Consider the following 121,896-nt stretch of genomic DNA (forward strand, 5'->3'; position numbering starts at 1 on the left):
TTTTTAAGGGAAATTCCCTTATGCTGAATAGGCTTCCTCACGAGAAAAGGGAAAACTTGACAGCTATGAAGCCTTCCATATTAATTTACTGGCCCTTTGAGGTGATTGCAAGAGGCTGTTTTCTACATCCCATTATCAGCTGGAGTGAGACTGGTGGCTACATAGGAAAGGGACTTTTTGGTAGTGGCACCCAAACTTTGGAACTCCCTTGCTCAGGAAGTACATATTTATTCCTCCTCTCATCTTTTTCTAACAGCTTCTGAAAATTACTTTGTTCTGCCCAGCTTTTTGCAGTTCCCCTAAACATAGCTGCCAAGTTATCCCTTTTTTACAGGGATTTTCCCTTATGCTGAATAGGCTTCCTCGCGAGAAAAGGGAAAACTTGGCAGCTATGCCCCTAAATCCCTGTGGATCCTTTCTGTCTGTATTTGATTCCACCCTTTATTTGAATTTCAGCTCTGTTTGCATTTCTTGATAGTTGGTTTTTAGCTTTTGACCCTAACCCTAACCCCCAAGTTGGACTTTGTTCTTCTGCATTAACTGCAGAATGTCAGTTTGACTGCCTTAAGGCAGAAAGGCACTGTAAAACAAACCTAAACAAATATATACATAAATAAATAATCCAAATGTATCATTTCATTTGGAGGGATCCAAACTACAGACCTGCGAATTTTTCAAAACAAGCAAGCAATGGATGATTTAGCCATTGTTAGTGGTTCAGGTTCAAGGCAGGAATGGGCTTATTGTGACTTTGGTATAGCCATGAGTTTCTAACTAACCATCTTGTTTTTTAATTGTAAAATAGTAAGTTTGAAAATACTGTACGAATGCCATTATAGGCCCTTGTTATCTCACAACCAATTGCACTTTTCAGAACGGATATGAGAACGGATCAATACTGGCTCTGCTCCAATATTGCTTTTATTCATGTGGAGCCTAGGTAGAAAAAGATCAATTATGCTAACAAACTGCTCAATGGAGAATGAGAATGTGGTTCTTTTTAAACCATAAGCGATACAACTGGTGTAGCAGAGTAGGAATGGTTGGGGCTGAAGCACCACCACCAATTATTTCATAGCAGGCATAGTGGAGTCTTAAAAAAACCCCGAAGATACATTGTTCTTATTAGGTTACATGATTTCCTTTCCCGACCGCTAACAAACACTCCAAATGGTGGTAATTTCCACTCCCTTTTTTGTTTCTGACAGAATTCTCCAACATCCCTATGAAGCCACATTGTCTGCATGCAATGGTCAAAGGTTCAATTTTGTTGCACAGTCATACAAATGATTTTAAAATGGTGGCATCGGGGTGGCTGCACTTCAGAATTTACTACTACTCCACTAAAAAGGGCTTTGACAGATCTGCTACAGCTGCAAATTTGTATGACTTCCTGGATTCTAGAAAAAAACGAATATAGGAGAAGTGTGAGAAAACGAAAGCTAAAGCATCAGCAATATTTTTGCTGTAAGTTTGTTTGGAGATTACACAAACTCATACATAAACTTGTGGAAAAGACAGAGAACCACATCTGAAAGGGGGGCAAACTCAGTAGACTGCAAAGTTTTAGAGCTGTGTTTATCTCTTCTTTGAAAACGGCTAAGAGCTCTTTGCACTGTTAATCAACAAAGAGCATTAATGGAATCATTTTTATGATGTCTTTCCTTAAGACTAACCATTTGAATTCTAGACGTTTGCTCAGGGGCAAGCTCCACTGAGTTCAGTATGGCTTATTCTCAGGTCAGAGTGCATATGTTTGTACTTAGTACTTTACTTCTATGCATTATTTACCTTTGAGAACGTTGAATTGATTTCAGTGGAGCTTTCTTCAAAGTAACTAAGCATAGAACGTGGGCTGCATGGTTGTAATCCTTATGCTCACTTCCTAGGGAATGAGCCTCATTGAACTCAGTGTACTTACTCCTGAGGAAAACGTACATCATATTGTAATCCTACCAACTATTGCTGCAACCAATTTGGGATGAATGAATCTGTCAGTTTTGGTTTCTGTAAATTCCTCATTGTTTCTGGGTTTCCCCTCCCCCAATTTCATCACATTTTCACATGTTCATTTGCAATTTTTAAAACAAAAAGTCCTTATGAACATTCACCATCACTTTCGTATGAATCTCTCCAAAGACACATGTTCATATGCACATTTTTGCAAAGCAATTTCCCGTGATATAATGCATTGTTGTATGTTATTTTCACAAATATAGGCAGTTCAAGGCACACTTTTTCTTGCATATGCATTTGTTTACATATTACTTGGCTGGATAACTGCGCCACAAAATTCAAAGAAATGCAGATTTTGATGAATGGCTGTGTTTCAGGTCCCATAGTTTCGCAAAGTACAGATTAGAAAGGCTAGCCTTTTATGTGAATGGAATCACATTTATTCTCCATCCATTCCACTAAGAGGACATTTCTAATCTAAGAGAAAAATATATGAGCCAATTCATCTTATACATTCCTAGAGCAAATAGTGGAAATCCCTCCGCCAACGCTCCATTTACTTTTTAAAGAGTTATATGAAAGTGAAGGTTAGAACCAGGAAAAGCGTGATCTCTCTAGAATAAGCTGAGTGAAGCAACAGCTTCATGTTTAAAGTGACCTTGACCATGTGACCCTGTGGGTCAAGTAGTCTAGATAAAGTGTCATGCCATGCTCCAATCATTCAGATTGTACTTAACATAGTGTACTTAACTGTAGAACCATAACGTGCCTTAATGCTATTATTTAGATAGCTATTCTCAACTAAGTTCCTGGGCTAGAGATGCATCATACGAATTCTTTAGGTGCTCTGATACAGTTGTACAAACATTAATTCTGAACCTAGATATCTTAGAGGTAATCTGATAGATAAAGTGTGATAGTCAGCAGATATGTTTGTTTAATGGCAGTGTGCTTAAATATCGTAGACATGGACAGTTTAACAGCACCTAATCTTTGCTGCTCTACTTTAGGTAACTCTGCTTCCAGACTTCTGGAATCCAATTAATATTTCAGTCCCTCTTTCCTTACCCCCAAATTTGCACACACATTAAATACGGTACTCCCTTCCCCCAGTTCCTTCCAGTCACAGTTTTCACCCCCGGCTGCAATTTGGAGGAGGAAATAAAGAGCTCAACAACTTTGGCACTTTTCTCTAAAAAGCTCAGCAACTTTGGGAATTTTCACTTCTTGAAATATAGCAACCCTATGTAATGTTATACAATGTTATATGGACAGGCAGGGGTTAATGTGATAGAGTTGTTTCCTTGGGAGGGTAGACAGGCAACAGTGAAGGAAATGGCTGAAGTACAATCTATACAGGCCATTAGTAGCCATTCTTGGGCTCCATGATCACTGCAGATGGTGACAGCAGTCACAAAATTAAAAGACGCCTGCTTCTTGGGAGAAAATCAATGACAAACCTAGACAGCACCTAGACTTGCCGACATAGGTCCATATAGTTAAAGCTATGGTTTTCCCAGTAGTGATGTTTGGAAGTGAGAGCTGGACCATAAAGAAGGCTGATCGCCGAAGAATTGATGCTTTTGAATTATGGTGCTGGAGGAGACTCTTGAGAGTCCCATGGACTGCAAGAAGATCAAACCTATCCATTCTGAAGGAAATCAGCCTTGAGTGCTCACTGGAAGGACAGATTCTTAAGCTGAGGCTCCAAGACTTGGGCCACCTCATGAGAAGAGAAGACTCCCTGGAGAAGACCTTGATGTTGGGAAAGATTGAGGGCACAAGGAGAAGGGGACAGTATAGGACAAGATGGCTGGACAGTGTTCTCGAACTACCAACATGAGTTTGACCAAACTGCGGGAGGCAGTGGAAGACAGGAGTGCCTGGCGTGCTCTGGTCCATGGGGTCATGAAGAGTTGGACGCAACTAAACTAAACAACAACAAGTAGCCTCTATAGCAGGCATCCCCAAACTGTGGCCCTCCAGATGTTTTTGCCTACAACTCCCATGATCCCTAGCTAAGAGGACCCAATGGTCAGGGATGATGGGAATTGTAGTCCAAAACATCTGGAGGGGCGAAGTTTGGGGATGCCTGCTCTATAGGCTGGAACAGCTGCATGGTGGGCCATCTTATACCAGTGTTCTTCAAAGTTGGATCCCTGGAAGTTGTTGGACTACAACTTCCATCATGCCTAGTCAGTTTAGCCAATCACCAGGGCTGGTAGCCCAACTCAATCTGAGGGCCCTGTGTTGAAGAACACTGGTCTATACTGTCCTATGGAAATTGTACAGCTGTTTCATGGTGCTAAAAAAAAGGACAGCAGAAAGTCCTGGGGTAGCTCAGTTGAAAGTCCTGGGGTAGCTCATTTGGTAGAGCACAAGATTCTTTAGTCTCAGGGTCATGGGTTTGAGCCCCACATTGGGCAAATGATCCCGACATTGCAGGGGTTGGACTAGATGACCCTTGCAGCCCCTTCCAACTACCATTCTATGATTGCAAGTCAGATCCTCTGAAAAAAGGGGGTTGGGGAAGCTAAGCAAGGAGGAGGGTGTTTTGATCCGTGTGTCATGCAGGTGCCCCATCAAAGGTGAGTGATAAAAATGTTACAGGTAGGTAGCCGTGTTGGTCTGACGTAGTCGAAACAAAATTAAAAAATTCCTTCCAGCAGCACCTTAGAGACCAACTAAGTTTGTCATTGGTATGAGCTTTCATGTGCATGCACACTTCTTGAGATACAGACATAAAAATAAAAATGTGTCTGTCTACAGTCTGTGGAAGCAGCCCTGGACAATTCTTACAACTAAAGGGAAAGAGCAGGTATTGATCCACATCACTTTAATTGGGAAGGGACCACATGTCAGTGGGGAGCTCATGCTTTGTGTATTATTGAACCAGACTCAAATATGCAGTCTCAGGTTTTGCAGCCTCAATCTATAGGGATCTCAGAAAGTGGCACTAGTGAAATCCTGAGGCTTTGGGGCTGTTTCCAGAGTAGATAATAATGAATGGAATGGATGCAGGAGGAGTCTGACTCAGTTTAGGCATCTTCATACATTCATCCCATACAGCTCATGCTTACGCTAACTAAAGTGGTCAAACCTTTGCTTCACCTTTTCTAGAGGTCCACCTTACACTTAGAACATTCTATTAGTTATGCTAATCTCAGGCTATTTCTGTCATTTTAATTGCTGGATATGTTGCTTTAAGAACGGCCTTTGGTATTTCCTGTTATTTTGATGGAATCATTGTTTTGGTGCTTTTATTTTATTTTATTTTGTGCTCTAAGGGAAATCTCTCAGCCCTTTCCCATGAACGACTAAGGGGAACTTTGCATCAAAGTTCCGCAAAGGTAAAGGTAAAGGGACCCCTGACCATTAGTTCCAGTCGTGACCGATTCTGGAGTTGCGGCGCTCATCTCGCTTTATTGGCCGAGGGAGCCAGCGTACAGCTTCCAGGTCATGTGGCCAGCATGACTAAGCCGCTTCTGGTGAACCAGAGCAGCGCATGGAAACGCCATTTACCTTCCCGTCGGAGTGGTACCTATTTATCTACTTGCACTTTGACGTGCTTTCGAACTGCTAGGTTGGCAGGAGTTGGGACCGCAAAGGTAATTGTATATAATTCCTATCTATCCATCTCTGACTTTCATGAAATTGCTTCTAAGTGAATGAAAGTACTGCAAGCGAGCCTCCCTGGCTAGCATTTTTGGCATGAAAGCAGAATTCAGACCAGGCTGACCAAGGCAGAAATCTCTTTCTGTGTCAATGGCTAATCTGTCAGAAAGGAAATGGTTGTTTCAGAATCTTCATAATTTGAGCTCATATGATTTTCTGGCTGCACTTCCTGGTTGGGCTCGGCTGGCTGGCAGCTGTGTTTGTTTTAAGAAAAACAGGCTGGATTGTGCAAGCAGTCAGCTGATAATCTGAACCATTCAAAAAGGAGAAATCTGTGTCTTCCGAGGGCAAGGAGCATCAAACTTCTGAGGGCTCAGATACACTTTTTCCTGGTTTAAAATGAGAAGCATTCTTTGCTTAAACCTGAAAACAGGCTCCTCTGTGGGGGCAGAGGAGCCCGTTTGCTGTGTTTTGCATGAGCTACTGATCTGTGTGTGCACCTCTCAATCTAAAGGAGGCAGTGACTCATGGACAAAGTCCAAAATTTGATCCTCAGCATCTCCAGGTAAAAGGATCAGGTGATGCAAAAGATCTCTGTCTGTGACCTTGGAAAATTTGACCAGTCATCGTAAATGCTCATAGGCTGGATGGACAAATATTTGATCTGTTATAAGGCAGTTTTCCTGTGTTCTATGCCATGCATATCCTCCACTGAGGGCTGGTAGTTCTCCTCCTCCTCTGCTCAGGTCAATAAATGACCCAGTAACACCCATGCAGTTACTTAGCAGAAGCCCATTCCTCTAAAAGCATGACTGGAAGGTGCCAAGGCCAGCGGAGTGAATCATTCAGAGACATAACAGGTACCCTCCTTGGGTACCTGAGAGCATCCTGCAGTAACCATCTGGCCAGGAGGTTTGTTCTGCACAAAATGGAGGTGCCATCTCTATCGTCCTTTCGGCAATACTACAGGTTGGGATATCTCAGTTGGTTAGAGCTTGGTGCTGATAATGCCAAGGTTTGATGCCCGCATATTCCTGCATTGCAGGAACTCTACATTTCTATGATTGTTTGAAGACCCTCCTCTTCCAGCACGCTTTCTGGGAAAAGATTTTCCCTGGCTTTCATCTGTATTGGAACTCTTTTTAAATAAATGGTTTTAGATGTTTTAATTGTTTTATCACTTGTGTGTTGGCTGCCCTGGGCTTCTTTGGGAGGGTGGGTGGGATATAAGATTTTAAAACACACGGTTACTTTGGGCTTGCACCATTGATAATGTGTATCTCTTATAGCACATTATCAGTTTTCTTCAGCACACACAGTTTAGAAACGAATGGTAGTACAGATTGTCAGGGGTTTTTTTTTAGCCAGAACGCACCGGAGCTCAGCTCTGGCACCTTTCAGATGGGCACCATTGTTATTCTAAGAGAACAAGGAGAAAGTTCATGGTGAGCTCTGGCACCTCTTTTTCTAGAAAAATAGCATGGCAGATTGTCATTCTAGAGCTGGTGTTTTGTATGAAACCCCAAGAGCACCACTGCTGCCATTCTTGCTGCCGAGAGATTGCAATGAGCATATTTTGATCCAAGATCAAAACAAGTCACAGACAGGAGGCAGGATGCTGTCTGAGAAATTAAGGTTGGCTGGAGGAACAGGATCTGCAAAGAACTTGTGATGATGAACTGATGCTCAGTATTACCAAAACAATTTGCCAGCTGACTAATGATGCTTAGAATGAAGCAAGTATTCTCTCTGTTCCCATTTTACACAGGATGGACCGGGCACACCTAGAGACTAAGGCTCGGTGCTCACAAACAGCAGATGAGCTGGTCAATTTGCTCCTGGGCTTCAGTACTTCAGCAAGTGGAGGACCTGTATGACGTCATTAAAAACAATTATTTAAATGGTTTTCGCCTTGCCTTCTCTCAGCATGATTAATGTTCTCCATGCATGGAAATGCTTCCCACCCCAACCTTTTTTTGTTTTTGGTATGGAGGAATATTCAGCCAAAGGATGAAATGTCACCTTCCCCATGCCTCCTTTTTGCAATAAATTGTGTGTAACGTGCCACTTGCTTCTGAAAGCGTTGGAGCTGCAGCAATCGTAGATGATTTTTTGCTTATGTTGCCAAAAGCATCTTTACGCATCTCTTGCGCTGTTTGTGCTTTGAATGTTAACAGAGGGCGGGAAGTGGGAAAGGGAAGAGAAGAGAAGGAAAGACACTAAAAATCAAATCTATCATTTAATTGCAGGAAGTTTTCCATTAGCAATATATACTGCGGGGAATGCAGAAATGGATGTAAATGTTATGTGTCACTAAACCTCAGTAGGGATATTGTATAGCTGGAAAAGGTGGAGAAAAGGGAAACGGAAATTTATTATAGATTTCCCTAGGACAAATGGTTACAGCATAATGGGCTGCTGAGCATAGAAAGCAATTGGGGTGGGCCATACAATAGAAATGTCTGCATGGTGTGGAAGAAGTGGATAGAGATTTCATTCGCCCCCCAACCACCACTGTTTCTCCATTTTATCTAATACCAACCCCAATTTGGTAATTCAGTGAAGCAGAAGGATGGGAGATTCAGGACAGACAAGAGGAAATACTTATTTTCATTGCTAAACTTTGGAATTCACTGCCTTAGGGTGTAGCGATAGCCACTCAAATGGCTTTAAAAGGGGACTAGACAAATTCATGGAAGTAAGGGATAATTTGTGGCTAATCATGATTTACCTCCAGGAGAGCTGAGTGCAGGGTAGGAACCTGAAATATACTCGGAGTCGAGAGTGAATTTCATGCTCTTTATTCAGCTCATATTCATCAAGGAGAAGAAGAGAAGACGAAATGGCTCTTTTCCCAAAACCATCTGCTTATATACATTATTTACACAATGGGCCTTGCGTGATTGGCTACTTCAGGGCTACACCTGTGGGCCAATTATATTGTGGATTGACTTCTGCCTGCAGCCTGATTGGCTGCTCCTACAGGCCAATCAGGTAGCAGATTCACTTCTGCCAGCCGCCTGATTGGCTGCTCCCGCAGGCCAATCAGGTTGCGGATTCACTTCCACCTGGAGTTGGATTGGGTAGCTCCCGCTGATTCTGAATCCTATTGTTCTAGGATTCAGCTCAGTACATAACACCCCTCCCCTCTAAGTTCCAGTCCTGCCCGGGAAGTTGCATTCGTAGTCCCCAAGGTCTGCTGGCCGCCTCCGTGTGCGTTGTGGCCTGGGGTGTTCCTTGGTCAGGGGTTCTGGTTCTGGCTCGTGTTCCGAGGCTGCTGGCTGTGCCGGGGCTGTCTGGTCTGGCGCCACTGAACCACTAGGTTGTGACTCTGGTTCCGGTGTCCTTCCAGCCTCGGGGCGCCCCTCTGTGCCTACTGCTTCTGCTTCCCCTGCCCACCCCTCTCGCTCTACAGGCCTCACTGCCCTGCTGTCCCCTTGGGACCCCTCTGTCCCGCTCTCCTCCCGGGTTCCTCCTGGGAATCGTCGCCGTAGCTGGTCGCAGTGGCGGCGCCAACATTGCCCCCTTCCGTTAGTACCTCGTACGACACGGGACCGGTCACCTTGGTGACTGTGGCGGGTACCCATGCTGGGCCTGCCCCAAAATTCTTTGCATACACTGGGTCCTGGGCCACAAATGTCCGGGGGTTCCTGCCTTTCCCCACCACTACCTCATCCTGAGCTCTGTCGGGGTGAAGTCGGTCCAGTCTAGTTGCAAGGCGCCGGCCCATGAGTAGTTCAGCTGGGCTCCGGCCCGTCGTTGTGCTTGGGGTGCTGTGCTAGAAGAAATGCGGCAAGGCGGTATTCCCAGTCCCCTTGTGTTATGCGGCGGAGGCTGTCCTTGGTGGTCCGCACCATGCGCTCCGCTTGGCCATTGGTGGCAGGGTGGAATGGTGCTGAGCGGATGTGGCGGATGGCGTTCTGCGCTGTGAAGGTCTGGAACTCCTCTGACGTGAATGCGGTTCCATTGTCCGAGACGAGGGTGTCAGGGAGCCCGTGGGTTGCAAACAGCTTACGTAGTACCCGGATGGCTGCCGCCGTAGAAGTGGACGGTACCAGTGCGACCTCCAGCCATTTGGTGTAGGAATCCACCACTATGAAGAATGTTTTTCCCTGGAAGGGGCCAGCGAAGTCCACGTGCAAGCGTGACCATGGATGTCGGGCGGACTCCCAGGGCTGGACTGGGGCCCTTGGGGGATCCGGGCGGGATTCTTGGCAGGTCTGGCAGTGTTGGACCCAGGCCTCTATCTCTCTGTCAATCCCCGGCCACCACACATAACTCCTGGCAAGGGCCTTCATCCTCACTACCCCTGGGTGTGTCTCGTGTAGGGCTGTGAGGACCCTTTTGCGGAGGGGCTGGGGAACAACAACCCTGCTTCCCCATAACAGGCACCCCTTGTGGGCCGACAGTTCATGTTTGCGGTTTGTGTAGCCAGCGAATTCTGGCCCGGGGCTGCTGCTGGGCCATCCTCGCCACACCCAGTCCAGGACCCGGGAGATGACCCTATCTTTTGTGGAATGGTGCGCAACTTCTTGGGGCGCTGGGTCGGGGCCTGTTTCTGGTAGTGGTAGCCTGCTGAGTGCGTCTGCGTGGCCCATCGCCTTCCCAGGGCGGTGGATTAGTGCATACTGGTAGCCGGCAAGGAAAATTGACCACCTGAGGACACGTGGAGACAACACTTGGGGGGTCTGCTTCTCGGGGGCAAACAGGCCAAGCAACGGCTTGTGGTCAGTCACTATGGTAAAGGGCCGCCCGTACAAGAAATCATGGAATTTTTTTACGCCCTTCACGATTGCCAGACCCTCCTTGTCAATCTGTGAGTAGTTTCGTTCGGCTGCAGCAAGCGTCTGGGAGAAGTATGCCACCGGCACCTCTCTTCCATCCGGGAGTTGGTGTCCCAGGACAGCGCCGATGCCATAGGGAGAGGCGTCGCATGCCAGCACCACTGGCAGCCTCTCGTCGAAGTGTGCCAAGACCGAGTTCGAGACGAGCAAGTCCTTGACTGCCTGGAATGCGGCCCTTTGTCGCTGGCCCCACACCCAAGGGGCCCTTTTATCTAGGAGTCTGTGTAGGGGCTCCGCTACCGCTGCCTTATGGGGAAGGAAGGCATGGTAAAAGTTCAATAGTCCCAAGAATGACTGAAGTTCGGGCTTGCTCTTGGGCGCTGGGGCCTCACAAATGGCCCGTACCTTGTCACCGGTTGGATGGACCCCTTCTGCGTCCACCTTAAATCCCAGAAAGTCCACCTGCGGCACTCCCAGTAAACACTTTTCCCGCTTCACCTTGAGGCCCGCCGTCTGGAAACGGTGCAGGACGGAGCGGAGGCGGTCCTCAAATTCCTCTGGTGTGGGCCCGGCGATCAGTACATCATCGAAGAAGGGGGTGACGCCAGGAATCCCTTTAAGGAGAGAGTCCATTAGATTCTGGAATATGCCTGGTGCCACGCTAACGCCAAATTGCAGCCGCTTTACTCTGAATGCCCCTCTGTGCGTCACAATCGTCTGAGCCTCTGCTGTGGCTTCGTCCACAGGCAACTGTTGATACGCTTGGGCCAAGTCCAGTTTGCCAAAGATTTTTGACCCAGCCAGAGTGGCGAGGACATGGCTGACCACTGGCACTGGGTATGCATGGGCCGTGAGAGCCTTGTTTATGGTGCATTTGTAGTCTGCACAGATGCGGACCGAACCGTTAGGCTTGACGGGTGTGACAATTGGAGTTTCCCAGGGGGCGTTGGGCACCGGCTCCAGCACTCCTTGCTCCACGAGCCGGTCCAATTCCTCGTCTATGCGGGGTTTCAGGGCGAACGGGACCCAGCGGGCCTTGTGCCTGATGGGTCGTACAGCGGGGTCTAGCTGTAGGGCAATGGGGGGTCCTGTATATCGTCCCAATGCCCCATCGAAAACCCCTGGAAACTCTTTGCATATGGTGTCCACGTCCACTTGTAAGCTAGTGCGGTTCACCCCGGTAACGGCTAGCCCCAGAGGTCCAAACCATGCCAGTCCCAGTAAGCTAACGTAGGGGCCCTTAACTACCAGCAAGTCCAATTGTTGCTTTCGCCCTCGATATTGCACCCTGAAGGTCCCCACCCCCATTGTAGGGACCTTACGTTTCTGGAAGTCCCGGAGGGTGAATGGGGCCGGCCTTAGTTTGGGACCCCCATTAGGGCACAGTTCCCTTAATGTTCGGGCCGAGATTATGGATAGAGTTGAACCCGTGTCCAGCTCCATGCGGCATGGGGCTCCCTCTATCTGTACCTCTATATAAATTTTCTCTGTGCTGGGATGGGGCAACTGGAATACCTGGTAGTCCGTGATCTCCGTCGAGTTGCCTTGGTGCATGGTGCCGTGTGACCTGGGGCTCCTGGGTCGGTCATCTGATGCTTGTCGATGGGTGAGTCGAGCCCGACACACCCGGGCGATGTGTCCCAATTTTCTGCACTGCCTGCACTCTGCGTTGCGGAAACGACAGGTCCTCCTCTCGTGGTTCTCCCCGCAGCTTGCACAGTTCCCTCCTTCTCGTCGAGGCTGCTGTGGTGTGTGTGCTGCTTGAGTGCGCCGCTGTACTCGGTGTACTTCCTCCCTGTCAGATTCGGATTCGTCGGTGAGGTCTTCGTGGTAGACCCTCGGTTGGGATGGCGGGGCCGGTCGTGCCTCTTGCGTTGACCTCTCGGCGGCTTCGGTTGCCAGGGCTTCCTCCAGAGCAATCTGGAACGTGAGGTCTTTTTTGGCGTAGAGGCGTCGTTGCAACATCTCGTCCCTCAGGCCACCGACGAGGCGGTCACGAAGCATGTTCTCCAACTCTGAGAAGTTGCATAACCGGGCGGCTTGGCGGAGGGAGGTCACAAACCCAGTTATGGTTTCCCCCGGGGCTTGCCGCTTTGCGTAGAAGGCATTTCGGCAAGCTACCACCGAGGGCTGTGGTGAAAAGTGCTCCTTCAGCCGTTCCATTATTGTTTTGTAAGAGACGGTAGCGACATCTCTAGGTGCAAGGAGAGCCCGGGCGATTTCAAACGTCTCCTCTCCACAGACGCTGAAGAATGTCGCCCTCTTCATGGCATCGTTGGTGACTTCTTTCGCTTGCAGGAGGAAGTTGAAACGGGCGGCGTACCCTTCCCAGTCTCCTGATGCTGGTTTGAATGGCAAGAAGCTGCTGTCGGTTGCCATTCTGGGTTCCTTGGGTCCTGGAGCTGAAGCCTGGATGCACGGTGCGATGCAGCGGTGCAGCAGGTGGCGGTGCTGCGGTGCAGTGCGTGGTGGCGGTCAGCTCAGCAGGATCCCACCTTCGTCGCCAGTGAAATATACTCGGAGTCGAGAGTGAATTTCATGCTCTTTATTCAGCTCATATTCATCAAGGAGAAGAAGAGAAGACGAAATGGCTCTTTTCCCAAAACCATCTGCTTATATACATTATTTACACAATGGGCCTTGCGTGATTGGCTACTTCAGGGCTACACCTGTGGGCCAATTATATTGTGGATTGACTTCTGCCTGCAGCCTGATTGGCTGCTCCTACAGGCCAATCAGGTAGCAGATTCACTTCTGCCAGCCGCCTGATTGGCTGCTCCCGCAGGCCAATCAGGTTGCGGATTCACTTCCACCTGGAGTTGGATTGGGTAGCTCCCGCTGATTCTGAAACCTATTGTTCTAGGATTCAGCTCAGTACATAACAGAACCAAAGTTGGACAAACTACCCTAGAAGGACTACTGCCCCTCCTCTAACACCCCATACACCCTAGAAGGCTCCTAGAAGGTGTCAGCATGTGACAGCAGCTGCACCCTGGGAACGGCTTCGACTGGCCAGCTAAACCAGGTGAGGGTAGCCAATGGGTCTCAAACCATTGGTGAGTTAGGGACTTCCCCTGCATGCAAAGACAGGCTCTAGCAGATGGAGCTTATGAGACCAATAGTGGGTCCAACAGTCAAGAAGGTGGTTTCTGCACATGCTGTAGAGGGAAGGGAGAGGCAGATGGGGATCGTCAGCCCAAGAAGGTAGTCCATCTAGGAGAAGGAAAACTCTGATCCTAAACCTTGTGCTGCCTTGTGGGACACCTTTGGGAGAACAAAAGGCTAAGGTGTAAACCCTACACAAATCCAGAGTGGAGTCCCTAAGACAGTTGGATGGTGCCTTCCTTCCAGCAACTCCTGCAGCCAAGCTGGTGCCAAACGTATAGCTCTGCTTTCCTTTAGACCACATCAGTCTTGTCATCTGGGCAGCCCAGGCTTGTGCCCCAGGGGAGGTCCATTTGATGCTGCTAACGCTGTGGTTTGACTTCACCTCCAGAGGCTCACTCCATTGTCTCTTGAGGCAGACAACAGCCACAGCAACTTCCAGGAGCTGGGTACCATTTTCAGTGGGAGACCGACAGCAGGATAGGGTTATTGTCTTCATATATAGCTTATGGGTTTCCCTTCTGGTTGGTCACTGTGAGAGAACAGGATGCTGGACTAGATGGGCCCCTGGCCTGATCCAGCAGGCTCTTATCATGTTCTTACTCAAAGGGAGTACCAGGAGCTCAAGATGAAACACATTTTCATCAGGTTTTCCTCTTTACTTCACCTGCTAATTCTTGTTAGGAAAAAACAATACTTTACTCCCACACCCAACAGCACATACACAGTGATTGCTACTTCCGCCTGGAATGTGGTTTTGCATATGTCATGGGTGGCTGTTGGCACTCACTGCAAGCCATACAACTCCCGCCTCCAAGTATCTGAACTTTTTAAAAAGTTGTTTTCTGGTGTTTTTACTTATTTACTGTTCTAGGGCCTTACAGTTCCTTCAGAAGCGGTTATTTAAAATTGCTTTCCCTATACAGTGGTGCCTCGCAATACGAATTTAATTCGTTCCGCGAGTCAATTCGTTTTGCGAAAAATTCGGCTTGCGAATCGCGGTTTCCCATAGGAATGCATTGAAATTTCTTTCTTTGCCCATAGGAATGCATTAATTAAATTTCAATGCACTCCTATGGGAAACCGCGATTCACAAGATGATTTTTTTCGCAAAACAAATTTGTCTTGCGAGTCACCATCACATCGCAAGACACATTCGTCTTGCGAAAAATTCGTCTTGCAGGGCATTCGTCTTGCGAGGTACCACTGTACTGCCAGTCAGGGTAGATGATGCCATGATCTGACTTGGTATGGGACTACAATGCTATTAAGCACACTTTCCTTTTGTTTTATTGTTTCAGGTGAATGATTTTTTTTAAAATTGAAATTTCAATTTATTCCCGCCTTACAACCAACACAGTCTCCTGACAGATTACACAATAATTGCACCATGGGGGGGCACCCCAGAAAGGTTGGCATTCAACATACTAAAAGGAGAAATGTTCAAAAAGCCAGAAAAGACTGAGTAACTTTGGGAGACTGGGATTGTCTTTCTTGTGCATATAAGCATATAAAACTGCATCAATCTGTTGTGCAATAATCTTTGTAGGAGCATTGGAAGCTGCCTTATATGCAATCAGACCATTTGTTCAATGAGCTCAGTATTATGTGCACTGATTGGCCATGGCATTCCAGGGTCCCAGGCAGTAGTCTCTCCCAGGCCTCTCAGGGATTGAACCTGAGACGTTCTGCATGTTTTTACCACTGAGCTACGGCCCTTGTCCTTCCACTGATGTTGTTGTTGTTTAGTCGTTTAGTCGTGTCCGACTCTTCGTGACCCCATGCCTTCTTTATGGTCCAGCTCTCACTTCCATACATCACCATACATCCTTCCACTGGGCACAGTTTATTGGTAAGTTTCTCTGCAGGAGCCAGTTGCCATGTTTTATTGAGCCGAGTTATTACATTAACTATACAGACCTTGCCGACAAAGGTCCGTATAGTTAAAGCTATGGTTTTCCCAGTAGTGATGTATGGAAGTGAGAGCTGGACCATAAAGAAGGCTGATCGCCAAAGAATTGATGCTTTTGAATTATGGTGCTGGAGGAGACTCTTGAGAGTCCCATGGACTGCAAGAAGATCAAATCTATCCATTCTGAAGGAATCAGCCCTGAGTACTCACTGGAAGGACAGATCGTGAAGCCGAGGCTCCAATACTTTGGCCACCTCATGAGAAGAGAAGACTCCCTGGAAAAGACCCTGATGTTGGGAAAGATGGAGGGCACAAGGAGAAGGGGACGACAGAAGAAGAGATGGTTGGACAGTGTTCTCGAAGCTACAAGCATGAGTCTGACCAAACTGCGGGAGGCAGTAAAAGACAGGAGTGCCTGGCGTGCTCTGGTCCATGGGGTCACAAAGAGTCGGACACGACTAAACGACTAAACAACAACAAATTACATTAATGGCGGCCTCAATACAGTATTGGAAGCACAGGAGGCTGAGTTTCGTAAATACCCTTGGTTTTGTTTTTTTTCATTTCTTGGTGGAATTAAAAGGAAGTATCCTCTCTCTAGGCTGAACTGGGACACACCCAGTATTGGTATGATGAGAGCTGTGTTTAAAATACTAGCGAAGAGGGAGAGAAAAGAAGTGGCACTATGGAAAATCTCTGCCCTCTGCACATAACAGCTGAGCAGCAAGAATGTCAAGTGATGTGCTGTGGCCAGAGAGAGATTAAAATTCAACCCTCACTTTAAATGAGAATAGTTCTTCTCTCAACTATGAAATCCACAAATGGGGGTAGGAATCTAAAATGGAATGAATTTTCGGAGTGTTATATTCTACCGTACTGGCTGAAGAGTAGTTTATCATCATCTTGAATCAATAGCTTTCGCTTTCTCAGCAGTATTGCTCTGGGACACGAAGGCAGGGTAAATGAGTACAGATCAATAGTTTATCCCATTGAGCTAAGCCTCGCATTTTCCCAGGTAAAAAGCTCAGGGAGGAGGTGATGAGAAAAACCTTGGAGAGCTGCTGCCAGTCAGAGTACAGAATATTTGGCTAGATGGATAAATAGGTCTATTCCAGATAGGGATGAGTGAACCTGCCCATTTTGGTTTCTCATTTTTCTAGTTGTAAGTTCAGTTCTTCACATTTCAAAAAATAAATAAATCACATTTTTTAAAAAATAAAAGGCCCCATAAAAATTCACCAGCATTTTAGAGCAAGCTTGTCCTAATATACACATTTTAATATGTAATTTTGCCTATCACACACATTTCCCCAAATCAATTTCCCCTAATATAGCGGATTGTTGTATGTTATTTTCATGAACATGAGCATTCTTATGCACACTGTACCCTGTGGCTGGTAAGCTCCACATTTGTGTAAGAAAACTGGATCAAACATAGGGTTGCCGCCCATCCCTAGAAAAACGCAATCACCCCATTTTTGGACAAAAGTGTCCTCATCCTGTTTGGACTTCAAACAGGACTCCTTATTTCCCTGTATTCGAATGTGGCTGGCCCAAAATGGTGGTTGCGTCGCTGTTGGTGCAGCTGATGCTGAGCCTGGCCTGGCGCAAGCAACGATAGCATGGGTGAGAGAGGCTGGAGCTGTGGCTCAAGTCACCTGTGGGAGCCAGCTGTCTACCTCTGGCCCTTACCCATAAGTCAAGGGCAAGAACAGGGCCAGGGTGGTGAGGGAGGCAGAAGGCCGAATGCAGGGAATTCCCCTCTACAAAGGGGGGGGGGATTTGGTGTCCTAAGACTGTGTGTGCCCCCCCAATCCCCACCCTGACCCATCCTTTTGCCTGACCTGCCTTGTCTTTTGCCAAGCCTAAGCAAGCAACAACTATACCATTATAACAGGTAAGCGCAAAAAGGCTCTTATTGGAAGCAGTTCACCACGATTTCAGGTAGAAATCGACCTGGAGATGTCAGAGATTGAACCTGTGCCTTTTGCACAGAAAGCATGTCCTCTACCACTGAGCCACGGTCTTCTCCAAAGTTCAGGAGACATTGACATGGGAACCAGCTTTTTCAGATTAGCACCTATCACCCAGTCCAGGAATTGTTTTGGTCATGTAGCAGTGCTTCATCAGAGCCAAGCCATACATGAGCAGTTCCAATGACAACAGTAATTTACCCCCACACTACCATTCTAAGACATATTAACACACGTCCGGTCCATAGCTGCCAAGTTATCCCTTTTTTAAAGGGAAATTCCCTTATGTTGAATAGGCTTCCTCGCAAGAAAAGGGAAAACTTGGCAGCTATGGTCCGGTCCATTCAGTCACACAAACATTAATTCATACATATTTATTTATTAAATTGACATCTTGCCCTTCCTCCCAGAGGCCCTGGGTGGGAAACACACACACACACACACACTCATTCAATCACTCATTTCTTCATTCTCTAATGCAGAACAGGAATGCAGTTGCTCTGGGAATTTGAGCATGGTAGTCTTGCTGCCTACTGTAGGAATCTATCTGCTTCCACTATGCTCTGCTGGTATAATTCTAAATAAAACGCATATTACAAAGTCACATGTGGTGTGTTGTAAAGGAAACAAAATACTCCAATGCTACATCTGGATTGCTCACCACTTGGGAAACTGCAGAGTGTTTAACAATATTATTCATTTCATTTCTATACCACTTTATATTTTAAAGAGAGAGAAAAAGATTTTTAATAAAAAAATTCTTATGATAAATATTTTTATTGATTTTCCAATATTGTTTCAGTAACAGCCTCATTATAACAATGCCAATTTTATCCAATTAATACGATTATTAAAACCAATTATTTATATACCAAATTATACAATTTAGTTAAAGTGACTTCCTCATGTGTTAGTTTTTCAATTACATTCCCTGCAAGATAATCCCTTATGCAACAGCTACAATCCTATGGTTTCAATTTGTGTTGATATATTATTTACAGTGGTACCTTGACTTATGAAGACGATCCATTCCATGGCGCTCTTCGCAAGTCGAGGTTTTCGGGTGTCGAAGCGCCTGTTCTGCGCATGCGTGAAGCGCGTTTTCTGCACAGCTGTAGAACGCGCGCGCGACGAAAAGGCTTCCAGGCTTGTCGACTTCGTAAGTCATAACCTTCGGAAGTCGAAGCATTCGTATGTCAAGGTACCACTGTATAATGTTTCAAGTGAGATACTCAGTCTGTAATCATTGTTTTTCCCTGTGTGTGGGAAATCCCCCCCCCGATATCGTCTCAACCATATACAGTGTTGTGTCCTTCATTCTTGCAACTGTTGATATTTTGCATCATGACTCGGGGGAAGCAGTTGTCTCACAGTTTCCTCTGTGTTGCTTCATCCCGTGATTCAAGAGCTTGTTCGAGACCCCTCTGTTTCAACAAATAAACTGCCCTCGCCATTTTTTCCAACCTAGAAAGATTCCAAACTTCCAATAATTATTAAGAAAACCTCTGAACTTGCAGCTGGCGGACCCCTCTCATCCTTTCAGCCGAAAAAATTATAGTCAGTTATCTTTCCAGTTAGATTACATTCCAAATTGGCTCAGTCTCCTTCGCATTTCTTTGAAAATAACGGAGAGCAGGGGGTGGTTTTGTTCTATATTCCAGCATAGTTATTTCAAAGCGTGAATCTCCCCCCTTTCTTTCTCTCTCCATTCCATTCATCTCACACATGCAGTTCCAGTTTGATGTTAAATTTCATATTATTCATCCAGTTTTTTCCACCTTACACTTTTTATACTATATTTTAATCTTGCATTCCGGGGAGGGTTTGCTGAATCAGAAATATAGAAGAAAAACTTTGAAAAACAACCGTAAGACTCCTCTCCCCACACCGTCTCTGGCACCGAATGGAATTTTATCACAATTCCAACCTTTAAATCCTTGTAGCTGAGATGTTCCGTAGTTTGTCATCACGTTGCCTCTAGCACGCGCCTATAGGTAAAGGTAAAGGGACCCCTGACCATTAGGTCCAGTCGTGACCGACTCTGGGGTTGCGGCGCTCATCTCGCTTTACTGGCCGAGGGAGCCGGCATACAGCTTCCAGGTCATGTGGCCAGCATGACAAAGCCACTTCTGGCGAACCAGAGCAGCGCACGGAAACGCCATTTACCTTCCCGTCGGAGTGGTACCTATTTATCTACTTGCACTTTGATGTGCTTTCGAACTGCTAGGTTGACAGGAGCTGGGACTGAGCAACGGGAGTTCATCCCGTCACGGGGATTCGAACCGCCCTAGGCGTCCCTTTATGCCAATTTTATACTTTATGCCAATTAAAGCCCAATTAGCAGGATACCTTCTGCTTCCAGGAACAATTTTTTTTGGGGGGGGGGTGTCACGGCATTCGGAGTGCTCCATGCATCCAGTCTCTTTGCCTGCCCTCACATTCCATAGGGAAGCGAGTTCCAGACCGCAGGGCAATCCACAGGTGAGAGCCCGTTCCTCTCCCACCCAGAGAGAAATTCAAGAAATGAGTTTTCCCCATCATTCTTTGTTTATCTCCGTCCATCTCTCCCTGCAATTTTGAGGGAGACCTCCATTTCTGGTGCAGGCGGAAACAGGAAGTCTTTAATAATAAATTCCACCTGTGTCTAGGCCAGGCAAGTCCAAACTTTGCCCTTTGAGATGTTTTAGACTACAATTCCCATCTTCCCTGACCACTGGTCCTGTTAGCTAGGGATCATGGGAGTTGTAGGCCAAAACATCTGGAGGGCCACAGTTTGGGGATGCCTGGTCTAGGCACCTAGACATTCTGTTGTGGCGATTGTAACCTAGGTTTAAGATGCCATTGAGTGATTAGCTTATATAACTGAGATGCTGGAAATGTAACTTAAGCCCTTCTGCACACAAAGCAGATACCCTACCAAGCTAGGGCCCTTCCTCATATTGGGACTACAATTCCCATCATCCCTGGCCACTGGTCCTGTTAGCTAAGGATGATGGGAGTTGTAGTCGAAAAACAGCTGGAGGGCCAAGTTTGGCCACCACTGTTCTTTGGGATAGGTGGGTTTATCTTAAGAAATGCTAGCATAGTTGCAGTTCAGGATTTCTGTAGAGCTTGGTTTTCTCAACTTTTCCATATGATGGTCCTTGCGTCGGGGGGGGGGGCATATTCTTATTTAAGGAAATGCGTCTGAAACAGGGTGTCAATCACCAGATGACCTCAGCACATCTGGGAGAAGGCTGATTTATTATCATGTCTCTGGTTTTGTAAAAGAGGAAATCCCTTGGAATGTGTAGGCAGAAATACAGAGCCGATGATGTATTCTGAAGGAAAAGAAGATGGCAAACAAATGACCTTCTAAATGCTTTTTAAAAAAATATTGTGCATTCGTAAGCTTTATTGAGAAATAAGCAACAAAGGGTGTGTGGTCATTTAAAGGCATGTTTTTGTGCTGCTGACTTAATAAACTGAAATCGCTGATATGTGACTATGCAGAATTCAATAACCAGTTTGTGTGGGCTCAGGAAATTATATATTTGCAAATTAGATTGTGTTAAGAAAGCACTGTATGGGCACAGACTGTTGTCCTGTAAAGAACACTAGGCCACTGAGTTTTGACCCTAGCACCAGAGAGGAAAGGTAGGTTCATTTGGAGACCATGTCTCCCTCCTCAACAAGAGCGCATAATGCTCTCCTGAAAGCAGAGCCCACCCCCTGCAAGGCAGCATGCTTACCTCACAAAGGTCTAGAACCTTGTAAGTTTAAAAGCAGCTGAGGAAGAAGTTTCAGCAGAAACAGGACTGGCAGGGGTAGGGTTCAGCAACCCACTTCCAATGAAAATTACTCCACACCAGAAAGCCCCTTTAAAGGGAAGTTTAGTCCCTTAGGTGTTCCTTAAATGCCAGAATGTAACACAGTGGCACAACATATTCTTTGTAAGCAAATAGGTCAAGGTTAAATCTCTAGGTAGGGCTGGGAAGGGCTCCTGGGTGGAGACCTACTGCCGGTCAGTGTTGACAATACTGAGCTAGAGGGAGCAGGGATCTGACTCATTCTAAGCAAGCTTCCTATGCTACGCTCTTAAGGCAGCTTCCTGTCCATGTTTCACTTACACAGTGCCCAAGAAAAGGAAATGTGTCAACAAAAAAAGAGGACACGGGTTTGCATATCATTTGCACAGTCTGACTTATATGTGTAGATGCAAATTTAGAATTAGCTACTGTAATTTAAATAGAATAGTCTCAGGTAGAAGGTTGTAACCAGGTAAGCTTGGTCAATCTGCTGTCCAGGTGTGGTGAACTGTTGACGGGAAGCTTCAAGGCGCTTGCTGGGAAGGTGGATACTGGCTTTCCATGACAACTTCAGGCTCTTCCCACCTGACCTCACCACCCTTGGGGTTTCCCCTTCTTTCCTAAATTAATATACCCTATTGGCCCTCATGACATCTCCCTGACTTCAGGCCCAGAGTAGTGTGGCAAGGAGTCCCCCCCACCAAGGCAATTTGAATTAAGTTTGTTTGTTTATTACCGTAGAACTCTTGTTTGAAACAACAAAGTTTATAAATTGGAGGCATCCCCTTCGTATTAAGAAGTTGGTGATTTGAGGACTTGCCCTAAGGTCACATGGTAGTTCTAAAGATTTAGAGCAGGTATAGGCAACCTTTGGCCTCTCCAGATGTTGATGAACTACAACTCCCATCATCCCTGACCACTGGCTGTGCTTGCTGTGGGGCTGACAGGAGACATAGTTCAGCAACATCTGAAGGGCTTCCCCACACCTGACCCAGGGGTTGTCGCAAAGCTTGTCTGGAGAATAAAGTTGTTTCAAGTCATTCCTCATTCCTCTAGTCCAGCCTTTGCCAACCTGGCACCTTCCAGATACTGTGGACTACAACTCCCATCAGCCCCAGCCAGCTGGGGTTGGCAAAAGCAGCTCTAGTCTGCCTTGGACCCAGAATCATGATTATTTTCTCACAATTATTTTCTCTTATGGTTCCCTCCTCGTTGGAAGTGCCTCTTATCCAGGGGTCAGCAACCTTTTTCAGCCAGTCCACCGTCCCTCAGACCATGTGGTGGGCCAGACTATATATTTTTTTGGGGGGGGGGATGAACGAATTCCTCTGCCCCACAAATAACCCACAGATGCATTTTAAAGAAAAGGACACATTCTACTCATGTAAAAAAATGCTGATCCCCGGGCCGTCTGTGGGCCGGATTGAGAAGGCGATTGGCCCACGGGCCTGAGGTTGCCTACCCCTGCTCTTATCCAACAGGCACTCACTGCAAGATTTAGATGGGAGTAGATGCTAATGATAGCCTCTTGCTTAGAGGCCTATGAACACAAGGAGCCAGTCCTGCTACACACTTGAACTGCTGCTTGCTTGTTGCCAGCGCTATGTCTTTCATCCCTTTCCAAGCCAGCCTTAAGAGGCGTGTGGCGTGCCAGAGTTCTTGTGTCAACTTCCTTTGCGTTACTTTAAATGAGCAAGCGCTCATTCTGCCACACCCAACTGGACGTCGCGAACGCCATCGTACCTAGGCTATGGATGTCAGTCTTATTCAGGCTGACATCATACCATGAGAAGCCTTAAGTCATCTTTGCAAATAAAGAGGTGTCGGTTGAGCCATTGCACAGGTACCTGCACAAGAAGTGTGAACTAGATTAAGTTGACACCTTTCCATGCAGGGAATTTCGGTTGCATTGTGCCATCCCAGAGGAATTTCTAGACTGCTGCCACCCTACGATGAAGAAAATTGACATAAACTGAATCGACTTTTTCCTTCTACTCTGTACTAATTTCCCTATTGTTTCATTCTGTTCCTCTCAAACAATCTTATCCAGAGACTTGCGGGGGGGGGGAGGGAGGAGTCTTTTTGGACCTGAAAAAAGAGAAAGAAGTCAGAAAGAATTAATTATACTAGAAAAGCATATTGAGATTAAACACAATCATGATAAGCATTTTAATTTCAACACCAATTTAACAATAAAATTAGTTGTCTACGGAGGCTGTGAAGTCTATTTCACTGGCTTTTTTGGGGGGGGGGAGGGTGAGCATCTGCTTGGGAACTTATAATTTCCCATACAGTGGTACCTCTGGTTAAGAACTTAATTCGTTCCGGAGGTCCATTCTTAACCTGAAACTGTTCTTAACCTGAGGTACCACTTTAGCTAATGGGGCCTCCTGCTGCCGCTGCACTGCCACCGCGCGATTTCTGTTCTCATCCTGAAGCAAAGTTCTTAACCTGAGGTACTATTTCTGGGTTAGCGGAGTTTGTAACCTGAAGCATTTGTAACCCAAGGTACCACTGTATGGAGAAAGAACATCGACTGGCCAACTGGCTGGGTCCACTGACTTCTACTCAGAGCCATGATCCTGCAATATAGATTTTAAAATGCTTTTCTGATGATATAATTTTGAATTGAAAGGCTTGAACATTATATTGAATTCAAGATGCTGATTTCAAATAGAGATAAGCCAAGGTTTCTTGCCTAGTGTCATGTTCTTTTTTTGTGAATGTCAAAAGGCACCTCTGGGCAAATATATTCATGCTGGTTGGCTGTGGCATTTTCTCAGCACATTTCTCCTTCTTTTTGTTAACTCCCATTTGACTTTACTGCCGATTAATCCAATTGGCTGCTGTAAATCGCACAATTTTTGTTGATGATTTCACCATGTTACCTCTGGTAATAACGTATTACATTTTTACCCAACCCTGTCCGCCTTGTACTGTATACAGTCTGTCCCCATTTTATCCTCACAACTGTCCTGTGAGGTAGATCAGTCTTAAGACAGAGTGACTGGGACAAAGTCACCCAATGAGCACATGCTTGAGTGAGGATTTGAACCCAGATCTTTTCTGGTGAACATTCTAACCATATTGAGGTCTGACTTTATGTGGACTAAGATAAAAATCCTCTATTAGCTGACTCTCTCCCCTAGAACCACAAAATCTAAGACAATTTATGTGTAACCTTTATGTTAGTTCTAAACTGTTTTTAATTAATATTATTCATTTCCTTTCTACACAGCTTTATATTTTCAAGGGAAAAAAATATCAAAGCGGTTTGCAGCTTACATTAAGGCATCAAATAAAACAATCCTGAATAAAACATTACTGAAGAAAGTCAAATACAACTAGTTTGCGAACTATTTTAGAAAGCTGAATGGATGTCCGGTGGGGCTTCCTGCAGCCGATCAGAAGCCGAGCTTTGGTTTCTGAACGTTTTGGAAGTCGAATGGATTTCAGGAACAGATTCCGTTTGACTTCCAAGGTATGACTGTATATACTGAAGAAAGTCAAATATATAAGTATACAGTCAAAGCAGCATCATGAACAGGACACTAAAATATAAAGATTTCAAAATAAAACATTACATAGATCAACTACGGAATGCACATTTAAAGCAGCATAATTTACAAGAAAATAAAATATTATCATAAGCGTAGAACACATCTGTTGCTGTTGCTGCCAGTCCTGCCAATGGTGGTTCATGGCAGGTGGCAGCTGTAGAAGCTCAGGCTCAATGACCTGGGCCTGCACTAAGAGACAGCCAAGATGGTCTCTGGCCTTCTCTGGCCAGTAGCCTCAGGTTTTGTAGCTGGAGTCAGTCAGGTCTCCTGGATAAAGGTCTCCTGGGAAAAGGTCTGCAAGGCAGGGAGCAGGTCTTCTAGGACCCACAGCCAAGATGGCCCGTATACACCTGGTATTTAGGACCGAATAGCCAGGGCCGTCTTAAGCATGCCCAGTGCCCTGGCGCCGTGGTGTGACGGATCCCTCCGGCACCCCCCTGCCCCGTTTCCTAGCGCTGCGGGCAGGCGGGTGCTGCGCCCAGCGCGGCTGCCGCAGGCGCAGCTGCACTGCACCACCCAGCCTGCCGTAGGGGCGGCCCTGGGCCAGCGGGCGCTGCCCGCCCCCTGTTGTGACGCCCCTACGTGCAGCGGAGGCCCCTGCGCGCCTCTGGAGAGCGGCCTGAAGCCGCTGAACAGCGGAGGCGCGCCTGGGCAGCCTCAGCCGCGCCTCTCAGCGGGTGCAGCGGCGCCCTTGGTGGCCTGGCGCCCTACGCCACCAGGGGCAGGCCTAGAGCCGGCCCTGCGAATAGCAATGGCATAATTGCCTTACATTCCTTCTCTATATTTAATAATTGTTGACTCTTGCTGCTTAAATCAGAGAGTAAAATTCCTCCTGCTGGCAGACTCTTTAGTTTATCTTAGTCGAGCTCAATGAGGTGATAATTTGGACACTAACAGCATCATCCTATGCTTGTTTACTCAGATGTAAGTCCCACTAAATTCAACAGCTCTTATTAAGATTGCAGCCCAAAGGGCTTTGTTGAGAGCTAATGTTTGGCAGCTGAATGTGCAAATGTGCAATAGAATGGTTTCAGGAGAATCAAAACGTTTAAATCATGCCCAAGGGCATTATGTATACATTGATGGCAAGGATGGAAAGATAGACAAATTAGACAGAGAACAGTGAGCATAACAAGACCGGGCATGATCTTAGAGAAGGACGCTCTTACATTATCCTCTATAATAAAAACTCAAAAGGAAGGAATACATTAATTTCTAGTCCCTTGAATACGTATCTGCCAAATCAACACTGAAATTAGTACACTGGTGGAATAATACATTGTTGTAAGTTGCTAAGAACTTTTTTTTAACCTGTGTATTCCAGCAAGAATGCAGACTATTAGTGAATCTTAAAAAATGGTAATTTATAGTAATAGGGAGGAGGTGGGAATCTTACCGTCTCCTTGCCTGCTAATTTAGTATGTCTCAGGATGCTGAAAAACAATGAGCATAGCTCAATGCACTTCAGCCTGCAGAGGTCTCTGGCGGGTTGCCACTCACCAGTTAAACATCTCTGCGGGCTGAAACCTATTTAATCTCTGAAAACCCCCTGAAAAAGTCCTTTAAATAAAACTTGGCTGAAACACGTTGCATTGCTATAAAAATATAATCCACTTTTTCAGCACCTGGAGATATGTTCTATTTTGTTTGTGGTTTCACTTTGGGTACGTTTAGGTTTTTGCATTTCCTGTTCGTCTTAATTTAATATGGCAATATTCCTTCTCTCTCTGCAAAAGCCAAAAACCAGAGGAAGGAGCAACACATTATTTTCAAGTCTCGTGAAGACAAAGCTGCCAGCTCAGTGCTGGAAACACAGTATTGGTACATTGCAGCCATCCTCTCTTTGAAACGTCTGTTCAGGAGACAACAAAAACAACAACAACAACAACAACAACAATTTATCCATACCCCGCCCATCTGGCTGGGTTTCCCCAGCCACTCTGGGTGGCTTCCAACACAAGAATAAAATGATCGATTAAAGATTAAAAGCCTCCCTAAACAGGGCTGCCTTCAGATGTCATCTAAAAATCTGGTAGCTGTTTTTCTCTTTGACATCTGATGGGTGGGCGTTCCACAGGGCGGGCGCCACCACCGAGAAAGCCCTCTGCCTGGTTCCCTGCAACTTGGCTTCTCACAACGAGGGAATCGCCAGAAGGCCCTCAGCACTGGACCTCAGTGTCCGGGCAGAACGATGGGGGTGGAGACGCTCCTTCAGGTATACTGGACCGAGGCCACATGGCACAGTGCTCTCCTTCATTTGCCTCAATGCTCCTCAAGGAACAGGATCTTTCCTGGCATGATGCATGACCCACCAGCTGGACTCTTGGCTGTACTTTTGACCTCCTAGATGGGGAACCAGTGATCCTTCAGATGTTGCTGGTCTACAACTCTCATCACCCTTGACTATTGGCTAGGCTGGTCAGGGATAATAGAGCATGACAACACCTGATGGGACACAGGTACTAGCCATGAGGAACCCATGTCTCCTTCAGAGCCATACTGTCTCTAAACATGGAGGTGATACATTACATATTGCCAGAAATCACCAGTGGGCAGAATGCTGTTGCTTTTAGCTTCAGCACGGGCTTCCCACAGGCTTCCCATAGGCATCTGGTTGGCCTCTGTGAGAATAGGATGCTGGACTAGATTGGCTTTGGGCATGATCCAGAAAGGGTCTTCTTATGCTCTCCAACTTTGTTCTCAGTTCTGACCTGCATATCACAAGATTCTGCCCATTCTCTGCCTCTGAGAGCCAGTGTGGTGTAGTTGTTAGGAGCGATAGACTCATAGTCTGGGGAACCGGGTCCGCGTCTCCGCTCCTCCACATTCAGCTGCTGGGTGACCTTGGGCTAGTCACACTTCTCTGAAGTCTCTCAGCCCCACTCACCTCACAGAGTGTTTGTTGTGGTGGAGGAAGGGAAAGGAGAATGTTAGCCGCTTTGAGACTCCTTCGGGTAGTGATAAAGAGGGATATCAAATCCAAACTCCTCCTCCTCCTCCTCCTCCTCCTCCTCCTCCTCCTCCTCTTCTCCTGGCCACACCGAGAGGTATAACATTTATTAATTTCAAAAGCTCTTTGATCAGGGAAATCACCCTGAACATAGAAGAGTCATTAGCTTTCCCCATCTACTTGTTTGATGGTATCTTTTTCAGCAGTTAAAAAAAGACTGAGAGTGCCATAACTAGCTGTAACTGCGCTTTGGGAAAACTCCCCTCTCTAGACAGTGGTGCAAGTAGGTGATTTTGGACTTAGAGGTCCTGTTTGGGGAGAAGGGTGCTGTAGATAGTAATGGTCATGTTGTGCAGGTGCCTGATTATCGTCTTCCAAAGCAACTACTCTATTCCGAACTTAAAAATGGAAAGCGTAATGCTGGTGGTCAACAAGAGAGGTTTAAAGACTGTCTCAAGGCAAATCTAAAAAGCTGTAGTATAAACACCAACAACTGGGAAACACTGGCCTGTGAGTGCTCCAGTTGGAGAACAGCCTTTACCAAAGGTGTCATGGACTTTGAAGACACTCGAACTCAGAACGCAAGGGAGAAACGTGCTAAGAGGAAGGCACGCTTGGCAAATCCACACTGTGATCAACTCCTGCCCAGAAACCAATGTCCCCACTGTGGAAGGACATGCGGGTCCAGAATTGGCCTCCACAGTCACTTACGGACTCATTGTTAAAACCGTGTTTATGGAAGACAATCTTACTCGGCTACAAGTGATCGCCAAAGAAGAATGTGTATTTAGATAGCAATGTGTATCCACCCTGAACACAATTTATTGAATTTATGGTTTGAGGAATGCTTTCTGTAGAGAAGTGCATCTGTCTCCATCATTATTAACTTCCAGGAGGAATTTGAAATTTTTTCTTTTTATCCAGACATATAGTGGCTGAAGAGACTGGCTGTTCCTGCCAATCCCTGAGATCACTGGATGAAACAATGTTTTTAATTGCAACTGTTTTAGAATGTTTTAGCTGAAACTGTTTTTAGATGTAAACTTTTCTAGAATGGTTTTTACTGTGTTTTCCATCATGGGCTCTTTTGGGAGAAAGGGTGCAATATCAATTCAATAATAATCAATTCAATAATATGTGTGTGAGATCTCTCTCTCTCTCTCTCTCATCTACAAGGAAGAGCAGTACAAAAATTCAGAAAATAAATAGATCTTTTTATATAATGTTGGGGGCCCTCCCAGGTATCATATTAAATGGGACATTCCATCATCATCATTTTATTATTTACTAGTGTCATTCAGCCCATTAAGTAAACGGGCGCTAGAATGTATGTGAGAGGAGTGGCGGGGCCGCGGCCTACCTCGCCCCCCCCCAACGTGTGGTTGCATTGCCGGGCATCTTCCCCTACCTCACCCCCCAACGTGTGCATTGCCGGGCATCTTCCTGCCGTGGTGGGCCTGCATCTGAGAGGAGAAGGGGAGGCAGCCTTCTTCCTCCCGAGTAGACCTGCCTCTCAGGGGCCTAGCTGGGCAAAGGCGCAGGTGGCAGATGGCAAGGAGATCTTCCCGGCCGGGCCTACCTGAGCGAGCCCGGCCCCCTGAGGGTGAGGAGCTCAGGACAGGCAGAGGCTAGGGATGGTGAGGCACGCTCGGGCCAGGCTGCTCCCGCTGCTGCTGTTACCACCACCACCGCCTCCTTCCTTCGCCAGAAGGCTGGAAGCTGGTGACGAAGGTGGCTCCGGGGGCGCACATGGCTGTCGCGGGGCCGGGGATCCTCTAGGCGCCCATGGAGGCCGGCACTGGAAGCGGCCCGCTAGCAGAGCCTCCGGTGCTGCATGAGAGTGTCCTGGGCTCTCAGCCTCTCTCAGCAGCCGCAGCTGCCCCCTCCGCACTGACTCCTCCGCATGGGGCTTGTCCGGGCTGGCGCCTCCTCAGCCGCCGCCTCCTGCTCCTCCTCCCTCGCCGCTTGCTCGCGGGTCTCTAAGGCAGGCGGGGGTGGCACTGCTGCTAGAGGCTGCCGCCACATGGACCCATCTTCCACCTTCACCTCAGGTCGCCGCTACTGCCCTGGTAGGGAAACGGTAGACAGAGGGGGGGGAGCGTGTGTGTGTGTGTCCAGTCTCTGCGTCCAATCCCTGTGTCCGTGGGGCACATGCACAGTAGCGCAAACCCGGGGACACAGGGACTGGACGCAGAGACACAGGGACTTTATTATATAGGATACCCCATCCATCTAACTGGGTTCTGGGTTGCCCCAGCCACTCTGGGTGGCTTCCAACATATATAAAAACATAGCAAAATATTAAACATTTAAAAACTTCCCTATATCTGATCTGACTTCAGATGTCTTCTAAAGGATGTATGGTTACTTATCTCCTCAGCTCGGGGTTTGCATAACTCCATACCCTCCAACATTTCTCTGTTGAAAATAGGAACATCCTAAGGAAAAACAGGACATTCTGCAATCAAATCAGAAAACTGGAGCGGCTTCTGTAAATCCAGGTCTGTCCCCGGAAAATAGGGACACTTGGAGGGTCTGTGGGGGTCTTCCCCACCACCCTTACTAGAGTTGGTGAGGTCTGAATCTGGGACCCGTTGCACACAAATGCTTGTGCCAGCACTGAGCTATGCTCACGAGGAACTAAAATGAGGAGGTGTTTCTAAAAAGTTTGTGAGCCTTGGTGCACACTATAGCAGAAATTGTCATTCTCTCTGCCTAACAGGATTGTTGTGGTGATAACATTGGGAAAATCTGAACCATGCACACTGCCTTCAGCATTGTGGATGAAAGGTGGGGTATAAATACTATAAGATATTATTTTTTAATCACATACATGAGGTTGTCAGAGGATAGAGATTAACAGCCCTGACCTGTGCTGTGCCATAGTCTATTCTGGAAATTCACATGATGACCCTCAAAAGAGAGGCCAGTGTCTATTTTCCCTTGAACCCTTAAGCGGTGCCAAGTACCTTCTTGACTGAATTCCAATATTTAGTCAGCATTTATCCGCTGAATTTCTGGAAGGGTGCCCAGGATGTGTGTGCTTAGAGAGAATAGCCCTGGAGGCACAGATCAATGGCATGTTTCCCAAAAGGGAATGAAAAATGAAAAAGGCTTGAGCCTTTCCAAATAAATAGGCAGAAGCCTTTTATTCTCAGTAATACTTGGATTCTGAGATACAATTGGGTGTGTTTGTCTCCCTGTTGTCCTAGTTACTGCCCGACCGGCAATCTCCATTTATGTAACCACCGTTTGATCAGTAGGCCAAAAGCCTGAATCTGTGGTGGTTCTTGGCAGGCTGGGACTATCAAGGCTTCCTTTGCAATCTCCATCATTTGTCTTGGATTTCGATGGGTTTCGTTAATTCCAAATGTTGCAATACTTCAAACAAGTGTGCATCAAGTTCAGGCGACTTGCCCATATTAGAGAGGCACCAAGAAATGAGGGTCAAAATTTGACCCATCCCAGCCCTAGTGTTGTGCCAGGCTTTGGGAAGAAGGTGGGAGGACTATAGGACACTGTCAGAGCCCTCATGCCTCCTTCCCATAGCTGGGCGGGTGCCCCCTCTCTGCTCGGTGCCCAGTGTGGCAGAACCCGTCTCACTGCCCTAAAACCGCCTCTGTTTAATACCCTTCTGTCCTTAATTCCAACAAGTTAAACTATGGAACTCACCTCCCTAGGAAGCAGTGATGCCCACCAACTTCAATGGCTTTAAAAGAGGAATAGTCAAATTCATGGAGGATAAGGTTATCAATGGATACATGCTATGTTTCCCTCCACAGTGGGAGGCACCAAGGCTTATGAATTCTAGCTGCTAAAAACCACAGGAGGGGAGAGGGCTCTTGTGCTCATGTTCCACTTGCAGATTTCCCACAAGCAACGGGCTTGCCACTGTGAGAACAGGATGTGCTAGACCAGGGGTTCCCCAAAATTTTTTCTTGAGGACCCCTCATTGAGCCGCTATTGTGACAAGGACCCCCATTAATTTCTAATCCTAAAATTAAAAAGTGAGAGCCAAATTAAGAGTCTTTTTATATTTTATATTTATACGTTTTTTACAGTTACAACAGAGTACTCCATCAGTATACAGTTAGTTTTAATTTTCAGTTCTTAATGAGATGAGTTAAATCTGTCCTTTGAGTCCATTATTTCTGAAATATTAGGTTCCAAACATGAAACTTTCACTCTGAAATCCGACCGCATGTCGAGCCGATTCCTATATTTGTTTTTCATGAAACACATGGAAGAAAATGCTTGCTCACACCGATATGTGGTTGCAAATGGAAGGATCTTTTTCATTGCCTTATCTCCAAGTTTCTTGTAGTCCTTGCGGCATACAGCAGAACTACTGCCTCTATCTAATTCTAGTTTTGCGCTAGACTCTGCTCATGCAGGAAGCGGCCAAAACAAAAAAATCTGTTATCATACGAAATATAGTTAATATTTTTTTTATTCTAATAGGATCTTGAGGACCCCTCTGGCATAGCTCGCGGACCCCTGGGGGTCCCCGGACCACCTGTTGGGAACCACTGTGCTAGACCAAATGGGCCATTTATTTATTACATTTCTATCCTGCTCTTCATCCAAGGACCACCGCAGGCTCTTCGTATGTTCTGATCTGCCAAATGGAACCTCTGTGTATGATGGAAGTACACCTTCCGCTCTCAGGTCTTGCAAATGCTTATGGCTTTTAAAAAACATTTCCTGCCTTTCCTCTCCAGCCTTTTCGCTCTTTTTTAATGCAAATAAATGCAGACATGTGTACTTGGAAGTAAGGCCAGTTTTCAAAATGGTGCATAGGATTTCAGCTTTCATCTGAGAGCTGGTCTTCTTTAATGTTTCTAACATCACCATTAGAAATGCATCATTTGCATGCAGAATCAATCCCTGGTGTCTCTAGGTAGGGCTGGGAAATTCCCCTGCCTGAAATGCTGGAGAGCTTCTGCATTCATAGAAGTACTAGATTTGGTTCTGGCCATTACTACCATACAGAGAAATAATGATATACCCTTTCAAGATGTTCAGTGAAACGTCCTTTGCTTGCTTCCCTTTAAGGTGAGAGGGGCCACCTGCTTTAGCTTGCAGAATCAAGCCTTGCCATGTTTGATTAAGAAACACAAGAGAGCAATGAATGAGTGGATGGAGATGTCAGGTAGATGCCCCGTTAAAAGTGAGTGAACAAGGAGTGGCAATCCCAGAATAAACACCTAGAAAAGGATCCAGATGAGAAGCCTTGTTAGCCAAGTTAGAATGACTTTTTCAATTTAATTTTGACAGTCTGTGAGCAATTTGTTTTCTGCCTTCCCTCCCCCCTGCCTTTCCCCAAATAAACTTTCTTTATCTACTTTGACGTTTGGTTTTGTTGGTTTAAAAAGGCATTTCTCACTAAAAGTTTCCCCATGTGCTGGGACTGCGGATTGTGTATCTTCTGTGCTTTGGGGAAATGAAACTGATGTTGCTTTATTTTTATGTTGTTTCCCGACAGCAGGGGTGTAGGGGAGGGCTTAGGTCCATAAAGCTTAGAAGCAGCTGGACAGCCTAGGATTTGGGGAGCGCTTCAGCCTGATTGGTGGCAGACAATCAAAATTCTTCTAGTGAGAACCCTTACCAAAAATAAAAAAATAAAAAAATGGGAGTCTGCCAGGGGAAAAAGACTCCCTTTCCCCAGATCCATCACCCTGAATTAGAAGTAGGGTTACATTGCCAAGGTATGTTAGCATTGCTTGCAATGGAAACTGAGCATCACTGAATAGCCTAGGAATATACAAAAGGCTTCAATCCTACGTACCCTTCCCTGAGGCTGAATCCCCAGCATATTCAAATTGAGTGACTCCTGATAAAACAGGCATATGACTGGACTGCACAGAATCCTATATTACATGGACCTGCTGCCACTTGTTGCATTCAGATGGGCATCTACCCAAGCGAAGTACAGTGAGGTCCACTAAAATCAATTGGGCTTGGCAGAACTCAAGTCTCTATTGGTTTGTGGCTTCCTGGAAAGCACATCTTCCAAACACCACTTTGAGGTTGGCTAGTACTGCAGCAGAATAGGAAATTGGCACCTGCCTGGCCCAACCCTCCCATGCCTTGCTCTTGCAGCTTTAGCAGCGGGAAGAAGCAGATGAAGTTTTTCCCAGCCTAAAGCTCTGCAGGCGCAAGGGATGGTGTTTCTTTTTCCACTATAATAGAGCAGTTATGGGCAGCAGATCGGCCAGGGGTTCTGACTCCTGGTTATTTAACAACAGCAACAAGAACACTACTTTCCCCACCTGAATTAGGCTGCTGGGATTTTTAAAAAGAAGATGAGGCTGTCCTGGGTTGGATTTTTGAGTGCAAAGGCTGTGAGCTCTGAATGTGCTCAGAGGCAAGCTTCTTTTTTAATTCTAATAATCTCTTTTGCTCCTGGTTATGGTTGGTAGATCTTGGGCTATTAAAAAACACCCCAAGCAGATTAAAGAAGATTGAAGTCCGACCACCCCTGAAATAGATGAAGCACAATCACTTCCCAATGCCTGCAGATCAAGCTATTGCAAACTGCAGAGTTACAAGGACCAGTTAACACACTGGCAACCCTATTATGTACGCTACAACAGCTGTGCGGATGCTACTTGCCCAAAGATGGAAGGAGGACAACCTACCTACAAAAGAAGAATGGCAGATAAAGATGACGGACTATGCCGAATTGGCGAAAATGACCAGGAAAACCAGAGATCAAGAGGACAATAAATTTAATAAAGAATGGGGAAATTTCTTAAGTTACTTGAAAAAACACTGTAAACAATTGAAAACATTGGCAGGATTTTGAAAACGCTTGCAATGAAGCGAGAACTATAATAGAAATCGAGTTTTAAGAAAATATGGAGAATATGATAAGATGCGGTTTGAAAAGAATATCTGGGGAAACCATGGAGGGGTGGAGAAGTTCCAGGATTCTGAGAATCCTATTTGTAAAATGGTTATGATTCGTGTATGATGATAAAAGTGAAAATGAATTTAAAAAGTTAGGGGTTTTTTTTACACACACACACACACACACACACACACACACACACACACACACCCCTAGAGTTGAGAGACTAGTTTGGACTAGTCCAAAGCTGCTCAGTGAATTGAAGGGTGAGTGGATATCCTCTCTCAAAGTCTCTCTAACACTGGATAAAACGGGGTGCCCAGAGGGGTCCATGACAGATGTGAGTGGAGGTGTTCACAAGTTACCTTCTGTGATAGTACAATCTGTCTACACAAATAGTTGAGTTGCACACTCATGCGATTACTCGCATGTAACGTCCAACAAGTCCGTGCAGATCATGTACCCTTGTTCACAATAGCTGAGCTGTACGGATCAAGAAGCGCACACTCTTTCACACAAACACTTGTACACATGTAGAGGCAGCTTGCACTTCTGCCTGGGGTCATGTGTGAGCAAGCCTGATGTTGAGTAGAAATGACAGCATTTCCACATGGTATCAAGCAGGGAGAAAGGCAATAGACATGCTAGTTTTCTGGACAGGATTGCACAAGTTGCTGCCAGCCCATGAGCCTTTTTTTTTTTTTGACAACGCTGCTACTGATTCCAAAACTGGGGTCTTCAAAGCAGTATTTGTATGTACCATCTGGAGAGCACAGGAAAGAATTCACTCTGCTGTTCTTGATTTCCAGAATTGCACAAACAATCGTCCTTGCAACATGGCACGCAGCACCTGCTGGTGCCAGAGGTTTTTGTTTCTTATCCACGGCGGTGTAATTATCTAACTTCATTTGTCGCAGATTGCTTCAGCGTGTGTGAATAATGGAGCAGCGATGATAAAAAACGATTAGCATTCTGATTAGAAAGGATGTGCAGTGGTGAGCAGTTTTCCTTATCTGCAGAAAGGACAAAGCAAAACCTTTTGGCACAGCAAAGGAACCGACAACCCGTCCTCAAAATCAGATGAGGAATGTGCTGCCAACAATTTCTCCCTTGTTGAGTTCCATGTTAAGGAAAGCTCATGCAATGCATTTTTTAGTGGTAGGCTCATCGTTTGAGCGGTTCAGCCCTCCCCCTTTCTGCGTTGTGATGATGAGACAGAGCACTTTTTATGCTGATACTTAAGCACGAAGAGGAAAAACCCTGGGGTTTTCCCATCTGGAAAGGCCGCCCGTCCCTTGGCATCAGTTTCAGGGCTGTGCACCTGTTACTTTCCGCTCTTCATCACTAGATGTCACTCCTGCTTATGCTAAAACCACACACACAAATCACCGCAGATAACTTCCCCATAGTGAGGATAATGATAATGGCAGAGGCAGTATTATGCTGGTACTGGTGACAATTGCATAGCATTTATACAAACCACCCCCAACCTGGTGCTCTCCTGATGTGAGACTCCCTTGCTCTGTTCAGGTCAGTCATGCCCAACTTGGAGCGGTCCTGATACTGTGGACTCCAACTCCCATCACCCTCAGTCAGCCCTAAACCAGGTTGGTTTAGGTCAGGCATAGGCAACCTTGGCTCTCCAGATGTTTTGGAACTACAACTCCCATGATCCCTAGCTAACAGGGCCAGCGGTCAGGGATCATGGGAGTTGTAGTTCCAAAACATCTGGAGAGTCAAGGTTGCCTGTGCCTGGTTTAGGTGAATCTGTGACTGTTGTTGCTGTGGAAGAGGATACATAGAAGGGGGCTTGTGTCATGCAAATGGGAAATCTGGTCAGTGTGGATTTTGCATGAATGCCACAATTTTGCATTCATAATACAGTTACTCTTCTGCTGATCATTGCAAGAGCCTCTTTAAGCCTCTTGAGTAAAACATCCTGTGGACACTAGGACCTGGGAGACCAGGTTTCAACCTCCCACTCATCTATGAAACTCACTGGGTGAGTTTGGGCCACTTACTGTAGGGTTACCATATTTCAAAAAGTGAAAATCCGCACAAACAAACAAGCTGTTGAGCCCTTTTTGGTTTTGGACAAATTTGTTCAGCTTTTATGCAAAATCTCTCCCCAAAATGGAGTTTTTGAGCTATTTTTAAAGGAAATTCACCAAAAGTTTTTGACATTTTCGCCCGGGTTTCCCCAGACATTTTAACCAATTTTTGGACACTGTTTCAGATGGATGAATCCCGGATATGTCCAGGAAATTCGAGACATACGGCAGTCCTAATTACTGCTTCTGAACCTAACCCACCTCACAGGGTTGTTGTGAGGATGAAAAGCAGAGGGGGAGAACCTTGAGTTCCTTGGCGGACAGGTAGGGCATAAATGTAGCAAGTCAATAAAATAAAATCATGAGAAGGCTCGTCAAAACTCCTAGCTCCTTGGAAATGCCAGCAATGGCACCGATATACTGCTCTTCAGACCTTCAGCATGCACCTGATAACTGTACAATCATTTTGTCGGTTTGACAAGAGGGGGGCTTTCAAGCCGGCTGCTTCCTCTCTAAGCACAAGAGGCTCTGATCTTTTTGTTGTTCTTTCCATGGGTGCAATCCCAGGCTACCTGTCACAATTCTGTTTTGCAAAGGATATGTCTTCTACCAACATCGAACTAGGGAACGAACATGCCATCTACATTTCCTTACAAGAGGAGATCAATTATGAATAATAGAAAGAGATGGTTAAATGTTGCAGCGTGCCCAGGGGAGCCATGACTGGCAGCATAAAAGGGCTGAGTTTTTAAAGAGGTTTCTTTTAATGGCAAAAAGTTCATCTGGCAAGGAGACAAGCAGTAGATAAATTAAAAATGGGTGGAGAATGGCAGGCCTGGGTGGGTCTCCCCTCAATTCCTTCCTCCAGATAATGTATAAAGACGTTGATTAACAACAGGACAGAACTCTGTGACACCACACATGTCACTTTTTTCCAGGGTGATGAGGAACCATTAGTGAGCACTTGTTGGGTTCGGTCAGTCAACCAGCTTGGACCAGAAACCTTTTTGCAGTAAGGAAAGTGACAGGACAATGCACCACACATATTGTTTGCTCGATGCAATATCATCCAACCTCCCTGCAAGTAAATAAGTCCTCAAACCTGCCCACAGACTTTATGCAAACAAATGAGGCTGCATGCTCAATAAACACGTCCTCTGGAAGTGACAAGCACCCCCACAATTGAACTCCTTGACCCATTGGCATAATAACACGCCCTATGAAAAAATAATTCCTGCCTCTGCTTAACAGACTAGGTAAAGGTAAAGGGGCCCCTGACCATCAGGTCCAGTCGTGTCCGACTCTGGGGTTGCGGCGCTCATCTCCCTCTATCGGCTGAGGGAGCCAGCGTTTGTCCGCAGACAGCTTCCGGGTCATGTGGCCAGCATGACAAAGCTGCTTCTGGCGAATCAGAGCAGCGCACGGAAACGCCGTTTACCTTCCCGCCGGAGCGGTCCCTATTTATCTACTTGCACTTTGATGTGCTTTCGAACTGCTAGGTGGGCAGGAGCTGGGACCGAGCAACGGGAGCTCACCCCGTTGCAGGGATTCGAACCGCCGACCTTCTGATCAGCAAGCCCTAGACTCTGTGGTTTAACCCACAGCGCCACCTGGGTCCTGAAGCTCAAGTAGTGGCCACCAGGGGGCGAGCTTTTTCTGTGAGTACAAATTCCATGTACAGGTAGAATCACCTTCTTGAACTTAACCATGGGCCATCTCTGATGGTATTCCTCCGTATCCTTAGAACATATTTATTTAACCGGGCATTTGAAGATATATAATTCCAGTCTTAGGGTGCTACCAGAAGATGCATTTATCCTGGCTTGTTTTTGGGGAAATTAGATGACCACCTAGGGCTGATCAGCCCTGAGTGCTCACTGGAAGGACAGATCGTGAAGCTGAGGCTCCAATACTTTGGTCACCTCATGAGAAGAGAAGACTCCCTGGAAAAGACCCTGATGTTGGGAAAGATGGAGGGCACAAGGAGAAGGGGACGACAGAGGACAAGATGGTTGGACAGTGTTCTCGAAGCTACGAACATGAGTTTGACCAAACTGTGGGAGGCAGTGGAAGACAGGAGTGCCTGGCGTGCTATGGTCCATGGGGTCACGAAGTGTTGGACACGACTAAACAACAACAAAGATGACCACTTGAAGGATTATATCAGGCATCCCCAAACTTCGGCCCTCCAGATGTTTTGGACTACAATTCCCATCATCCCTGACCACTAGTCCTGTTAGCTAGGGATCATGAGAATTGTAGGCCAAAACATCTGGAGGGCCACAGTTTGGGGATGCCTGGATTATATTGTGCTACTGTATTTGCTAGTATGTGAATGGATCCTACTTGAAGATAGCATCAGCCTTTGCTATTTCTATCCGGTGCAGCTGCATATTATCCTGTCGTGCTTTTATCCTGTCATGCTTTTAATATGTAAAAGGTAAAGGGACCCCTGACCATTAGGTCCAGTCATGACCGACTCTGGGGTTGTGCGCTTATCTCGCATTATTAGCCGAGGGAGCCAGCGTACAGCTTCCAGGTCATGTTGCCAGCATGACAAAGCTGCTTCTGGCAAACCAGAGCAGCACACGGAAACACCGTTTACCTTCCCGCTTGGAGCAGTACCTATTTATCTACTTGCACTTTGACGTGCTTTCGAATTGCTAGGTTGGCAGGAGCTGGGACCGAGCAACGGAAGCTCACCCCATCGCGGGGATTCAAACCGCCGACCTTCTGATCAGCAAGCCCTAGGCTCTGTGGTTTGACCCAGTGTTTCTCAACCAGTGTGCCTCCAGATGTTTTGGGACTACAACTCCCATCATTCCTGACCACTGATCTTGCTAGCTAGGGATGATGGGAGTTGTAGTCCCAACACATCTGGAGGCACACTGGTTGAGAAACACTGGTTTAACCCACAGTGCCACCTGCGTCCCTTTTAATATGTACGTTGCCTCAATACTTTGAAACGCAGGGATAGGGGAGAAATCTGAATCAGTTAAGTTGAACCCTCCCAATTCATGCTTTCCAAAGCAATATAAGAACCCCCAAATATCTGCTCATATATTAGGGGAAAGCATGACTAAAAATGAAAATACTATACAGAAATGCATCACATTAAAGTAAATCACTTGCAAAAATGTCTGCATTAGTTAAAACGACATACAAGAATATGTTTATTTGGGGGGGGGAGCCATTCCAGAGTGAACAGTACTCAACCAAATTTTACTTAGAGTAGACCTATTGAAATTAATGGACCTTGCTTAGTCATGTTTATTAATTCCATTGTGTCTACTCTAAGTAAACCTGTTGCCACCTAAATTCAGTTCCCCATCCCTATAGTAAAAGGCCTTAATCCTAATACTATGCAAGAAACTCTTCTTTGCCAATACTGTAGATAATTGACTCACACCTGAAATACCGTAGTGACAGCCTGGAAGCGCCCTCTGCTGACAGCTGGATCTTAACAGGGAAGTGAAAATTCCCCATGTTTAATGTGGGGAAGACCAGCACATGCAGAAATGTATCAAAGCGTCGCAAGACCTGCTTTCATATGTTTGAGCAACTACATTTTAAGAGTGATCCTTCTGCTTCACAATAAAGGCAAGAAAACACTTACAGGGCTAAAAATCCCCATTTTTGGAAACCGCATTTGCTTCTTGCCCTTTCCTCCAAGGACCTGAGGACAACATGTCCGGGGTTTACCCTACTTTGTTCTCATAACAACCCTGCGAGGTAGGGCAAGGCGGAAGAGAGTGAGTTCCCTCATTGCTTGTGGGTTTGGACCTCGTTTTCGCACTCTAGAATGCACCATTTCAATAGACGTGCACACATACAGGGAGCAGGTGGCATTGTGGTCTAAACCACTTAGCCTCTTGGGGTTGTCGGTCGCGTTTCAAATCTGAGTGACAGCGTGAGCTCCTGTTGCTCTGTCCCAGCTCCTGCCAACCTAGCAGTTCAAAAGCACACCAGTGCAAGCAGATAAATAGGTACCGCTGTGGCGGGAAGGTAAATGGCATTTCTATGCTCTCTGGCACTCTTCATGGTGTCCCATTGCGCCAGAAGCGGTTTAGTCATGACCCAGAAAACTGTCTGTGGACAAATGCTGGCTCCCTCGGCCTAAAGCAAGATGAGTGCCACACCTTTGACTAACTGTCCAGGGGTCCTTTACCTTTTGCACACATACTGTACAGAGGCAGGCTGTCCGTAGCCTCCGAGTGTGCATACACAGCAAATGCAGCAATTCCACTTTCCCAGTTCATCGTAATCTGCCTGCCTACACGAACGTGCTCATGTTCTCGTGCTCACTCTGGCTCTGCCTGCCTCCTCCATCTCTCCCGCCTCCTCACGAACTGACATTATGTTAGAGATAATCCGCCCCCTTGTTTTAATGCAGGGTGGAGGAGATTTTGTTTCCTGCCTGTTTGTCACAATGGTTGGAACTCAACGAAGCCAAGAGAAGCCTGCTCCTAAATCCCCGACCCTCTTCTTTTTGTCACGTTGATTGTCCCACCTGCAACTAGGACTTAATTCTGCAACTAATTGTCGGCTGGGGATTATTTTTGCACATGAGCATGTTTGGTAGGAATGTTTGAGGCTGAGGTTTCTCTGTGGGAAATTCCTAGGGATATGTTTGGCTTTTGTTTTTTTACTGGGGTAGGGGGAGGGTGGCTGCAGCTTTTGTCTCAGTTATTTCATTTAGTAACTAATGATATACGGTTCACATAAATGATGATAGTTCCTATGAATGAGGATGGTCCATATAAATGATGGTCATATAAATGATGTGAGAGACTGAGAGGAGATACGATAGCTGTCTTCAAATATCTAAAGAGCTGCCACAGGGAAGATAGTCGAAGATTCTTCTCTCCTGCTCTGGAGGGTAGGACTCAAGCAGTGCTTTCCCCCCCTAAAAACAGAAATGTTTAGGGGTACTCTCATTTTCCTACTCATATTGAAATACTGCCCCTTAATGAGGCCAAACTTAGATTCACAAAACGTTTAGGGGTATGCATACCCCTGTGCCCCCCCCCCCGAAAAAATGCAATGGATTCAATTTACAAGAAAGGAGATTCCGACTAAACATCCGGAAGAACTTTCTGACAGTGAGAGCTGTTCGACAGTGAAACAGACTCCCTGGGAATATGGTGGACTTGCCTTCATTGGAGGTTTTTAAGCAGAGGTTGGGTGGCCACCTGCCTTGGATGCTTTAGCTGAGAATCAAAGACTCATAGAATCATAGAGCTGGAAAGGACTTCGAGGGTCATCTAGTCCAGCCCCTTGCAATGCAGGAATCTCAACGCCTGTTTCCCCATCCAGTATGAAAGCATACCAGACCCTGCTTAGCTTTCCAATTGTGCTAGCAGTTTTATTGCTGCACCAGTAGGATTAGACTCCTGCATTGCAGGACGATGGGACTAGATGACCCACAGAGTCCCTTCCAACTCTACGATTCATCTCACTCTGCTACAATTTAAAGTGCCACCCCAACAATAGATTCCTATTCCCCTCACAGAGCTACAGTTCCTGGAGGGTTTAACAATCATTCCCTCTTTGCAGGGAACTCTGGGAACTGTAGCTCTGTGAGGGGAACAGGGACCTCCTAACAACTCTCTGCACCCTTAACAAACTACAGTTCCCAGAATTATTTGTGTGTGGGGGAACCATGACTGTTAACATAGTATAAACGAGGCATCCCCAAATTGCGGCCCTCCAGATGTTTTGGCCTACAACTCCCATGATCCCTAACTAACAGGACCAGTGGTTGGGGAACATGGGAATTGCAGTTCAAAACATCTGCAGGGCCAAAGTTTGGGGATGCCTGGATAAACGCATGGTATGAATGCAGCCTCAGGTTGCTTCCTTTATTTAAAAAATTGCAGTAAGCCACTTACCAATTCCGATAAGTGGATAACAAACCAAACGACTGTATATTTAAATATACTCAGGGCAGGGATGTTCTGCATGTTCTCTCCTAGGAGAAGGGGAGCCGATGAAAGAGAACACCGAGCAGAACGACAGAAGATCAAAAGATACCCCGGGAAAAACAGTGCGCTTGGATTTCAGCTACTGCACACTGAGCTACATAGCACCATCACCTAGGGATTATCGCTATAATGATATTCTCTGAAAGGTCATAGCTTGCCACCAAACCTCTCCAGCTCAGAAAGGCATTTGTAAACAGCACCCTTTCATCTCTTTCTTGCTGATGCTGTTGGCTGCATCTCTGAGCTTTCCAACACTTTGTAGTTTGTGTACCTTTGGGTGTTGATTTTCCCTTCCCTTCCCTTTCTTTCTCTTTCCTCTCCCCCCCCTTTCCTGTTACAATTCCATGACTATACAGCAAAGAGCGGACTGAGCAAAGATGGTTCCTCAGATATACGGTATATATATTATGTCAAGCAGCCTGTTGCATTCAGGCAGTACAGATGGAACCCACAAGCCATGTGGGAATTGTGCTAATCCTCACACTAATTCCCCACCGGTTCTTATATCAAGCCATGCACGTAATCCAGGTAAAGCAAAGCACCACGTAAGCTTAATAATATAAAATGAACCCTGCAGGGTCAAGCCACAGTGGTCAACCAGATGCCCACCTGCAGGACATGAGCACAACAGTCCTTGGAAAAACCAATCAAAAGTTAACAGGGAATAGTGTGGTAGCAGTAGAAAAGCAATTGATAAATATGTTGGTGCCAAAGGCTGTAAACAGGCCGGACCCAACATACTGGAACAAAAAATCGAGTAGGTGTGCTGTGTTTGTATACGCATGGACACTAATGAAGCAAACAATCCAGCAATTACTAGAGGAGGTGGATAACAAGCCAAAGGATGGCACAGTTAGAAGGGGCAGGGCAGGGATGTTTTGCATGCTCTCTCCTAGAAGGAGGGGAGTTGATGAAAGGGAACACCTAACAGGATTGCAGAAGGCCAAAGGGTTCCCCAGGCAGAACAGTGTACATGCATGGTCACTATGAACATCTCTGCCTAGGAATGCTACGGATAGCTGCATTAAAGAGCGTGCAGGATTGCTCCCCTTTGAGTCCACTGCAATCTGTTTGAGGTGCCCCCTCACCAAGCTCAGTCTGTCTTCAGCCAGCCCCTGCCAGCCAGCCTTCTTCATGTCATGGACTGGCTGGAAGCAGAGGAATGGGGTGAGGCCCCTGCTGGCGGACCCCAAAGCGAACCCCCAGATCAAAGGGAGAAGAGGGAGCAGACTGGGAGGTGGTGGTGTCAGGAGCTGGAGAGGTGACAGGGTTTAGTGAGCAGCGAGAGGCTGTGGTAGAAGGCAGTCCAGACTCAGAGGCAGGAGAGGAGGCAGACCAGGAGACAGAGGGAGAAATCCAAGGAGTCTCCCCCTCCCACTGCAACCAGCTCCCGTCCCACCCTGGTCTCCCAGAGACAAGGTGACAGAGCGTTAGGCTGCTGGGGAAGGAATCGGGGAGAGGAGCCTTAGAAACCGGTGGAAAGACAGGGACGTTCAGTTCCCACAACTGCCTCATAGGGGCAACTTCTACGGTACCAGGATGAGTTGCTGTGCTCTCTAGGCCTGAGCTATTTTGTTTCTTTGAATGCAGAGTTAACTTTGCTGCCATCTTGTGAGTTATTACTGACCTGGACCTGGCACCTGCCTCTGGCACTTGCTTACATCCAGTCCAGAGAGTGGTTCTGGTTGTCAGCATCCCCTTCCTTAGGCTCAGAGTTGTCATTAGAGAGCCTGGAAGGGAAGAGAAGGAGGGCAAAACTAGAATTGGCTGGCTTTGCCTGTCCTTGGCTCTGGCTCCACCTACTGTTGGCCTTTCTGCCTTCCACCCTACCAGTCTCAATGGGCACCAGCCACCAATGATCCACCACATTGATTCTATGGATCTCTCAGCGTGATGTAGTGGTTATGGCACTGGACTGGGACCCAAGTTCAAATTTGGGTCTCACATTTCAGTTGGATGACCAATCACTGTTACCTCATGGAATAGGTATGGGGATAAAAATGGGGAGCCATTGACGCCACCTCGAGCTGCTTGGAGGAAAGATGGAATGAAAATGCAATTTACAACAACAACAACAACAACAACAACAACAACAACAACAACAACTGATAATGATTATGAAATAGTAAGTGGTGGCAATTGTGGTCTGCAGTCTGGATAAAGCACACAGGACAAAGAGGAAATATTGATTGTTATCATCTCAGTAAATGTTTTCAGAGTCAAAAACGTGTTGTCTTGGCACCAGCAAATCCTCTCTGGTACATCCAGGGAGGCATCCCAGGGAATTCAGGGCAGGCCTGAGATGGGGATGATGACGATAGCTGAAGCCAGGGGACAAATATGCCACTCCTTTCAGAGCCAGCTGGAAGTGGCATTGACGTGAAGCTGTAAGCCCCGCTAAGAGGGAATTACAGTATTCAAGACATGTGGTCGAGAGGGCATGAGCTACGCAGAGGTCTTCCGGAGATAAATAAGGCTGCCGTGCCTTATTTGCACAGAAACAAGGGTTGGAAATAAATCCAGCTTCGAATGACGATGGCATAGACGTGGTGCTTTGCAGGGAAAGTTGAGCAGGCAGCAGCCTGCAAATCCGCCTCGCCATTTCTGAGCCGCCTTCCCTTAAGCATCAAGGGAGGGCAGGTCAATTATTATCATGGCTTCTTATGTGTCCCAGGCATTCATCTGTTCATATTAAGGCCTCCTCTGCATAGCTGTAGTCCATGTAGCTCCATGTAGCAACATGGAGGGGCTGGCACAGGTTTGAGGACCCCAGATTTAAAAGCATTTATTAAAAGTTAAATATTGGGACCTCTCTGGAATTTCATACAGCCATTTTAGTTTCCAATGCCATCTCAAAATCTTCAACTTTTAGCAGTAAAAATGTGGACAGAGTACAACTTTTAAGCCACAGTAAGGCACACGCACACACACAATTTCTGTGCTCCACCTTTGCTAAATGTGCCCTATTATCCAGATGTAAGAAACAAGCTAAATTTGTTAACTAGCTATTATTCCGCTAACTCAGAATAATGCTGCTAAAAATGAAACATGAAATTAGCCTGCCATTTTTCTGTCGCTCATGAAAGGTATTAAAAACATCATTTTCTCAAGTTCTTAATTTCCATTAAAATGCCTTTTCTGACAAATTAATAAAATTTCAGGGATTGTTAACAGCTCCTAAACAACAGCAGGTGTGTGATGTCTTCTGCACGTGCACAAAACTGACTCCTTATATATCAGGGTGTGTCCCGTTTCCCCAACTTTGGCGATAGGAAGTGGCCAGCAGGATGGTGCCAGCGGAAAAATCTTGAAGAGCCCTGTCGGACATATTTTTGAATTTTTGTATTGTTTACTTATCTCTGCGGTTCCATGACAATTTGAAAATGGATAAAAATGAATTTAAAAATAAATAAAAGAGCCAGGCTACACAGCAGTGTTTACCTTATAACCGCACACATGGGATTTTGTGGGAATTTCTTTGGGTACAGTATGTGGCCAGAAGGGGGAGGATTAAGCATGCCATTCACATGTCAAAGTGACACCTCTCCTGGAGAGAAGATCAACAGTGCTGGTGTAGAGGATGGGTGGCTCCCTAGGGTGGCAAAATTCCCCGAATAAAGCTTTTTTAAAATAAAACTAAAAATATATAAATTTTAATTTTGACACTTTGGGCATAAATCTCAGGCTGCCATTAAAATCAGAGGTAAAAGGTAAAGGTAAAGGGACCCCTGACCATTAGGTCTAGTCGTGACCGACTCTGGGGTTGCACACTCATCTCGCATTATTGGCCGAGGGAGCCGGTGTACAGCTTCCAGGTCATGTGGCCAGCATGACAAAGCCGCTTCTGGCGAACCAGAGCAGCACACGGAAACACCGTTTACCTTCCTGCTGTAGCAGTTCCTATTTATCTACTTGCACTTTGACATGCTTTTGAACTGCTAGGTTGGCAGGAGCTGGGACCGAGCAACGGGAGCTCACCCCGTCGCAGGGATTCAAACCGCCGACCTTCTGGTCAGTAAGCCCTAGGCTCTATGGTTTAACCCACAGCGCCACCTGCGTCCCTATAAATCAGAGGTAGAAAGCTGCATTTCACTGAGTTGGTCCACCTTGTCATTGAATTCCACTCAATATTGATCCAGAGTAGATTCCGATGTATAGTTAGCAGCAGTGCTTTTTATCCTGGGGGGATGCAAACCCCTAAACATTTTGTGAATCTAAGTTTGGCCTTGTTGAGGGGCAGTATTTCAATATGAGTAGGAAAATGAGAGTACCCCTAAACATTTTTTTTTAAAAGCACTGGTTAGCAGAGTAAAAACGTAAACACGTTGCAGAGTCCCCAAAAATAGACCAGAGGCAATTGTACTTCATCCAGCAGAGCTTTACTGCTACTGAAGGGAAATGAGCATCATGGTCACAAATCCAATACATTCAGGATTGGCACTGTCCATAAGAAATCCAGTTGCAGCAGACTTAACTTAAGCTTACAAACTTTTAACAAGACTAAACCTTAACACGAAGCATACTATGTACAGAACACCACACCAGAAGGAAAAGAGATACCGGTAGAAAGAGAAAGTGAAACCCAGGCTCCTTCTGGCCCTACTTTTATAGTCAACATGACCTTGACAGAAGAGATAATAGAACTAGTTCAAGCCAGTTGTACTCAGCTTCTCTGAAGGAATAACCCAGGGGTCCCAAACTAAGGCCCGGGGGCCGGATGCGGCCCAATTGCCTTCTAAATCCGGCCTGCGGATGGCCCGGGAATCAGCATGTTTTTACATGAGTAGAATGTGTCCTTTTATTTAAAATGCATCTCTGGGTTATTTGTGGGGCATAGGAATTTATTCATATATTTTTTTCAAAATGTAGTCCGCCCCCCCACATGGTCTGAGGGACAGAGGACTGGCCTCATGCTGAAAAAGTTTGCTGACCCCTGGAATAACCCAAGCACCATGAACCTTCTGCTTGTCTCTTTCACACACAGAAGCTTCCAGAACCCTCTTGAATTAATTAGGATAGGAAAGATCTCTACACATCAGATCAATACTTTCTGCACTAAGAACTGCAAACTGACACATCTACCTCACTACTGTCTATAATGACTGACAGCAGCTCTCTGGAGTTTCAGATAGGGGTCTCTCCTATCCCTGCCTAAAGATACCAGGGATGGAACCTGGGGGGTCTTCTGTGAGCATAGCAGATGCTCTAGTCTATACAGTCATACCTCATGTTGTGTCCACCTCAGGTTATGTCTTTTCAAGTTGCATCCTGCGGCAACCCAGAAGTACCGGAATGGTTACTTCTGTATTTCGCTGCTCGCTCTTTAGAGAGTAAAATGGAAGCCAGCATTTTCTTTCCACAGATTAATTCCTGCTCACCTAAAGGGTAAAGGTTAAAGGTGGGAGGAAGGCAAGGGGAAAGAGTATAAAGTCAGTTGTGCAGAACTGAAGCTATTCCCACTGATAACGATTTGTGGTTGCTTCACATGGACATCAAGTTTAAGGTCAAAGCAATACATGAAAAGTTTTCCTTAAAGGAGTCTGAAACATCTGGGAATAAAGGAGCAGAAGCAGTAAAATAACTAAACAAAATGGTTAGAAGAACCCTCCTGGATCGGGCCAAATACCCACATAGCCTAGCAAATTGGTGAATGCACCATGTCACTCATGATGTAAGAAGGCAGTGTGTTCCACTGTGCCCTGTATTCATCACATGCAGCGCTGTTTCCATTCTGCTGCAGTTCTTCCTCCTCCGAAAACTACGTTTCTCGACTTGCTGTCCACTGTGCTGAAATTACACAACTCAGTGTAATTAATGACGCAATTCACCTTGTCATCATGGATATTCCATCTCATTCATTTCAAGTCAAAGGAAACAAAATGCGGATGCGGATGGGGGATGTAATCAGGTATTGTGTGCAGATTGAAAATAGCAACAATGAATACTGGTTGTATTCACTTGATTGTTCTGGACATGGGACAAATAAATGAACACGTTCCACTTGGTGCCAGGTTTGAGGGGAGCCCCAGGCACCACCACATTCAAAGCGCCACTCTAGCCAGTCTTCTTCAAAGTGCCATTCTGGTGGATGCTCTCACCAAGCATCACCCAGATAAATTTTATGTCAGGAAGGTTTATTGTTGATAAGACTGTGGTATTCTTGGTGGTTATTCAGAGTGTGGAACCAAGATTCAATTGAAATTCAGAAGTGAGCAGAATTTGTGTGTGTTCAGTTACCTACAATTCTTTGCAGACAGTCATCTTCTGTCAGGAGTTGCAGTGCTGGTTGAGACTATGGCAGTTGTAGTTCAAAGCATATGAAGGACACCTGGTTGGGAAGACTAGTATAGCTTCAGCTCTAAGTCCCACAGGGCCTCTGTTACAATTCGATTAGCTTTGACTACAAAACTTGTCCCTATTTCCCCCCTGTATCTCTGAATCCGGACCCCAGAGATTAGAAGAGTTTCCACAAACCTGCTAAACACAGGAACATCCAGCTGTACCCTGACTGACAGCAGCTCTTAAGGGTTTCAGGCAGGAGTTATTCTGTGTTATTTGCTTTACCAAATAATAGCCAAATACATTCACTAATAGAAAGTTTGCTCTCTCCCCTCCTCCAATTAGCACTTCTCTTTTGTAAGCTTTCCCCTTGCTGCTCACTTAAAGTCACCAAGTGTGTTTAATCCTTGGTCAAATACCCTTTAAAACAGCTCAACCGTTGTCCAGTGCCGAGGCTATAAACAGCCATCCACGTCTCCTGTGGCTAATCACTGATCTCACTGTGATTTAAGGCTTAAGCGCCACTCCAATTTAACTGGCTGCCTATAGTCCCATCTGTATTAATGGTGTGTGGGAATTACTGCTGCTGGCTTGCTTAACCATTTGCTGCGACTGACAACAGAGATAAAGGAAACACACTGCAAGTGGAAAATCAGCAATTCCCTACAAAAACAACGAATTTTAGGGTGGGAATATCAGTGTTTAGTGATACATTCTCACCTAGTCAATGATATTAAGGACATGGGATGTGTTAAATACTCCAAAGCTCCATATAAATGCATCATGATGAATTTTTTAGTAATTAAGTAGAGAGGAAAACAGTGGCGCCTTAGTGCTAAATTATAATTATAATGCAATACAAGTTTTCACCAGACCTAAATTGTCACTGAGGGTTGCTTTATTCTCCTATTTCATTTGCATTCACAGACCCTTCAACTGCCCTGCTTTAAGCCATCCTGACTTCTGAGTCAATCTCAGGATGTCCCTGTTTAGCTCCTGCAAGATCATGCCCCCCCAAGACACCTGTTTTGGGGCCCTGTGCTCTCATTTAAGTCACCTGGCTTCCGTGGCATTTCAACTCTGAAAGACGAGAGTCATTTGGCTCCTGTGAGATTGCGGCCCTGAATGGTGCACATTTTTTGGTGTGTGTGTGTGTGCTCACATGAGTCATGTGACTCACATGGGAGTATGGCCCCCCAAAACGTGCACCCCCGTTTTCCTCTGGGTCAGGTTGGAGGGCATGCATGTGTGTATAAGCAGCTTTAACATCCATGGGGGGAAATCAGCCCGTGGAACCTTGGTTTGATAACGCATTCATGGATAAAAAGATTCAAGGTAACTTGAATCAGGAATGACTGCAGCAAAACCAGGTGCATGCTTTAAGACAACACCCAGTTTCACTGATCCAGCTTTCCAGGGACGGAAGTCCATAAGTGATGGGTTCCTTTGTATATGCATGTTCTTTAGTATTTGTTCTTCTGCGTCTACCCATATTCCATTTTTTTGCTTTACATAGAACTGCAGGTGTGTCTAGATTGCACAGTCTGCTTTTATTTATTTTAAAACATTTATAAACTATACAGTATTTCAAATAACTGTCTAAATGGTGTTAAACATAAAACAAAAACTCATTGTCATTGTTCAGCCTTGGGTCCCCAGGTGATGTTCGCCAGGCCTACCAAACCCATCATCTCCAACCAGCTTAGCCAATGGTCAGTGATGATGGGAGTCCACCAACATGTTGTTTGGGGACCCAAGATGGAAGGACACTGTGAAGCAGTGCCTTGAGATCACACCATGGTGCGAAAGTTGACCACGTTCCAAATGCAGTAGACAACTAGAAATGTTAAGTGTGATAAAATCCTTTGCAGGAAATATCTCTGGGGCCTTCTCTTATAGAAATGTGTTTCTTAGCAACTGTGTAATTCTATAGTTAGCCCTCATTAATTTGAGGGAGGGGGGAATTATTCTCTCTTCCTCTCTCCTCTTCTAAAAACTGACTGAAGTCTGCATCAGGTTGCTTAAAGACACTGACTGACACACAGAGAAGGAAAAAGTAATTAATGAGTTAATGAATGCAATTCATTATCTCAAAATGTGGTGGAGACCTCTAGCTTAAAGGTCTTTTTTAAAACAAGTAGGTAGCTTTACAGAGGACAGATATATTAACCATGACAGCTAAAAATAGAGCTTAGATATATCCTTGCTACTTGATGTGGAAGTCTGGAGAGCAATGACAGAAGGCCTTCTCAATCTGTGACCTTCCCTAGGGCCACCTGCTTGGCCCACCTTGGAGAGAGTGGTAGACTACTGTAGGGTTGCCAGACTCAATAGAGAACAGGACTTCTGTGCCTTTAATTGCCTTGCTCTCTTTTGAGTCTGGAAACCTTAAAGAGAAACCAGCATATCCTTTGCTTTGAAATTAAACAAAGGGTCTGCTGGCTTCTCTTTAAGGTTTCCAGACTCAAAAGAGAGCAGGGCAATTAAAGGCACAGAAGTCCTGTCCTCTATTGAGTCTGGCAACCCTATAGACTAGTTTGGCATGAACTCAAAGGCTACCTGTCCCTTCCATGCCACCCTGTCCCCCTCCCCCTCCAGGTGCACCCCCCCCCCAATTGCTGATTATTTCACAAAATAAGGATGCAAATTTCTGTTGTCTGTTCTGCTTAAGCTAATACAATTTCAGTAACTTCTGAGAAAATACTTCATAGCTTCCTGGATGGTTTTATTTAATACCGTGTTTCCCCTATTTTAAGACGTAGTCATTATATAAGCCATAGCAGGATTTTAAGCGTTTAGGAAATAAAAGCCATACCCTGAAAATAAGCCATATCTTAAAACCTTGTACAAGCCTACGTGCGCTGAAGTGGCCTCTAGTGCATAGAAGCGGACGCCACAATAATAGCACGCGGAATGCAATGGGGGTCGACGCCCACAAAAGGATTGCAACCAGCCTAAATCCCGCGCAGCGCAAGCCCGCGCGGGCTTCCGCGCAAATAATCCCCAGCGTGTGCAATGGAGCAAGTGCGTCGAGGACTGCAACTTTGCAGCGCCATCCCAACTAGGTCGAATTCTGTGGGTCTTGTAGCCACGCCACCCCCACCCCCAGGTAAATGGGGCCGGGATTCAAGGGGCCACGAGGAAGTCCCTCGGACGCGAACAGGCAAAGCGAAAGAAGCGCGGCTTTCCTTACTAGCGCTCGGTCATCCTCCAGCTTCCCACATAAGATCAGTGCGCCTGCTGCGATCCCACGACGGCGACGGCATTCCCATATTCTTCCGGCTTAAGGAAACCTTGGAGGACGGCGAGGCGGCTCGCTCATGGCGCTCCCGAGCGGCCTCTCGGCGGGAATGGAAGCAGCCAAGCGCCTCGGTCGCTCTCGGCGGCGTTGCGCAACTCTCCGCCTCCTTCCTTTGTGTAGGTCCGGGAGAGGGGCAGGAGAGACACCCCCGGCGGGAGCTGCCTCTTTCCACGTCGGGGACTGGCTGCAAAGGAGGCTCCCCAAGCGGCTGGGTCTGGGCCGCAGGCGGCGGCGGCGCTGAGCGCACGGAGACGGCCCACGAGGCGCGAGGAAACGGCCCGCCTCTCTGGCGAGCCTCTCCGGGCGCTGCAGCATCTCCGTGCCCACGGCTGCTCTGCGCGGCGGGAAGAGGGAGCAAGAGGACGCTGGCGAAGGCTCGCCGCGAACTGCTGCCCTCTCCCGGGTGCCGCGGGCGTAGCCGATTTGGCAAAGGGCCCCCGGGACCACCGGGGAAGATCAAAGGCAGCTTAATTAAAAGCAGCGTCCTGAGAATCAAGGCGCCTCTGCGGAGTGAGCCTTAAGGTACAAGACATCCCCTGAAAATAAGACACCGTGTGTTTTTTTGAGTAAAAAAAAGAATAAGACGGTGTCTTAAAAAGGGGGAAACACGGTAAGACTAAAGAGCCCTATGCTTTATTCTTGGGCATGGGGCTAAACACACTCTTCAACAAGAGAAAGCCCCCAACAAAGTATTAAAATAACAGAATCATGCAGTATAGGGAAGTGTGTGAATAATAGGCTGTTAGACCTTTTAAATACAGTATCTTGTTCTAGTCCACTTACAGTGCTTCCCCTCTCTACCGCTCTTGCAGTGATCAGACCACACTGTTTAGTAAGTTTAAATGCTTTACTTACAAACTCCAAAGGTCAGATTCATGCATTATTCTATACAGCAGCAAGTAAACACCAGCAGAAATCTTGCGGGGGGGGGGGTATATAGTGAAATAGCTCTAAGCGTGCAGTCTGAGCTTCTAGCAAGCAAGCTCAGACATGTCTTTTCTTGGTTAATTCATATGGTGAAAGAGAGCAGACAAAGGAGGAAGCTTAACTTTCTTCCTTGTAGGTGAGGGGCGTGACCCCGCTGAGTCTAGGAATACGTGGTCTTAATCCCTTCGTGCATTAACTAGCCCTAATCTTACTGGTTATATTTGATTGCAGCTTCTCAAACACGAAACATGTTATTTCCTTGCAAATACTGAAGCAACTACATCCAGGTAATCTGGAGCTCCCCTTGAGTTAGAGCCACAAGTTGTTCTCTAATCATGATTCTTTGTTATTCACTGCAGGGCACTGCTGTGAAATCAGTGCTTCTCAAATAGCTAATTTACCTGGCCCTTGGAGTCTCTCAGCTCCTTGAAGCTTTTTTGTGAGTTTGTCAGAGTTCATAACTTCTGACTGGATGGCAAACGAAGCTATCAGTTAGCCTTTAATTAAAAACCCAGCAAGCCTATGTCAGAAAAGGTTTTAAGCTGGTTCCCGTTATGAATTGCGATCTACAGGGTGACAGGGATAGACTGCCAGGCTGAGGCATGACAAATGGAACATAATCCTCCCTGATTAATTAAAAGCAGAAGACTGTTAATCTCTAGGTTAATCTGAACAATTTGTCACAAATATTTTTTAAAAAACCAACTCACATAAGATTGCCAGACAATTTTGGTTATAAGGTCAAACTAGGGGATAACAAGCTGCTTAACTCAACCTCTTATCCCATTTTTATGTTAGTGCATCAATATTCACATTTTGTTCATGCTGCTGTTTCCAGATACAGCCTGCCAAAATCCTCATACGTCCAAACATTGTTGACAACATTTTTGTATTTTCATTTTAAAAAAATACTTCATCCACAAGATCTCTGAGACTGTTACCTAAGTTCAGTATGGTATTGTTATGGTAGCATGAGTGAACTTTGGGGGCATAGGATGGACCTTGCAAGTGCAGCCCACCTCATCTCAAGCATTTGCACTTCTGTACACATAATTTCCACAGATCCATTTTTACAATTTGCCTCTTTCTTTCTTCAGGCTCCCTTAGGCTATTACAATGGGAGTGTGTACATATGCATGTATGAAATGGTAGGCTTTTAACATGGAGGTCTGATCTGTAAAAGGTAAAAGGTAAAGGACCCTGGACAGATAAGTCCAGTCCAGCGACTATGGGGTTGTGGCGCTCATCTCGCTTTCAGGCCAAGGGAGCCGGCATTTGTCTGCAGACAGCTTTCCGGGTCATGTGGCCAGCATGACTAATCGCTTTTGGAGCAATGGGACACCGTGACGGAAACCAGAACGCATGGAAATTCCATTTATCTTCCCACTACAGCAGTACCTATTTATCTACTTGCACTGGTGTGCCTTCAAACTGCTAGATTGGGACAGAGCAACAGGAGCTCACCCCGTCACAGGGAATCGAACCACCGACCTTCTGATTGGCAAGCTCAAGAGCAGGGGTCCCCAAACCTACCCGGCTTTATGGCGGTGCCCGCAGCATGGCAGGCCGGAGGGCGGGGGAAAGTGCACCCATACGCGTGCACACATGCTATTTCTAGCGCACCGGAAATAGCTTGTGCGCATGTGCACGGGCCTCCTCCAACCCGGAAGTGGGCAGCCGCACCGCACTGTTAAGAGTGGGCGCCGGCAGCAGGCACCGTGGGCCGCTTAAAAGAGCCTCGCGAGCCACATCCGGCCCACGGGGCTTAGTTTGGGGAACCCTGTTCAAGAGGCTCAGTGGTTTAGACCACAGTGCCACCTGCATTCCTGATCTGTAGGCTCACCTGTAGTTTCCTGTTGGCCATGTTCTACTCCCTGCTGCTGCCAGCAGTGGCTGTGACAAGGTCAAGTATATCTGCTGCTGTCATAAAATACAAGCATTTCTCTCTCTTTCTGAGAGCAGCCACCATGGCAGCAGTCTAAGGACGGATGGACAAACAAACAAACAAACAGGAGACTTAAGGAAGTTAGGTGTGACGGTAGCTACAGTCCAACAACACCTGGAGGGGCAGAGATTACATATACCTCCTTTAAGGGCTGTCTTCTCCCATGCAGGCTCACCTAAGCTTTATGATCTGTTTTCACAGATAACTTATACAGTCCTGAATGACTTGGAATGAAAAAACTTGGTGAGGATAATCCAATATAGTCCTGCAAGGCATTAAGAACAACTGGGGAGGCCCTTGGTGCCCCACCTTTGGGAACGCCATCATTTTGCCACCTGAGGTGAAATGGGAAGGTGCCTCCCCCAACCTGCCCCACCGCTCGCCAAAGCCTCACTTATGGAGGTTGCACAGCTGCACCTGTTGTGGCGGGTCCTTCTGGTGAGATCTTGCTGGAAGCAGCCATTGCAGCTGGACCACCCTGGCAGCGTTGGCAGGGGCAGACGTTGGGGCCTGTAGGGACATTGCTTCACTCCACCTCATGGATGGGCCATTATGACACCCCGGCTTTGAAATTCTCTGCTCTTAGCTATTCAGTTGGCTTCTACACTTTAGGCTCCAGCTAAACACAAGGCTGTTCAGGGATGCATTTAAACGAGCTTGATTGAAACATATTTAGCTGTGAGGTGTGATTGTATTTTAATGGCTTTATTTGGCATTGGTTGTTTTATCAAGTTACTGTTGCCCACACTGAAATTCTATTCTATTTATTTATTTAACAAGGTTTCTATACCGCACAAACATCAAACTCTCTAAGAGTTTTCCATAAAATATAAAATACACATGGGAGAATCTAGATGGAGGGTAAGAGATTATATATATTACACACACACTATTTATTTATTTATTTATCCATTGCCTTATATCACAACGGTCTTAAGGTGACTTACCATAAATACAGAGAAGCAAATATATAAATTGCATGGAATAAAATGTGATGATACACTGATTCCCAACAATTAACCCCAAACCCCAAATTCCTTCAACAGACATTCCACGTGTACCACGTGTACCTCTCAACTGCTGTTTAGTTTGCATTGTTTTGACTTACATTGTTCTTAAATTTTGTTTGATTGTACTGGAGCACCCCCCCCCCAGTGATCTGTCACTCTGTGCCCTGAAAGCAGAAGAATAGGATATTCAGTAATAATAACTGTTTCTTTCCCTTTTATTTTTTACAAGTAGGTGCAAAACATTGTACAGTGGTGCCTCACAAGACGAAAGTAATTCATTCCGCGAGTTGCTTCGTCTAACGAGATTTTCGTCTTGCAAAGCGCGGTTTGCCGCAGCAAAAAAAAAAAAAAAACCACTGAAAAACTTCGTCTTGCAAAGCGCGGCCATAGAAAACTTCATCTTGCGAAGCGCCGAAAACATCACAAAACACTTTCGTCTTGCGAGTTTTTCGTTGCGCAAGGCATTCGTCTTGCAAGGTACCACTGTATATGGACCTGTACAAATGCACTGTGTGTATGCAGTAAATGAGTTTCCAACTGCTTACATCATTAATGTCCAATCATCAAAGACCTTGGATAGACTTGCTCCACAGCAGAAAATAATACACTTGGGGGGGGGGGGAATTGCTTATTTATTTATTGGATTAGTGTGCTGCACCTTCCTCTAAGGAGCACAGGAAGGCAAACTAATCAATCCTAATACAATTACAATCTACTTAAAAACAGTTTTAAACAAGCTTTTAAAAAGCAATTAATAATGATATATACACAGTTGTATGGAGAAGCCTTAAAACAGAAAAAAAACCACATGGCAAGTGCTGGTCCAGTAATAATAATAATAATTTATTATTTATACCCCGCCCATCTGGCTGGGTTTCCCCAGCCACTCTGGGTGGCTTCCAACAGAAAAATAAATCACAGTTATCTATTAAACATTAAAAGCCTCCCAGAACAGGGCTGCCTTCAGATGTCTTCTAAAAGTCTGGTAGTTGTTTTCCTCTTTGACATCTGTTGGGAGGGCGTTCCACAGGGCAGGCGCCACCACCGAGAAGGCCCTCTGCCTAGTTCCCTGCAACTTGGCTTCTCGCAACGAGGGAACCGCCAGAAGGCCCTCGGAGCTGGACCTCAGTGTCCGGGCAGAATGATGGAGGTGGAGACGCTCCTTCAGGTATACTGGGTTGGTTTTGAGTACAAATCCATATAAACAATGTGAGTGTGGTTTAGCAAGCAGGCTAAAGCCTCATATAGTCTTGAATTCAAATCTATGATCTATCCCTGCCATCGACCCCATTATGGAGCTTAATATTATTTCATACCCTCCAACATTTCTCTGATGAAAATAAGGACATCCCATTCCATAATGATGTTTGCCATTTTTACCCCACACATCTTACTGAGTTGCCCCAGCCACTCTGGGCAGCTTCCAACAGATATAAAAACATAATGTAAAACATTAAACTTTTTTTAAAAAAATCCCTATACAGGATTGCCTTCAGATGGCTTGGAGGTCGGATAACCCCATACCCTCCAACATTTCTCCAATGAAAATAGGGACATCCTAAGGAAAAGTGGGACATTCCGGGATCAAATCAGAAACTGGGACGGCTTCTCTAAATCTGGAAAACAGGGACACTTGGAGGGTCTGTTATTTATCCACTTCTTCCTTATTGCTCAGCCTGAGTTTCTCCTGTTTGGAAAAAAAATGGACAAATACAGATGTGGGTTCTTTTGAGGGCATCTTAATTATAAAGCACACATAAACATACTGACAAGTTTTGTGGTGTTTTTTTTTTTTGGCCAATATTACATGTGCCATTCATATGGCTAGCACTGCGGGCATCATCTTGAGCAGCTCGGGGGGGATCGCTTTCTTTGCACTCCCAGTCCCCACCTTGCCTGGATTTCCCTAGGGGACATTTTTGCTTCACTTGGACGGCACTCCAGAACAGAGCGGGCCGACAGCCCAGTGCTTTCCCTCACCGGGGTTGCCATCCCTGTGACTCCCGCTTGCCCTCGCTCCGGGCCTACTCGACCAAACTCCTCCCGCCATAAGGGACAAGCGGCTTAGGGCGGTCGGTCGCTATAGCGACGGCCAATCAGGAACCCGGCGGGGCGGGGCCTAGCCGGGGAAACTCTTTGGGCGCGCCCTGATTATGCAGGCAAAAGGCGGGTGTCGCTGAGGGAAGAGTCGAAGACTCTCGCCGATTCGGGCGCCAGGGGCGGGAGAAGGCGCTTGAGAGCGCTGAGGGAAGGTTCCCCCTCGCTTCTCACCTCCTCGGCAGAGAGGCTCTTCGGGACTTCGTCCTCCGTCGGGTTGGATTCCGGGCAGCTTCCTCTCAGCTCCGTCTCCGCCAGGCACCAGGTGAGGAAGGGCTGCAGTCCAGTCGCGCCGCCTGAGGGGCGGAGGCGAAAGTTTGGCAATGCGCGCGCCTCACTTTTTTTTGGGGGGGGGGGCTTCGCGCGCCTCACTTTTTATTTAAAGTGGGCATTCTCGGCGCAAGCTCCGACTTGTGGACAGATGCGCGCAGCGTTTGCGTCTGCTCAATCCCGTTTCGCCCGGTGGGAGGCTCACTTTGCAGCGAGTCCGGCTGGAAGTCGGCGGCGTTTGGCTCTTGAGTTGCGCCCCTGCGATGGAGCCGCTCCTCGGTTCCACAGGTAACGATGGAATGGAGCGCTAACAAACGCATCTGGAGTTTCGTAGGCATATAGAGAGGCAGGGGCGTAACCGGGGGTGGGATGGGGGTTGCAGCTGCTCCAGGCCAAATCAAGTAAATAATAAAAAAGTAGAAAGATTTTGACAGTGGGGTTTTCCTGGTTTTCTTTTGACCCTGAGCACCTGGGGTCAAAAGAAATTTGAAACAACTGTTGTTGAGACATTCCGAATCTGCTAGACAGAGGATGTTGACAGGTGGGTGTCCTGCCCCCCCCAAACATAAATCCTGACTGCACCCATGTATAGAGGGTGTTTCTGGTTGCAACTGCCCCCCCCCGCTTTGAGGCACATAAGTGGGTGTTGCGTACCAGCTTGGGGGGGGGATGATGTCTTTTTCCTTACTTTCCCCAACAGGTTGTTTTAAACAGTGCTAGAGTTCAAAACATCAACCATCTGTTCCAAAGACATATTAATGTCTAGCAATATGTGTGCAAATATACAGGCTATATGTGTGCAAAGAGCCCTACAATCCCATGCCTTGACTCTCTTCTCACCATTCCTGAGGGGCAAGTCTCTTTTGTTTTAATTCGAAAGATGGGGAATTTAGCCAGGAGTAGAGTTTACCTGAAGTTCCTTAATGGGAATTACGGCAAAATTCTGAGGTCATGATTCACAGACCAAAGCTCATTACGGTATCATCCAACATCCACAATATTGCACCAGTGCTCTCTTAACTTTGATAAGATATTTGGTATTTGAAATAAACATAGTCTAGTTCTTTCTTGAATCTTCAATAAAAAATGGATAAATATATCTTCAGCTTCTATGAAACTAAAATGTGTTTTTTGTTCATTTGGTAGAAAGCGATAATCTAGGCACTGTTAATTCTTGAATTCAGTGACTGCAAATCTAAAATGGCTTTTTGATAGGATTCAAATCATGGCTGTTCGCCTGTAAATAGGTGCTTAGCTCCAATAGCTTTATTTTAAAGCTATTTATAGAAATCTCCCAGATAAGCTCATGCTGCCATGAGAATGTTGTAAGGTAGAAATTATTTGTCATGTTGTCAGGAAAAACTGCTCTCCATTACATACTCTCAAAAAATTATCTGGATTGAATATCTGTCATTTTTAAAGGAAAACCCAATGGTATAACAATGTATTGAAATAATAATGTTAAAACGCTGCTGGCTTGATCTGTGTGTGTTTTTTTTTTTTGTAAAGAAAGCTATTTAGTGCAGTGGCAACCAACATGGTGTCTTCCAGATGTCCCACCATCCCTATTGACAAAGTTAGAACACAAAATACTGTAAAGCAAAAGCAGAAACAGAAACCAAGCCAAAGAAACCAAAAAGCAGAAACAAACCAATAACTTCTCCTCCCACAAACACGTTTAAAAGGCCACAGAATGTTAATCAGCCAACTTCTTGGTTATAAAGAAATGTTTTCACCTGGCACCTTGGATATGTAATGAAGGCGCCAGGTGAGCCTTCCTGGGGAGAGCATTCCACAAATGGAGCCACTGCAGAAAAGGCCCCTTCTCATGTTGCCACCCTCTAGGCTTCTCATGGAGGAGGCACAGAAAGAGGAGGCATCAAATGATTATTGCAGTGTCTGGATTGGTTAATATGGGGAGAGATACAGTGGTCCCGAGCCGTTTAAGGTCTCATAGGTAAAAACCAGCACTTTGAATTGGGCCTGGAAACCAAATATCAGTAATAGGACAGCTCCGACCCTCAGATTTGTAGCCAAAGACATGACACAAAAGTAAAAGGGATTAGGAGGGAAGAAGGAGCAAAAGCAACATTGAACACTAGTTCTTTGCTTCAGAGTTCTTGTAATCACCAGCTGCAGTAGAAATGTCTAAAAATTGTGGCAATCATGTTTATGGTCTCTCAGCTGAGCCTATGGAGAGGCGTTGTACAGGCAACAACTGTTTTGCATGAGGGTTGTGTTCCTGACCCCTGTGTGTGTAAGCCTATCCCACCCCCTTTTCCGGCCACTTCTGGGTTGCAGCAGTGCATGTGCACAGTCATCAATTGGTCGTTGTCTGCAGTCTCTTCACTCACTCTCTCCTTCTGTGCTATAGTTTGGGGGAATGATTTCTCCATTAGCCATGTATTTAAATAATTTGCATGCATTTAATAATATATATTTCAAAATAACAATAAAAACTACGTTGCATTTTTTTTATAAAAAAAGGAGGTCCAAGTGTAGCTTTTTAAAAAAGTTTCAGTCTGAGATAAGGAGTTGTACTGGTTTCAAAGCTTCTTTGGACAGGTATAATTTGCCTAACATATTGATTATGTCCAAGGTGCATTGAAAAATCATATCACTTTTCTGCAGTGAATTTGCCACTGCCTTCATACATATTCTTGCATGGTATGATAGTACTGCGGGAGGAATAGGATTCCTGGGAAGTAGGCTAGAACCAACAGCCCTTATCAGCCTCTGAAAATATAGGATGCAAATGAGTTTAACAATAGCTTAGTGGATCTTTTGCTAAGTAACTTGGAAGCTGTGCTGTTTAAGCAGAGAAGCATGAGTTCTTGTTTAACCCTTTCCCTAACTGACATTTTCCTACTCCATTTTTTTCACTGTTCCAACTCTTTTTATCCCAATAGGTTTCCAGATGTGTGCAAGGATGAGGATGCATCTGGAACCTCGAAAGAGGGAAATATAGGGAGGGAGGGTTCTGGAGAGTAACAAAGCAGATGCAGAAAGGGGATAAAAACATATCTATCTCTACATAACCACAGCTTTTCCACTCAAAATCACAACCACCAAAACTGCTTTTCTGAAGCCAAAATAAGAACATTGGATCATTTCCCCATTTGCCCCTTAGCTGAAGGAATTCCAAGTCACTATATATTGTGCCATTGCTGTAGTCCCATCCTTTCTACCAGAGGATTATGGTGTTGGTAGACTATGTGGCTAGTTGATCCATGGCTCTAAGAGCTATAAGCTTCAATGGAGTGCATTGCTGGAATTCTTCTCAGACCATCATATCCCATGGACTTGGTGGGGATAAGCTGATTTAATTTCATTGACTGCAAAGGGATTACATCAGTTTAAACTGGAATACTTTGGCATAAGTGGGTCATGGAAAGGTCTGAAGATAATTCCGATTTCGAACACTTTTGAGATGCTTTTCTTCACATTTAAGATCTAATTGATGTGTAGTTAAGCTATCTAGAAAAGGGAATTTTGAATTTGACATGTTGGGCTTAAATCATGGGTTGGAATACCTGTACAATAAACTGTCTTAGTCGGGCTATTGGTCAATCTAATTCAGTGTTGTCTACACTGTTTGAGAGTTATTAGGGAATAATGATAAAGTGATTTCCAAAATGTACAAATTGTTATTAGAATGGGAAACGAAAGACAAGCAGGTAAAGTTGGTGATGATTCACTGGGTAAGAGATATAGGCCATAATACTGAAATGGCTGCGTGGGAGAAGTCGTGGAATGTAGACCTAAAGTTTACAGCATGTTATACACTGAAAGGAAGCTACATGAAATTGATGTACGGATGGTATTTAACTCCTAGCAGATTGGCAAAAATGTATAAATCAAAATCAAACACATGCTGGAAATGTTAGACAAAGAAAGTACTTTCTATCATATGTGGTGGTCTTGTAAGAGAGTAAAACCTTTTTGGGAAATGATTTATAACAAATTGAAGAAAATGTTTAAGATAACATTTAATAAAAAGAAGCTTTTCTTCTCAGGATCATAGATACTGAGATACCAAAAGACAAAAAAATTGTTTATATATTCTAAAAGAAATTGTTTATATATTCCCGTACCTATGGGACCGCCTCTCCCGGTATGACCCACAGAGGACATTAAGGTCCACAAATAATAACATCCTGGAGATCCCGAGTCACAAGGTGGTTAGGCTGGCCTCGACCAGGACCAGGGCCTTCTCAGTACTGGCCCTGACCTGGTGGAACACTCTGTCCCAGGAGACTAGGGCCCTGCGGGATTTGTCATCTTTTCGTAGGGCTTGCAAGACAGAGCTGTTCCGTTTGGCCTTTGGACTGACGCAGTCTGACCCCACGGTTACCCTCCCCTAAGGTTTTATCTCATAATGGTTTTATCTTATTTGTAGATTTTAAATTTTAAAATTGAATTTTAACATTGTATTAATCTGCATTTTAACTGAATTGTTTCTTTTATACTTGTGTTGATATTATTTTTGTTAGCCGCCCTGACTGGGAAGGGTGGGGTATAAATAAAATTATTATTATTATTATTATTATTATTATTATTATTATTATTACAGTTAGAATGGTTTTTGCCCAGAGATGAAAAGAAGATGTACCAACCAAGGAAGAGTGGCTAATTAAATTAATGGATCATGCCAAAATGACAAGGTTAACGGGTGCAATAAGCAACCAAGAAGAAGAACATTATTAAAGATTGGGGGAAATTTGTGGAATATTTGAAAAATTCATGTATGCAAACAAGCAGTTAAACATATTATTAAGATAAAATAAAGACTAACTTAAAGATGGAGTAATGTAGAAAATGCAGTATGAAAATTAAAACTAAAAAGAAACCACAAACGGAGGGGAGGGAAGTCAAATATATGTGTATTAGAAATGTACAGTCATACCTCGGGTTACAGATGCTTCAGGTTGCGTCCCACGCCGAACCCGGAAGTACCTGAATGGGTTACTTCCGGGTTTTGGTGCTCACGCATGCACAGAAGCATCGAATTGCGACCTGAGTGTGCGCAGATGCGGCGCTGCAGGTTGCAAATGTGCCTCCCGCACGGGTCACGTTCGCAACCCGAGCGTCCACTGTATGTGATTTGTGTTTTTGTAATTTTTATGTTTGTAAATATTCAAAAAACTGAAAAAATAAACTTTTTTTTTAAATGTGTTGTCTACACGGACAGTGGCTTTCTAGGGGAATGGAGATGCCAGGGATTGAACCTGAGACTTACAGCAAGCAAAGCAGATGCTCTATCACTGAGCTATGGCTCTTATATGAGAACTACTGTAGAGATACAAATGATCCCCCCCCCCAAAAAAAGAACAGAAGGATTTGAGAGCTAAATTGGGATCTTTGACTCACCACTTTGTAACTATGGATTCCAATTAGAATAAGTGAGGATTACAACTGGATGAGTCAATAGTGTATCTTTAGGTTTAACTCCATAATCCCTGGTACTGGAAGCATCACCCCAGATCCTTCAGATTATATCAGAACAGCATTTTGTGATGCAATCTTAACATCTGTTAGTCTTCTTGATTGTCTTTGGATTTCTGCTACAGCAAAAGAATTGTGAAGTCAGTTTTGGGAAGGGCTGTAGCTGAATGGGCAGTGTAGAATCTTTGCATGCATAAGGTTCCATGTTAAATCCTTAGCAACCCTGGGTAGGGCTGGGAAGGACTCTTGTCTGAAACACACAAAAGTGTTGGAGGCTCTTGCCTGGAACACTGAAAAGTAGATAATTCAGAACTAGATAAACCAACTTGGGCAGCTTCCTGTGCTCCTAGCTTTTCCTTTAACCATTCTCCTGTTATCTATATCTTCAAGTGTTTAAATCATGCCATATACTTTATCTCAGTAATCTACAATAGTTGTGCGTGGTATACCAAGTAATATTATCTCCTTATTGTAGGTGGGGGAATGGGGACCGAGAGAATTGTGGCATTTTGTGAGTTAATTGCTGAGATGAGCTACAAAATTGTGAGTTTCTGACTTGAATTTTTTGTTTCTATGTAGCACAAGCTTGTACATATATGTATCTGTTTTTGGCAGTTCCAGTCAGCTTGCATTTAAAGGAAACATTGGTTTATAATTACTTTGGCCACTGCTGACTATAATAAGAGCACTTTGGCTATTTTTCATAGTGGTGGGGAATTTATAATAGAAAAGTGGAAGGGAGGAGAACTGTTTAAATCTCTACCTGCCCATAACTTCCCAGTTCCAAGTCTACCTCCCCAAAATACTTTTCAGTGGGAAAAGTGGGTTTGGGCTTTTGTTGCATTTATTTGCATCAGTCAAATGAAGATTTTTAATGAACACAGTGAAAATACCTTCACTTGTGTAGTAGTGGAAGCTGATTAAGTGTGTGAGTGTGGGGAGAATCTGCAAGACTGCCTTCTCATTTTGAAGAATCAGTACAGCTATTATTGAAAGGCAGCTAACTCCTGTGGGCATGCCAAGTGGTCATCGGTATAATGCAGGGGTAGGCAACCTAAGGCCCGTGGGCCGGATGCGGCCCAATCGCCTTCTAAATCCAGCCCGCAGACGGTCCGGGAATCAGCGTGTTTTTACATGAGTAGAATGTGTCCTTTTATTTAAAATGCATCTCTGGGTTATTTGTAGGGCATAGGAATTTGTTCATTTTTTCCTTCAAAATATAGTCCAGCCCACCACATGGTCTGAGGGATGGTGGACCAGCCCACGGCTGAAAAAGGTTACTAACCCCTGGTATAATGCATCGTAACTCGAAGTAACACTTCTGTGCTACTGTGTGGCATATTGAAATCCACCCTCTTCATATTAGCGATGCTAAGGCAAGCCTTTAATAAAAACTGCACATGATTATTTTTTAAAATGTTTTTAGTAAGACGACAATGAGAGGTTGGCATAAACATAACTCTTGAGTCTGGGCAGATGATTGTGTTTTGCTTTAATAAGCATGCAGTGTGCTGAGTTTTACCACAAACATTTAGAAACAAAAAAGAAAAACACCCCCCCCCCTTTGCAAAGGTTTTGGGCAAAAAGATTTCTTATCACCATTTCTATTCTCAGTTTCTGTTTATTTTTACTGGTATTGCCCTCTCCTGAATCCACAGCTAGGGCTATCAGTTTATTGGATTACAGCAAATGTCAGTTTGCATCAGCTGAAGGCTGCTTCTGATGTTGCATTTTAAATGTGTACATTACACTGGGGAAACCTGGGTTTGTCACTGAGTCATCTGGGCTCCCTGACAAGTTCATAGGAATGATTTGCATGTTTGCAAATGTTTTTGTAATGTGTAGGCTTTCTTGAAGATTTTCCTATAAAAGTTTCTACTGTCATAAATACTTTGGGATCTGACCTAGCATGGTTTGGTTAACCTTTATATTTGGAAAACAAAACAAAGAAGTACTGTAGGTTAATTCTTACATTTTGCAAAAATATCTCAACTGTTTCTGAGATCCAAAAGTAGTTTATTTGATACTTGGTCTGAGTGGGGAGATGAGTAATACTTGTTTTCTGTGGCCTAAATGCTAAACCTAGTGCCCTCCAGATGTTTTTGACTCCCAACTCCACTGATCACAGGATCCAAAACATCTAGAGAGGACCAGGCTAAAGAAAGAAAGTGGCTATATTCAAAGAAATCCCATGCTTAACTTAGAAATTATTATTACGCTGTGGGCATAAATATATTTGCTTCCTTGGAGACAACCACAACTTTTGACTGGTATTTTGCCGATTGAAGTTGCCTCAATTTGACTGGTATTCATTAAGTTCCTAATTAACTTTATGAAACAGATGCATTTCTAAATGGAAACATTTCTGTGGGGGGGGGGGAATAGCAATGGAAAGCTTGCCACCTCACATCACTGTGTGCTTTTTAAAGGCTATTTTAAACCTACTTTTCAATCATGTTGATTATTTTATTGTTCACACTTTTTTACATTCTCTAAAAAGCACCCACCTAAAAGCATCAACACACACCAAGTAGTCTTAGGGCTACTATTTCAGAAATGAACATGTCCCTGGCTCTGCATTGTGTGTTTCTGCTGCCTCCAGAGTGGTAAGGAAGAAAAAGCATGCAATCCCATGTATTTTACCATGTGCCTATTACATGGCACATGAGTTTGACCAAACTGCAGGAGGCAGTGCAAGACAGGAGTGCCTGGCGTGCTATGGTCCATGGGGTCACGAAGAGTCAGACACGACTAAACAACAACAACAACATTACATGGCAGAAAGTTTACACTTGTACCTACTTCTGTTCCTACTGTACCTACTGTGAAATGCCTCCTCTGACATGTATGTTGCTGACCACTTTGGGAAACTGCTGAACACATACCTGTTGTCAGTAGTGTCATGGACTCAGTTGCAGTGGAAATGAGTTTCTGGAGAAAAGCAGCTGGAAAAAGGAAGTTTAATCTCCCCTCTGCCTTGTCCCTACCTAGCTGCAACTTTGTAGTGGGGAAGCGGAGCCTGCGTCTTCTTTATATCATGTGTAGTTTGTTAAGTGCAGTTGCTGACCTGGGTCTGCTTGAGATGGGTGTGCTTAAGTAGCAATCAGAAAGAGCACCAAATGTTGTGCCATGTTGGTTCCCCGGCCTTCAAAACATGTCCTTTCACACTTACATGCATCCCACACCACCCACTTAAAGCTATTGTCCTTGTTCTGGTTGTGGACACTGAATACCTCTTATGTGTGACAGTTCTTTCAAGAACCAGCACCTTTTGTAAGAAAAGAATGTTTGGAATGGCATAGAAGTGTGTTTAAAATGGTCTAAGAAAAGCCTTGGACTCAGCTGTAGTAGAAATTGCAACACAATGAATGTGTGTTATGCAATTCTCTGTGTTTATGATGGCATCCAAATCTGCTTTTATAACATAATAAATGGGGACCCACAACAAACCGTTGCAGTGTATCCCAAGCCTTTAATATTAGTGCTCTTTTTCAGGTCTCTAAGCTGTCTGGAGCTTTAGTGCAGTTTGGAACTTGAAGAAGGTAGAAAAAAACATTAGAGGGGATCGTGATGAGGGTAATGGCTCTTTACAGTGTTTAAGTAATCTGCCCATTCTCTGGAAGTCCACTGAGCGGGGGGGGGGGGGGAGGCGGGGGGGCGGCAAGAGAAGGGAGTGTCTGAAAGAGATGAAGAGGGATGGCTCCTCCACATCTGCCACAACCACAACAGAAAAAAAGTCTGCCTAACTTTGAGGCCAGCCTCTAACATGAAATAAGCTGCTGAGGCTCTCAAAGAGGAAATGCTCTGGGCTTTTTGACATAAGTCCACCAACTGGCCAGTGCAGTCCATTGATATTATGGTTTTTGAGAGTACTGTGTATCTGGAGACTTTTGTAGATAGGACTTCCAGACAGCTGTAAGCTTTTACGCCTCCCCTATAGAAATTAACCCCTGTTCACTGGATTAGAAGTTGTGAGTTCTAACACATTATGTTATTAAAAGGGCATACGAGTGTGATTTTTGACACCATCTCTGTGGGCACACTGCTGGAAAAGTTAAGCAGTGGCTAAATCTACAGTCCTATACCTAGTTATTGCCTATGAGGTAGTCCTACTGAACTCTCTGTGTTTTGCTTCTTAGCAGATATGCATGGGATTTTGCTGTAAATCCCAAAGCAAAGCAAAGATGCTTAGGTCATGGCAACTAACTCAAGCCCAGTTATTTCTTGTGGTGTTTACAACCCAGAAAAGCCATGTTTGCATTTAGTGTACAGTGGTACCTCGACTTACGAATGACTCGACAACTGAATTTTTTGTCTTAAGAATGGGGCAAATGGTCACACGCTTACGAATTTCTTGACATCTGAACGGAAACCACGGCAGTTTTAGATAGGGTTTTTTCGACTTACGAATTTTTAGATGGGGTTGCTTCGATTACGAATTTTTTCCATTTCCAATGGTGCTTTTCGACTTACGAATTTTTCGACCTACGAAGGTTCCTTCGGAATGGATTAAATTCGTAAGTCGAGGCACCACAGTAGTGCTTTGAATGATTGAAAAAAAGTTCATTATTATTACAGCACCAAGTTGAAAACTAAGAAATTTTTTAATATAAAAACTGGCTATAAAACATTTTGAATCTAATAAATTGCTTAGATGAAAATGTATTTGGAAATTGTTCTGTAAGCTCTCGTTGTTTTTGTTATTTAGTCCTTACTTACAGAAAAGCCGATGTATGTAATCTGATGATTAGCCCCACAGTGAACTTTAAATTAAAAACACTAGCAGAGCAGCTCTCAAGAAAATCTGTGGCGTCCCCCATGAGAGCAAGAGAATGGAAATGGGGCCAGCTCACTAACTTCACTGTGATGAGTTTCCTGGAACTGAAAGGAGCAGGAAAAGGAAGGGGAGACTTTATATTGAAACAATTCATCTCTGGTCTATTACTGCTGCCTGTAACTGTTTACAGGGCTCTTGGAGTTTAATTGCTTCCTTGGAAAGCAGAGGCAAAACCTGCCTTACATATATCATCCTAACTGAGTATCCAGTCAGTGAAGTTGGCTCTTGAACTGCAGCTCCAATCTGTTGTCTTTTATACTCCAATCTGACATCACCAGCATCATTGACCTAACCTGAATTCAGACAAGGTGGAGGTACTATGTGTTGCAGGATCTCAAGCTTGGGAAGTTGGTAGAAGCCAATTTTGGACAGGGTTGTTCCCCCTTGGAAGGAACAGGTGCAAAGCTTGAAAGTACTCCTTGACTCCACTGTGCCCTGGTGGCTAGGAGTGCCTATTTCCAGCTCTGGCTGGTTTGCCAGATATAGTCATTCCTACACAAGGAAAGCTTGGCCACAGGGAGCTGGTAACCTCCATGTTGGACTATTGCAGCATGCTCTTTGGTTGCCGTTGAAGACAGGAAGCTGCAATTCATGCAACAGCGAGGCTTCTGGTTGATGTGTCTGACTGGACATGCATTATGCCAGTGTTGAAAGATTTGCATTTGTTACCAGTTAACTACAGCAGTGTTTCTCAACCAGTGTGCCTCCAGATGTTTTGGGACTACAACTCCCATCATTCCTGACCACTAATCTTGCTAGCTAGGGATGATGGGAGTTGTAGTCCCAAAACATCTGGAGGCACACTGGTTGAGAAACACTGAACTACAGTGCCCAATTTAAGATATTAACACTGAAATATAAAGTCCCAAATGACCTGGGTCTCAAATAGCTGGTGCTTGCAAGTGCTCCAATGTCATGCCAGCTCCATTGGCTCTATCTATACAGTATTAGCTTTTGGATTAAAAGCTGCTTCTAGTCTTTAAAAGTCTTAAACGGCTTAGGACCAGGTTATATTAGAGGCTGCTTGCTCTGATATGAGCCTGTCTAGGTATTGAGATAAATGTTGGAGGCTTTGCTCTCAGGCCTGTCTTGGGAGACCTTCTCTGTCATGATGCCTTGACCCAGAAATATCACCCCAGTTGAAATTTGGTGGGTTTTCTCTTGTTGCATCTTGTGCCAGAAACTGAAGATTTTTAAAATTTCATTGGGGTTGCTAATGTTCTGACATCTGGTGTTATAGCTGCTAGTTTGAATATATAACATATTTTACCCTGGCTTCCAGTGGCATTTGCATAATTTTGCATTGTTTTAAAGTGTTCACATTTTTTATTGCTTTTAGAAATTGTTTGCTTGCATTTTTATTGATGATGATGATGTCTAAATTCAATCGGGAATAAAAGGCTTGTTCCACATGGCAACCTTGTATCAAGATGATTATGTATTGAGATTAACCAGGAGGATTTTCACATGAGCTTTTATTCAGCTGCTGATTGTCGAGGCTTTCTCTGGCTCCCATAACAGAACTGAATGTATCCTGTCGGATATCAGATGGAAAATAATAGGATGCACATAGTACTGTTTTTCTTCCACCACCCCTGTAGCCCTATGTAGCCCAGCTGATACTCCCAAAGGTCTATACATTTCTTTCATTTAGATCGCTGGCATAATTGTTACCATATTCATATCCTGTGTTTTCTCATACTGAAGGACCGCTTATCACTTGCTGTTTGGGGAGTGTCTGGCTGTTGTGGGTCCTAAGATCCCCCTCTTATGCTGCCTGAAAGACAGGGGGAAGAGGGTTGGAGAAAATGCACTTCCTGCAAAAGGGGCTTTTGTTTTGGTGACCCTCCCCCTTTTTTCTTTCTTTGAGGGGACAAAGTTTGGCTCCTTCAGCTTCAGTGCAGCAATATTAGGCTTCTTCAATGGCCATTTGAAAGGAAGACACTGCAGCAGCCACATGTGACCTTCCCATTCTCAGGGGTGGACTTTGGTCATCTTTGCCTGAGCAAAGCAAACATCCCATCCCCCCCGCAATGGATCTTCTTAATTTTAGATCTTGGCACCCTCTGTGGGGGAACCGCCCACACAACCCTAAATCCAGCAGGGGAAGTGTTCTGATTTCACAGATTTTTATTTATTTAGTATTTTATGCTGTTGCTGTTTGGGGGAAGGTTTGTACTCGCCAAAATGTCACATTTCACTGCCAAAAAAATAAGGACCCCCAAGGTGGGAGTTCTATCATGGTAGAGCCCATGCTTTGCATGGTTCCTGGTTCCAAGCCCTGCTTGGGAACACCCAGGATTGAAAGACTCTGATCTAAAATCCTTAAGAACCATTAGCAGCCTTCCCCAACCTGGTCAGATGTTCTGGATTACAACTCACATCAGCCCGAGCCAGCATGGGATTTGTAGCCAAAAACATCTGGTAGGGAAAACATCTGGAAGGGACCAGGTTGAGGAAAGTTAGTGAGGACAATACTGAGTTGCCATTGGTCTAACTCTGTATAAGGCAATTATACTATGTTGCAGTTCCGGCATGGTGAAGAGCCACACCATTCATTTTCACATCAATCCCTCTTACTAGAATAAAGTTTTCCATGTTCTTGGTAGAAACAGCTGAGCAAAAAACAACAACCCAAAACCAAAAATTTTGGTCACAAATGTTTGTATGCTTCCTGTCAGAGAAGCATACCTTGTCTGGTGGTGTAGCAATAAAACTAAAAGCTATGTGCTAAGCAGGGTGCAGTGTGGTTTCAAAAGGGATGGTGGACCAATTTGATGGTGTTGAGATTCCTGCATTGCAGGGGGTTGTAATGGATGACCCTTGGGGTTCCTCTACAATTATATGATTTTACGGCAAAAATGAATGTGATCATCTTTCTATTTGCCCTTTTACAGGGTGAGGGGCCAGAGCGAGAGTGAACATGTCGCTGGCTTCCTGGTTCGGGTGGAATGAACCCCCCAGTCGCATTTCTCAGAGGAGCCCAACAGAAATGGTGGTGGAAACTCTTATGATGGAACTCAGCTGGCAGATCAAGGAAGCTGAGAAGCAGCAGCGGGAACGAGAGAACGAGTACCGCAAGATAAAGACGGGTGTTGACTATGGGTGGCTAGTTAGCTACCCCAAGCACAGCTACGATATCAGTCCAGGGGAGCGTCTGCAGCTGGAGGATATGTGCTCCAAAATACATCCCTCCTACTGTGGGCCCGTCATTATTAGGTATGCTGAAGCCTTATGTCAACCTTCTCTGGCTATGGCTGTACACTCACCAACAGAAATGGAAAATATACTGGTTTTCCCACCTTCCACAGTTTGTAGTTTCAGAGAAGCATCATAATGCCGTTGCAGTGGGTTAAGAGGATGTCCATGGTCACTGAAGATCTCAGTTAAGTAGTGCTTGAAAGGGAGTGTTCTGAGCTTTGCTGAAAATATTGGTTCTCATTTTCTCTTAAAATCCAGTTTCACATTCTTATGGCAATGCAGATGAAACTCAAAGTGTACTGGCAATTCTTGGTGAAAGATAGCATAGATACTTGCTTCTTTGTTTGAGTAACTGAACTGGAATAAATAAGGCAGAATAATCTGTCTTTTACAAACATGGGTGAACAGTACAGAAACAATGCAAATGACCTAACATTGATTATGTTTGTGTGAATGCAGCATAGAGCCTGGGTATCTTGAGCTATTTTGAGAGCCTTTCTGTTAATAACTTGAAGAAAGTGCATAATAAATCTATTCCAAAATCCGCATTAGAAATACAGCTTTTATTAGGCCAACTTGCAAGCTCTCCAGAAATTTGTATCAGATGGTAACCAAAGCAAGGTGGAGGGGGAAAAAAAAGATTGGTGGTAAAATCATCAAGTCAACGTCTGTAATGGATGTACCGGTGATTCTAGTTCTTCATCTCTCCTGCAAAAACATGCAACTAACATGCCTGTTCATTTGAATACCTCATTATTTAAATGGCAAAAATTTGATTGGATTAATAGCTGTCAATTATCCATTTGATGAACAAATATATTCTGATTTTGGAAAAGGGATCTTATTCTTAAAAGGATTTTTGCTGTTGTAACTATAGATTAAAAGAGCAAATATTTGTGCCTTAGGATTTATACCTCAAGTTATGAACCAGCTTTTTTGGCTTCTTTCCTCCCCATAGATTTCGGCAGCTTGTTTCTGAATATGAACCAGAGGTCTCTGAAGTTTCTCGGCTTTTTCGTTCTGTTCTCCAAGAAGCCATGGAGAAGAGCAAAGAGGAAGAAGAGGCAAAGAAGCTTGCAAGGCAATGGAACACAAAGCACAAAACCAGCCTCTCTCTCATGACATTCAAGTCCCGGGCCAGGATTCTGCCCTTCAGTAGTGACATCAAGACCATTTCGGAAGATGTTGAGAGGGGCACTGATCCAGCCAGAAGGGCATGGAGCATGCCTGAATTCAGGAGCACCAAGGACTACTGACTCTATTTATAACACTCAGATTTTGGGAACAGACCATCTTATTTATGTATTTACTTATTCATTTTTGTGTGACTCTTTTTCCTATGTCCTGTTGTCCCTTCTTTCTTTGTTCTGTGGAGAGTTCACACTGAATGCTTCTTGGGCTTCTTTTAACCCATGCACCTCTCTGTGTGTTCCCGTTTTCATATGGACTGGCCTCTTAATATAAACAGCCAGCTTGGTGCACTATGGGATGTGTGACAAACTCCAAACCACTCAACCTATTTTGCTTTAAACCAAAAGAGAAGCCCAGAAAGTAGCCAGAAAGTAGTTGTGAAAATCAGCCCCATGCTTCTGTTTTACCCTCTTTTATAAACATCTCTCTTTCTTTTTCTCTCCTGATGCCCACAGTACTGCAACTGATGTACATACTCTCTGGACCACACGCCATATCAACCCCAGCCAAACACTGAGCAGCATATCAAAGGGTCCACAAACACAATTGCCATGCAGCAGATAGTTAACACAAAATAGGGTAGAAGGGGATTTCTGACAAAAACGAGTTATTTGTCCCTTGTCTGGAAAAAAATCAGTCCAGTGAATATGATTAGTATTTGCTATTGCTATTGGTCCACAAACATAATTGATTACCCCCTGCCCCCAATTTGTATTGTGCTTCTTTTACATTGAAATGAATGGGGTGGAATTATGTAATGAGAACATAATTTACGCCCTTATGTATGTAAGTAAGTCCTTCTGCCACAATGGACAGCGAGACAAAGTAATATAGCTTTTGGTGGCATATGAATTGCAGTGGAATGGAAGCTAAGCCTGATTGGCTACGATGGGCTACCAAGACCAGCCAATATCAAGGTGACCCCTAAGCATGTTTTTACTCTTTGGGGGCTTTCTGTCCTCAGAAAGCTGTCATTGCATGATTCTAACTAGGCATATGCCCCATCTTATAATTGGCCACTTCTGTGTAGACATGAAAAATGGGCCCTATTCTTGGGGTAGGGAGGGATTAAGATACCCATGCAGACACTTCAGTGCTATTGATCATGAGGCTGTACTATGGAGGGCTTGTGCAAGTGTCTCTGTTTCTTTTTGCCGGTAGCTCTTTAAAGCTAGAAAGAGCTGCTGGCTGTAATGCCAGGAGGAGAAGCGCTTTGATGTGCTGTTTCCATGGTGCAGCTCTAAAGCAGCTGCTGTCACATTTCAAATCAGAATTGGAAATGTATTTGAGCTTGTGCAGGAGAACTTTCAGCTGGATGGTGTTTTTCTTCTCCATGAGAAGGAAACGTGCTTATGTTTTCTGAATGTCAGACACTGTTATGCATGAAATATGCCCAGTCTGTCTACCTCTGGATGACAAATTGCAACCCTGGCAAGAAAGGGCTGGGATTATTTGTGAGTAGTTTAAGATAAATCCAGAGGATAACTTTTGAAGATAGGTCCTTAGCTTATAGCAACATATCTGCTTGGGCCTGACTATGTATCTGTACACAAGGCACAATCCAGACAAAGTTGAATTCTTTTCAGTTCGTTTAGTTTAATGCAGAAATACTTGGAAGCAGGTATAAATTTTCTATTAGAATGACTGGCTGGCTCATGCCATACTATCTTGTGTAAATGGTACAATAGGTTAATTGACAAAAGAAGCTGCTTATTTGGCTGTGTTCCACTGGAAACTAAGACTGAGAATTGACTCTTGATATCTGAGCCACCTCATGAGAAGAGAAGAATCCTTGGAAAAGACCTTGATGTTGGGAAAGATGGAGGGCACTAGGAGAAGGGGACGACAGAGGACGAGATGGTTGGACAGTGTTCTCGAAGCTACGAACATGAGTTTGACCAAACTGCGGGAGGCAGTAGAAGACAGGAGTGCCTGGCGTGCTATGGTCCATGGGGTCACGAAGAGTCTGACACGACTAAACAACAAACAACATCTGAGCTAGCTGGTTTCTGAGTTGTGATTGCTTCCAGGCAACTCTTGTAAGTGAATGGAGTACTTAAAGGTTCAGAGGATTTTGTGTTTCATACTGTATGCCACTGCCACCTGGACCCTTCAATTTTTGCTAAGATTTCTCCTGGAGTGATTTTGCTAGCTTTTGGGATCTATCATCTATCTATCTATCTATCTATCTATCTATCTATCTATCTATCTATCTATCTATCTTTATACACCCACAAACCCACGCAAGATGGAAAATTGTGGATGCACTGTACTAAAGAATTCACTCTCTCTCTCACACACAAACTTTTCTGAAGACACCAGCAAACTGCATTATTTTAATATGAAGCAAACTCAGGGTTTCCAAATCCCAGATCCAGTTTGAGCTGGACCATTTAAACTTAGTAGCAGAGACCCAAAATATTTTGACAATTGTACAACTACCATGCCACTTTCTACACCTATGAATATTTATTTATGGAATTTGTATACTGCTTTTCCTACGTGAAAAAGAAACTATGTTTTTAAAAATACTAATGTAAGGGCTAACGGTATTAGCTCTGTTCCTCCCTGCTTGTGTTCTCCATAGCCCACACAAGTGTTTAGCACCCTATGACAGTCTGGGAGATAGTGCCCCTGATGAATTATCTTAGGCTATGGTAATCTATATTTGATAGAGCATTTTTAAAAACTTGTGTGTTCTCATGTGGTATCTCTGTCCTTTCTAGTGTATATGTACATGTTTCTCTTTGTCTTAGGGCCTCGTTCATAAGGAAAATTGACAAAATAATATAAAAAGCCATTTTCTAACATTGCCATTTGACCAACTTTTGTATCAACAAGTGAACAATTGTTTGCTGTGTTAAATTCTGAAATACATTCTTTAATTTTAGCTGTCCCATTGTCCTGTGATTTTTTTATCCAGTGTTCTAGTTATTAGGAACTTCAAGATTATTGCTGCCATTGTGCAATCTGAGTGCTCATTAAGATGGCTTTCTATCTCAGTTGTTGAAAACAATCCACGCTTGCTTAGCTTAAGTAATGTAACTTAATAGCATATTAATATAATTTAATAGTAGTAATATAACAGCAAATGGTGTTCCAGTACCAACGGTGCAAATTCAGAAATAATTGTGTACCACTCTGAGAATTTAGCAAGCATGGCATATGCTGCAACCAAACACTAATCCAGCAAACTCCATACGCAGATGGAGGCATTGCATCAAAGTGGATAGCGCTTGATGATTATGAAAGCACTAGCAGTGAGTCTGCAGTGACCTCACAGCAGCAGCAGCACTGCAGCAAGACTGGAGCTCTGTAGGCAGATCAGCAGTAATCCCAGATTGGCTTCACAGGTCCATTCCCATAGCCCTGTTCCAGTCCTGCTCAGGTCAGTGGGGTGGCTGTGCTTCTGCACACCAGTTGCTACTGCATCAAAGTAGCAGTGGAAGTGACAGCTATGAAAGGAGTTCTGGTTCCACCCCCTTTGAAGGCAAAGGAATGACTTCACTGAGGTTGAACTGTCATTTTGTCATACTAAAAATCAGTCAGCCCTGCCTTTACCAAACCTGGTCAAATAAGCTGGGAAGAGAAGGACAAGAAACAGCAACACAGGCGGAGTTAAGCAACTATACACTATGTGTATTCATTTAAATGCTGTATAAAAATAGGATGAACACATAAATGAGCTCATTTTCAAAGCAACTTTGGCAACCAGTTTCATTTACAAAGTATTTCAACAGAATTTATCAGCACCGTACTCTGTACAGATCTGTTAGAAATGTTTCCTTCTTCACCAGGGCCTGTTCTCTGTACTGTAGTCAATTCCACTCTGCCACAAATTTAGAGATGGATAGAGTGCCCTCTGCTGTTACTTCCATGGATTTCACTAATAGGAATTTGTGGAATGTTATACAGTACTGAAGAGGTTTTCAACCTTTTTGAGTCCATGGCTCCCTTGACCAACTACTTTCTTTCTGAAGCACCCCTGTGGAGCTCAGGAGCCCAGTTATGTCACCTCTTGCCTACAGAGCTGGCAGCCTCTCACCCTTTTTTGTACATCCTCCCTTCGAAAGTGTTCCCTCAGCCTCCTCTCCCCTCTCCTTGGGAGTCCTCCGGGCAGCTGCCGCCGCCACTCCTAATCTGAGTTGCCCTTCCCTGCCCCCAGAGATGTGCCTCCTCACACTGCCTCACAGGGGCCTGGGACTTGTCTGTCCATTCCCAGCAGCAAGGGCTGTTGAACTGGCTGGCTGGGCTCCCTCGCCTGCTTCCTTCCTTGTTTACTCCGAGGCCACCTCAGCTCCTGGCAATCAGCACCCCTTGACCACCATTCAAGGCACCCCAGGGTGCCACAACACACTGGTTGAAAACTACTGTTGTACTGCATTACAGCAGATCTAACTATCCCTCCCTGCTCAGTTTGGGTGGTAGGAATATCCACACTAAGAAGAATGCTTTGATGGTGTTTCCTGCTTGGCAGGGGGTTGGACTGGATGGCCCTTGTGGTCTCTTCCAACTCTATTATTCTAAGTCCTCTAGTAATTTATGCAAAATAATAACTATTACATATGCTGCTGCTAAGAGTGTCCAGAGTCCACTTTTCCCTTGTTAGTGCTGATCTTATTAAAAGTGCAATATGATATATGCTTCTCTCTTCTCATCTCCCCCAGCCCATGTGGCACCTAATCATGTGGAGTAGTAAGAATGAGCTACAAGATTTCATAATGCATTTCCTTTAGTAAATGTTCTCAAGAGAGAACAGGTAATGGTTTGGGGCAGGAACCCTGTGACTACTGGCCTGGCCTGTTTTGTTCTGCTCTGAGCTTCCATATCCTGATACTCTAAAACTCTGCTTGTGTGGCACATAATTCACCAATTGCTATGTGATTCAAATTCAGAAACAGATTTTATTTGGTTTTCTTTTAAAATAGAAGTCTGTACATTGTGAAGTTACCTTACATGACCACTTGTCTACTGAAGTCTATTGGGTGTACCACTGAACTCTACTGAAGTTGATGGCCCGGTGGGATTTTCATAGTGTGCACCTACATACATATTTCTCTGTAGGATGTTAGAACATAAACTATGGCAAGCATACAAAAAAGCAAGCAGTGGGGATCAACACAAAATAATACATTACACCAGGACGCAAGCTAGTTGCAGAATATTCACATAATGGTTATATTATGCCAGAATATTTTAATAGCCTAGCACCTAGTTAACAAACTGCCGTTTGGCTTGTTAATAACGTGAAAAGGAAAAGGAAATCCCATCAATGAAACAATGTTTTCAAAAGTATACTGTATTAATTCCTCTAGAATACACACTACTTAGAAAGAGGTGATTTTTGTCGTTTACAAACAAATATCTTCAATACTAAAAATTTCTATATATACAGATACTCTTTTTTTAAAAGAGCTTATTTGCAAATAGTCAGCTTTAACATGAAAAATGATAAAGGACAGCCAGTGGTAAAGTTGTTTTCTGCATGCAGTTTGGGATATGCACAGTAGGTCAAAATTCAACCATGTCATCTCCCATTAAAGCATTTTTAAGAAACCACCCTAGTTTTCTTAGGGTCCCCAGGAGCAGCAATATGGCTCTTTGTTGGCAAGTTGTTGCCATCAGTTCTTTACTGTTGTACAGGAGGAAACTTCGCAGCAGGAGAATTTCAGCTCATCGCACATAAAGTGCTTTCACCCCTTCACTCTGAACTTGTATTTAGTGCTTTGAGGAGCAGGTTGACAGACTTACTGGTCCTTGCTTAGTAGCATATTCACTACAAAGCAGAGTTCAAGAAATCAAGAAGTTCAGCGCGGTTTCGATCTCGCTGGAAATCAAAAAGCCAGTGAATTTAGAACTATTTTATAAATGCTTTCAATAGCCAGTTCAAACTATTAGAAACTCTTTTTGTAGCCTTTTGTAAGGGTTGGTTCTGTTTTGCTTCCAAACTCCTAGGCTTTCAGTCACCTGAGTTCATTATTAGGGGGAATGATACAAAATAATTCAATAACAGAAAAATCACTAGATAAACTAGAAGGCCTTCAGACATAAAGAGGTCCTTTTTTAAACAAACTCAATGAATGCAGAACATTATGGGAAAAGCTACAGCTTTGATCCAGCTGCCATTTCAAATAGCAACTGATCATTACAGATGTGTATATCCATCTGTATGAAAAGATATCTCCAGATAGTTTGACAGGGTTTGGGAAAGCATTGCAATGGAGGTGTACATCTGCATTGACAGTACAGGACCCCCTGGACAGGTAAGTCCAGTCAAAGGCACCTTTGGGGTTGCAGCGCTCATCTCACTTTCAGGCCAAGGGAGCCAGTGTTTGTCTGCAGACAGCTTTCTGGGTCATGTGGCCAGTATGACTAAACCGCTTCTGGTGCAATGGGACACCGTGACGAGTGCTAGAGTGCACAGAAATGATTGGCAGTACATACAGATCTAAATCAAGGTGTAGACCAAAAGTGGATTATGAATTTACATAGCTCTGATGCTACAACCGAAGGGAACAACAAACCAGTAAACACAGATACTACCTTCCCCCCTCCCCTTAGGAAGCAATAAAAAAGCTTAAAATGTTACCTCTTTATCCTTTTTACTCTTCTTTACTTTCATCTTAATTTTCTTCCCTGTGATCATACTGTAGTTCTGATTCTTCTTTTTATCTTTCAAGTACTAAAAGAATATATTTGATACATAAATAAATATGTACCATTTTAAATTATCCATATTGTTGTTGTTGCTAATTTATTAAATTTGTATACTGTCCTTCATCTGAAGATCACTGGGCGGTTCACACCATAAAAATACAAAATGAGAATACAAAACACATAATAAAAACAAGAACAAAAAATCTCAATAACTCCCCTTCTGCAAATACATATAAAAGGACCTAGAATGTTAATCAGCCAAAGGCCTGGCTAAAGAGAAATGTTTTCGCCTGGTGCATGAAGATAGGAAGTGAAGGCACCAGGTGAGCCTTGCTGAGAAGAGCATTCCACAAATGGGGAGCCACCACAGAAAAAGCCTGATCCTGTGTTGCCACCCTCCGGAACTCTCGTGGAGGAGGCACATGAAAAAGGGCCTCTGAAGATGATCACAGGGTTCAGGGAGAGGTGCTTTTTGAGGTATTGTGGTCTGGAGCCATTTAAGGCTTTATAGGTCAAAACTAGCACTTTGAATTGAGCCTAGAAAGTATCTGCCAGCCAGTGCAGTTAGACGTGGTTCAAACTGCCTTGCCCTAGTGAGCAATGTGGCTGCTGAATTCTGCACCAGCTCACTTTGTTCAGAGAAAGCCCTACATATAACTTGTTGCAGTACTCTAATTTAGATGTTACCAGACCACAGCCAACAGAAGTTAGGCTATCTCTGTGTAGATAGGGGCACAGCTGGGCCATCAGCCGATGCTGATGGAGGACACTCCATGCCACTGAGACCACCTGAGTCTCAAGCGACAGCAAAGGATTCAGAAGTACTTCCAAGCTACATGTCCGCTTCTTCAGAATTATGTGTGGCTTACTAAACAGCAGGGAAAACAGAAACATGTGCAAATATGTAATGAATGAACCTCTTAAGCCAAAACAAACAGGAAATCAAAATCTTAAACTGATTTAAGTTGCCGGGGGGGGGGGGGGGAGAATCTGACCCTATGAAAACAGCCTAAAGACAAAATACTCAGGATTCTTCAGAGTCAGATACTAAACCAGTAGATTCTATGAATCTGGTGAAAGTAATACTGAAAGAGTTTCACTCTCCTGAAGTTCACTCTGCTCAATCACACTTGATGGTGTGGTTTTGTGGTAATGGTGCCAAACTAGGACTAAGGAGACCTGGGTGTCAATTTCTTTTCAGGCAAGCTCACCTTGGGGCAATTATATACTGTCAGCCTAAACCTAATTTAAGGGTTGTTGTGAGGATTAAACAGGGGTGAGGAGACTGTGTCTGTCACTCTGAGCTCCTTGGAGAAAGACCAGATAAAAATGTAGAATAAATTTGCCTCAGTGTTTGTCCTAATAGCAAGATGTAGTTCAACATTTAGAAAGGCAATCAAAACAGAAAATATAAGTAATTCTACTGCCCATGTAATTATTTTTAATCATAGACACTTATGAACTTGTCTAGTTCTGTGGGGAAAAATTGAGACACTGCCAGGCATTCAGTCTTGCACCTACCTTAGAAAGCTGTACAGGACCTGACTTTTCTTTCTTTTTCTTCTTTTCTTTCTTTTTCTTCAACTTATCTTTTTTCCTCTTCTAAAGAGATAAAAACATGCACAGGCATTTCTTTATGCCTGATAGTAGCCACAGAACACCTATACAGATTCACAGTAATTTATGCACTGCCTACAGAGACTGGAGAGGGTGATGATGGCCATGTGAATTGAACGCAGCTTAGTTGTATTATACCTACAGTACAAAGCTCAGAGGGTAACCAAGTAAAAAAGTTGACTTTTGAATCCCAAAGCGGGGCCTGACTCATACACCCTGCGTTATGCCAGAGGCCCCAATGAAGTAAAAGCCTTGAGAAAGAGACATTGCAGGAAGACAGAGCAGCCTTGCCAAAAGGAAAACATTCCTAGCAAAAGGATTCCCTTATCAGAAGGGAATGATGCGCTAAGCTGCCCCTGACAGGGGACATGCCCAAGGGCACAGGGAGAAAGTCAGAGATAAGTAACTGAGGGCATGCACAGATGATGTGGAGGAGGGGGCAAGGATGCACAGACCACCATAGTGTGTCTGTGCTCTATGTTTCTGACCTTTTGCCTTGCGTGGATGCTTTAGATCCTGCGTCTGTGTCTTAGGAAATCATAGTCAGAGAAGGGTATAAGGGAGCTTTGCGATTTGTGCTTCTTTACTCCTGTCGTGAGCTTGACCACCAGGAGTCTCTTAAATTTAAGAATTAAATTCTTTCTCTGGATTCAACCCCCCCGGTGTCATTATTGGCTATCTCTGTCCTGCCTGGGTGCAACTTAAAAGGGACCCTTACTAGCTGATAAGGCTACAAGACCTAGCAGACCAATCTCCCTATTTATTTATTGGCAATATTTATAAGTTGCTAGCCAGAGTTCACCAACCTTTTGAAGCCAGTGGGCATGTTTGGAATTTTGAGAAAGTCCTGTGGGTGACAGTCAAGAAATGGTTGCTATGAGAATGCAGCATAAAACAAACTGGCTGCTGTATGGTGGTTGATGGTGCTTGTAGAGAGCTGTGCCTTTGTCTACACAGCCTGATTTCAAACCATGAGAGGGCAAAGAAAAACAGGCCTCCCAATGTCATTGTGACATCTGGAGACTGACAGGTGCTGCCCATCCAACTTGGCTCACAGGGGATCAGGGAACCATGGATCTGTCCTGCTGGCCAGTTCTAGTTCCTCAACCCAGCTCTACAGCTAATCAGCTGTTGAGCTCATTTAGTTTAATCCTTAAATAGAAGTCCAATCAATGAATGCATGCTTCCAATGATACATTTTCTCCAGAACCCACTGTTAGCAGCCATATGACCCACCCACATTATCTGCTAACAGGCATCCAACCCATCATATGAGGATCACTGTTGTAAGCTTAAGTCACATCCACAATGAGACATGCATTTCCATGGATATGGAGTTCATAGGTCCATCACCAAAGCAGCTGAAAGACAAGCAACCTTCACATGACACCTCCATGAGAGGTTGTCACATGTCAGCAAGCAATGTAATCTGCTAAAAGGAAGTTAGTCAGAGTAGCATAATCTCTCATTTGAGTGCAAGTCATATTCTGTCTGAATCCACAGAAGAAAATTACAAAATATTTTGTGCTCAAAAACATGACATGTTGAACAAAGCACAGAGAAGAGCTTTTCAGTTGCACCAATTTTTCATCTCTGCTTCATCTGTTAATCTTGGCCTTACCTTTTTGTTCTGTTTTTCCTTTTTCCTTTTCTTTGATTTTGATTTGGGAGAATCTAGGAATTAATATTAAAAAAACCCAAACATGTATTATGGCTTGAACGATATTACATGAATCAGAGTTTTGTTACAAAACAGTTCCTGAGATGGTGGAACTAGTTTTCGTTTATGTTTGGATATACAAAACACCATTTTGAATCAAGATTGCAGACCAAAATGTTCCAAACTGCACTGATTTGGACACCTCTAAAGATGGCACCATCAAATCTGGCACCAATGTTTACATGATCAAGAAGTGTTTTAGTCTATGGATGGAATTCAATGTTGTGCCCCCTCCTTTCCTTGCTGGCTTAAGTATTAGGTCTATTACATTCAAGCATCTCCACCGTGCTAAATCAGGTTCTCAAAACAACAAAGCCATTAAGACATTGCACAGTTAAGCTCCTACAAAATGCAGATTATTGATCTATGCTTGGTCTGGGCTTGGAAGTTGTCAGTATTTGCTGAATTGCTGTCAGTATTTGAAACCATCGTATACTAAACATATTACTTCAATGCAGAGATGAAATCATACCTCTACTACTTGAGCTGCTTCTGCTGCGTGAAGCAGAGGACCTTGAAGAAGAACTTGAAGATGAGGATGTTGAAGAACTAGACGACGTAGTGGAAGAAATTGAGGTGGACCTGCTTCTGCTGCGTTTTCGCTTCCTCTTCTCTCTCTCTTAAAGAGAAAAAAATCCAGAGTACAGGAGCACTGATTAGGATTTAGGTTTTTTGGTACATTAGATTAGAAAATCCTGATTTTAAATGGTTTAAAAAAATGCCTCAGTACATTTTTAATGCTTATTAGCTACCATTGAAAGGCAAAACACAGATTAATCAAATTGATAATTAAATAATAAACAGAAAACACATATATTTATTTACTGCATTTCATAGAATCATATACCTGCAGAGTTGCAAGCGATCCTGAGGGTCATTCAGGTCAAACCCCTGCAATGCAGGAATCTCAACTAGATCGTACATACAGAATCATTTATATTTCATCTTCCTTCCATCATGGAATAGTACACAAGACAACACACAAGCAATTCCCATGTTATCTATCCAGGCACCAACGAAACTCAGAAATGCTTAGCTTCAGCAAGGTGGCTGAATCTTGCACTATAACACTTCCAGAAGATAAGTCTAATTCACATAACAGTATGTTAGATCCTGAAGATAATGCAAGTTGACTTTGCAGTGATCAGAGAGTGCTGATTAAGTATTGTGACTAGTTCCAACACAACCCACAAAACCTTCAAAAACCTTCAAGAAGTTTACTGAACTTAAACACACTGTGCTGCAATCTGGAAATGTGCCAAAGCATCTGAAAGACTGGTTCAAAACACCCAAGTGCACTATAAAAAAGGTGTGTAAACCAATAGTTAGCATTTAATTGGCCCCGATACAAGCAATATACATTCAGGGAGTGTAAAACCTGATAATGCTCTCTATTGAAGCTACTGTCACAGACTCAACAATTACACTTACCTCTTCCTTTTGTTTTCTCTTGCGATGTTGCACACAGTGCCCCACCTTTCTCTTCATGTCTGTTATCCATATCTATGAAACATATATATTTATATAGACACAAACAAAATTGTCAAAAATATTTTCTGTGGAATAAACTGAAACTAACTGTTGAGATGGAGTTTTTCCACTACCAGGAAAGACTAATGACCTTGGTACTACTGAATTTTAAGCATCTGATCTAATCTAAGCAGTTGAAACAGATTTGGGCATATCAGGTTTAGATTAGAGTCTGTTTCAGCTGCTTAGTGTGTTCAACTGCAGTTCAAGAATTGTGCGCAAGTGGTAACACCAACAGTATGACGTGTGTAAGTAAACAGCCAATGAGCAAAAATGAATTTCTTAAGGACCAGCTTTAGCATAACGTTTTGTAGCTATGCGGTAACTTCAGGCATTATTTGCATGGCTACATGTGAAAAAAATTCATGCCAGTGGCACATCATCAATGCAACTTGCTTGTAGAGCCAAGCCTGGGGTGTCTCTGAAAAGATTTCATGTTGCATTTAGTCACCTAAAAAACTCTCCATCCAAGAGAAGCTGAAAGTCTCTTGAAATTCTATAAAACAGTAGCCTTGGAAATGCTACATTATTCACATTTAATCACTCAGGGTACTTGCAAAAGTTAAATAATGTAACTCCCTAACAAACACACTTAAGTTACTCCTTGACAAACACACTTTGGCCATGCTTTTGGAGCCTGAACAGATTGTCAAACTACACCAAAATGAGCTCTCTCCCTCTCTTACCTGGGGTAGTATGACTGTCTGTATCGTTCTACCATGCAATAAGTTCCAGAAGCTTAACTGTGTTAACCTGTTACAGTAAACACAAAATGGAATTTGGGGACACTTACTTTACTCTTTCTGGAATAGGTTTTCATGGTCTAAAGCCCACTTCATCAGATCCAGATAGCTAGCATTATATGTGTTATTTATATACAATCATCCATTTGCAATGCTTGAGATAGAACAAGAGGCCAAGTCCCTGCCCTGAGGAACATACAATCTAAAATCTGACACAGAGGGGGTAAAAAGGAACTGCAGAGCTGTGAAAGCAGGGGAAAAACAGTGGGATAATGTGTTATTCCCTCACCCCTTCTTCACTGTTTCACATACTTGAGCAGTTACACCAGGTTTTGTACCAACGGCTTTATGAGAAAAGTGGGCATTGAGGAAGGATTTGAGGAAAGAGAAAAAAATTGCATCACAAAAGTGATGTGCGAGGTAGTTCCAAATGGGGAAAGGTAGTCTTCTGAGGAAGCAGAAGACCTTTGGACAGCTGGGGGTGATGGAGCCACAGGAGCAAAGGTCAAAACCAGGGATGTTTCAGGACATAAGAATGGAGAGATAAGGAGGGGCAAAGTCATGGAGGGTTTTGATGGTAAAGATGAGGAACTGTTGGACAGGGCATCACATCATTAGAGGGAGGAATGATTTTAACAGCAGAAACAAACAGTTTTGCAGCACCTTAACCCTCCTTTGGGAATGGCATTGTTAATAATGTAGTTGCTACTGTCCGTGCTTTCTGCATTTCATTTCCCTCTGACTTTGCCGATTCACAATCCCACCTCACTGTTGTGTGGGACACACACAAACAGAGAAACACACCCCACTCAAGCAACACTTGGTTTGTCTAGTCCACAGAAGTTTACACTATACTATTAATACATTTGATAAGATTTAAAATGCCACTTGACTCTCTGTTGTTTTTGCAAATACCCCCGTGGAACGTAGCTGGATGGAGATGATGGAACCAAGGTGAGGCAATGGAAGACCAGAGAGGAGAGCATTGCAGCAACCTAGGCCAGGGGGCAGAGGGACAAGGGTCTTTCCCCAGGGCTCAGAGAGGAAAGCCCCTTGGTGTGTGTGTGTGTGTTTTGCAATGCTCTGAAGTGAGAAGTAACCATGACCTGGCAATGGACTGAATATGGGGAGCAAGGCAGGGAGAAGCCAGTGTGCCTGTCCAACATCAGACAGGCAGAGAGGTATAGAGAAGCGAAACGGCAATGGATTGTCTCTATCAAGGTTTCCACGCAACAGGTCAAAGTCATACTAGATAAGCGCAGTAGCAAGCAATCCACAAAACAATGCACTGGTTGGTTTTCAAGGTGCCACGACAAGGCTCCTTGGTTGTGTCTGCAGGAGATAGTATGGAACATTTATCCCTCACAGCAGCACATTTGTAATGCGTGGAAAAGATGGTTAGTTGTTTTCACGAGGGGGAAGCGGGGATTCACAACCCCACGCTCTTAGGAGCGGTGGCGACAGTTACAACGGATTAAAGCGCTTTTTTTTTTTACGCGGGGCGCCCCGCTGAAGCCAAAATACGAATATACCCCCCACGCCCCCTAACCAGAGTCCCTCGGGCCCGTTTACACGCGTGGCATGCGACTCCTGCCGCCGACAGTAACAGCAGCAGTTATTATCCACAACAATCCTCTCAGAGCCCGGCCGCGTACAAGGCGCCTCAGGGACCCGGCGGTGCGCAGGCCGGGCGAGGCCGGCTATGCCCAGAAAGCGCGCCGGGCCTATGAGGCAGCAGCTAACGGGCCTTCCGACCTGCCCAGGACAGCGCTTACCGGCGGCGGCGGCGGCGGCGGCGAAGGCGACCAGCAACCGGCGGCCGTCGTGGCCCCAGGCGCTCCGGGAACCCGGAACCACAACGCGGAGCACCGCCGCCTGCCGGGACAGGGCCAGCGCCGATATCCGGCAAATGGCGGGAGGCGAAAGGCGAAAGGCGCTCGGGGTCGGCGCCTCCCTCTCGACTCCCGGCTGCTCGGGGCGCCGCGCTGAGGGGGAGCCGGAGTGGGGGGGGGAGGAGACTGAGCCCGGCTTAAGCCTGCGCGCGTTTACTCAGGAGTAAGTCCCTGTGTTCTGTGGGGTCTACTCCCTGGTAAGAGCGCTCCAGGCGGCTCACCTGACGGGGGTGTTTGGCGGAGGGGAACAGAAACCCTGCGACAACCAAGCTGAGCATTATCGAAGGGAAATGGCTCATAATTAGCAGCAGCAGCGAGGCAGCTTTTCATTTCCTTGTTGAGAGGGGGAAGGACGCCGTGGGGGTGTTTCGTTTCCTTTGTTTAAGCGGTTGGGGGGGGGCAGCTGCCACCCCCCAAAATCAAGTAAATAAATAATACTCATCTGACCAATTGTATTGCAGGTAACTCGATTCTGCCCCCCCGACCCGTAAATCCTGGTTTCGCCCTTGTGTTTTAAGCCGTTGTCATTTATTTTTTGAACCTGTCGGTATCTGTATTGACACACAAAAACTCTCGTTTTTATTGCGAATGAATAAAAGCATAACCTTTTTATACATAATTACAATCCAGTAATAGCCTCATAATAACAATTTGTAATAGAGTTATTAATACCAATACCAAATATAATTTAGATAAGGTGCCAGAATTGATGGCTTGATTATTTGCTTTATTTCTGCATTCCGAAATCTTACTAATTTCCATTACATTCCTGTTATAATAATCCTTATACAACGGCAATACTAATAACTTCCATCCATGTTGACACATTAAATGATTTATAAAACTACAAGTGAGGAACTCCTTGTTCTTCCTATGTGTGACTATTATTCTGCCCATGGTGTTTCTTCCTGTCCTTATAATGTGTTATGTCTTTCTTTCCGCTGGTTGTTGCCTGTTATCCATCATGCCTTGGGCAAAGCTGATAACCCATTGTTGTTCCAGAAATTTCTCCATTAAAAGCATAACATTCTTAATCTTCCAAAGCACATTACATTCTGAGCCTGGCTTGAGCAAACCATTATAGACTTCCCATTTTACATCTTGGAGATGATGTTTGCTATATTAAAAAAGATTTGTTTGAAAACTAGTACATTTTCCAGCTGCTTTTGTGTGTGTGTTTGTGCGCGCGCACACACGCTATTTTAACGTACTTTAAAATGCTTTGATATAAGCTTACACCCTGAAAAGCAACAATTTTTTTTGAAATAAATGTGGCACTAATGGGCAAGAGGTCCCACCAGTTTTGTAAACTAGTTTTGTTTATTCTTGTAAACAAAAATGGATTGAAAAGTTGATTATTCAGGTGGGAAATCCGGTAGTAACAATAGGCATTATGCACAAAGAGGTTAAAGCCTTTAACACATTTATTATATCATTCCAAAAGCAGGGGTTTTGAAGAGAGGTTAGAGAGCCCTTTGGCAGTGTGGTACAGCAGTTGCTGGCTCCTATGCTCCTATGTGGCATGTAAAAGGGATCCAGGTGGCGCTGTGGGTTAAACCACAGAGTCTAGGGCTTGCTGATCAGAAGGTCGGCGGTTTGAATACCTGCAACGGGGTGAGCTCCCGTTGCTCAGTCCCAGCGCTTGCCCACCTAGCAGTTCGAAAGCACAAGGTGCAAGTAGATAAATAGGGACTGCTCTGGCGAGAAGGTAAACGGCGTTTCCGTGCGCTGCTCTGGTTCGCCAGAAGCAGCTTTGTCATGCTGGCTACATGACCCGGAAGCTGTCTGCAGACAAACACTGGCTCCCTTGGCCTATGAGCGTCACAACCCCAGAGTCGGACATGACTGGACCTGATGGTCAGGGGCCCCTTTACCTTTAATGCGGTATGTACAGAGAAAGACAAATATGAGATTGCTATTGCAAATTAAAGCAAAAATAAAATAAAATAAAGGTTACCCAAGGTGCTACTAGAAATTAAACATTCCTTTTACCTGCGTGAATAGCAACCTTGCCAACGAGCTGCTGAGGTACATAGACTCAAGAGTTGGAAGGGACCATGAGGACTCCCCCAATCCAACCCCCTGCAATGCAGGACCCACAACCCTGAGATTAAGAGTCTCATGCTGTACCAACCGAGATAAACAGATGAAGATGATTTTGCCAGTGCCATTGTTACTGTAAGGCAAGAGTCCTATACCTGCATTTGCCTTATATGGGAGTGAGGCAAGGAGGTCTTCCTGATTGTACCAACTCAGGAATTACGTAAATTACATTCCTTCGATAAAGTTGCCCTTGGAAATTTTTGCAGTACAAGACAGTTTTACTACATTTTACTACCTTTCTAATAATAACCTCCTGAATTTAATAAATTAGACTACTTTTCCTTCTTGGGGTTGGAGGATTATGTATACCTAACCTCTTCCCCCAACCCCAGGTTTTGTGTGTTCTACTGTGTCTACTAAAATTAAGGCGACAGTAAGGAGGCATTGTTTTAGAAGCTGTTTGAGAGCTCAAGAATTCAGCAATACTTCATTCAGGAGAGTCATTTAAGAACCATTGGCTTTTTAATATTTATTGAAAAATGTGAACCACTCATAATAAAAGGTTAAAAACTACAGCAATAAATACATCAAACATATCTAAGAACATATCAACAAATTGGCACAGAAATGTAAACTTTATGGGGCCCAGGTATTAAAATGGAATATTTAAAGCAAATTCCCTCCTGTATTAAAAAAGGGAAGGACTTACAAATTCTCATTAGTAAAAGAATTAGAAAACTGCTTTTCCCTAAAAAAAGAAAAGAAAGCAATTTTAGCTTTACAGCCTCTTTAATAAATAATGTGGTCAACTTTACAAAAAAATTAACACACAAGGCAGTGATATGGCTGCAAATCCCAACCTAGAGAATTCCATCTTTCAGAACTTGGAACCCACTAGGTATATGCCACAATGCTTCCTTTGTCACCCTGCTATTCCAGTTGTGGTTTCAAGCCCCATCTTAGTAAGGAAACAAGAATAGTAGACAATGCTATTAAAAGCAGTGAGCCAAGAGGCAACACATTCTGAGAGGATGGGGAAAGAGTATTGCAAAGTGCTTGGTAATGCCTCAGGGCTAGATCTCACATCCCTGAAAAAACTCACAGCCTTACTTGCATTTCAACCTGTCATAAAAAAGAGTAAAAATAATTCAGTGCTTGTAAGATGGCAATTCAGCTTAGACAAAAGTGAACATGCTTTCCAAGTTGTTTTGAAAATACACCTACACACTCAACATCAAACCCCCTCATGCTATATTTATTAAAGCACCACCCTTTCATGCTCAAAAACTACAACATCAATGCAGTAAATCCTCACAACACCCTAGTATGGCAAATTACATCAACTAGAAAGAAGGGAGAAGAAAGAATTAAAGCAACGTTCTTGTGGCAACTTCAAAGTATCTCTGATTTCAGCCACACACCTATGTATGGAAGCCTTATAAAAAATAAGCCCAGTGCTCATAATTCTTGATTTCACCCCAAAAAAACCTACCATGGACTTTTAGTTTCAATATATCAATCTCTATGTTTATGGCACTATCAAGACTCTCCTTTGCAGGAAAACATCACATTCATATTTACGTAGAAATAATGGGATAGCTTTTGTAAAGTGCTTTTCTGTGTTATTTGCTATAATCCATCTATGCGGAGAACCCAAATTCCATGCAATTAAAATAAATAAATTAAAGGCAACTGTTCAATCCCCCCATTCATTCTGATATCTGAAGTAAGCAGATTAATAAAGTGGGTGGCGGGAGAGATTTGTCCCATGAAAAGTTCATGTGGAACTATGGATGCTCAACTATGTTCTTTCCAGTGCTTTTTCCTGGGGGGACACATACCCCTAAACATTTTGTGAATCTTCGTACTTTTGTCCATTTACTATATTTATTTCCCCCGATCTGAACTATAAAATAGTGATTTTATTGAGTCAAAATGAGAGTACCCCTAAACATTTTTAAAAGAAAAAAAGTACTGGTTCTTTCTATTCAACTATCACAACGGGCATTACAGGAGCTATCAAACTGTGGGTGATCAGATTGTGTTGCGTGCACATGCGAACTCACCCTAGAAGTGCCACAGGACTGCTACTTGCAAAACTTTCAACTAACTGAAGTGCTTTAAAATCAGGATCTAGGGATCTTCCTAGATTTGCTTTCAAAAGATGCCAGTCAAGCATTTTATGAAATAGAGCCTATTCTACAGTACATAATCACGTGTGTGTATATATATATCAGGGGCGGCCAACTTCCAAGAGACAGCGATTTACTCACAGAGTTAAAAACTGGCAGTGATCTACCCCCTTTTGGGGGGTTCAGGTCAAAGTTGATGAGCTTTTTTTTTTTAAGGAAGGAGGAAGGCCCATTTTTGGGGAGTTCAGGTTGAAATTGTTGAACTATTTTTTAGGGAGGGGAAAGCTACGTGTTTTAGGGGTCCAGGGCAAAAATGTTGAGCTTTTTTGGGGGGAGCCAAACTTGTTGAGCTTCATGGGGGGTCCCAGTGATCTACCACAGATGTTCAGTGATCTACCTGTTGGACGTGCCTGGTATATATGAAAGAAATACTCTCAAGTAAGTCCTCTCTATACATGAGAACAAAACCCACTGAATTCAAAAAACATAGGATCAGGCTGTCAGTGGGGTAGATGGGAAGTGTGTCAATCTAACCTTTAGCCCAAGTTAACATTAGAATTCTTTCGTTTGCTGCAAACTTGTGAAATGCCCCAAACATTCCCTAGTGAATAGCACCTCTAGCAATGCTTGTAACAAAGTGAGCAGAACGGATGGACCTGCATTTGAGTTTTGGAATATTCTGCTGATAATATGTCTCCTGAGATACATAGTGACCCAGTTAAGAGCTTTTCAGACATAAAAAACCTCTCAAATACCAAGTTTTGTTATATGCTTCAAATTCACCTCATTAAAGACCTGACCAGTTTTCTTAATGCAAGTTGAAAAAGTACCAAAAAAGTAGCCAAAACTATCAAAAAAATATATAAAAATAGGTCAGCAGAGTGAATAGCAGCTTTTTCCTGTTGTCTGAAAGCAATCCAGTTAAATCACCAAGCCATCACTGTTAACAGTTCTCTTCCACGTTCTCTCATAATTCCTCAAGGTCAGTTAAATCCACCACTACTTTCAGGAAAAGTGTATCATCTCTGATGTATGTATTCTTTGCATTTTCGAGCACAGTATGTGCAACAAACCGAGGACACCCGGAGGCAACATTCATCTCTCCTTCAGGTCTCTTGAAGCTGCTGCTGTGAGGGTCTGCTTTAAAGGTTTCTGTTATGTGATGTTTCTTCCCACTTTGGTCCAGAAGCATAAGTGTGACCTTTTGCTTGAAAGGCCATGGTAACAACGAATCAAACTCCCCTCTCATCACTACAAAGTACAAGGAAACATGAGTGCCCTTTCCTGAACCATCCCCATTCAGGTATGCTCTGGCAGACAACCTGTAGCCACAGCGGCTGGTGTAAAAAGGCTGGCTGACTACAGAGGGACAGTGGCCTTCCATAGCCTCTTTTTTCTTCATCTTGTAGTCCACAATTTTCCAGATCAGTTTCCCATTGTAACTTGTCCCTTCTAGAAGTTTAAACCGTTCTTCGTTTTTGTTAAGTTGTACCCTGTGGATACCGAGGTGGACATCATGTTGGTTGGACAAGTCTTCCAGAACAACTAAGAGAAAGAAATGTGGGGAGATAAGAGAGGGTTACATACAGAGACTTACAGAGTTTGTATTAGGCAACATCTAACTATCTAGAGCAACTGTTCAGCGTCTGGCAATAATAGCTCCATTCCTTGTGACGAAACCTACTTTTTCTGCAGATTGGGGCAACGCTGAAGTCAGTGGTCTGTCTGTGTTCAGTAGGATACGTGGATTTGGATTCTAAACTCTGTCATCAAAAACTATTGTAAAAAAAACTCAAAAGAGGAAGAGTACAACCCCTTGCAAAATAATAATTCAAGTATTAGCTCTCGTTAGTTCCAAAGGAGAGCACATAGTGGAAAGCAGGAGACCAGCGTGCCACTAGGTAGCCATGTGGTTTGCTGAGAAAAATACACGAATGAACTTGTAAAAGCCTCAACTCCCCTCAATGGCATTTTTAAATTTTAGATCTTAAGTAAACTAGCCTAAGCAAATGATAACTAGATTACCACCCCCATAACACCAAAACACTTTAGGAAGAGAAGAATCCCCAAGGTACCTAAACGCTGCTCGTATGACTCCAGGAAAGCAACCTTTTGCTTTATATTATCAATGGTCTCCAGAAGTGGTCTCAGGCTGAATTTACTCTGCTGCTGATTTGCCATCTGCACCAGCTGTCTCACTTGTGTTTCCAGGCAGGCAGATTTATCAATGTGAATTGCCAAAGTCTTCAGTGATATAGGGATGAGAGAGAAGGGAGAAGACATGCAATTTTACAATAAAACTGAAGATGACAAACTAGTATTATAAATTGTTTATTAAAGCCTTCTATCACTGACTGCATGATATCAAACTCCTCCTTGGAGTTTTCCCAAAGGTTTCTTTTCAGTTAGGATCATAAATCGCCTGTCGTCATGATCTCAATTGTGCAAGGCAAAAAAGTCCAATGGCTTTGTCTTGCACAAATAGTTTTCTATCCCCTGGTCCTCTTTGTTTACTCCCACATTTCATGGTTGATGCTATGTCTGTAGCAAGGATCTTTGCCAACGGTTTCAGGATATTTCCTTCCTTCCTCACTGCATCAACTGTTGTGATGGTTTTAACCCTTCTGCTTTAGTAGGTATAGCTTTAGGTATAGCTTTAACAAAATGGTTGTTACTAGTGCCCTTCTTCCACCCCCATTGCTAAAATTTAGATTGGGAGGTTCTTGGAGATTTACACTTGTTTGTTATTTTGTTGGTTTATGGAATTCTCAAGTTACATATCCCAAACTGTACTTTTATGCATTTCATTTCTTTCTGACTTCACCGTTTGCAGTCCCCTCCCCACAAGAATGAATATATGCTAATCAAGAAAACATTTCATTGGGTGGACTATAGATCGCAAAACTTATGATATAATAACATTTGTTAAGTCCTTAAGGTGCCATGAGTCTCTAATGTTTATGCTCACTTATGGAGCTGCATAAATAATCGTTTTTATCAAGAGCATGAAAATTTCAATTTTGTATCCCGGTTATGTGGGTTTCACCCAATGCATTCCGGCCACAATCACCACACATGTGCAATCTGAAAGCACAGTGGGGGGGGATCCATTTTTTGCTTTCAGCATGCGAATCAACTATGAAAACAAAATGGAAATGATGCCCAGGCTAAGCAGAGCCAGAAAACCTCACATTTTAAGCTGAATCACTTGTGAATCACTTGTGATTCAGCACAGGCAGTATCTCCACATAGATACTGTTGTGTTTTCTTTGAAGCAGTAACTCTGTTAGGAAGGAGGGTGGGATTACCTGAGTGCTTGCCAGTAAATTGCTATTTTTACCGTACAGCTGTGTAAACTGCCTGAAATCTCTCTCACACTTCTTAACTGTGTCTGCTAGCTGCTGTATTTTTCTCTCTTTGTGTTCAAGATTGTTATAAAGGTCAGAGATCTACAAAATGAAATGCGAAGGTGTAAAGTTAACATTTTATTTTTAAAAAACTGATAAAAAACTGAATTATGAAACAAGGGTTATATCCAGTTAATGCTCAAAGTAGACCCATGTTAGTCATGTCTGACTCAGAACAGAGCTAACACTGAATACAACCCAGAGGGTTTGCTCAGAAGTTAAGAGATGGACAAGCTAAGCAATAGCCCAAGGATAATTCCCACAATCACTTTCGACTGGTTCAGTTTTTAACTTGTGATCCACACAGACCCAACAACTAAGTATGGTAGCCCACCAGAGGCTTAACAATCTCTCTGTTTTTGTCCACTGCCTAGGACTATGACAGATTGATTTTGCCTCAGCTGCAATAAAACATGTCTGTCCTGCATCGGTTTCTACAGCCACAGCAGGCACTGTAACTCTCCCACAGTTTGACTTCACCCACAAAGGCGCACTCCTCCATTGTCTCCCAAGGCAGACGGATGCCAACAAGGACACGCTGGAAAGTTTACAGTGTGCAATTCCCCACCCCACCCCACTGATGCATGCTATACACATCAATAGCAATAGAAAAGGTGGTAGCCAACAATTAAAACTCATTGTTTCTAGGGTGTGGTTTAAATATGCATCAATGAGTACCATGCTGCTAGATTCAGAAGGTTTTTCTTTCATAAGAAAAGTGACACCTAACCTCAAAGTGACTTTCTGTACAACACACACACACACACACACACACACACACACACACACACACACAGTTTTTCCATGGTATGAGGAACTGAATCATGCTTTCCTGTTTGAAACCGACTTTCTAAAGTTCATCTTATTCAAATAAAGGATCACTACACATTATAAATGTTGGAAGGTACCAAATGGCCCCTACCACGTAAACACCCTTAAGAGAACAATAAGGGTGCCAAAAGCACTGCAGAAATACAACTGAAGCAGATATATGGAAGATTAGTGTTACTACTTGCCCTTTCTTCACACAAAACTTTCACTGTAACCAGACCTTAACGTAATAACAATACTGCAATTATATGGAAATGCAAAGGGAAGGGGCCTTCAAAGGGGGAGAAGGGTACTTTTTACATGTAATAATAATATTTAAAGGTAACTGGCAAGCTACAGATTCTGAATTAGCAACAATTTTTTTGCCCAGGGCTCCAGACTTTTGTCTACATCTATACTTTTGACGCAGGGATGTATGAGGGACGCAGGTGGTGCTGTGGGTTAAACCACAGAGTCTAGGGCTTGCCGATCAGAAGGTTGGCAGTTCAAATCCCTGCGACGGGGTGAGCTCCTGTTGCTCGGTCCCAGCTCCTGCCAACCTAGCAGTTCGAAAGCACGTCAAAGTGCAAGTACCGTAGATAAATACCTGTAGGTACTGCTACAGTGGGAAGGTAAACAGCGTTTCCGTGTGCTGCTCTGGTTTTCCAGAAGCGGCTTTGTCATGCTGGCCACATGACCTGGAAGCTGTACGCCAGCTCCCTCGGCCAATAACGCAAGATGAGAGCTGCAACCCCAGAGTCGGTCACGACTGGACCTAATGGTCAGGGGTCCCTTTACCTGTACACTTTCGACCAAACTTCATCCTTCCTTCTAGTTTGTGACATGAAAAAGTACTTGAGGCAAATTACCTTCTTCCTAATTTGCATACTCCCTTCTGCAAAGTGCTACTGTGAATCTGTAATGAGGGTATGTAAAAGTGGTGTGGGTGTGTGGTCCCCCCCCCACTAGCTACTGTGTGTGTGGACAATTGTCTCAAATAAAGATCTCACAAGCAGTTGTAATTTCTCCAAAATCAGCAAATTGCACAATTACATGTGTAAGACACTTGTGGAACTAAGGGAAGTTTAGCCTCTTTCTAACAACTTTGAATTTTTAGAATTGTCGCTCGTTTCCACTTAGAAGCTGAAGGGTTTGGGAGGAAATGCCATGAATATTGTACTATACCTGGTCTTCCAGCTTTGAGTTCTTATCTAAGATTTGAAGCATATGTTCTCTCAAGTACATATTCTCATGTTCTGAAAGTTTTCCTCTTTTAATCTAAAATGAGAATGTAAACATGTAGTGAGAACAAAGCTAACCTGACACATTATAAGCTAAACAGATTTAAAATCATGCTAAAGCAAAAAAACAAAAACAAAAGAAAAACCCAACAAGGAGAAAATCTCAGCAGGGATACTCTGAAAAAATTAAACCAGAGGAACAAAAAAAAAGGAGGATGGAGCAGAAAGAGACATTGGTTAGCTTTTGTGCTTTGGAGAATTAGCATCCACTGTAGGACCATGGATGACTGCATTACAATACCTTTGTAGAACAGCCATACTTTTTATAAGGACAATCAATTTTCACCTCTGGACATATTACGGCATGCTCGTCTACCTGCAAATATTAACAAGTTTGAAATCACAGATTAATTATAGGTGAAGGAGGTTTGTGCATTATGAGCTTTATTTCCTCCAAAAGAAGTACAAAAAGGAACTAGATTACATTCTCTGCATTGTCACCAAATCTAGTCATGGACAATGACAATAACAAAGCGGTCCACGGATGCTACTTTGCCATCCATGCATAATGTAAGAGCACAATGTCACATAATTACTAACACGAAGAAGGGTGGCAACTCGTACCGCCATATGCAGAGGCTAGCAACAACTAGGGGCTATTTTGCTCTTCTCTCAACAACACTGTTATATTGCTATGAAACAAAAATAAACATTGTACCTCTTTTGTCAGAATTATCTGTGGGCAGCCATGGGGACAAATCAAAGGATAATCAGGACAATCTGTTCTCTCGTGAGTCTGAAAACACATTGGGAAATCTGTTATTCAAGAGAAACTAAAGAGGTTGGCTCAAAACCAAAAGGCAGAAGCCATCGTGGTGACCATCGACTAGGAATCGACAGGGCAAGTGCAACTGAAACGAACAATAGTGCTTTTTCAAGCACTCCAGCGCACTTTCCATCACTCCGGGGGGTGGGGGGTGGGGAGGAATGCACAATGCTCCAGTCGATTGTGGTTTTCATATATAAGGTAGGCATTTCTAACCTGCTGCATATTACAGACCTATTGTCATTACGTCCCTCCCTGACTTTTATTTATTTATTTCTTGCTTCTCATCTCACTCTTCTACAGTGGAATAAAAAGTAAATGGCCCATGTCTAGAAATATGCACAGACAATTCAGTCTCAGCTTATTGGCCTGCACTCAACACACCACAGTGGCCTGGGACTTGCAATGCTACACCTGACACAGATTTAACAGAGAAACAGAGATACATGTTATCATCATACTTTAAGCTCTTCAAAACTGCGACAGAAACAAGAGGGAGAGCAATATATATATATTTCTGAGATTGCTCATATATAGGGAGAGGGAGGAGTCACATTTAGGGTTTTCCACAGTGTTTTGGAGACATTTTTTTTTACTAACATCTTACCTTTAAATCAATTGAAGTCACACACTCTTTGCAGTACTGGCACAGTTCCTTCCGATAGCTGCACTGCAAACCTAGGTGTTCTTGCAAATCCTTCCGAATCATTTTTTCACAACATCCTTCATTAGTGCACTGCACGCTTTCGAACAAACACTGCTGTAGGTGATCCTGTAAAGCAGAATCATGTAGACTACCACATTACATTACCTGCACCATAAACATCACCATACTGTAGTATGTACAAGAGGCACATAAAACATGCTGCATTTTGGGATCTGCAAGGAAGGTCAGATGTCTCTTTAAAACCCCATACAGTCATACCTCGTGTTGCGTTAGGTTTATGTTGCATCTTTTCAGCTTGCGAACGCGGAAAACCTGGAAGTGTATAGTTCCGGGTTTCGCCGCGCGTATGTACACAGAAGTGTTCTGTGCGCTTCGCACATGCACAGAAGCGCTCTATTGCACTCTGCGCTCGCGCAGAAGCGCCGCTCTAGTTTCAGACTTTTGGGGGTGCAAACGGCACACAGAATGGATCGTGTCCGCAACTAGAGGTACCACTGTAGTCCACAACATTGTGCCTATATTCTGTTGCACCTTTGGGCACACAATCATGGGCAGTGGGCCACAGCTTCTCAATAAAGCATTTGTTGTAGGGACAGTCACATCTCTCTCACTCTTCCTCCATAAGCCTCTGCCTTTTCCTTTCCCATTGTCATGCACAAATCCTTCTTCTGTTGTTGGTTTCAGAGTCCTGTTTCCTTCTACTATGCTCTTTTAAAATGTGGGGTTTTGAGGTGGTGGTTATTGGGTTGTTCTTTTTATTTTGATTATGTATTTGATTATGGCTTTATATTTTGATTTTATTCTGTGAACCGCCCTGAGACCTCCGGGTATAGGGTGGTATATAAATTTAAACAACAACAACAGGAAAAGCTGGGGTAGAGCATCTGTCTTGTATACAGAAGGTCCCAAGTTCAATCCCTGGCATCTCTAGGTTGGGGTGGGAGGAACCCCTGTCTGAAATCCTGGAGAGCTGCTGCCAGCCAGAGTGGACAATACTGAGCTACATGGACCAATGGCCTGACTCAATATAAGGCAGCTTCTGATGTATTCATCTAAACAATTTCCTCCTCCTTTTCCCCCTGTGCTGTCCCCAAATCTGCCCCAGAGGGTTATTGTTCCATTATTCTATAGACTGTATTATTCTAAATCCATTATTCTATGTTGAGATTCCTATATTTCAGGGGGTTGGACTAGATGATTCTCAGGGTCCCTTCCACCTCTGCCTACAAAGCATTCACCTTCAAACCACATTGGTTTCTACCTAGGCATGTTCCTAGGCTTTTACACTTTACTGTAAAGAAGCCCCCCCCCCACTTTTAGATGCCCCAAATGCCAATATAAAGCACGTCTGGCAAAATTAAGACAAGTTTCTTTTCTGTTCTTTCCTTTTGAGAAGAACACACAAATTTAATGCACAATGGATAAAATGGTGTGTGTGTGTGTGTGTGTGTGTGTGTGTGTGTGTGTGTGTACCATTTACACCACCTTGAGCATCTTGGGGGTGGGGTGGGGAGGTGGCTTACAAAGGTAATAAATAAATAAGCAGTGGGTGGACAAGCTAAATTACTTGCACCCAATCTTCTTGCTCACTGCTGCCTCATTTATAAATTCATGTGCATAACATCAAGGAGTAAGATCATAGGAGCCGCACTATTCACCTTGAACTTGCAGGGGTTGGAAGGGAAGAATACAGATGCTTCATGCTCCCCCACCCCCACCCTCCTATGTCCTCAATACACATTTATTTGACAGGGTCAAAGCCAACGGCCTGCCTTTTTTCCACAACCACAGGAGATCTATTTAATAGGGAGAGAGAGAAAAAACCTGAGGTTCCAGTGAGTAAAACAAGCAGTTTAAGAGCAATGCAATATCAAGTCTTTTTGCAGTGCGTTCCCACCCACACAGGCGGATGCTTCTCATACTCATAATGGGGAAAAGTATATTTAAAAAGGGGAAAGGGGGGGGGAGTAGCTTCAGCAATATGTGCAAGTGCTTCACGAAGGCAGAAAGACATCAAAACTTGGCTCAGCTGATATTAAAAGTTGAGGAATGCAAACCTGATATCGCCCCAGAGACGTTTTCGCATTACAGGCTGGTGAATTCCTGCAAAACACTTGCAAATTGAGAACTTCCCTTTTACAGCAATTGTCTTTGAAAACCTAAATAAAAAGAGTTTAAAAGCTTATTTCAAAGCACACGCAGAAGGGCCATAATCCACTATAATCTTTTAAAACTTAATGAAAAGCCAGGCTTCCTACTGAGGAAATCATGCGATAAACAAGTACCCAGTGTTAAAATTTGGGGAGTGAGGCTAATGCTAGTTTCAAATGCTTGAAGGTTCTAGAGGAGTGAGAGCAATTAGGCATCAGATGAGCATAAATTATATATAATAAACCCCTTGAACAGGAAGTATTCTGATGAAGGAATCTCAGCTTTCCTCCTCCCAACACACAGAATACCCACCTCAAGTTCCATCCATCTTCCCTGTTATTCAGATTTGTTGCCTTTGAATTCTCTCCAACCTGCAGCTGCCCTATTGTGGAGGTGGGTCAGAGACAGCAGCCTTCCATTACTCAGACCCCCCAATTGGCAGGGGAGGCCTTTTTGGGGGTGCCGCTGGAAGTCAGATGCTGCTGACCCATGACAGGGCCATTTCAGTGGCAGTTTCCCATTTGTAGAATTGCTCTCCCTGTTCAGGTGCATTTCTCTCCCCGACTGTTGACTTTTAGGAGAAGTTTTTAAAACGTTCCTATTTACCCAGGCATTTGTCAATCCTGAAAATCACTTGTTTCCAGAACGTTTTAAGCCGGTTTCAAAATGTATTATTACTGATGTGTTTGCCACCATGGATAAAGGGCAGGAAATAAACTGAATGAATGAACAGATGATATTTCTGCCCCTGCAGTAGTTGCAGTTTTATTTTCTGGGCATGAGGTCAAAGTGGTGGCTTTGAGCTACAAACCCTAAATGGCTTGAGATAGTATCTATTTCAGAGGAAATGCCTCACCCCATAATACAGATCAGGATCATAAAGATCAGCCCAAAGGCTCTTGACTGTGTTAGCATGATGTGAAATCTTAACAGGAAGGGCTGGTAGGAAGCCATAAACTTGCTTCACAATTGTAAAACTCACTTTCCCTAAAAACAGGAGTAGGAGGGGAAATAGATCTGGCCATTCCTGAGAGTTCTGGATTTCCAAGTTTGTTCTCCATGTTTTGATGATTAAAATTATTTAAACATTCTGGTATGAAAATCTCATTGGGCTCCAAACTTCAATAGGTTCTTCACGTACATGCAAATAATACTGCACACAAAACTGTTGAAACGACTGACTTCCCGCACCCTCCAAAGAATGTAAACAGAAATTATTTTCTTACTTCATGTAGCTTTATTATTTCTTTGTCCACAGGACAGGTGGGTACAGCATTCAGTTCTCTAAAGAGATCAGTGGTTATATTTAGTTTAGAAAAAGCTGCTCTGGGGAAAGGATCAAAATTATATGCCTATTATGGCTGGCCCATTAAATTCCAGTTTTATCTGAACAAAAGAATTATTTTTAAAATCCCTCATCTTGCTGCATATTAGACCGGTGCTGATTTCAGCACACCCTTTTCTCAAAAATGTCCTCTTCCCCCATTTTAAATGATTCTAGAGTCTGTTGGCTACACTCGCAGCACCTCTTTAAATTGGAGTCCCACTGTCATGTTACCAAACAGAGAGCTAAAGGGAAATTGCAAGAGGAAATTAAATTAACAAAGCCGCAACCTAACAAGTAATTTAACTGAGCATTAAGTAATAACCGTCACATAAATTGAGAGCACATAAAAATGCTAAGAACTGTGCAGAAAGAGGAAAAACTGAATGAAAATCAGCATAGTATCAAAGCAGTCCTGTTAAACAGGGGTGGGGAGCCTGTGGTTCTCTTGATGTTGTTGGATTCTCAACAACCCTAGCCAGCATGGGCAATGGTCAGGAATGATGGGAAGTGTAGGAGAACAACATATGGAAGGCTTCCCACCCAGTATTAAACTATGTTATGTATCAGATATAAACAAAGGAAACTAGTGAGTCATTAAGCAAGGGCTGCTTCTTATTTATTTCATTTAAACCTGCCCTACAGCACACTAGTGATCCCAGGGCATGGTACATCAATTATTACTTTTTCATCAATAAGTCTTAAAACCCACACAACACAATTCTATGCATATTTATTTAGTGCTCAGAGATTCTTACTTCCATGTAAATGTGCACAGTAGTACAGCATTAGGATGCCATCCTATACCCTGTTACATTGAGAGTAATCTTAACGGAAACAAATGGGAATTATGTCCAAGTAGACAAGCATATGATCGAACAGTTAAGTGACACTTTAGAATTATAGCGTCTCAATTTCACTCTAGAAAGTAACTGTGCGGGCATTTCAGAAAGGAAAAAACCAGTATGACTCTGAAGTGAAAGTTAGGTGAATCAAAAGGGTGCTTTTACAAGACAGAGTTAAAGTTTCATTTTTAATTTTTTCTAAATCTCTTCTCCACAGCAAAGTCACACCAAGCCTGCAGCACTTTAATATCACTGCTATAAAAGTGTTGGAAAGAGGGACTTCCCAGAAAGAAAAATCCACCAGCTTCTAAGGTAAGCTGCAATAAACGCATCTAACATATGGACGTGAACCAGACAAAAGTGTATCCAATCCCCATTCATTTTACTGAGAAGCAAAGTATGTGTTTAAAGGGCCTCCATTGAAGTCGATGGGATTTCAGAATGTTTTAATATTGCACTGCTCAGGCCTCAGATGTCCCCAGAATTTTTAAAAAGTTGCCCCGGGAAAATGTGTTGACTAAAGCAAGAGGAAAAGTAACACACTTTAGGATTATAGTAATGTGCTGTTCATATTGCTTGTGGAGTTGCATGAATAATTAGGCTTGGCTGGGGTCCTCATTTGGCCCACAAATCTGTTTCCCCAAGCCACATTCATCAGCCCACACCCAACATAATGTGACCGGGGACAGGTAAAGATGCAGCAGTAAAGAATTAATCAGGAGCCTTAAAGTTCATTACTTTCTGTTCCTTAAGAGGCAGGATTTGGTGCCTTTTGAATTTGCTGGGATTGCTTGTACTTGGGACCTCCTGGGTGGAGCCCATCCTGGTTGACAGCAGGGTTTCTGTAAACCCTGCTGGGATCCAATTCACTTAGGAATTCCTGAGTGTAGCCGATCTGAGTTTGTGTCTGCAAATACTGCTTTTGCTCAGGGATCTTCCTTTGCAGCACAGCTTGAGTTCAAGCTTTCCGGCAGTGGAAGAATCGGGAGCGCATGATTATTTCCTTTTAAGTAGGGTCACCTGACATTATGGTATTGTCAGGTGACTGACAGGTGGGCACCTGCCAAAGTGGTCTGTTAGGGGCTAGGAGAGGCTCAGGATTTCACCCTCATCTGCCCAGCAGAATCCTGTTCCCCAGTTCCTCACACCAACACAATTTACATAGTTTTCAGGGATGGAAAGGGAGGGTTTGGATCTGAATATAAGAGAAGGAAGGGCCATTTCTTACCTCAGAGAGACTATGCAACGCTGGCAGAATCTGTGCCCACATCCCGTCTGGTGAGGATTGTGAAGGACCAGGTGGCAATAGGCACATCTGTATCGCTCTTCTACGATTTCCACGAACTGATAGTCAGCATTAGGCTCAAAGTCTAAGGAAATGGCACTGGCAGAATTCTGCCGAATGTAGAGATTTGGTAAGTTGCCTGCAAGGTCTTCAGAGGCCATGGGCATAGAGCTACAAACACAAGAATGAAGAGAGAGATGCTACCTGAGAACCTATCGTTATACTTTCCTTACATCTCAAGAGTATCAGGCTTGGAGCTACAAACAGCTCAATATGTACAGTCATGGGGGAAAAGGAAGCAAACCCTCTTTGATTTCTGTGGTCCTTAATCCTTGCCTATATTTGAATGGGTCTAAACTAATTTATTATCCCAGGTTGTATGTTTTACAGTATCACTCAGACATTAGCAGGGTACAGTATATATATATCTGTGCACATTTTCTTCAGTTTGCGTTCAAAGGACACAGAGTTCAAACGTGTGAGACAGGAAGCAAATGCTCTATGTTTATACTTTTATACGTTTCCTGCCTCAAACCCAAGTCGTAACATATGGCATTTAACTTTCCACACACAAGTGGTGCTTTAAAAAAACCACACACACACACTGTTCTACATCACTATCTTCTTAAAATGTCATTCAAGGCTATTCAACATTGACAGGGACTGGGCACCTCAGAGATGAGATTTAAATGGGAGAGCACAGCTCACGCTCTCAGCTTCTACATTAGCCGGGTTGTAGGTTGCGGGAGGTTCCTTTCCTCATTTAGGGGAAAGGAAACAAGTCCAGTGGAAGAGCATCTGTTTTGCACACAGGAGGTCCTGAGATCCATCTCCAACATCTCTAGGTAGGGTTGGAGATTACCTCTCTGCCCGGAGTCACTAGAGAGCCACTGGTAGTCTGCACACTGAGCACAAAATCTATGGTTCTATGAGATATGTTCAGGGAAGTTTTTAATGTGTGACATCTTAATGTATTTTTATTTTTTGTTGGAAGCCGCCCAGAGTGGCTGGGGAAACCCAGTCAGATGGGCGGGGTACAAATAAATAATAATAATAATAATAACAGACTGACTCAGCGTAACACAGCTTCCTATGCTCCTACTGTGAAGAAATATAAGGCTGGAAGGGAGTAAGGGACTTCTTCCCTTCAACAACTAGCAAGCTGCTTCTCAGGTAACTCACATCCCAGACCACTCCCCCTCCTTGCTTTTTATGCCTGAAGGAAATGAACAGGGATTTTCCTTTGCGAAAATCCATCACAGGCTTAACAGACACCTTCAGAAACTAACAAAAAAGCCTAAACATGTTACCAAATTACTCCAGAGAAAGAGCATGGTAGCCTGTATGTTCAGGTCAGTTAAGAAACATTTTATGCTACAAATCAGGTGTGTTTTGGGGTTTGATGGACCGCTTGCCAAGCTTTAGGTATTTGATAGGTTGAGGTTGCTAAATAAACCTGCTGGAGAAAAACATTTGCTGCAGTTCAGTTTATATGCTAAGTGCCTTTGATTAGCCTTTGCACAGCCCAGGAAGCTAAAAACAGCCATAATGTGATCACTATTACAATAAACCACACAACACTTGACGTACAAACAAAAGTACTGTAAAGCTTTTTTTAAAGGGCAAATTGAAATTCTCTTTTTTTTAAGGGTTGAGGAACACTGCTAATTATTCCTTTGAACGCCTCATTAAAAATCCAGAGACTAATTACCTTTCCCCAATATGAATTAAAACAAACTAGTGTAGGGACACTGCATATCAAGAATGCTTCATGTTTAAAGCACTGAATTGTTTTAACATGATTATGGCTAAATTCAAAACGTGCATTTTTACACAAGCTAAAAAGGAACAAAGAATATAATGTACAGCATTTGCTTTGGCTTTATTGCCCCCCCCCCCAGTCCCTAATTTGCTGCTGTTTTTCTAATGGTTAATGCCAATTAGTGCTTCTTTCTACTTTTCTGTTCCCCATGTCTGTGATTTCCATATTGTAACAAACAAGATGTGTGTTATTTACAAAAACAGCAGAAGTGGTTGTTCTTGAGTTCTTGCATATTTACTCGTGTATTTATAGACATTAGAGACACAGAAATCAAGAGCTCCGCCGCTCCTAAAAAGGAGCTTCATGTTGGAGCTACATTTTAAAATTAATGATGGTATTAAGCATTCCCGTAAGAGTTGTGCACAGTGTTTAAGATGAGAGAACATACCAACATAAGAAAACATTTTCTTGCTCCAATTACTGTACAGTTATTGTTTTATTTTATGTAAGGACTTCTCAGTTTTTGGTATTTCAGTTTTTGTTTCGTTATTTCAGTTTTTGTTTCCTTTTGCTATATATATAACCTTTTATAGAAATGCAAGGAACTTGCACTTAACTGGGAGTTGAGCATATACAGCATTCAAAAACTTACCATATAATCATATGCACGTTTACTCCAAAGTCAACCCCAGTGTGCTTATTGGGGCTTTCTTCTGGGTAAGTGTGCACAGCCTGAAATTCTGTGGTGCCTTGCATAACAGCTGAACAACACACTGAAGATACTTAGGAATGACTCATTCTTGGAAATGTCAAAACTGTTAAGAAACCTGCACAGGCAGAATGCTGAAATTTGGTGTGCCTTTATTCTAATTGATTGCTGAGAATCTGAAAACGAGATATTATTGTCTTTTATGTGAATTCTACTGTGTCAAAAAGGGACAGCACAGAGCAAGCCAAACGTGTGGATGACTGGAAGGGTGAAAGCGGTCCTTCCTACACAACTCAAGGGCGGTACAAAGATATAGGGATGCAGGTGGCACTGTGGTCTAAACCACTGAGCCTCTTGGGCTTGCAACGGAGTGAACTCGAAAGCACGCCAGTGCAAGTAGATAAATAAGTACAGTTGCGGTGAGAAGGTAAACAGTGTTTCCATGTGCTCTGGGCTTCTGTCACTGTGTTCCATTGCGCCAGAAACAGTTTAGTCCTGCTGGCTACGTGACCCAGAAAGCTGTCTGTGGACAAACGCCGGCTCCCTCGGCCTGAAAGCGAGATGAGTGCTGCAACCCCATAGTCACCTTTGACTGGACTTAACCGTCCATGGGTCCTTTACCTTTACCCCCCCTTTTTTTACAAAGATATGAAAGAGAAATTTGCAGTGGCAGCCCTGAACATATTCAAGCTGGCAGAATATAAACTGGGTTTACTATCCTAAGGAAAGGTTTGGACTAACTAATAAAAACCAGGGGACTACGTCTTCATTGCCAATAATTATAAGTATATATTTTTTTGAAACCATGATTCCCAAAGGAAGAATAACTCTTGTTTTTTTAATTGCATAATCTTTCATATGGTTCAGACACAAATCATAACTAGGTAAAGGGACCCCTGACCATTAGGTCCAGTCGTGACCGACTCTGGGGTTGCGCGCTCATCTCGCATTATTGGCCGAAGGAGCCAGCGTATAGCTTCCAGGTCATGTGGCCAGCATGAGAAAGCCGCTTCTGGTGAACCAGAGCAGCACACAGAAACACCGTTTACCTTCCCGCTGTAGCGGTTCCTATTTATCTACTTGCATTTTGACGTGCTTTCGAACTGCTAGGTTGGCAGGAGCTGGGACCGAGCAACGGGAGCTCACCCCGTCACAGGTATTCGAACCGCTGACCTTCTGATCAGCAAGCCCTGGCTCAGTGGTTTAACCCACAGTGCCACCTGGGTCCCAACTAGTACCTAGTGTACCACTAATCCAGCAAACAGTGATTTGGCAAAGATGTCATATGAGCAATCTGCCATGCATTTGAATTGCACCTTAGTGTGTGGTGTCATGCATGAAATTGCCCCTTCTACTGCAGGCCAGGTCAATCAGACAAAAGTGTTCTTGTTAATGGGAATCCACATGTTTCTCTCTTGGTTTTACGGTTATTCTCTAAGTAGGGTAAGAGGACAAGCCTGCAGTAAGTTCCTACACTGAGGTGCTATGATACTTCTGTAAAGGAGGCATTGCATTATTGTATTAAATTGTGTGGGTTTTTTTTTTTAAAAGCAACCAACAATTATTTTGATATGCTTGTCACTTTTGTATTATTCTCAGTTACATAACAGTGGCCGTCATTACACTGATTTTAAAATGAATAAATTAATAATCCACTTTCCCCATGAACTCAGATTAGTAAACAGCAAGTGCAAAGCAGTAAGGCTACTTGCAGAATTAAAAAAAAATAAAGTTCAAGAAAAGCACCATTAAAAAGTTAGAACAAAAAGATAACGATGGCATGGGAATTCAGAAAAGGTGGACTTGTGCAAAAGTTTGTATTGCTTTAGCAAGCCTCCAAGGACAGACTTGAATTTTTGTACTAAGCATCTAAAAAGGTAAAGGGACCCCTGACCATTAGGTCCAGTCGTGACCGACTCTGGGGTTGTGGCGCTCATCTCGCGTTATTGGCCGAGGGAGCCGGCATACAGCTTCCAGGTCATGTGGCCAGCATGACAAAGCCGCTTCTGACGAACCAGAGCAGCACACAGAAACGCTGTTTACCTTCCTGCTGTAGCGGTACCTATTTATCTACTTGCACTTTGACATGCTTTCGAACTGCTAGGTTGGCAGGAGCTGGGAGTCGGGACCGAGCAACGGGAGCTCACCCCATCGCGGAGATTCGAACCGCTGACCTGATTGGCAAGCCCTAGGCTCAGTAGTTTAACCCACAGCGCCACCCACATCCTAAGCATCTAGGCAGACCCAAAAGAAAATTTGTTTCTGCAAGTCAATCTGCCAAGAACCTTTTCCTTCCAGGTTCAAAGGTTTCCCTATTATTCCTTGTTTTCAAAAGGCACCTGAGCACCTCTAGTCACCCATCTCATATTTTAGGGCAAGGTGGTATACTGAACAGTGGTCACTATAAACTGTCAAGTAAATCCATACTTGGCCCTGCTCTTTTCTTTTCTGACAATGGAGATCTCAGGAAGTTTTGACCACTGCTGGGCTGGATTTATGGAAGAGGCTAGATAGGTCCCATGACCCTTTTTTGCACCATCCGGGGTGTGTGTGTGTCACCGAGAGAGATCATTTTCATAATACAGCAGTAGTGCAGTCTATCAATTTCCTCCTAAATATCTCTTTTCAGCAGCCTGGCCTAGACCCTGCAATTCTCATAATATGTTGCTGGTTTGCTGATGAGGCTGGCATTGAAGACAAAAGCTTTAAGTGATTCACCAAGGCACACAGCAATTTCCAAGAGGTCTGCGGGGAGAAAATGATTGAGAACTGCTGTCCCAGTCAATTTCACCCACAGCAAAGCACTTTATGGGAAACCTTTTTTTTAAAAAAAAAGTCATATCTAGGCATACTGCCAATAAATGTCTCCTCTTCTGAGAAGAGACCCAGGGAAAGCCCCAGAGATTAAACAGGGTCTGGGTCCAATAAATATGGACAAATGAGAAACAGGTAGTAACCACTTAAGTTGTTTACCTTTCAATGTATCCTACTGCTATCAGTGCCTTGCAGACTTTAATCAAAGGAAATAGGAAGGAAACAGACAAGACTTGGTTTGCACACAGTGTGCTGCATCAGTAAGGACAGAGATGGAAATGATTAGTGGCACAGATGTGAAATCAAGAACATGTGGACTTCTGAACAACCGTCAGGTGCGAATTACAAAAATAGTATTCAACAATAGTCTTTGTTTATAAAGAATGACAAGGGCACACAATCAGCCTGAAAGGGATAATGGAGACCCCAATATCATGGTATGACGTCTAGAGAGAATGGTGTTTTATCTTTGTAAGAAGTCAAAAAGTAAATGTAGCATTCAGGTAGGAGGGTACTTAAGCAGTGTAGTTTTAAAATGTTATCAATCAATATAGTGTAAGAGTGTCTACTTAACAAGGAATAAGACCTGTGTTCAAAAAACGCTATGCTATCTCTCACTCAGAAAGTTTTGAATATCAGTATCCCCCCCATCTTTAAAACTTTAGGAAAGCTATTGAGGTGTTTAAAATCAAACAAACTTTTTAAGCTTTTCATCTGCACATTTGTCCCCCTTTGCAGATTGCTTGGTGTTTCCATTCTGCATCTTAAATAGGTTTTAATCGTATTTCTCCCTTTTTAGAAGATTGTACAAAGGCACACACCAATTTGATACACGGAACTGCATGTAGCCTACTCATCTAGCATCCTGACCAAGTATAAACAATTAAACATAGCTCTTTACCAAGGAAGCCATAAAAAATTGTCCAATATTTTCCAGACTGCAGAAGCATATTGTGCATTTCTAAAAAGGGCTTTCAATTGGATGACTCCATGCTCCGGTATTATGAGGGGGCGACGTCTTCCTACTCGTTTTCTCCATACCATGTGTATAATTTCCCACATCTCTAACATATTCCCCCTCCATCCTCCCCCCCCCCAAAGCTCCAGGCATGGTAACCTTCCCGCATAGGAGAGTTGTCTTTTTCTGCACTTTCCCCAGCTCTGCAATATCTTTTTATAGGTATGGCAGCCATAAATGAACACAGTATTCCAAGTATGGACAAACCATAGACTTGTATAGCCGAATTATGATACTAGCTGTTCATTTCCAGCCCCTTTCCTAATCTCTTAACTTTTTCACAGCTGCTGCACACTGGGTTGATAGGTTCATTCTTCATACTTCCGCGTACTTAACCCTGTCTCCTCCTCCTAGATAGGTAGGCAACCTAAGGCCCGGGGACCAGATCTGGCCCAATCGCCTTCTCAATCTGGCCCACGGATGGTCCGGGAATCAGCGTGTTTTTACATGAGTAGAATCTGTGCTTTTATTTAAAATGCATCTCTGGGTTATTTGTGGGGCATAGGAATTCGTTCATTCCCCCCCCCCAAAAAATTATAGTCTGGCCCACCACATGGTCTGAGGGACAGTGGACCAGCCCACGGCTGACAAAGGTTGCTGACCCCTGTCCTAGACACACCTTCCTATGTTGCTCCTGCTCTGTTCACCCGACAAGTGAACCAGAAGGGAGACAGACAAGACCCCAGACAAAACCCTCATACAATGGAGAAGGCTGTGAAGACTGGCTAAGCCAGACAGATGAATTATTACTATTTATTGAGTTTATATACCACCCTACCGAAGAATTTATGCTTTTGAATTATGGTGCTGGAGGAGACTCTTGAGAGTCCCATGGACTGCAAGAAGATCAAACCTATCCATTCTGAAGGAAATCAGCCCTGAGTGCTCCCTGGAAGGACAGATCCTGAAGCTGAGGCTACAATACTTTGGCCACCTCATGAGAAGAGAAGACTCCCTGAAAAAGACCCTGATGTTGGGAAAGATTGAGGGCACTAGGAGAAGGGGATGACAGAGGACGAGATGGTTGGACAGTGTTCTCGAAGCTACGAACGTGAGTTTGACCAAACTACGGGAGGCAGTGCAAGACAGGAGTGCCTGGCGTGCTCTGGTCCATGGGGTCACGAAGAGTCGGACACGACTAAATGACTAAACAACAACAATACCGCCCTATACCTGGAGGTCTCAGGGCGGCTCACAGAAATCAGGGTGGTTCATATAAATCACTTTCCTATTGGCAGAAAGCTCTAGTCTTGATCATTCCGATTCGCTTTACTTTACCTCAAATGAGCCCATGGTTGTAATAAACGGATACCAAGATGAGTAAGCTCAAAGAACAAGAAAACCAATTCTGAGTGCACAGAAGTCCGGTTTGATTTCCATGTGAGCAATACAAGCACAAGTGTTCCCCCCACCCCACCCCACCCCCCGGATACTGCTGCGTATACACACAACACCAGGAAAGAAATAATTCAATTCAAACCCGGAAATGGCAGAAGAGTGCTGGAGAGTCCTGACAGAGCCCAACGAAGGTGTCAGTGAAGGCAGAGAGGGACTCGAAGAAACTGGAGGCGCAACGGGGCTTTGTTTAGGCTGCCTCCCTAAAAAACAGCTGCTTTTCCAAGTGTCCTCTAGCCTGCCCCAGAGGTTCAATTCTAGTTATGGATATTTTTTGGATACAATATTTTTGGTTCAGATTGTAGGGAGAGCGGCAGAGGTGGCATTTAAAGGATGTTCAGAGAGTGCTCCCCATTTGCGCAATTTTTGCTTATGCACACGGGCACCCAGAACGTGTCTCCGAAATGAGGGTTTTTTTTGGGGGGGGGGAACGACACCTGTACATACTTAGTTTTAGCTGGATCAAGCCTTTATTTATGGTGAAAAGATAAATGAAAAGAGGAACCCTCTACAGGAGAGCTTATATCCTGGAAAACTCTACATATATGTTAGATCTAAAGCCCTTCTATAAGAAAAACCATGAACTTGAAGGTGTGTGCTCTTGAAATATAATCTGGAAATCTACAGGCATTATATTACAAAACTGAGTTAATCTATTTTATGTCATATTCAGAGTAGACTCACTGAGAGCAATTGACTTGCTGATTCATTTCAACAGGCCTGCTCCAAGTCTGACTAACACCAAGTATCACACATTGTTCCTGAGTAATGGTTAAGTATCATAAAAAGTCCGAACCTGTTCACACATTATTTTTTGCCTTATTTAACTATCACACCCTGAACTGTAAGCACCTGGAACATCCTAAATCAATCAATAGCAGGGCTTTTTTTTCAGCCGGAACTCACAGGAACTCAGTTCCGGCACCTCTCAAGTGGGCGCCATTGCCATTCTAAGAGAATGAGGGAGGTGTTTATGGTGAGCTCTGGCGCCTCTTTTTCTAGAAAAATAATGCTGGTGAATATGATTTAAGGCTATTAAAACACTGGAAAGGACCCTAGAATGCTTCATACTAAAAACGTTTGAAACAATGCATTTCCCCCCCTTTCCTATTCTTGATCAGGAACAAGACATCTTTAGTTATTCCCTTCAGAGGTTTGATAGGTACTCACAGTTCTTCCTACAATGAACACAGTTTCCTCTTAGAGACTTACTTGATTTTTTTTTATTCTCTCAAGATTACTCCATTTCATACAATGGTTTTAGTCACAGCACCATAATTATGAGTCTTTATGTTGGTTTAAAAAAATAGTTGTAAAAGAAACTCTGAAAGACACCCACCTCCCTGTAAAGGAACAGTGGAACAGTTCCTATTTATTACACCTTGGTCAACTACTACAAACCATCCATTACTGCTTCATTACTGACTTTCTTCAGAAGTTTGTTTTTAAAATGAACTCACACCCCCAGTATAGAAGTATTGCTATTTTCAGCTTGTCAGTGGGTAGGCAGGGGGAGGAAAACATCAGAACGAGGCACATAAAATGACGCCATTAGCTTAAGTCTCAAATGTTACTACTAGATGCATCAAGCATTTAAATATATTAAAAGGTTACGAGTACCCCAATTGTTGCTTATTTCCAGTACACCTTTATTCTGTTGTTTCATATGAATCTCTCCTGCCCATTTTTTTATTACGGTTTTCATAATACAATAAAATAGTACCTAGAACAATCAAAAAGATGAAAGAGACGGAACAAGAAAAGAAAGAGAAAAAGAACACAGAGAGATAAGAAACACTAAAAGACCAATAAGAATAGTAAAAATCATAATAAAAAAGATACAAGGGTAAAGGAAAAGGAACCATGGACGGTTAAGTCCAGTCAAAGGAGACTATAGGGTTGCGGTGCTCATCTCGCTTTCAGGCCGAGGGAGCTGGCATTTGTCCACAGATAGCTTTCCGGATCATGTGGCCAGCATGACGAAACCGCTTCTGGTGCAACGAAACACCGTGATGGAAATCAGAGCGCACGGAAACGCCGTTTGCTTTCCTGCCACAGGTATTTATCTACTTGCACTGATGTGCTTTCCAACAGTTAAGTTGGCAGGAGCTGGGGCAGAGCAACAGTTTAGACCACAGCGCCACCCACGTCAATAAAGCATATAGCCCTCTGTCACAGCTTTTCCCTTAATCTTTAATCCACATACAAATAAGTAGTCTTCCCAGCTTCGCCTTCCTTAGCCTTACACCTTGAGGAAAACCCACTCTGGCCTGTCTCTCACTCAGGTCCCTCTTCATCTATCCATCACCTCTCTTATGTAAAGGTAAAGGGACCCCCTGACCATTAGGTCCAGTCGTGACCAACTCTGGGGTTGCGGCGCTCATCTCGCGTTATTGGCCGAGGGAGCCGGCATACAGCTTCCGGGTCATGTGGCCAGCATGACAAAGCTGCTTCTGGCGAACCATAGCAGCACACAGAAACGCCGTTTTTACCTTCCCACCAGAGCGGTACCTATTTATCTACTTGCACTTTGATGTGCTTTCAAACCGCTAGGTTGGCAGGAGCTGGGACCCAGCAACAGAAGCTTCATTTTATGTATGCTTCTCTTATGTAGCTTCATTTAATTTATATGAATCTGAACTCTATCTATGTGCCCCATGTGTTATTAAGTTTTCACTATTTTACAGTAATAAGTGGGTAGAGGTCATGACTAAATAAGCACACAAGCATTATCTTTAAGGTTCTTACTTGATGATCAAGCTTCTCCTACTACTTGGTATGACGGTATCAATTACCTCAGGCTCACCCTCAGGCTTCATTTACAGTTATCTGCTCAGTCCATAAGTGTTAAGCAAGCCGTATTTGTTTCAGCAATACTTACTTCAAAGCAAGCATGTGCAGGATTTCAGCTCAAAGCTCTATTGCTGCAAGAAACAGTACCAATTACATCACAAAAATACCACTCGTGTACATTTATTGTCTCTCTGACTTCTTTAAATAGAAGAGAAGGCAGCAGAAAGAGAGAGAAAATATTTTTCCCCCCATGATTTCTTGATTTTAATGTTCCTCCCACCAGATTTTGGATCTAGATTCCTAATCACTTTATCTTAAGCATTTCATAGAAGAGATTGGTATTACACAATTTTCTTTTTTAAAATGCTCATCTTGGAAACATTTTATTTACACATACTTCTCTAGTCTTTATTACAAGAAGAATGTAATGTATTCTATCAAAATGAGCAAACCAATCTGAAGCAGAGGAAGGCACATGTTTCAATAAATAGTAAATTAGTAATGATGTGGTAAAAGTAATATAATGCAAAGCTGCAAATGGCAGACAATGCGTAGCAGAATTTATATACTGAACTAAATCTTATGATTCCCCAAACTGTACATCAATACAGATGTTTCACCCACCAATATCTAGGACACTGAAGTAGTAATTAAATAAAAAATTAATAATAATAATAATAATAATAATAATAATAATAATTTTTATTTATACCCGCCCTTCCCAGTCAAGACCGGGTGGGAAGCACGCAAAAAAGTCAACTATGTTCTCAAGCAGCTGACAATTGGATTATACTGAGCACTGTTTTCTATACATATGGTGAAAAGTGGTTAAAGGTAAAAAAGGCAGGGTGGATAAAAATCAATGATTTTTTTTAAAAAATGGATTTTTTTTATTTAAATTGGATTTTTTAAAATAAAATGCTTTTTGAGGAAAATATATTACCATCCAAAGGTTATTCCATCATGAAATAAAGATTAGTTTTTTTAATTATGTAGAATAAGGTTGTATATGTTTAATTTTTTGGGGGGGTAAATAAATTCCATTAATCCATTCACAATGTCATGCTCTTCCAGAGGTTTTTGTACGATTATTGGACAGTTTTTCTGCCTACAAGATATTATCACAGGTGCTTGGTTTACTTTTGCAGTTCTCAAAACTGAATTTGGCTCAACAGAGATCACATGCCTCTTCTTCACAGCAAAAATGTTGTAACATGAACAGAGTTGAGAAAAAGACCTTAATCCTATTGTTCTACAAACCTATGAATACAGAAACAACCCCTTGAGTGCTAAGTTTGAAGAAGTTCAGTGAATAGAATAGAAACAATATTTTTCTGATTGTTTGGAGTGGACAGTATTTAGGTTTTTCATGTGTAGGCTGGGCTGACAGTCTAAATTTCTTAAAATATATATATTTTGGTTTTTTTATTTTTCTCCTTCCTAAGTACAACAGTAAAGTTGTCCAAATATGAATGATTAACCTATTAAACTGGGGATAAAAAACTAATATGAAAAGTTGTTATTCTAAAAATCTTCATCTACTTGCATATTAAAGTTATACCAGCAAGAATTAGTCTTTATGTAGAAAACTATGATTTAAATCAAGCCTTACTGACTAGTGATTTAAATCATGATTTAAATCGTGATTTAAATCAGTTTGATTTAAATCAAATCCACCCTGAAAAAAGGTAAAGGTAAAGGACTCGTGGATGGTTAAGTCTTGTCAAAGGTGACTATGGGGTTGTGGCACTCATCTTGCTTTCAGGCCGAGGGAGCTGGTGTTTGTCCACAGGCAGCTTTCCGGGTCATGTGGCCAGCATGACTAAACTGCTTCTGGAGCAACGGAACACAGTGACGGAAACCAGAGCGCACGGAAATGCCGTTTACCTTCCCGCCGCAGCGTTACCTATTTATCTACTTGTACTGGTGTGTTCTCAAACTGCTAGTTTGGCAGGAGCCGGGACAAAGCAACGGGAGCTCACCCCGTCGCAGGGATTAGAACTGCCAACCTTCTGATCAGCAAGTTCAAGAGGCTCAGTGGTTTAGACCACAATACCACCCGCTCCCTCTTAAAAAATAATAATTTGCATTTCCATCTCACCTTTCTCTCCAAGGAGCTCTGTGAGTTAGCTTAGTCTGAGATACAGTGTCTGACCCAAGGTCACCCACCAAGCTTAATGGCCAAGTGGAGATTTGAACCCTGGTCCCTCACAGGTTCTAGCCCGGCACTCTAACCATTACACGACACTGGCTGCCTCACCAGAGTCCGAAAGTCCTCATCTAACCTGCTACGTGCTACACCTCACCCCATGAGAGCCACGATCTGCTACTAAGATTACAGACTTTCATTTACCCATGTAGGAGAAAACAACTCAAAGCAAGAACAGGAAATAGCTTTTTATTGAAACCCTTTAAAAAGCTCCAATGCATTTTGATCTGCAAACAGCTCCTTATTTGAGGGAGGAGGGTAACGACACACTGAATTTATTTGACTGATGGTGAGCTCTATTTATAAAGAGTTCATTTACCAAAAGTAAATGTACATATAGCCTTTTCCTACACAAAGTAACACTGCTGCCCAGGGATTCAGAGTGTGTGAACCGCCGCTACACAGGAACCTTATTTCTCCATCTCAGTGTGCTAACTCCAAACCCTCATATCTATATGCAGTACCACAGGCATCATGATTTGATAAAGAAAATTACAGATTTTCCATTACAGCACGATCGATTCTGGACTTGCTTTATTTATGGCTTACCATTATGCATTCCCAAAGTAGATGAATTCCTTCATGTACCCTTCTGTCATCAAAAGTTAATACTGATTCTTGTCTCCTGGAAGAAATGCAAGTGCTAACCACAGACAGAGACAGCCAATGGCCAATAAGGTCTTTAATATTTTCTGAATGACTATAATCCAGTACAAATACCATGTTTAGGTGTACACAAAAAACAGCAACCTAATGCTTCCAGAGATTTCTCACATGAGCCTAATTTGTCAAGAAACATTTACAGCAGCTGTCGTTGGTTTCTTGCTCTCCAGGGGTTTTTTAATTGATGCCACTGGTCCTATTCCCCTTGAATCTCACAAAGCCCCATTGCAATATTCAGTAAATTACAGTGCATTTGGATTTGAAAAAGGAAAAAAAATTCAGCATGTGAATTGCACAGACCTTATAACATGATCCAGAAGACTGTGTGCTAGTTTGAATGCTCAGCTTTATATATAATTAACAGCTTGCCTCAATGCATTTTTCATTTACCTAAGTTATTTTATACACTGAGGTGGGCACTTTTCAACAGAACCAAGGTTAGGGCTGCAGCTCTGTGCCCATTTACATGGCCTCAGTAAGCCCCAGGGACTTACTTCTGAGCAGACATACTGTATATAGTACGATTGCACTGTGATACTTTAACATTGTTGAGCCCACTGAGAAACGAGTCTACAAAAGCTAAAAAGATAAAGTTATCCCAATTCCTCCTGCCTAGTAGCACAATGCCATCTTTCCCACGATTTCCTGCATCATCACTGGGAGAGAACTCATCATACAAGCCTATTCACCACACATATGACATTTCACTTTCAAAAAGCAATTACTGCCATGTGGAGAAGCAGGACAAGAGCAGATTCTCTCAGAGCCCAATAACTCCAACCTCAGGTGTACAAAGCAACAACAAATGACACAAATAGTTATGGCTCCACAGGGATTATAAAGAGAAATCAAATCTCTGCATAGGGTTCTAGAACACTATTTTCATCTGTCTATGGGCCACATCACCTCCTCACCACATAAAGGGTTATTCCTTTACTGCAATCTGATATATTCAGTTTGCTGAGGATAAATCCCACTAAACTCAGGAGTTGCTTCTGAGGAGTCAAGTACATAATTCCACTGCGCAGCCCAGACTTCTCTCACAGCCATGGTGGATTAAGATGACTTGTTCTCTCCCTTTCTTTTCAGAAAAGCCTCCAAACTTCCTAAAGTGCTTTTGTTCCTTGAGCAGGGTGCCTTCACACCCACCATTTATGAGCAGCTGTCAGGTTCCCTTGCACAGAAAAAGGGGGACAGTGCAAACAAACGCCTGGAAACAAGTTTATTTAACAATTTCTGGCCCAGAGCAAAATCTAAACACACTTACCCGGGAGGAGGTACCACTGAGCCTGAAGGGCTTTTACTTCTGAGTCAGTTTAGACTACATACGTGCAATTTTAGCACTATCCCCCCCACCCTTGAGGGAATAACCCAAGTTCTATAGGGCTTGCTTCTACCTAAACATACAAAATTAGCTATGCCTTTATATTCCCCACATCATTGACATGAACGCTGTGTAGAGAGCATTCACAGCAAACTGACACTCGCTCATCCGGCAGCAATTGAACGCTACAGTACAGTATATTAAAAGGCAAGCCATATATCTGGGTAATAAAACCCACTCCCGGGCTTTCTCTAACTACAGCAGCACCCTGACTCACCTGTCGCGCCCCCTCTCAGCTCCTCGTCTGGGGGGGGGGGGTTCAAAGGCCACACAAGCTCCCGCCCGCTGTCGGTCCCTCCACCGCAGCCTCCCAGCGCCTCTCGAGAGAAAGCCAAGACTGAGGCACTTGCTCACGCAGCGCTCCGGGTCCGCCCAAGCAGCTGTTCTAGTCGACTCCAAACAAGCCAATAGCAACGGAGGAAACGCTGAGCTCCGTCTCAGGAGCACGTGGGGAGCAAACCCAGCGGGCCGGGGAGGGGCGCGGGGCTGACGTAGGCGCCCACGCGGGGCCGGCCCTACCACTGGGTTGAGCCACGCAGCTCCCTCAAGTTGGGGCTTTTGCGCGTGTGGGTCGCCGCCTGCATATCCTTTATTTTGTACCGCCCAGGAAGAACCACTCCCCTCTCCTGCCGGAATGCCTTGGGCAGCTTTTGTTATTCCGCCTCAGAGGGCGACTGCCTTCGGGGGCGAGTGGTGAGCGGGGTACACGTGTCCCGGCCCTCCGCACGTTCCTCGCATGCCTGACTGTTCTTTTGTTCTCCACCCTACATACACGCGCGGGCGCTTTCAATGGGCAAAGGCGCACGAGCTCCAGCCAACCCGCCCCCTTCCCCGGCCGTGTTTACTTGGAAGTAAGTGCCATTAAATTACACGGCGCTTACTCCCCAGGTGCGCAGAACGGCGGCCGGCTGGACTCGCCTCCTCGCCGCTTGCCTACTTACCGGGGCGGCCGGCGAAGGCAGCTGCGCGCACGCCTCCGCGTAGTTTCCGGGGAGCAGCCGCCGCCGTTGCGCGAACAGAGCGCCTTCCTCCCGCAGCCCGGCCGGGCGGAGGGAACTTTTTCTTGCTGCCGAGCCGCTTGGGAGACGGAGGTGCATGGAAAGACCTCGCGGTTTCCCGAGACGAGAGCAGGCCTCTTTCCCCACCAGCCGCCCCCTCTCGCGCTTCCTCGCCGGGGCTTTCAGTTTCATGGCAACTGAACGAATTACGCTGCCTTCTGGGAAGAGCGGGGTAGAGTGGAAGGGGCTTTCCCAAGGTAGCCTCCTTCCCCGGGCCCAAAGTGGCTACAGCCTGGGAACCGAATCTGTTCTGTTGTTGTTGTTCTGTTGTTGTTGTTGTTGTTCTCCCAAGCCAGGGCGCTTAGATTTCCAGGGCAATTTTGATACGCTTTCTTCCCGAGTGTGCCTCTTGAGGAACCGGGGCTGGGAATCCCGAGGGAGGAAAACACAGCGCTCTTGCGCTTGCGTCCTGCTTGCGAGTTGCTCCTTTGCATCAGTTGCGACGCTGGGAGAACAGAGCCAGCAGAATATATAAAGTACACAACAGTGCACATTTAAATAGGAACCGACCCACCTGGACTCTTCATGATCGGAGGCCCTTCTTCGTGTGCCTCCTCCGCCAGAGGTCTGGAGGGTGGCAGCACGAGAAAAGGGCCTTTGGGGCGTTGGTTCCATCTTGTGGACCGCTCTCCCTTGACAACGCCGGATTTAAGATGAGATTAAAAAGTAATGAATTATTGTGAAAATATTATTCAGGGTGGGGACCTTGTTCAGGGTGGCATGTTGTCAAAGTCTGCCCCTGCCCAAGGGAGGCTCACCTGGCACCTTCATTACGTTATCTTCAGGCACCTGGCAAAAACATCCATCTTCTCCCAGGCCTTTGGTTAATTAAACCATCTACTGTATATAGCCTTTTAAACCGGGGTGGGATTTTTTTATTTGTGTTTGTATATTGCAAACCGCTGTGATCTTCAGATGAAGGGCAGCATAGAAACTAATACCACAGGAAGTGATAAGAGGTCTTGGGCTAAGGGGCACATTCCCTTTGGGGGCAACCTTCCACGAATAGCCTGCCAGGGCTGCATGTGGCCAGAGGCAAAAGTGATATGATCTGGCTTGTACTATGTACAGTACATTCTAGGCACATAAACATCAAGGGGTTTCTATATACATAAATCTCTTCAACCAGGAGACTTTGTCACAGTTCAAGGACACATTCCAGTTAGACAAAGCATTCCAAGACAGTGTGGAGCAGGGCTGGTGAGGGGCAAAGCCAGAGTAGTCTTGAGACAGGAACCTTGCTGAATCCCTGGGCCTGAGGTTCTCAAGCCCACTGTTCAGGCTTATATTTACAGTATTTGTAAGCAAGTCCCACTGTATTTAAGTAAGTTAAGTAAAAGTTCTTTTGAAGTCACGCAGTAGTTCTGAAAATAAAGGCTGCAGTCCTGTGCACACGCACCAGGGAGTACAGTAAGTGCCATTGAACTCAATGGAATTTCCTTCTGAGTGTGCATGCATAGGCTAGGGGTCATTAGGAAAGTGGCTGAAAATAAAGTTGCCAAATCTTGAACACCATTACAAAAATCTATGGACTGACTGCAGTTGGAACACTGCAGACGTCTTCGCACCTCAAAAAGGATATTGTAGAGCTGGGGGGAAAATGGAAAAAGGCAACCGAAAAGATCAAGCGGATAGAACGTAGAACAGGAGACTCTTAATCTCAGGGGCGTGGGTCCAAGCCCTGTGCTGGGCAATTCCTGCATTGCAGGGAGTTGGATTAGGTGACCCTCATCCAACTCTACAATTCTATCTACCTTAAGAAAAAAGGTTAAAATATTTGGGGCTTTTCAGAGACGAGGGGACATGATAGAAGTATAAAATTATGGATTGTGTGCAGAAAGTGGATAGACATACTAGTAGTGTGGTACCTCTGGTTACGTACTTAATTCATTCTGGAGGTCCGTTCTTAACCTGAGGTACCACTTTAGCTAATGGGGTCTCCTGCTCTGTTCTCATCCTGAAGCAAAGTTCTTAACCCGAGGTACTACTTCCGGGTTAGCAGAGTCTGTAACCCGAAGTGTTTGTAACCTGAGGTAACACTGCAATTGAGGCCAATCAAGGAAACCAAATGTTGGAAGATTCAGGACAGACAAAAGAAAGTACTTATTCACACAGCACAGTTGAACTATGGAATTTGCTCCATGCAGTAGTGATGGCCACCAATTTG

The 121,896-nt window shown here is 44.1% G+C and overlaps 3 protein-coding genes across 12 annotated transcripts; 1 reads left to right on the forward strand and 2 right to left on the reverse strand.

Moving 5' to 3' along the window:
• The first annotated feature begins 58,150 nt into the window (after positions 1 to 58,150).
• Positions 58,151 to 75,924, forward strand: RD3 (RD3 regulator of GUCY2D). Of its 2 annotated transcripts, none has more exons than XM_035111276.3 (3): positions 58,151 to 58,355; positions 71,540 to 71,861; positions 72,802 to 75,924. In XM_035111276.3, exons 2-3 carry the CDS (start codon positions 71,566 to 71,568, stop codon positions 73,097 to 73,099), a joined length of 594 nt encoding a protein of 197 aa, XP_034967167.2. In that variant the 5' UTR covers positions 58,151 to 58,355; positions 71,540 to 71,565; the 3' UTR covers positions 73,100 to 75,924. The 2 variants fall into 2 exon arrangements, with proteins under 2 accessions (XP_034967167.2, XP_088522848.1); XM_088666722.1 differs by lacking the exon at positions 58,151 to 58,355 and adding an exon at positions 64,281 to 64,348.
• Positions 75,925 to 77,918: 1,994 nt separating this feature from the next.
• Positions 77,919 to 87,523, reverse strand: LOC148686357 (uncharacterized). Its single transcript, XM_088667059.1, has 8 exons — positions 87,415 to 87,523; positions 87,077 to 87,286; positions 84,460 to 84,531; positions 83,501 to 83,647; positions 82,930 to 82,982; positions 81,213 to 81,293; positions 79,624 to 79,716; positions 77,919 to 78,861 (listed from the first exon to the last, which is right to left on the reverse strand). Exons 1-8 carry the CDS (start codon positions 87,521 to 87,523, stop codon positions 78,811 to 78,813), a joined length of 816 nt encoding a protein of 271 aa, XP_088523185.1. The 3' UTR covers positions 77,919 to 78,810.
• A 2,227-nt stretch (positions 87,524 to 89,750) lies between these two features.
• Positions 89,751 to 120,164, reverse strand: TRAF5 (TNF receptor associated factor 5). Of its 9 annotated transcripts, XM_088666718.1 has the most exons (14): positions 118,889 to 119,017; positions 117,174 to 117,249; positions 114,504 to 114,546; positions 113,243 to 113,345; positions 103,868 to 104,095; positions 101,697 to 101,754; positions 100,377 to 100,478; positions 98,260 to 98,424; positions 97,545 to 97,622; positions 97,128 to 97,202; positions 96,771 to 96,863; positions 94,677 to 94,817; positions 93,444 to 93,612; positions 89,751 to 92,913 (listed from the first exon to the last, which is right to left on the reverse strand). In XM_088666718.1, the coding sequence occupies exons 5-14, from the start codon at positions 104,089 to 104,091 to the stop codon at positions 92,336 to 92,338; spliced, it is 1,683 nt and encodes a 560-aa protein (XP_088522844.1). In that variant the 5' UTR covers positions 104,092 to 104,095; positions 113,243 to 113,345; positions 114,504 to 114,546; positions 117,174 to 117,249; positions 118,889 to 119,017; the 3' UTR covers positions 89,751 to 92,335. The 9 variants fall into 9 exon arrangements, with proteins under 9 accessions (XP_088522844.1, XP_034967159.3, XP_088522845.1 ...); XM_035111268.3 differs by lacking the exon at positions 113,243 to 113,345; XM_088666719.1 differs by lacking the exons at positions 97,128 to 97,202; positions 113,243 to 113,345 and having other exon boundaries at positions 118,889 to 119,018.
• Positions 120,165 to 121,896: the final 1,732 nt, after the last annotated feature.

The sequence above is a fragment of the Zootoca vivipara genome, chromosome 3 (assembly GCF_965207765.1).
Source record: "Zootoca vivipara chromosome 3, rZooViv2.hap1.1, whole genome shotgun sequence".
Lineage (NCBI taxonomy): Eukaryota > Metazoa > Chordata > Lepidosauria > Squamata > Lacertidae > Zootoca > Zootoca vivipara.

Coding starts and splice junctions, on each gene's coding strand:
- RD3 (XM_035111276.3), top strand. CDS start 71,566: ATGTCGCTGGCTTCCTGGTTCGGGTGGAATGAACCCCCCAGTCGCATT. Junction 71,862..72,801: donor TGTGGGCCCGTCATTATTAG/GTATGCTGAAGC, acceptor TCCTCCCCATAG/ATTTCGGCAGCTTGTTTCTG.
- LOC148686357 (XM_088667059.1), bottom strand. CDS start 87,523: ATGAAAAGCTGCCTCGCTGCTGCTGCTAATTATGAGCCATTTCCCTTC. Junction 84,532..87,076: donor CGCCGCCGCCGCCGCCGCCG/GTAAGCGCTGTC, acceptor TATGTTTCATAG/ATATGGATAACAGACATGAA. Junction 79,717..81,212: donor GTCCTGTACAGCTTTCTAAG/GTAGGTGCAAGA, acceptor ATATTCTTTTAG/TACTTGAAAGATAAAAAGAA.
- TRAF5 (XM_035111268.3), bottom strand. Junction 100,479..101,696: donor AAATAATAAAGCTACATGAA/GTAAGAAAATAA, acceptor CTTTTTATTTAG/GTTTTCAAAGACAATTGCTG. Junction 94,818..96,770: donor ACTCAAAGCTGGAAGACCAG/GTATAGTACAAT, acceptor TTCATTTTGTAG/ATCTCTGACCTTTATAACAA.